Source organism: Anabrus simplex, chromosome 2 (assembly GCF_040414725.1).
Source record: "Anabrus simplex isolate iqAnaSimp1 chromosome 2, ASM4041472v1, whole genome shotgun sequence".
Classification (NCBI taxonomy): domain Eukaryota; kingdom Metazoa; phylum Arthropoda; class Insecta; order Orthoptera; family Tettigoniidae; genus Anabrus; species Anabrus simplex.
The window spans coordinates 667,697,062-667,811,856 of NC_090266.1; the positions used below are offsets into that span (position 1 = coordinate 667,697,062).

The following is a 114,795-nucleotide window of genomic DNA, read 5'->3' on the forward strand; positions in this document are numbered from 1 at the left end:
TGTGTTTCATAGGTTGCCAATACGAATCTCGAAGATAACCGAAGTCAACCGATTCAGCACTGGAGTGTAAATCTATCGCTAAAAAGTGCGCAGATAGTACTGTCCAGCTTACCAAGACCAACTCCAATACTCGGACCACAATGCAAAAAAAACATGGCTGCCCTACGGGGCCAAACTGACATGGCGACGAATAACCTAATAATAGTCGTAAGAAATTTGTAGTACGAAAATGTTTGTCCATGGTTATCAAACATGCAATATTTGAAACATAAAATAACAGTGGTAATTTAAATTTCGCTCTATCTATGAGAGTATGTCACATAGAGCGGACTTTCAAAGCTTTACAACAAACAGCAAATTATAAGTACGACTTCATTTAAATGTAAAATAACGCCAACAAAAATATCAGTTTTCCTTCTCTTAACACTAGCACAGCATAACTTACATATTAGGACATTATTCACCCTTCACCAAAATATTGCAGTCGAACAAAACTAGTAGTGCACACTTCCAACAAACAAATTACAGACTAAGCAATATAACACCAAGCATAGAAAAAAAATAGTTTTCCTCCTAACTTATCAACACTAACACAACATACCCATTAGGTCATTATTCACCCTTCACCAAAATATTGCAGTCGAACAAAACTAGCACTGTGCATATCAAACAAACAATTTTAAAGAAAGTTTCTACAAAAAAATTAAATATTAGCTAATGACTCAAAATTAATCAATTTATTACCTTAAAGTTACTTGCTGCTGACTTTCAACTCTTTCCTAATGTGCTGTTTCTGTCCGAGAGTTGTTTCATTAGTCTTTCTCTTGGCACCCTGCTTTTCAAGTTTCATGGCAATTTCTTGGCTGATTTTTCTATTCATTTAAGACTTTTGTGTAATTGTTAATAAAATATCGGCTAGAATTTTCACACACACCTTCATAATTCTGGTCAAAGGAACACCACACTTGCATACATCACTCACATTATCAACACTACTTTCAAAGGCTTCAACTCCTAAAGCAACTACTGCATCACTTTGGTTTTCTAATTTTGAAAATTCTGCTTCATAAGCCCTACTTATGAGGAACTGAAAGAGCATGAAGATTTTACAGCACATAGAAGCCATGATCGGTGATGGGCACTTCAAGCCACATCTGTTTAACTGCCTAAAATATGAGAGCATTTGTTCAACATCACGTGTATAACCATTTCCTCTTCGGACTGTAGTATCTCAACACAATAAGCACAGTTGTTATACTTTTTAAGATTCTGAATGACCTTCATACTAGTATAGCTGGCAATACAAATGAGAATCCTCTGTGAGTTCGCTGGGATTGTTACACACTCTATGTCACCTAATGCTAGCTCTATCTTGTCTAAATTCTGAACTTGTTTCTTCTGGACATTGTGTAGTTCAGTTGAAAAATCATAGAGTATGAATTCACCAAGTTTACAAGATTGCAATTTTAGTACGCTCAGCACTTTTAGTTTTCTCTCCGACTCAAGAATCTGTTCAACTGAAACACTGTAAGCACACCCACTTAACCTTCTATAGGTTCCAAAACTTCCTTCCCAACTTCCAGTCTGTAACTTTGCTATAAGTATATATCACCAGTTAAAATTATTAAAAATGTACCTGGACAACTGAACTAATGCTGTCAAAGTATCGAACAAAGCAAGATAAGTTTCATTACTTGGTTTTCCTGCGGAGAGCGACATGTGCCAAACGTCAATGTAAACTTTCAAACTTTCTAGGAAAGTAATTTTAGGATCATCAGGACCAGTAATGGGACTGGTGTCATCATTTTCGGTGTATTTTCCCTTCATTGGATGCTGAAAATTGGATAATGCCCACCTCCTACCAATCAGCTTCAAGAACTGAATTGTGCCAGTACAAATATCAGCACCTTCACTCTTCAACACTTCTAGAGCTGAAATATTCTTTGCATCAAAAATATTTACAGCCAAGGAAACATTCTGTCGTTCCACTGAAGTAGGAAAAAGCGCGCTTTTTGATAAATTCAGTGCCAGTTTCAAAAGCATGTTTTTTCTGAGTGAAATACATCTTTCAAGTCTGAAAAACCTAGCTTCAACTGTAGAATGCTGTCATGTAGTAGTACCATCAGGAATACTGAGCATGTTTATAATTACTGGAAAAGTCTCTTCAACATGTGGAATAGTGAATGTTTGATCAGACCTATTGTGCAAGTTATTTCTGTTACACTTGAGTATGTGAACACTATGAAAAAGAAGATAAATGACATTCAATGATTTAAATGGGTTTGAAATATATGGTTTTAGAGAATCACCACACAACAATGCAAACATTCTTCTACTTGTGCTATGATTATCAGAAATCATGCACACAACTTCAAACCCTATTCCATTCATAAGTTTTAGAACCTCTATTGCGAGTTTCAAAAGTGTTTCTGCATTTAGTTTTGTTTCCGGGAAGAGACCAGTAACACCTTTGTGGCCAGAAAGTATACAAGACGACATGGAAACCTGAATGGTAGTAGCTGGATCCAGCTCAGAACTATTTTCTGCCATTCCTAAAACCTTTCCAGCCTTATATATCAGTTTAGAACTGACAAAGACTTCGTTCAGCATCAATGTCAGATATTAGTCCAGCCTATGGGCCAACATATTTCTAATGTTATAAGTAGGTAAGTGGAAATTAATGCTCTCTTACTTGGAGAGCGTCTCAGAGGAGACCTGTGTTCATTGCGATGTCGAGGAACCCACCATCCCGCCCCTAGCAGTACATTTACTTTTATAACCCGATTAAGATTATTTCATGCCATTTGCATTTCTGAAGTAGCTACTTTTATTCCTATTGGCCAATGTAAAGTGGCACGTGATCTCCCTCCCATGAAGAAAGTTAATCATGATCCGTTACAAACCGCAGGACAATAAAAGCGCCTAGGGCCGCTTCGCGGCTTCTAACCACCCAGACCAATGGTCTTGTCCAGATCCTATCCTAACCGTCCGCACGGCAAGAGTTTGTCCACATCCTTTCCTAACCGTCCACACGGCAAGAATCTTGTCCAGATCCTATCCTAACCTTCCAGACCAATCGCGTTTCCTCACGAAACTAGAAGCCTAGGGCCGCTTCGCAGCTTCTATCCGTCCAGACCAATGGTCTTGTCCAGATCCTATCATAACCGTCCGCACGGGAAGAATCTTGTCCAGATCCTATCCTAACAATCCGCAGCTCCTTACCAATGGTCGCACGGCAAGAACAACTCTTCACCAATAGTGTAACAATAATCACCACCACCAAGTATAGACGCATAGTTCCTAAGTACAGAGATTGGCAGCACTGAACACTGCTGGAAAACATCGTTTCCGAGAAAACCGTGAGCGAGTAAACAAACGACAGTCGTTACGTGCGTCTGGAAGTCTTGGCAATTGGGCTGGACTAATGAGTGGACTAATGTGTTGGAGAGGTTTTTGTTCTTCAAAAATGCTTTTTGAGAAGGCCCAATACCAGCGCTATTTGGACCTATTTTGTCAAAAAGTGTTCTAAATAGACAGGATGTGGTAAAGTCATCATATGTGTATTCCTCAACATCGATAAGCCCCAGGAAAAGAATAGTAAACAGTTGCTGCCCACATTAGCAACTCGGAAGTATATCTCACTTGCTTCAGTAAACTAGGTTCTGACTGTTCTACTGCAAAACTTAATTTTACTGTGTTTCAGTTTTTCTTTTTCTCAATCTAAACCAAGAGATTTTTTCAGAAATTTCACCAAAATAAGTACTATACCACCCAGTTTAATACTACTTTCTGTATAATTACCAAGATGACTTACCAGAGTTTCGAATTTGCTACATCTCTCACAGTTCAGGACATCCTGTCCTTTACATCCTAATATAAACATTAATTTTTCTGCAGGTAAAGGAATGTTTTTAAAATGCGCATTCATTTCTTGGTCATTCATCACTTTAAAGCTCACCACTATTGTTGGAATATCTTGGTCTTGAAGTTTTAAGAATAGAACACTATCATCTTTTACAGTCACATTGAATGGGCTCACATTTCTCTTCTTCACTTCTGTCGTGAAAACCTGAAAATTATTTATCTTGTCCTCTTTCCACGATCTTTTAAACGCTTCCTTGTCTCTCTGTAGCAATAGATGTTTACGCTCTTCAGGGTCCTTTCTTTCTCGAGGAAAATTTATGATATTATACGAAGTCGGACTCTCAAATATGGTTGGATGGGCATCAGCTGCTAATTTAGTATTCTTCCTAGGGATGCGAATCGGTTCACCATTCTTAACGGGAAAAACATCTTCACGCACAATAAACCTAGGGTCAAAATATGTGACGTAGACAACAGTCTTATTATTTAGTGAAATTTTCATGATGAATGCAACGAATCCATTTCTCTCGTAAGACTTCTTCTTTCTGAAATGTGAAGGCAGAAACTCCCGAGGAATTGCCGTAATTGGACTTACAGAGAGGTACACAACACGATCGACCCATGCTGATCTAAAATATGTACATTGCATTCTAAAACGACACTAATAATGTTAACAATAAAACACGAACACAAACCTGTACGTGACATGTGTAAACAGGAGTCTATACTTACGAGGGCTATTTTTTTTTCAAGGTCCGATCGGTCGCGACAGTCAAACGCCCGCGAATATATGATGAACCGCTGCGCAGATGTGTTGCGCAACGTCTCTGAAATGACCGTTATGCGCCTCACCTCAGTCCCGTCAGTAGTGAACGTGCAGCGCGCTCGTAAACATGGCTACAACGATCGCTTCGCCCGCCAAGTGTGAAGTGCGCGGTGTAATTCGATTTCTTCAGGCTGAGGGGTGCAATGCAGCCGAAATTCATCGCCGAATGAGTCGTGTGTATGGTGAAACGTGCATGAGCGACAGCAAAGTGCGACAATGGTGCGGGAACTTTACAGCAGGGCGTACAGACGTCCATGATGCAGGCGGCCAGGGAAGGAAGCGTGTGTCAACCGATGATCTTGTTCAGCGTGTGGATCAGGCAATTCGAGAAAATCGTCGGTTCACAATTTCTGTGTTGAGTGCTTCGTTTACTGAAATTTCCAGGTCAGCTCTCTACACAATTGTGAGTGAGACACGTCAGTACCGCAAACTTTGTGCGAGAAGGGTTCCGAAGATGCTGTCTGACCGTCACAAAACACAGCGAATGGGCGCCGCTTTAGCGTTTCTCCAGCGCTACCATGATGAAGGACCGGATTTTTTGAACAAAATTGTCACAGGGGACGAGACATGGGTTCATTTTGAAACGGAAGAAACAAAAGAGCAATCCAAACAGTGGATGCATTCGCACTCCCCGAGTAAGCCAAAGAAATTCAAGCGAACATTCTCCAACAGAAAGTGTATGGCTACTGTGTTCTGGGACCGGAAAGGAGTTATGTTGGTGGAATTCATGGAACGTGGTTCCACCATCACTGCAGCCGCATACTGTGCGACTATTCAACGTCTACGACGGGCAATTCAGAATAAGCGGAGAGGGATGTTGTCATCAGGCATTGTCCTCCTCCATGACAATGCTCGGCCGCACACTGCAGCTGCCACCACGAACCTCCTGCAGCGTTTCCAGTGGGACGTTTTCGATCACCCAGCATACAGTCCGAACCTGGCTCCATCAGATTTTCACCTCTTTGCTCACATGAAACGCTGGCTAGGAGGACAGCGTTTTGACACCGACGAGGCACTGCAGACCGGCGTACAAAGATGGTTACAGGCACAGGCGGCGACGTTCTATCAAGAGGGCATTGACAAGTTGGTACCACGCTACGACAAATGTCTCAATCTGCGAGGCGACTATGTTGAAAAATAGCTGTGATGTATCAGTAAGTGTTACTAATAGAAAAGTGTCAAATTTGTACTCCTGTTTCATTTCGTGACCAATCGGACCTTGAAAAAAAATAGCCCTCGTGGTATATTCAACTTCCAGAAAAAAAAACGGAAGACTCCTATACTTCCTTGTCACTATTGAAAGCTAATAAGCTATTAAAAGCAGCCGCAAAAGCAGACCCGAAATATTTCAGTCGCAACGATTACTTCAAACTGGCATTCACGATCACACTGAATTCATTCATGGCCCGCGCTCACCGCCATCTTGCCACTAATCTTTCTTTATTATTCTTTATTATTATTATTATTATTATTATTTTTCTCCAGATCACAGTAACCAAATACCCAATCGATCCATTGAATGAGTAAAATAACAATGTTCATCCTAAGCCACCAAATTCCACCAACAGGAATTGACAACACAAATTCCTAATAAAATTAATAATACAAACGGAATTAATAATAATAGTAATAAACCCCAAAGGTACTCCTTGGACATGCCATGAAGTCCGTTGGATACTCCGGAAACTTGACCCACAAAGTTTGGGTCAACACAGTAGTCATCCTCCGTACCTTCATGCCACGTCCATCGTCTCCCCTAAATATATCTATTGCCACTCCAAATTATGTTCTTTAAATATAAAAGACAAATTATAACTACTGCTACTGTCCCGCCGTGTCATCACCCCTGGTGAGAAGAAGGCCGTCATCCCGATGATGACACGACCGGCCCTATCCGTGAGGTCCCAAGGAAGGCCCCAACAATCCTACCAGATGACAATGCATTTCTCTCACCACTCCATTGCGGCCATCCCCATGAAACTGGAGGCGCTCTCCTCTCTTATCCCGCCTTTCACCTTCCTTTGCTTATTTGTACTGGGCCCGTCCCACCCCGCCTTCTTACGGGTGTGTCCTGCTCACCCCTTCCCCTCTTGCCTTACCATCTCCTACTATGCTTGGATAGTGAGAAAAAAGCACCGTCACTGCCTCAAGGTTCTAGCATACTCTACTCGTGTCCTTATGCACTCAGCACTTTCTTCACATTCATCCTTGCCGTCACGGCACATTCCTTCACCGCTATTGTACTTCTGCTTGACCCACTCCCTTACATCACTAGTCTGGACTTTGTTTACATTCATCTGCTCATGTTGCAACTTTATCCTTGTGCTACTTCTCTGTTTCTGCACTTCATATTTAACCCTACCTAATCTAATTCAAATACTCAGCCACACTCCGCATTAAATTTGCCATCCCGTTTCCATGAAAATTACCATCAGTCCTTCTATAACTTAACAACTTCTCCATACTTCTCCAAGACTTAATCAATAATACCTCCATAAATAATACTACAACAGTAAATACACCACCACTTCTCTATACTTCTCCAACACCACATTTCATCATACCAAACCGCCATCCCTTCACCTTCATCCCTTACTCACAAATTACTCATAATTCAATACCAACACAACTACCATCACTTTACCATCTTCCCACTACAAGAATAAATAGCCCATCAATAAATAATTCTACAACAATAAATACACCCTCATTTCTCTATACTTCTCCAGCACCACATTTCAACATCAAGCCAACATCACTTACCACTTACTCGCTCCATCAATTCAATACCATCACATAAATTTGCCACCAGGTTTCCCATGAAAATATACCATCAGTCCTTCTATAACTTAACAACTTCTCCAAGACTTAATCAATAATACCTCCATAAATAATACTACAACAGTAAATACACCACCACTTCTCTATACTTCTCCAACACCACATTTCAACATACCAAACCGCCATCCCTTACTCACAAGTTACTCATAATTCAATACCAACACAACTACCATCACTTTACTATACTTACACCTTCAACCCTTACTCACAAATTACTCATACACCACCACTTCTCTATACTTCTCCAACACCACATTTCAACATCAAGCCAACTTCACTTACCACTTCCTCGCTCCATCAATCCAATACCACACATATTCATCAATATATAATACTACAACAATAAATACGCCACCACTTCTCTATACTTCTCTAACACTACATTTCCACATACCAAGCCACTTACCACCATATCTCTTACTCACAGCTTTTACCATCTTCACATTACAACAATAAATACACCACCATTTCTCCCTACTTCTCCAACCCCACCTTTCAACATTCATTCATCAATAAATAATACTACAACAATAAATACACCCACCACTTCCCTATACTTCTCCAGCACCACATTTCAATCTACCAAACCTCCTTCACTTACACTTCATACCATACTAACAACTTACTCATATTTCAATACCAACACATCATTAAATCATACTACAACAATACATACACCGCCACTTACTCTTAGATTCCATACCAACACATCTACCATCACTCTACCATCTACCACTTACTACTTCATCCCTTACTAACAGATTACTCGTAATTCAACACCAACACATCAATAACTCATGCCACAACAATAAATACACCACCCCTTCTCAATACTTCAACACCTCATTTCAATAAACTCTACCGTCTTCACTTATTCTGTCATACCAACGAACATCACTTCTCAACTCTACATTCTGTCGTCAAACCATCTTTAACTTCACTATTCAATACACTAATATTTTTTGCTTCGAGTAACAACACCCCTCTCATTTCCACCTGTACCCCACATGTCTGTCAATTTTCTGTGCCTTCCTGCTTCTCTACCACCTCTCTTGACCGCCATTTCATCCCTATCTTCACTCTGTTGGTTTCCTTTGCCTCCAACTTCAGCTTCACTCAGGTCCCTTAAACTTCTGCTCCTCCCTCTGCTCCTATTCAGATCCATACTCTCCCAGATCGTCCCTGACCGTACCTTTTTAGCCTTCGCTTCCCTTACTTCACTGCTTTCACTTTCCTGCCTATCCTCTTCACTGATTATGGTCCCATTTTCACTTGGCCCCTCTCCCTGCCTCACTTCACATAGACTACTGATACTTTTGGTGTTTTGCCTATCATCGGTACTGATCGCTGCTCTTCCCTCTTTTTCTTCGTCTTGTTTTATCTTCATTTCTAAGTCCAGCAATCTGTTCACAGACCAGATTCTCTTCCAGTTGCTGCCTGTCACCACTACTTCCTGTCCTTTGATCGTTGCTTTCAGCCCCTAATTTATAGCTCGTATCTTGTGTTTTCTCAATATTTTTTCATTCCTATTCGCCTCCATTCCCACGTCTCTCTTGATCCATATTTTTTCCCTCTGCACATTACCCGCATTGCCTAACACAGCATCAGCCATCAGCGTAGAAAACAGTTGAACTTTGATAGGCCTGTTGCCTCTAATTCTCCCCACTCTCTGCACATCATCAATGTCCACTTCACTAAAATTTACTTTCAATTTCCCCTGTATTAAGTCCACTACTTTGTAGGTTGTAAGCACTTTATCTTCTCTCAACTCCTCCGACACACCATATATAAATAGGCACTTCTTCCTGCGATTTAAAGTGTTGGCTTCCACTTCTGCTTTCAGTTTCAACGTCTCTTCCTCTAGTCGTCCTATTTTTTCCTTAATGTTGCAACTTCTTCAGCGTTTTTCCTCACTTGTGCTGTTGTATCGTCTGCCATTTCTCGTAACCATACCTTCATTTCTTCAAACTCCCTGGTTTGTTCTTGAATCATATTTTTAAGTTGCTCAAAGGGGCAGACTTCCTCAACCACCTCTTTTATATTTTTTCTGAATTCTTCCATGTCTTCCCAGGTCTCATCTCCACTAGATGTCGGACCTGTGTTCAGCTCAACCCCCCCAATCCATAGCAATATTATAACCACTGCCACTGATAGCAATAATTCTCCTTTAATCTCCATTTCAACTTTACACCCACCTGACATCACTTCTTCTTTCTTCTGTCTCCCCTGCCATCTCCCTATAGTTGCTCTGTATTGTTCCACACCAATCATTGTCGATAAACTCCACACAACCTTCCAGCACTCAGCACTCTCTCTCCCTACTCCCACTCCCGGGACCCTCCACGCAATACGTCCGCGCTCGACCGTGGCTTAAGCTGAACTCCTCTTGCCACTAATCGAAACCTGCTTTGAGGTCTGAGTATTGGAGTTGGTCTTGAGATTACACTAGTAGTTAATGGGACGTCGCACAGGAGAATCGGGTATGTCTTTGTATAGACATATTACTAATTGCGAAGCTGTCCCAATTCCCTGCTACTATCTGTTCACAAATAGCAAAATGCCGAAGTAGACATAACGTAAAGCAACAAGTCTCGACTGCACTCCCGACGAGGGAATGAGACTGCTTCCTCTGCCTCGCTCATTCATATCAACTCATTCCCTTACAATATTCTATTCGCCCTCACTGAAGTTTTCTTTTACATTATAATTGAAATTAAACTTTAGTACAATACAAAACGCTGAATGTAAGCCATGGATGCTGAATACAACATAAGACGATGTGATCGAATACAAGGAGAACATTGTTAACACTGTTCTATCGGCGAAAATGGGAAACGATAGGAATTGGGATCCAGACGGCCGTGAGTAGGACCCGTAGACGCTAGTTCTTTTCCTCGCGGAATAATTGAATGAGTGCGGTCTGTTTCAACCAAGTATAGAAATTGTGGACGGAGAATGGTTATTAATTACTCCAAAATATAGTTGCTAGCCTTCCCTAGTTAACGAAGTGCATCATTGAAAATTTTGTTCTTAACAAATACCATACAAAGTGATTGACAATTTTCTTATTACATCTATCCAAGATATATGACACGCTATTGACTTGTATACAAATTTCAGTGTCGCTTGAGGAAGTGCTGCTTGTATGAACTATAATTCTTAAAGTGACTGGGTGAATATAAGGTGCCCAATAATCTTTCAAGAATAAGAACAATGAGTGCGGTAATACTGGTCCGTAGTTGTAGTATTTTTGCAACCTTCCTTTATATTCGTGCATCATGGTGATTATTCTGTACGCTATTAAGCTTTGAATATAGCATGTGTTATTTACCAGTGCGATTGTGATTTTGAACCGCTTGTGGTGATAGTGATGTCCTCGCGATTTCTTTATGTTTATTGATGATGACAATAATACCTATTGCTGCTGTGCTCTACAGTTGAAACTGGTGAGTTGTGCTCAAAATGTTTAAATGTCTTTCCTTCTTTTAATTTTCAGACTTATTCCAACAATGCTTACTTCTTAGGGTGACTAATTATTCCTGCTTTTGAATATGAATTCTGTGGACACTATTTTCATTTTCAAGAATGGACATCTTTCTTTTGACAGTAGATTAGGACTGAAAAGTCTAGGACCTCCAAAACCCAATTTAAATATTACATAGGTTCAGAATCCTTGCAAAAGTAAATCGAACCAGCATGCAGACTGGGGTTCATAGTTGAAAATGAAAACAGAATGTCAGTATATTGAACGGTTCACGACTTATTTGAGGTGGACATTTTAACTGAATAGCCAAGTACAATTTGTAACTGTAGATAGGATGTACACCTACCTGGATACTAGAGGCGTGCACTAGTGATGGGCAGTCTGAGACGAGGTCTCGAGATTTCTCGAGACTAGCGCAGGCATTATTTCTCGCGAGAAATTTCGAGAGCGTTGTCCTCACAATGTGCGGCGAGCAGCGTGTCGTAGGCCTGCAGGTAGTCGGAGCTGAATGTTGTTTGTTCCGAATATGCGAATAGCCAACCACGGGACTTCTCATTTTCGTAAATACGTGTCAACAAGCGACTAGGGCGTTCATTTATACCGAGGTCTATTTTGACAAAGTGTAACATAATTATAAGGGATACGCATTCGGGCATCGTATGCACTGGTAGGTAGGTAGGTAGGTAGGTAGGTAGGTAGGTAGGTACACGAATGAGTGGTTTAAGTACAGAACCTGACGGCTACTGTAGGTACTCGTACCTGGATACTAGAGGCGTGCATTATTCATTCGAACGAGACGAGGCAAGATGCGCCTTGCTGCATATGCAACCACCATTACGCATGAGTGGAATGTGCAATCTAAATACACTGACTGACAGAGCAAATGCAACACCAAGAAGGAGTGGTTCGAAAGGGATGAAAGTTGGGGAAGAAACAGAGACGGCACGGACGAATAATTGATGTTTATTTCAAACCGATATGCAGGTTACACAATGCGCACGGCATCGACTCAGTAGGATGTAGGACCACCGCGAGCGGCGATGCACGCAGAAACACGTCGAGGCACAGAGTCAATAAGAGTGCGGATGGTGTCCTGAGGGATGGTTCTCCATTCTCTGTCAACCATTTGCCACAGTTGGTCGTCCGTACGAGGCTGGGGCAGAGTTTGCAAACGGCGTCCAATGAGATCCCACACGTGTTCGATTGGTGAGAGATCCGGAGAGTACGCTGGCCACGGAAGCATCTGTACACCTCGTAGAGCCTGTTGGGAGATGCGAGCAGTGTGTGGGCGGGCACTATCCTGCAGAAACAGAGCATTGGGCAGCCCCTGAAGGTACGGGAGTGCCACCGGCCGCAGCACATGCTGCACGCAGCGGTGGGCATTTAACGTGCCTTGAATACGCACTAGAGGTGACGTGGAATTATACGCAATAGCGCCCCAAACCATGATGCCGCGTTGTCTAGCGGTAGGGCGCTCCACAGTTACTGCCGGATTTGACCTTTCTCCACGCCGACGCCACACTCGTCTGCGGTGACTATCACTGACAGAACAGAAGCGTGACTCATCGGAGAACACGACGTTCCGCCATTCCCTCATCCAAGTCCCTCTAGCCCGGCACCATGCCAGGCGTGCACGTCTATGCTGTGGAGTCAATGGTAGTCTTCTGAGCGGACGCCGGGAGTGCAGGCCTCCTTCAACCAATCGACGGAAAATTCTTCTGGTCGATATGGGAACAGCCAGGGTGTCTTGCACATGCTGAAGAATGGCGGTTGACGTGGCGTGCGGGGCTGCCACCGCTTGGCGGCGGATGCGCCGATCCTCGCGTGCTGACGTCACTCGGGCTGCGCCTGGACCCCTCGCACGTGCCACATGTCCCTGCGCCAACCATCTTCGCCACAGGCGCTGCACCGTGGACACATCCCTATGGGTATCGGCTGCGATTTGACGAAGCGACCAACCTGCCCTTCTCAGCCCGATCACCATACCCCTCGTAAAGTCGTCTGTCTGCTGGAAATGCCTCCGTTGACGGCGGCCTGGCATTCTTAGCTATACACGTGTCCTGTGGCACACGACAACACGTTCTACAATGACTGTCGGCTGAGAAATCACGGTACGAAGTGGGCCATTCGCCAACGCCGTGTCCCATTTATCGTTCGCTACGTGCGCAGCACAGCAGCTCATTTCACATCATGAGCATACCTCAGTGACGTCAGTCTACCCTGCAATTGGCATCAAGTTCTGACCACTCCTTCTTGGTGTTGCATTTGCTCTGTCAGTCAGTGTAATTGCTATAGAGTATTCGCGTCATAATTAGGTAGGTACTTCGATATATGACGGTGCAATGTGAACTGTGTCGAACTGTTCGCGACAACTTGAAGACGACGTCCGAAACGCAACGTAAGTCGTGGATGTCGGTTATTTTTTAAGAGATGTCACATAGCACAGCCCACTGTGTTGCTTATTCAAAAGAAGTAAAATACATCGGCAGAAATACTTCTGGGATGATCCGGCACTTACAAACGCATATATCAATGAAGAGGAATCGTCACAGAACACCTCCGGCCCGGTCTGAATTACAAGAAACTACCCTGCCGACAACGATTGTGAGGCATCCAGGTAGGATTACATCCTAATGACAATTATTAACAAATTATACGGGTTATTCAGCTAAGAAGTCCACCAGACATAACTCGTGAACAGTTTAGGATACTGGCATTCTGTATTCACTTTCGTTAATGGTAAGGAGTGCTTTCATAGGATTTTGACAAAATTTCTCGTCACACACGTTTCCATGTGAGAACTGCTGATGATAACTATCAAGCTTACACTCGTACGTAGTTACTGGGACGTCGCACAGCTCGCAGCACACGAGAATCGGTCTCGAGAGCGTTGCCCATCACCCCTGTTACATGTTCCACTCATGTGTAATGGGGGTTGCGTATGTAGCAAAGCACATCTTCCCCGTCTCAGGTTCGAACAATGCACGCCTCTAGTATCCAAGTAGGTGTACATCCTACCTACAGTTATTCACAAATTATGCATTGTTATTCACCTAAGATGTCCACCCCAAATAAGTCGTGAACAGTTTGATATACTGACATTCTGTTTCCACTTTAGTTAATGGTATTAAGGGGTTCATAGTTGAACATGCAGTACTTTTCCAGGCTTTTGACAAAATGTATTGGCTCACACGTTTTCATAAGAGAACGTTATTTCACGCAATAATTGTCAATGATATACTATTAAGTTTACAGTCGTAGTTACTGGTACGTCGCACAGCTTGCGCTACAGGAGGATCGGTCTCGGGATTCTCGCGAGTCTCGAATCTGCAACGTCAGTCTCGAGCGAGAGCGCTGCCCATCACTCGCGTACACTATACGAACTCGAGACTGAGAATGATGTGTCTTGCTGCATATGCAACCACTATTGTGTGGAGGTGAGATAAGAAATGAGTTCGGTTGCTACACGTGTTAGGCTATGAATTCTTGTGATCTTTCATGGACATTAACTGGTGTAACGGACCTAAAACCCTTGAATGAGTTAAAAAAAAAAATCTGATGAAAAGCTTATAAACAATAGTATTCAGTTTGCGATGCTTGGTAAGGTAGACATCAGGTGCCAGTTAGTGCATATGGGTTGAAAATTAAACAGTTCAAAAAGCTGTTACATACTCAGTAAACTGATTCAATGCATTCGATTTTGTGGAAAATCTGATTTTGCACTGTAAGGGCACAATGAAACCAATTTAACCGTTAATCCTGGAATTTTTCGTGGGTTGGAGTCAGTTCAACATGCAGTACTTTCTTAGGCTTTTAACAAAATTTATCACCACATGCGTTTTCATGTGAGAACTGACGATATACTGCCAAGCTTACTCTCTTAGTTAATGGGACGTCGCCACAGGTTGCAGCACAGGAGAATCTGTCTCTAGAGAGTGAGGGTTGGCAGCAGTGAAAGAGTAGTTTTCGTACGGAAGAATTGAATGAGTGCGGTTGCCCATCACCCCTGCTGAAGGAATTGGAGCAAATGTGGGATGCAAGCCAGAGGCTTGTGTTACTTCACCTTTACAATTTGAATCCGCATTCCTGGCCTCAAATGTTACACCATTATTTTTAGTCTTCAAATATAATTAAAAATAGGGTAAATAAGGTCACGAATTGTTATTTAATGTCATATGCAGCCAAGAATGCTGCATGCTCCTAGAGGGATTTGTGAAGATGCCTTTATGCCTACGGACTGATGAGCTTAAAAACTCTTCCCGCACCCTTCGTCCCTCCGCAACAGTCTACTGCCATGCTTCCCCCTTACATCTCTCTCCCCTCACCTACACTATATCCCGCTATATCCTGCGACGGAAGCTCGAGGGTCCGTGCCTTACCTTCAACCTGAAAACATCTACCAGCAAACTGGGCGCTGAAAGTTGCTCACCTAAGTTTGATATTGCCCAACAGTCTTCCTTATTAATGAGAATCTACATTTTTACGATGAAATTTAATTTTCTTAGCGCTATTCGAGCCCAGTTTTTCAGTTCAAATATCAAGAGAAAATAAAAAACCCTTTTGGTTCTCTAGGGAGCACACCGAGAGTCCTTACGGGCTGGCCGCTACTGGCATTCTATCTACAGTTACTCACAAATTATACAGGGTCATTCATTCAGCTAAGATGTCCATCTCAAATAAGTCTTGAACAGTTTAAGATACTGGCATTATGTTTTCACTTTCGTTAACGGTCTTAAGGGGTTCAAAGTTCAACATGCAGTACTTTTCCGGGCTTTTGACAACATTTATTGGCACAGACGTTTCCATATGTGAATGTTATTTCACGCAGTAACTGCTGATATACTATCAAACTTACACTCTTAGTTACTGGAACGTCGTACAGATCGCAGCACAGGAAAATCAGTCTTGAGATTCTCAAGATCAGCGACAATCTTCAGACTGAGCGTTGCCCACCACTAGTTGAACATGAAAACAATTTCAAAAATGAACTATGATTTGACCAAAAACAGTGTTAGAGGACTGGCTTTCAAGTTAGCCTGTGCCAGGAAAACCAATTACCCTCAGTTATGGAATAAATAAAGATTACGGTACATGAAGAGGAATGGGTGAGGGGATTCACGAATCATCATCCTGATCTATCCATAAGAACCCCAAAAGTTACCAGTTTAAGCAGGACGACCAGACTTGACAAAGTAATTTATAGCATTGTTTATCATCACTTCAGAACCGTCCCCCACCTGAATGAATTTGGGATTGACTAGGCATGTGTGTGTCTACACTCCCAACACCATGAAGGATCGTAGCTCAAAAAGGAATAAGGCAGATTGGAGGTGTGACATCTGTCAAATATGACAGCCTTGTTACCATTATTGTGGGAATCACAGCAAATGGGATTCATAATCCTACAATATTTGTTTTCTAGAGAACAATGACTACACTCGTCTAGATACGGAACTGTTTAATATAGCACCAAATTTGGGCATTGTAATAGTCGTCCACCCCGCCCCCACAGCTACCATAAACTTCATCCTCTTGATTGCACTCTCCTTTCGTCTCTGCATTCTTCTTGCCGTCAGTTAGCACTGTATATTTGTGGCCTGATAATCATCCAGGACAAATTTTTGACATCTATGTAGTGGTGGTGGGGAGTTAATTCTCCGTGTACAGTGACTCCTGGGAATGTAATGGTTTCTGAATTTAAAATATATTCCATGTATTACAAGTTGCAAGATTATGTTGTACCATGGAACACTTTTCACCATGTTCCATATCTTTTAAATCCTTAAAAGGACTGTAAAACTCGAAAATTGAAATAGAAAGCTATAATGGATACCTCTATACATATTGTCAGAATTTATGGGATTAAAAAAAAAGTTACCCCTCAAAATTGGAAGAAACGAAAACAAAAATATAAAAGAAGTGTACCATAGTACAACAGTCTCTCCTACTCCAAGGATTACTTTAGCTAACATAAATAGAGGAAAGTATTTCAGGACAGTACAGTATATACAAGGATCAAAATTTATTTCCAAATATAAATAATTATTTACAATACTGAGCATACAAATATACACACACACAAACTCTCTCTCTTCATGAAACAGATGTGGATTGAAGTTATTTAATCACCATTCCACAGGCAAGGAAACAGCGAGTACAGTATTGAACAACTGTAAAATACCATACTCATCAATAATTACTTTTCACTCACGATTCAACCATCTTCGTTGAAGTTTGGGAGTATCATGACATGTATAATATGAACATATTTTAATTTTCCTTATCTACATACTGTTGTAAGGAAAGCAGATATATTGCTTTCAGTACATAGCACTCATCAAAATGTCAGAACAACTTCAGTTCACGAAACTCATTTTGTACTTTCCACAACATGTTAGAAAAAATGATATGGGTACATGGCTGAAATAATTTCTGAAAGTATTTTGGAATCCGATAACATCTGTGACAGCCTAACACTGTTTTAATACATTCCCTTTAATTTGAGGATGACATACTTTTTACATGCTCTTTTATAAACATGATCAGTACATTAAGAAATATGGTTGGACTGGCTCAAAAATGCACATCTTGGTGTTAAAAAGAATGAAAGAACAATCTGAAGCATTAGAGCTATTATCAATTTCATACATTTGTTATTTAAAAGAACAACAATGCACATTATGAGAGTACGCATTTATTTTTGAGACACAGTACATGATCAAAACACAGAGTGACCAAATATAACTTCCCTATTATGCCGATGTGAGCTAAACATAGATCACACTTGCAAGAATTATGTTCTAACAAAAATCTTAGAAAAAACAGGAATGACACAGGCTAGTTGACTACTTCATAAAGAATCTAAGAAGGTACTGAAGGAACCAACTAAAAATGACAAATATTCATCAACAATTATGGAACAGTATTAAAGTTCAAAAGCTGGGAGACTGGCCTCTTGCTTGCATGCTCCCATGGGCATGCTGACGAATACACTGATCAGCCTTTGATAGAATTCCGCAGGGAGATTTTGCTCCTCACTTCAAAGAACTCTTATATACTACACACAAACCTTTTCTTGATACCAAGTTTTACGGGGTTGAGGAGTAAGGAGGGAGTTCTCCCGGTTCCGGTTATACTGCCAACTGAATGGAAATGAAATTTGAATTGAATCGATAATATGATTTATCAATATGAATTTTCTAAAGTTTTATTATCTTAAGCCAACAACAGTGTCACACACACATTATATAATATTATATAACATTTCTCAACGTGAATCTTTTTCCTAGCTTGAATTCTATAGTTTGGTTTTGCTGTGTAAACAACAGTACTAGTACGTAAAGTGTACGGCCAGATGTCTCACGGCGATGTTTAAGGGATTCATAGTTTGTGTTTCAAAGGTTGCCAGTACGAATCTCGAAGATAACCGAGGTCTACTGATTCAGCACTAGGGAGCTCAGGTATCAAGAAAAGGATCGCTTATAGTACATATCTGCCAACTTTCCACATAAAGTATTCTTCCGTAATTCAAGTTTTAATGAGCTGAAATGATCAATGCCCTAATTGTAGGGGATGAATTTTTTTCTTTCTTTTTTTGGCACCAGAGTACTGGAATCTCACCCTGGAAAGGGCTCTGTAACATCCCAGACAAGCTAACATAGTATCTTACATTTCAGCACTCCTAACCATGAACTATGTTAGGATTTGACCCCTCAAGCTCAAGTGCAAGAGGTGAAAATATAATAAACTTTGCTAGGGGCCAGCTGAGCAGATTAATGAAAAATATACTTCACACTCACAACTGAAGTTTTTAATCCTTAATTTGCGGCACAATGTCTTTTACCAAATATTTTCGATGGACTTGGGCAACTCACCCACCATTACAAAATACACCCCCCACCCTGCAAAGTATTTCAGTAACTAAGTTTATCTCTTGCTATACTGTGTTTATTTCCTTCCTAACTACTTATCTCCCTATCTATATTTCTCACTTTGACATCTTGCCTAGTTCTAGCCATTACTGTTCTTGGATTGGACAATGCCAAGTGACTGGAAGATGGATGAAGGATTGAAGGCACACATCTGCCTGTAAGCTCACACCTCTATGAGGGGAAAGGAGAACAAAATATGCTTAGGTGAAAGAAGCAAATTTGCATGTATAATATATAGCCACCAAAAAAAGTTATAATCTTTGTGCTAGTAGCATAACCTCAAGAAATGAGAACTAGGGAATGGATAATGTCAAGCAATTCCCAAGCAGACAGCATTTGCTTTCATTTCTTCTTTGAACATATTTGTGTAAGAGCCATCTATATATCTTTCCTTACTTCCCGACTCCCTAGAGTTTAATTTTTATCATTATCAGAGTTCCTCATTCTTTAACTGCAAAATACCCTTTCATTTTCTAGGCTATCTTTAAACTCATCAATGTCATTTTATAGTTAGAACCCAACAAATGGCACTAATATCTACAATAAATCACTTCTCAGTTTCAAGTGACAAATGCTTGCATACCCACTTCTTGCACAAATTTAATGCTTTAGGTGTTGTTCACGTTTGATGCAATGAGCATTATTTTAGCTCCTCCGCTACCAGTATCAGCGATGACCTGATGGAAATGCCAAGATTCTCAGGGAAGAAGTCAAGATGGGAGCCCAAAGTGTATTTTCAAAGACATGTTACATCCCATGACCTTGTAGATCTCCATCAGCATACTGACAAGTTCTCTGCAATGTTCAGACCTAGCAAGTTTATGACAATGTTTTTGAAAGAGAACCATGCAGCTTGTTCTTGCATATGTAACAGGTTTTCAGACTGTGACTCTTTGATAAGTTCTCTAATTTGAGGGCTAACAAATATTACCTCTTACTTTCGCTTCACTGATCTTTGGAAACAGTTTTCAGGAACATAAATTCACTCCTGTCATGATCCATCGCTTTTACAAAGTTCTTCAAAACCTACTTTGATGTGAAATGGAGGCAATAAAACTGTCAGCATTTACAAGTGGTTGATGAACAACATTTGCCTGTCCTGGATTGAATGACTCTTTGGCCAGCTTCTTTTTAAAAAAAAGTAACAATTGCTTTTTACCTCTGTTATCCCACATGCACAAGAAACAGCAACATTTTGTATAGCCAAGGTGTAATCCAAGTAAGATAGCTATCACTTTAAAATCTGCAATGAAAAGTCATCATACTGGTAGCAAGAGATTCATGTTCACATAACTCCCCTTCATACCAACTGCGTGGGCTATAGGAATGCATGGAAACTTATTTTCATTGTATAGCATAACTCCTTTCAAGCTTCTTTTCAAGGAGTCACTGAACAAGTGCCATTCTTCAGGCTTATGTTCAACACCTAGTGACTCCATCAAAGAATAAATATTATTAAAGAAAACTAGATTCTACTTTTCAGAAAAATGTTCAAATTCCTCTTGGTGCTGATGGAAAGAACTTACTTTGGCGCCATCCTGCAGGAGATGCCAGCCTTTAAATCTTGAAGCAAGTTAACTACTTTACTTGAATTTAAATAACCCAAGATCAAAAAACCAAATCATTTAAAACCTCCTGTGTTAGAAAGTACAGTTCACTTATAGTAACTCCTCCTGCAAAATTTGTGTTACTGTTCTTGTAATTCACCAATGTCAACACCACTTACAAAATCTTCAGTCACATTTCTGTCTGGTAAAGTTGTTATGGGAAGGCCTGGTTCATGAGGCACTAGTTCAAACTGCTGATTATGAAGATGGATATATAACAGTATGTTTGACTTCAAACTTATTTAAGATATATTTGTCAAGCAGTAATAGGAGTCTTATGTGATCCTTAGGTTCTTGTCATATCATAGGAACTGTAAAAGGAATATGACAGGATCCTTTTACATCAAGGGTTATGAACTTCATGTTGTTGGTCCATATTGAACTGAGATAACATAAATTATAAACAGGAGAGTTTTCCACTTATTCTATCAACATAGCTTGGTTACGTAATACACCAAGTACCAAACTCTGTGCTTAAGCTGACACAGTGTTTAGTCAACTCTCAGATTCTTCTAGAGAGTATCAACTACACATTTTGTTACTCAGACATTGTACATACTTGTATATTTTTTATATATGGGTCAGTTTATATTGTGTTCATTCTTAGTACCATAGCACTCGGTCCACAACTGTTATGTATTACTAGGACCTACTAAATTCCACGAGTCTAAAATCATACCGACATTTTTGACCTACAACACAGAGCATCTCATTTGTACTTTTATTCCAGACTTTTTAGCATGTATTTTTTTTTTTTTTTTTTTTGGCTATTTGCTTTACGTCGCACCGACACAGATAGGTCTTATGGCGACGATGGGACAGGAAAGGCCTAGGAATGGGAAGGAAACGTCCGTGCCCTTAAGGTACAGCCCCAGCATTTGCCTGGTGTGAAAATGGGAAACCATGGAAAACCATTTTCAGGGCTTAATTCAACCACACTTCATATTGTAAATTATATATTCATAAGACTCTTACTGCTTAGAAACATGTTTTAGGATTTCGTCAAATACTGTGTATGTTTAATATGGCTGATGATGACCCCGAGTAGGGTTGAAACTAGTCCCATGTAATATAAATAACATTGTAAATACAAGTAAGTATTGAATAGGTGGAAAACTCCTGTTTAAAATTTATATATAATAGTGTTACACATTTGGCACAACAAATTTCCAGAGCACAAAGCTTATTCTGGTCTGTATTATTGTTGAAATAACACTCATAAGCTCTTAATTTGAGTAAAATTTTGCCTCCGTGCCTTTACAGTGAACTCGCCACAAATGTAACAAAAATTGTTTTTTATCATTTGCGAGACATTATCCTCCTAATTCACACCTGAGAACACAAAGGATTAGCTTTTTTTCCACTTACAGATAGGTGCAATTTACATAAACATGTGAGACTTCTTAGTTCATAAATAGAGAACCATAAGAGCAATGTATCTTGCCAGGAGTTTGCTTTGAATCCCAGTCATATGACCTCAGGAATTATCTTTAGAGAACCATGAGAGCAACGTATCTTGCCAGGAGTTTGCTTTGAATCCCAGTCATATGACCTCAGGAATTATCTTTAGACCTTCATTTATGTCAATAAGAGAGAGAGGTCACAATTCACATACTAAACAATTAAGAAAACTGCACTAGGGGCCGATGACCTTAGATTTTAGACCCCTTTAAACAACAAGCATCATCAGAAAACTGCACACAGTAAATGAAAATGTATAGGAACAGAAGTAGCTACACATACCTACATAAAGCATAACAGGTGCAGAGAATAGAAATATTCGGCCTTGGTCATCCTCACATTGTACGACCTTTATCTTTGTTTCCATTTATGTCTGTGATATTGCATTGCCCTTTTAATCCTGGCCTTTTAAAAAGGTACCTTGACATGCGCGCGCGCACACACTCACATGCACGCACACACACAGACACACACACACACCCTCTCTGTATTTACAGCTCTTCAGCCCACATGTTCTTATGAAATGCACTGAAATAGTATCAAACATCTCGTGCACATGAACAGCCTGCAAATTCTTCATTAATACAAGTATATGGAGTCAATACTTACGGGCAAGCAACCAGGCATTGATAATGATATGTGAGAACATACTCATTTGGAAATGATATAACTGCAGTGTGTCTTGTTCCTAATGTCATTTCCTAATGAGTTTTCTTTGCTTAGAGAACAAACATCTTTCCGTGGACTGCTGTGCTCTTGTAAGTAGCTACATTCAATACATTCTTTTATTCTTAAATGTGTTCAACATGTTGATGTTCAGACTAGATGACAACTTTACTAACAGTACAGTAATTTAAGAGCACTGGGTGTACGTTGTAACCATATTACCAATACGTTGTGTTACAGTCCGACAGGAACGACTTCCAGAGAATTGCGAATGCTCAGCATGGGAGTGAACATGCGGAGCATGATGTACACGATGAGAGTGCTGAGAATGCTGGCCATGACCAAAGTGGCTGTGAAAGAAGGAATTACCACCACCAAAGGTATGGGGCTCAAACTGCTCGTTAAAATATGGCCCTTCCTGAAAATTAAGAAACAGATCACACATATTTTATTTCCAATTTGTTTCCACTGACAATTTCTCTGTAATACATATTCAATGCTCAAAATGATATCTTCATTACCTCCTGAAAGAAATCTTCAAAATTGAAGAAATTATGTTCTGGAGCACCATGATGTCCTTGAAATCCAGAAAAGTGGAATGTGTTTCTTCCAAGATCCTCGTCAAAGTTTCGGAAGAGGTCATCGAAATTGAAATGGAATGTCTGGCTACCACCATTTCCACCTGGTCCCCCATTAGCAAAGGCAGCACTTCCTAAACGGTCATACTTCTCACGTTTTTCCGGATCCGACAGAACTTCATAGGCTGTTGAAAGAATCAGAACCACTTTACCAACACCAATCTACTGATGCAGAAAAACAAAACAGACACAAAAATTCATACATCCTAATTGCTCAAACACTACTGTAGAACTTGTTTACAATTGATTACCTGGTCCTTGTTTTTTCAGTTTCGTAAATGGGTATATCTTTTAAAATTTACAAGCAATTAATTACAAGTACACCATATAATTCCACTGAGTGAATTGGCTGTACGGTTAGGGAGACACAGCTGTGAGCATGCATTCGGGAGATAGTGGGTTCGAACCACACTATCAGCAGCCCTGAAGATTTTTTTCTGTGGTTTCTGATTTTCACACCAGGCAAATGTACTGCAAGGCCACAGCTGCTTCCTTCCCACTCCTATCCCTTTGCTGCCATAACACCCATCAGCATCGGTACAATGTAAAGCAGATTGTAAAAAAAAGTAAGGTATACATAATTCTTTACATAAGTTTTCCTTTGTGTTGGGTCATTACTCAATTGGCATAACTGAGTCCATGCCATTTGGCTGCTTTTTGTCATCAGCTTTTACAAAACGGAAAGACGAAGGAAGGGGACTAGGATACAAAGGCGTACAGAGGAAGAACGTAATGATCTATCATCTCCAGCAATATACGAATAACAAGGCAGCTAGACTGGACGACGCGCAAGTCAAGCAGGTGAAGTACGGGCATACTACTGTCAAATGGTTTGCTGAATTTCTCATCAACTGGTTAGGACATCATAACATACCAAAAATTTGGAGTAAAACCAAAATGAACACCATTTTAAAACCCAGGAAAGGTAGCATCAGGCTCTAGAAGTTAACGGTCCATCTTATTTTCATGAAATATTTACAAAACAATTGAAAGGATGCTACTAAATAGTTTGCCACCTAAGATTGACAGCTTACCCACAGATCAACAGGCAGGCTTTCAGACCTATGACTACACAATGCATATCACTCGCCTAACACAGTATACAGAGGACTGATCTGAAAGAGGTGCGACTACAGCAGTAGCGTTAATTTGATATCATCAGTAGGCACAGGAAAATTTAGCATTCGCGATAATAGGAAATTAGTTTTAAGAGTACCGGGCGAGTTGGCCGTGCGCGTAGAGGCGCGCGGCTGTGAGCTTGCATCCGGGAGATAGTAGGTTTGAATCCCACTATCGGCAGCCCTGAAGATGGTTTTCCGTGGTTTCCCATTTTCATACCAGGCAAATGCTGGGGCTGTACCTTAATTAAGGCCACGGCCGCTTCCTTCCAACTCCTAGGCCTTTCCTATCCCATCGTCGCCATAAGACCTATCTGTGTCGGTGCGACGTAAAGCCCTTAGCAAAAAAAAAAGTTTTAAGAGTTAGAAATCAGTTTTTTTATAGTTGTAAAGTGTGATGAAACTCACAAAAATGCAAATTTAGGAAATACATGCAATTTTGCTGTCAATTTATTATAAATGCACTATTTGCAAAAACTCTTGTTAACCATTACTATTGATTGGTATTACCTGAATTAATTAATAACATTCATACAATGATCATATGACTCTTAAAATCAGCTATTACCGAGAAACTTATTTACAAGACGTGAAATGTATGCATCGGAAACACCTCCCCCCACCCCCAACATTGAAATTTTTGAAAGTGGTTTCCCCCCCCCATAGATTGTTACCGGAAAACTAGATTAACACCAAACAAGATGCAAGATATGCGTTTCCTTTTCCCTTCATTCATGTTTTGAAAGCCAAAGACCCCTATCACATTAAATTTGTTGCACTTTCTCAAGCGCTCATACTAAAAACGTAATCTTGAATAGCCAGAAAGCAGCTGAGCTTGAGAAACTGTTCGGTGCATTAATTCTTTCACATGGGAATCTGGTCTAGTTACAGTTCCCTCACACATGGAATTCAAAATCAACTGAAGGAAGATTGGAAATGTATATAATGCTTGTATTAACTGGGGTGCAGTCCGAGTTCCCTGCATTTGCTAATTTTTTTAAATTTATTGTGGACCCCAACAAACAATTATCACAGATATTTTCATGTATTTAGGAAATTGCGTTACGAGAAACTTCTATTACGCTCTCACAAGACTCTTACAGAGTGAGTCGAGTGTATTGTTTCTACATTGGTTGTTCCCCCTCCTGTCCCTTCTCCTTCCCTTCTCAAACGTAGTCTTGGTGGCTGGTTGTATCCAGCGTTAGACTCTCACTAATTATTTGTCGCTCTCTTGAGCAACTACTGGGAGGTTCCTTTCGAACCCAAGGCTTCTGGTCTGCGAACATCGGAGCGTAAGTCGTGAGTGAATGTTGTATGTGTGTGTATTGAGTGAGAGGTTAATGCTTGTGGCCGCAAATGGGTGTGTAAGTGGATTTGAGTTGTGCTTCTGTGTGTGCTGTGCTGTTTGGATGGGCCGGGTTCGTAGTCCAGGGGCCTATGGCCAGTTGAAGGCCGTTTCTTTTTCTTTAATGTTAACGTTTAATATTACTTTCTAGTACTACTTGTTTCCATTATATTTTCTGGGGAAAATAGATCTTCTGTTCTCTCTTATATATAAGAGGCCAACAGGAGTTTATTGGTTTACTTTTGAAAGAGTGCTTCAGTTATAATGTTGTACATACGTTGTTGTCAGTGAATAAAAGGCAGATGGATTTACAGATGGAAAGCTCCCTAACCTGAGTCCACCTAGCTTCCTCTCTGGGCATGTTCCTATTTTCCTAGGCCCTAATGCTAGCACCTTCTCACAATGTTGATCGTTTTATTACAGGACAGTGGTTACACACAGAAGGTGCAAATTTAAGGAGAGTAATTAAACCTCTTACAATGCTTTCATTTAAACAGTGAATGTTCTTGTGGATTTGATTATTTTCATTTGTTGTGGATCCAAACAACATTGACAGTAAGCATGATTTATCACAATGCAGTGGTTACAGACAGAAGGTACAACTTGAAGGAAAGCAATGCAAAACTACTTACAATATCTCACCTGAACCGTTAATTTTATTGTAGATTTGAGTAGTATTGTGTCATGTCCTTAAGAAATTAAATTTTAGAATGAAATAAAAAAGAAAAGAATGCTGCAATTGCTTATTTTGATTTTTTAAAATAGAATTTAAAATCTATCAGCCTAGAATACTGCTCCAAAAAGTATGCACCTTGACTGAAAATTGTTTTACCAAGATAATTGCTACCTTACTCCATACTGCACAAGTGTTGAGGATTTTCTGAGGATTAATTCCACATTTACAGTACTTTAAAATTATTTTATTCCTTTCCAGAACAGCATCATAGGGACACATTTAGTCTCTTTGAAGGGGACTTCTTCAGCCAAATAAAGTAATTTTAAGTACTGTACAGGTGGAATTTATGCTCAAAAATTCCTTAGCACTTGTTCAAGGTTGACAATAGAGGTTAAAAATGAAATTCATTTTCTAACCTTACTGCACAGTCAAGGATTCAATGAATTCCAAGGTGAAGCAGATGGCAAAATCAGAGGAATGGCCTACCACAAGGAAGTGTACCATCAGATTCTCTTTAATATCCATACAAATGATCAGCTGAGACTTATAAACAGGAGATTTTTGTATGCTGATTATCTTGCTCTGGCAGAGCAAACAAAGTTTTGTAAAGGTAGAAGTGCCTACAACAGCTCTAGACAGAAATAGAGGGGCAAATATAAAATTGAAAGTGGCCTGCAAGGGTATGGAATTGCAACACTGTTTTACACCTAAATATCTTGGAATTACCTTTGATAGGAGGCACACACACACTCTCTCTCTCTCTCTCTCTCTCTCTCTCTCTCTCTCTCTCTCTCTACGAAGCAAAAACTGTTTGCCCAAAATAACAATTCGGAAACTTGAGACATGCCATTGTTTTTCTGCCAGCGAATACACATGTGCTGTGTGGTACAAGCCAGAGACAGGTAGATGTGGCTCTGCATGAAACTGCCAGACTTATTACTGGATAGCTGCGACCAACATCTGTGGATATACTGTACTGCTTGGCAAGTTCTGCATCTCCCAATATGTGCCGGAAGTATTTGCAAATGTTTAAAGAAAGCAGGTCAAATATAATGATCATCATCCCTACAATTACCAAGCATCATTACCTGAAATGTATTCTAGAAGCTTCCTTCACTGAATACACTACATTGCACTTGTCACTAGAGAAAGTTAAGGAAAAGTTATGAGCAACAAGGGCAAACAATCTAAGAGTGGGTGAAACCATCTGAAAACTTGCCAACCAGAAGCAACTTGGACCTAGCTACGTGTAAATCACTGAACCGACTGAAAACAATTGTTGGCAAAACCAATGACAACATAAGGAAATGGGTGTACTGTATGCTCATGACAGTCAACTTCGTCAATACAGAGGTGTCAAGACTAAAATATTCGACATTTTACAGGTTTTCCTGTACCTTGCAAGAGAAGAGTTGCTTAACCCGCGGTTACTCGCTAGGAGCGCGCGGCGCTCACCTCCGTAGTATATTGCTTGTTGTTGGAATGTTACACAAGCTTTTCTTTTGAAACTCCCTATACCTTTCAAACAGTCTCTTAGGAAGTGAAGGTGCCAGTTATTTCAACAAAGACCCTCAGTCCATTATTAGATGCGACAGTGCATGTCTGGTGAGCGGAACGCTCAGTAGAGAATAACAGTGTTACTCAAATTTTTCGCATTGTAGTAAATCGAGTTTTGTCTTATGCTTGTGTTAGTGTGAAATATTTATACTGTAACTGTTGTTGGCGAATTTATACACGCTATAATGGCATCCACTGATCAGATACTTCAGTGGTTGAGTGAAACGGAGGAGGAAGTGGACTTTAACAATGAAAGTGAAACAGATGATGTTTACGAAAGTGATCATAACTCTGAAACAGAAGTGTCCGCATGTTCTGAGGAAGATGAGGCAGTTTTGTTGATTGAAGGCCACATTACATTCGTTCTAGGAAGGGATGGAATTACCAAGTGGGGCCTCCATTCACCCCCTACAAATATTGAAACAGGGAGACAAAATTTGGTGTCACATTTACCTGGAGTGAAAAGGAAAGCCCAATGTGTCAAAACACCTATTGAATCGTGGCAATTTTTTTTCTTACGGAAACTCTGCACAATATCGTCACGTATACGAATGCATATTTAGCTAAAATGAGGGTAAATTATGCTAGACCTAGGGATGTTCCGGATACAAATAATGATGAAATTAGGGCTTTGATAGGGTTACTGTATATGGCTGGCGTGTTGAAATCGTCACACGTCAAACTGAACGATCTCTGGGTAAATGATTCAACTGCTCCATTATTCTTTCGCACTGTGATGTCCAAGAACCGGTTTTGTACACTGCTTCATGCTCTGCGATTCAACAGTATCTATGATAGAGATGAAAGAAAAAGAACTGACAAACTAGCTCCCATCCGGAAGTTGTTCGATGATTTTTTCTTCCGCTGTTCAGATGTGAACCAAGCTGGTGAACATTGCACCGTAGATGAGATGTTGGAGGGCTTTCGAGGGCGATGTAGCTTCCAGCAATTTATGCCTAGAAAACCTAATAAATATGGAATTAAGATGTTTGCTTTGGTGGATTCTAGGGTATTCTATACCCTGAAACTGGAAATTTATGTAGGACAGCAGCCTGATGGCCCATGTAAGATGGATAATAGCGCAAGGAGCGTGGTGAAACGACTAATGGAGCCAATTGCCAACACTGGGCATAATATTACAACAGACAATTGGTTTACTTCTGTGCCGTTAGCCATCGATCTTTTAGAAAATCACCGTACGACAACTGTCGGCACACTCAGGAAAAATAAACGCGAGATTCACCCTTCCTTCTTGACATCAGAGGGAGTCCAGTTTATAGCAGCATTTTTGGGTATGGGGAAAAGTGTCTTTTGGTGTCGTATGTTTCAAAAAGAAACAAATATATTTTCATGCTTTCTACAATGCACAATAATGACAAATTGATCCAGATACTGAAGATATGGAGAAATCGGAGGTGATAAATTTTTACAACCTTACTAAACGCGCAGTTGATGTCGATGAAATGAGTCTATATTCATTAGCTCGAGTATGTTGTAGGTGGCCCCTAACTATTTTCTTTTTGCTGTTGAATATTGCTGCTATAAATAGCCAAATAATTTATCGCAGCAACACAGATCATACCGAGTCACGGTGTGAGTATCTGAAATGTTTGAGCAGAGAGATGGTAAAATCACACTTGGTTACACGATCATCAGTTGTAAATCTGGATACAATTTTGAAAATGCAGTTAAGAAGAGAAGCTGGTTTGCCTGAAGTGGAACAGCAGCAACAGCAGGGTCCTCTTGGGGTGGAACGTCAAAGTACGTGTATTGTCCATGCAAGAAAAGAAAAACAACCGCTCGATGTGTGCAGTATGCTGCGGTCATTTGCAAAGAACATACTGTAATAATGTGCAAACAGTGTTCCAAACATGATGCCAAAATCAACAAAAGTGATGAGTGAGTGTAGTTTGAATGTGAAATGATGACTAATTGTGTAAAATATTTGTTTCCTGTTATGTTGGTTTATATGTTTGAATAATTCATTTTGTACTAGCATAATCCTCCTACCACAAATTTGTTTAATTTCATTATTAAGGTTAATAAATAAATAACTGTTTGTTTAAATTTAAGTATTCGTGTTCCTAGCGCTGTGCTCAGACGGTTCAGGAACTAGCGCTCCGACCTCAACTTGACACGTTCGATCCTTATTATTATTATTATTATTATTATTATTATTATTATTATTATTAGAGCTGAAATGGTTTTGAGAAGTGAGGTTGGACTCAATTTGATGTATTAAAAATACCTCTTTATATGGGCACATTTTGGCCCTTTAAATTGAAGGTGAGCGCTGCGCTCACTAGCGAGTAACGGCGCTCGTAGAGACCTAGCGAGTAATGCCGGGTTAAGGCACACAACACAATAGCTGCTGCCTGTTTTTTGGCAAAGAGTGTGGGATAGGAATGTAATTGTTATGTAGTTTCCTATGTAAATATCCATATAAATTAATCCATTTTAGTACAGCCACTAGCTTGTGTCTCATTTTTCTTTATCATAATGGTACTTGTTTATAAATTTCAATATGGATACAATTAGCATTAAGCTAATAGTTGCTGCGCTTAGACAAAATGCTATAAGATAATAATAAACTTAGAACTCTGACCATAAAGGTTCTGTCATCTAAGGCTCAGTATTGCATTAACTCTATCAACAAATTTTCATTCTAAGTTATAAAAGTGCTGCAGATCAGTATCTCTCCCTCCATATTGGCACAGAACAGTACTTCTAGACACTAACTATATGCTGCAACCACTGTATGGGTAAATTTGTTTTCAGTTATGGCAGTTGCAACATATTTCCATCTATGTATAACATCATTGACCAAGTTTTCCAATAATTCTTTCCTAATTTGTGTGTTTTGCTTAGTTTGCCTTTGATTTCTTCTTTCAGGTATCACTTCTGCCATGAATAAATACTGTAAAATAATGATAATGATGATTGTTGTTTAAAGGGGCCTAACAGCTAGGTCATTGGCCTCTAATGGTACGAGGTGAAAAACAAAAATTAAAACTTTAAAATGTATCAACAGGCAATCAATCAATCAATCAATCAATCAATCAATCAATCAATCAATCAATCCAATACTGATCTGCATTTAAGGCAGTCGCCCAGGTGGCAGATTCCCTATCTGTTGTTTTCCTAGCCTTTTCCTAAATGATTTCAAGGAAATTGGAAATTTATTGAACGTCTCCCTTGGTAAGTTATTCCAATCCCTAACTCCCCTTCCTATAAATTAATATTTGCCCCAGTTTGTCCTCTTAAATTCCAACTTTATCTTCATATTGTGATCTTTCCTACTTTTATAAACGCCACTCAAACTTATTCGTCTACTAATGTCATTCCAAGCCATCTCTCCGCAAGCAGGAAGCAATTACAATAATGTTTAAGTAGGATTTTTTCCCCAGCTGGAGGCTTTGTAAACTCATTTCTTACGAAAAAGTTTCAGTATGCTTAAATTAGTCAAGTGCACATGTTCCTTCCTTCCCTTTGCATTCGTCTTATGAAGACTACAACGACAACTTGTTTTGCAGGGCCCAACATCTAGGTCATTGGCATCCGATGGCATGAGAGATTTAAAATTTCCCCACTGACTATTAGAGGTGGGGACGGAGCGAGTAATACCGATGAGTAATCCGGTTGTAGCGGTAGAGCGCACCACCGATCCCCTCCGCTTACAACTGCGAGTACTCGCGCAGGACCTGAGCACAGTGTAGCGCACAACACACGTACGAAAGTACCTGTATTCAATCTGTGTTGTTTCGAATGTACGTATATATTTCCTACGCTTGTTATGTTTTGTAGATAATGTGAAGTCTGTTAGATTATATTTGTGGTGTTAGTGTGATATTTAAACATATTCGTAGATAGTAGTTATATTTTTAGAACATTTAAAGGTATTTAAAGAAATTTTTACAGAAAGTTGTTCCACAATGGCCACGAAAACCGTCGGATGCCTGGCAGTTTTTTGACATCACTGACAATAGGAAACACGCAAAATGCAAATTTTGTGGCCGCACATACGCGACGGGTGGTGGCACATCAAATATAATATAATATAATATAATATAATATAATATAATATAATATAATATAATATAATATAATATAATATAATATAATATAATATAATATAATATAATATAATATAATATAATATAATATAATATAATATAATATAATATAATATAATATAATATAATAACTGTATTTATAGAAGCATTCTACTGATAGCTGTTTGTCATTGGGACGTGTAGTAGTATGTTGTCAGATATGTTTTGTAATCACATTTGCAAAGAAGGACATTCCAGTCAACGTTCATTTACGTAATTACATTTGTCATCCTGTACATGAAATTATGTCAGTGTTTTTCATTATATTCTGATAAGATTCTTTATATTCAGGTTATTCTTCTCATTAACAGTGTACCGTATCACATGAACTTACGAAATAATTGTTAATACATTACTTTTCTGTTAACTTCCAATCCCCTTGTATACAAACCCTTTCGGTAGGTATGCGCCATACTTTGTTTTACTATTCGAATGAGTTAACTATACGAGTAACTAACATTTATTCCACATACTACCTCCTACTCCCTAGCAGTTACGTATATAACAATTATAGTGAATATATATGCAGTTATTTACAGTTGTTACGTTGTGAGAGAAGGGTGTTAATAGAGGGATGAAATACCTTCGCAGTGCAAACCTATAACGTGTTTAAACGTCCCGCGTCAGGACATTTACTCGGTAGTTCACTCGGTACTACCGGGTGATGACGTCACAACAACTGCTCCGCTCCGTCCCCAGCTCTACTGACTATATATACCGTAGTATTTTTCTACTCTGATGGCGGGCGGCCTACATGCTGTCAGGGGAAGTGGGGTGCGGGCAGTATGCCACTGCCCAATCAGACAAAAGATCGCCTAGCGGTGGCGCTGAGAACTATTCAGTCGCCCGGAGACTTTGCCGCGTTCACTTCGCTCCACGAACTGCTGTGTTGCCGAGTAGTCTTACAGTGTGCGTTGGGTATTACAAAGAGCTTGTTTGACGAGTTTGTTTTATGAGTAATTCTTGCCGCGTCCTTTACTGCATTCTTCGATTAACGTTTTCGTGGCATGTGATGTGACGTTAGTTTTTTCTATTGCTTCTATTTGTGTTGCTCTGTGTTATTTTTTATATAATAATTGCACTATACGTATATCGTACAATGGCGAAGAGGAAGGAGATAAGGAGCCAGGGTAGAAAACTGATCAGCAATGTTCATGAATATTTTCAAAAGGAAGCAGAAAATAATGGTCCTTTAGTGAGTGTGTATAAAGTGCAGCAGAGAGTGTCGGAAGCCTGTCAAGTTAGTACGCGAACCGTTCAGCGTATAGTAAAGGAAGGTGAAGACAGTACCCAGTCATCTGGTTCCATCTCATTTCAATCACCACGCAAAAGAATCAAAAGGAACTGTATAACAAAGGCAATCGACGGATTCCATAAAGATGTAATTAGAAGAACTCTTCTCAGTTATTACGTAAAGGGCGAATACCCGACACTGAACAAATTACGTGGTGATTTAGAAAGAGATATAAAATTGAAATGGGGAGTTACTTCATTGTGGAGGATACTGAAGTCTATGGGGTTCAAGTATAAAAAAAAGCAACGACGGGAGAAGATTTTTAATGGAGAGAGCTGATATAGTAACAGCCAGAGTAACGTTTTTGAGAAAAATGCATCTCCTGAGGAATAAGGACCCATCGCCCCATATATTTTATTTAGATGAGACTTACATTCATCAGAATTACGCTCCAACGAAAATCTGGCAAGATAAGGAGGGTACAGGAGGTTTAAAGTTCCTGTAGGGAAAGGTGGATGAATTATTGTCACGTAGGTTCCAGTCGCACTGGTTTTCTACAGGACTGTAAATTGGTTTTCAGGCCAAAGGTGAAATCGACCAGTGATATGAACGTTATGGTTTTTAAAGAGTGGTTTTTGAAGTTTTTAGACGCTCTTGACGAAAGGAACATCAAAGACGCAGTGATTGTAATGGACAATGCCAGCTACCATTCAGTACAGCTAGAGCGAATTCCTACAACGAACACACGAAAAGCTGATATTATATCGTGGTTATCTGCTAGGAATATTCCTCATGACAGCAATCACACCAGACTCGAACTGTTGTCTCTTGTGAAACAATTCAAGCCAAAGGCAAAAATGTACGAAATTGATACACTTGCTGACAGAAAGGGTCATACCGTTGTTCGCCTGCCACCCTATCACTGTCAATATAACCCCATAGAGCTGGTTTGGGGAAACGTTAAAACTGCTGTAGGGAAAAGGAACTAAACGTTCAAACTGACGTCCAATCTTTAATGGAAGAGGAGCTGGATAAAGTAACCGAACAGGAGTGGAAGGCTTGTGTGTCTCATGCTGAAAAATTTCAAGAGGACGATTACAAAAGGGACGTGGTATTGGACACAGTCATGGACGATATCATCATAAATCTGCGAGACGACAGCCACAGTGAGGAGTCGAGTGACGAGGATATTTCCGGTGACAGCTCTGGTGACGATGGCGAGTGTCGGGGTGCTGTAACACGGATCCTTCAGCTGGAATAAGGTAAGATAAAGTAAGAAAATGTGTTGTGTAACTGTACTTTTGAACGAATTGTTTTTCGGTCTGTTGTCAATGCACTTGTTATATGCATTACTAACTCGTATCATACTACATCGAAGATATAAGAAAATAATAGAAATAAATACATAAACAAAAATAATAAAACTCATCTACGGGCCATAATCGAACTGTAACATACGAAGCTCTGTATTACATTGTTATGTGGATTTCAACACAACTTTAACGCGCGCGGGCGCTCCTGGCAACGTTGTAGTAGTGGCCTCTGTCTCTCTCTCTCGTAACGGCCTCTCGCGTCGTGCTGGATTGGTCGGCCCCATGCTCCCCGCTTCCCCTGACAGCATGTTGGCCGCCCGCCATCAGAGTAGAAAAATACTATAGGACGAACATGTTTGAGCCTGATCCACAAAACCTGATCATCCATAAAAAGATATCATATTAAATGAAAAAAAAAAATGAATAAAATGTGATAAAACTCGGTAAGGCACAGACTAAAAAATATAGCCTACTCAAATATCATAGGATTAAAATGTAAAATCAAATTTTAAGCATGTATAAAGTAAATAAAAACATACTTAAAATATTAAAAACAAGAAATTAAACACAGTACTAACAGACCGTAAAAAATTGTTATAATTATCTAATACAAAATATTAACACTTAAAAATGATGACTACTATCCTTCTTAACAGGGATGATGAGGTCTACTGCTTGTCATCTCGCATGGTGATAAGAGGTTCAATATTATTTTTATTATAATCAAAATATTTTTGCTGTGGTCTTAGAGTTAACAAAATGGTATTTTTTCCCTTTGACTGATTTATAGTAATGACTTGTGGCCTCCGGAGAGGCCTGGTGCAAGTCTTTTGTGTTGATGCCGTATAGGTGACCCACTTGTATGAGGATGGGATCGTACCTAAGATGAAGCCTAATGCTGAAGACTGCACAAACACTCATTCCCTGAGCCATAGGAATTGACTCCTGAAATTTACAATCCCCGACCCGGCCGTAAATGGAACCCAGGACCCCTCGAACCGAAGACCAGCATGCTAACCATTTATCCATAGAGCTGGACAACATAAAATTAATGTACCTAGGTATATTGTCTGCTGCTAACTGAAAGAAATTGTCAGTTGGTAGTACTGGGGCTTAGTTTCATTATGTGCCCAGAAGATGGCATTTACTTAAATAACATGCATGCATCATTATAGACCGTTATGCCTTTCAGCGTTTACTCTGCAAGCCTGTGAATTTACTAAATATTGCCACAATCCTCTACTTGCAACTAGTGCTGTGGCCTCATTTAGTTCTATACTCGAATCTTTAAATCGTTAGAAACTGAGCCTAACCACCGTCATCTGTCTCCCTCTACTTTTCTTACCCTCCATAACAGAGTCCATTATTTTCCTAGGTAACCTATCCTCCATTCGCCTCACATGACCCCACCACCAAAGGTGGTTTATACGTACAGCTTCATCCACCGAGTTCATTCCTAACTTAGCCTTTATCTCCACATTCCAAGTGCCCTCCTGCCATTGTTCCCACCTGTTGTACCAGCAATCATTCTCACTACTTTCAGGTCTTACTTCTAACTTATGAATAAGATATCCTGAGTCCACCCAGCTGTCTTCCTTCTTACAGAATACTGTTAATCGCAACTGCAAACTCACTGCATTAGCTTTAATGCACCTTTATTCAATCTCACTATATTACCATCCTGGGAGAAAACAACCTAAATACTTGAAATTATCTACCTGTTCCAGCTTTGTATCACCAATCTGACAATCAATTCTCTTGGATTTCTTACCTACCAACAGAAATTTAGTCTTCGAAAGTCTAATTTTTATACAATACTCATTGCACCTATTTTCAAGTTCCAAGATACTACACTCAGGCTTTCGACACAATCTGACATTAAGACCAAGTTGTCAGCATAGGCCAGACTGCTTACTGTATTTCCACATAACTAAATCCCTCCCTGCCACTTTATACCTTTCAGCAGATGATCCACGTAAACTACGAACAACAAACATGAAATACAGCCTTGTCTAACCCCCTGTAAGTACCCTGAACCAAGAACTCATTTTATCATCAATTCTGATTGCAGCCCAATTGTCAACATAAATGCCTTTGATTGTTTTAATAATCTACCCTTATTCCCATAGTCCCCCAGAATGGTGAACATCTTTAACATCTTTTCCTTCGGTACCCTGCCATATGCTGTCTGTAGATCTATGAAACAAACAACTGTCCAGTCCTCTTGTAGCATTTTTTCAAGTACCTGGCGCATACTGAAAATATGATCCTGACAGCTCCTCTGTGGTCTGGAACCACAATAGTTTTCATTCAACTTCCTCGCAACCACTGATCACATAATCCCTTCCAAGATGCCAGTGAATACTTTGCCTGGTATACTAATGAATGAGATACCTCGATAGTTGCAGTCCTTCCCGTTCCCTTATTTATAGATAGGTGCAATTACTGCTTTTGTCCAATCTGAAGGTACATTACCAAAACTCCATGCTAATCTTACTACTCTATGAAGCCATTTCATCCGTACCTTCCCACTACACTTCATTTCAAGTCTAATTTCATCTATTTCTGCTGCTTTATGAAAATTGAGTTTATTTACCATCCTTTCCACTTCAACGAGCATAATTTCACCATCATCATTTTCCTCCTCCCCATGAATTCAGTTGTTTGCAGCACCAACTTGATTTCCTTTTACACTGAGAAGATTTTCAAAATGTTCCCTCCACCTGTAAAGTGATTCCCTGGAATTATGAGTTCGCCTGAATTACCCAGAATACTGTTCATTTCTTTTTTCTCTTTCTTCCTAAGATTCTTTGTTACTGTCCAGAAAGGTTTCCCTGCTGCTTGACTTAGCCATTCCAAGTTATTACCAAAATCTTCCCGTGACTTCTTTTTGGAGTCAACAACTATTTGTTTTGCTCTGTTTCTTTCATCTACGTACAATTCCCTGTCTGTATCAGCCCTTGTTTGGAGCCATTTATGATAAGCCTTCTTTTTACATTTACAAGTTGCTCTCACTTCACCATTTCACCAAGATGTTTGGCTTTTCCCATCTTTACACACAGTTGTTCCTAGGCATTCCCTTCCTGTTTCTACTACAGCATCCCTGAATGTCACCCATTATCTTTCTATATCCTGAACCTGCTTCCTGTCCACTGTTCGAAACTTCTCACTAATTATATCCATGTACTTCTAACTTCCTTGTCCTGGAGATTTTCTACCCTTATTCGTTTGCAGACAGATTTCACTTTCTCTATCCTAGGCCTAGAGATACTTAGTTCACTACAGATCAGAGAGTGACCGAGCTAGATAGCTACATATCAGATGTAAGGCTTTTCAGGCGTTTGCTCTATTAACCAGCATTTCGTCTTAGGTCTGACACTAGACTCATCAGAGTGGGATGTGTCAGACCCTACCTACTGACGCTGGGTGTATGCAGGTGAACTTATCAGAAGCCTATTTATGAGGCACAGTCTGATAACTGCATACGGGAGATAAATATCCACAATGGAATTATTGGTTAATAGAGCAAACGCCTGAAAAGCCTTACATCTGATATGTTTTTGACATGCTCTATTGGTGAAAAATATCTAATTCCCTCCATGGGAATTTAGAATTTTCCATCTAGATAGCTACAGTCGCCTAAGTGCAGCCAATGCCCAGTATTCGGGAGATAGTGGGTTCGAACTCCACTGTCAGCAGCCCTGAAGATGGTTTTCCGTGGCTTCCCCGTTTTCACACCAGGAAAATGCTGGGGTTGTACCTTAATTAAGGCTACGGCAGCTTCATTCCCATTCTCAGGTCTTTCCTATCCCATTGTCGCCACAAGACCTATCTGTGTCGGTGCGACTTAAAGCATATAGCAAATAGATCAGAGAATGGTCTGTATCATCAAAAAATCCCTGGATAACCTGTACATTCCTAACAGATTTACTGATACCTCTACCCTCTCATATATAGCGGTGAATAGTCTTATGCTTGAAGAATGTATTCGTAACTGCTAAACCCATACTAGCACAGAAGTCCAGCAAATGCCTCCCCATTTGTATTAGCTTCCATATCTTCCCCACATTTACCAATCACCCGTTTGTATCCTTCAGTTCTATTTCCAACTCTTACATTGAAATTGCCCATTAGTACTATCCTATCCTTGTTGACCCTGACTACGATGTCACTCAATGCTTCATAAAACTTGTCAAGTTCATCCTCATCTGCACTCTCACATGGTGAATACAATGAGACAATTCTAGTCCTAATTCCTCTGTCAAATCTACCCACATCATTCGCTCATTTTCATGCCTAACAGAAACTATGTTGCATGCAATAGTATTCCTGATGAACACCCCTACCCCACACTCTGCCTTCCCTTTCAAACCCTCGTCATGTACACTTTATAACTCCTATCTCTTCCTCATTATGTCACCTTACCCGAAAATCACTCCTAGCACATCCAGATGCATCATTTTTGCCAACTCAGCCAGTTCTATTTTCTTCCTTCCATAAGTCCCATTAATATTGATAACTCCCCATCGAATTCCATTTTGTTTGCCAAGTTGTTTCCAAGGAGTCCCTCGCGTGTTAAATTGGAGTGGACTCCATTACTCCCATAGGTCCGAGGCTTGCTTTAAATGTTCTGATCTCTGTAAATTCATGAAGCAGGATGCTACCCCACTTACAAATATTCCAAGTGATGATCTCTCTTCTAATGGGTTAGGGACCATCGGTGGATTGTATAGTCCTAGCCGCCTGAGCACATGGAGGGTCATGACTCAGAATATGACCGAGATGCCCACTCCCATTCCATAGCAACTGGTATCCCGACTCTCAGGACCACTTACTAGGCCACTCAACTGTGGCCCATGGTTCACGAACTAGGATGTGACTACAGTAACCCACACCACAAACCATTTACTTAAATAAGAAGCTTTTTACAGATAGTGAAGATTAAGACATATGGTTTCAGAATTTGGGGATTCATTTGCATTTTATGTTACAGACTATCTTAATACTTAAGTGTAAAAATAATATGGATTAAAAAATACATATTTGTCAATTTTTAACTAACTGGCAGAAATTCTTTTAGAATAATTATGTGAAAATTCTTGAAGCAAACAGTTTTCAATACTCCATGTGTATAAGTAATCCAAATCATATTGTAATTTCAACATATCAACATTTTTTATCTCTTTATAAAATTTGACATCAGCATATAATAAACACCGAGAAAACCTAATTCTAGTGGGCAAATCATTAATATATAAAATAAAGAAAAAAGGGCCAAGGTTAGACCCTTGTGGTACACCAGAAGTAACATTGTATGCGTAAGACTCATATTGATGATAGCAAACATATTGTTTCCGTGCACTAAGATGCAAGCAATTTTAACCAAGGAGGGGCCAGACCAAAGCATAACAATTTTTTCATTATAATGCAGTGATCTAATTTGTCGAAGGCTTTGGAAAAATCTGTGTATATTACGTCGACCTGTCCTTGATTATTCAAAACGGCATACACATTGTATAAATTTTAATAGATTAGTTGTAGTTGATCTACCTGGCATAAAACCATGCTGATTAATATGTATACCGACCCTCACATTATTAAACATACGCCTGTACATTATTTGCTCAAATATTTTAGCCGGTGCACACAAAATACAAACAGGGCGATAGTTTTCAATATTTTTACTGTCCCCACATTTAAAAACTGGACACAATTTTGCTATCTTCCATACTTTTGGAAAGGTTTGCGTTTTTAACACAATGTTATATAACACACTCTAACATGCTTTCAGTACTTATGGAGGTATTCCATCAACACCACATACCTCTTAGGTTTAAATTTTTTAATAGCTAACATATTCCTTTTCATCCACGAATTCTAAAGATAACGGATAATTAACATATAGGGCCTACATCAGATGAATCAGGAATATCATAAGTTGGTGGAGGTTTCAAATATACCGATCCAAAAAAGTTTGCAAAGCCATCAGTTATACTTGTGTTATTAAGTAAGATATTGTTAAATTTCATGCCCTGTTGCAGACCCTTGTTGGTATTTCTTTTGCATTTCATATAGCTCCAGAAGTGATTAACATCACTTTTGATATTCTCTTCCAGTCTAGAAATATAATTCTTATACGCTTTAATGATTATATGTTTCATTACTCTCCTTAACTGGTTAAATATTACCCTACTATACTCTGAATATTTCCTTCGCTTTCTGTGGATTTCCTTCAGTTTCAAGTTTTTATTATGTCTTTTGTAAACCATGGAGGATCTTTTCTTAATGTGAAAATTCTTCATTGGTACCGTTTCACAAAATACAGAGTGTACCTTAGCATAAAAATACTCAACAGCCTGGTCAGTGTCTAAATTCTACAATCCTAGACCAATTCATTCGCTCGAACATTTTATACATTTGAAAGAAATTAGCCCTTCTAAAGTCAAATAACTGCTTAGGTTATTCAGGTTGTTGTGAAACATGGCTATGCTCTCTGTTTAATAATAGCGTGACTGCAATTGCAGGATGATAACTATCCTCCTTAATTAATCTCTATATACTGTTAATGTGTTAACATTCGTAATAATAAGATCAAGTGTATTTCCATTTGCATTAAGAATATTATTGACCAAGTGCAACTGATAGTGACAAACTCAGCTAAGGATCTATATGCAGGTCCAAAATTTACAAGATTACTTTGCTCACCAGTAATTAATGGCAAATTAAAGTCACCAGCTACAATAAGATCTAAATTGGAAAGGTCCTTATTAAGTTCAAACAATCTATAGAAGTCCAAATATGCTTCCAATTTGGTTGCAGGTGGAAAATACACTAACATTATTACATAACTGTGACCATTAACTGTAATTTTTACACAGACTGCTTCAGTATCACAAAAATCTAATGTTATTTGTCTTGATACTATAGAACCATTAACAGCTATTAATGCGCCTCCTCCTTTCTCTGTACCTCCACTATCTTTTCTATACATATTAAAATCCCTATTAAACAGTTCGCTGTTAGCAACATGAGATTGTGACCATGTTTCCGTAATCAACAGAATATCGTATTCTAATTCACTATTGTTAACATAAAACTCTGAAATTTTGGTGTTTAACCCTCTTACATTCTGGTAGTAAATATTAATTGCATTAAAAATCATTTTTCTCAAAACACAAAAGTTACAGTCTCATTTAATCCATTCACATCGTCTAGGGTTTTTAGATTAAACACCTGCCGATCACCCTCTCTTTTTCGGAGTTTCATGTTACCTCCACGATCTACCCATAGAAAAGCATAATTTCTCTCCTTCTGAATTTTTCAAGCTTGGCCAAGGACCTTTCTTCGTAGGGACGTCAAACTGTGGTTTATATACACCGTCTCATACTCAGAGAATCCAAGATGAGACGCATTTATATCCCTTTTAACCTTGCATTTTTGAATGAGTTCATTCTTGACACTATGGTGTACAAACTTCACTACAATGGCACCTGAAGCTTAATGCAATTGCCTCTTCAAACTATGACATGCATCAATCGATTCATTCTCGATCCCCACATTTAATACTCTACCTACATGCTTAATTTCATAAACATCCTCATTAACTCATTCAGGTATGCCTAAAATTTCAACTGTGTTATGACGACCATACTGATCAAGTTCATCTAACTGTATTTGTGTGTCTTAGTTGCTTCTTAAGATTCAAATTTTCTTCTCGATTTTTCCACTAACTCTCGCTCAGCCTCTACACTTGATTTCTTAACCTCTGTAATTTCTTTCTTCAACTCAAGTAAGAGCTGAGAGATGTCCCCAATAGATGGTGCTGTTGCTAGTTCCAAGCCATGTGCACTATTTCGTCTTTCCTTTTCACAACGAGCACACCTCCAAACTTGATTTTCAGATTTCAAGAAATTTAATTCAACGTCTCCTATATTAACACATTTGCAATGTAATCAACCTTGACAGTTACTACACTGAATCTTAGAATTTATATCTTGCCTAGAAACAGCCATCTGACATGCTACACAAGAGCTCATGGTGGCGAAGAATGATATAAAAATCGATTTGTGTAAGTTGACTGTAACTGCTCTTCACTACTCTTTGTTCAAGTTGGTAGCACTTCACCTCAATGTTTACATTAAATGATTCTTCCTCAAATAATTTAAACGTGGCTCGTAATACACCACAAATTAAAATCTAATAAAAATGTAATACGTACATCAATTCTTCAAACCTTAGTAATCCAGAGGCACACGGTTTCACTTCGTTATTCAAACTACGTACAACCAAAATCACAAAATATTGAGGAGCACTACCATCACACACCCACTACTCAGCCATTAGGCAAAGATCTGAATTTATCAAATGTCAATTGGGAAGGAAATGCGAACGACAGGAAGCATAACCAACAAATGGCAAATAAGCTAATATGGGAAGGACAGCTGATTCATAAAGTGATGGAGAACCAACTAGAGCGAAAAATATCCTGGACGTGGTGCTGCTAAAACCAGATGTGATAGAAAGGAAGGTCTTAAAAGTAGGACTATTAGGCAGTACCATATGGCTGATAAAGCAGGCATGAGGCAGTTTTTAAAAAGTTTCTTTTTTTGCTAGTTGCTTTCTACGTCGCACCGACACAGATAGGTCTTATGGCAACGATGGGATAGGAAAGGGCTGGGAGTGGGAAGGAAGCGGCCGTGGCCTTAAGGTACAGCCCCAGCATTTGCCTGGTGTGAAAATGGGAAACCACGGAAAATCATTTTCAGGGCTGCCGACAGTGGGGTTCGAACCTACTGTCTCCCGAATACCGGATACTGGCCGCACTTAAGCGACTGCAGCTATCACGCTATGTAAAAAAAAAAAAGTAACTATGATCGGTGGAAAATGGTAAATAAAAATGTAAACAGACTCTCGGATGGGTTTAAAGCAACTGTTGAGGAATGTGAAAACAGGTTTGTACCTTTGAAGGTGGTAAGGAATGGTAAAGACCCACCTTATAATAATAATAATAATAATAATAATAATAATAATAATAGAGTAATAAAGAGACTAAGGAGGTACAGGTTGGAAATAAATAGTTAGAAATGGCTGTGGAGGTAAGGAGAAATTGGAGGAACTTGCTAGGAAATGAAATCTAATAAAGAAGGCAGCTAAGGATAACATGATGGCAAGCATAATTGGCAGTCATACAAATTTTAGTGAAAAATGGAAGGATATGTATAGGTAATTTAAGGCAGAAACAGGTTCCAAGAAGGACATTCCAGGAATAATTAATGAACAAGGAGAGTGTGTATGTGAGGATCCTCAAAAGGCAGAAGTATTCAGTCAGCAATATGTAAAGATTGTTGGTTACAAGGCTAATGTCCAGATAGAGGAGGTGACTAATGCTAAACAAGTATTAAAATTTATATATGACGACTTTTACAATAAGATACAAAAATTGAAAACTAGAAAAGCAGCTGGAATTGATAAGATTTCTGGGGATATACTGAAGACAATGGGGTGGGATATAGTACCATACCTGAAGTACTTATTTGATTATTGTTTGGTTGAAGGAGCTATACCAAATGAATGGAGAGTTGCTATAGTAGCCAATGTGTATAAAGGAAAGGGTGAAAATTATAGGTCAGTAAGTTTGACATGCGTTGCATGTAAGCTTTGGGAAGGCGTTCTTTCTGATTATATTTGACATGTTTGCGAAATTAATAATAATAATAATAATAATAATAATAATAATAATAATAATAATAATAATAATAATAATGTTATTTGCTTTACGTCCCACTAACTACTTTTGCGGTCTTCGGAGACGCCGAGGTGCCAGAATTTAGTCCCGCAGGAGTTCTTTTACGTGCCAGTAAATCTACCGACACGAGGCTGTCGTATTTGAGCACCTTCAAATACCACCGGACTGAGCCAGGATCGAACCTGCCAAGTTGGGGTTAGAAGGTCAGCGCCTTAACCGTCTGAGCCACTCAGCCCGGCATTTGCGAAATTAATAACAGGTTTGATGGAAGGCAGTTCAGTTTTAGGAAAGGTTATTCCACTGAAGCTCAACTTGTAGGATTCCAGCAAGATATAGCAGATATCTTTGATTCAGGAGGTCAAATGGACTGTATCGCAATGTTCTGTCTAAAGCATTTGATAGGGTGGATCACGCGAGACTACTGGCAAAAATGAATGCAATCGGATTAGACAGAAGAGTGACTGAATGGGTTGCTATATTTCTAGAAAATAGATCTCAGAGAATTAGAGCAGGCGAAGCTTTATCTGTTCCTGTAATATTTAAGAGGGGAATTCCTCAAGGCAGTATTATTGGACCTTTGTTTTCTTATACAGTCAAACCTCCGTAGAACGATTACCGATACAACGATAAACCCGGGTACAGCAATAATTTTACATGGACTCGGCAGATTTCCTATATTTACTATGTTAATTACCCCTCATTAGAACGATGAAGTAATTTTAGTAACACCCTGTTATAACGAAGACAAAGTTTCGAGGATCTTACTATTTTCTGCTTCTAAGAATCTGATCATAACAGTACGTACTGTTTGTTAAACCTCTCGACCTTCAGCGCTGTATTCTTAGAAGCTTCCCTACATACTTTGCTGGCAGTAAGCAGGTAGCGAATAGCTGCGGCAAGCTGTGCTCAGCGGCAAGTAGCTAGAGTCAAAGAGCTCCAGTGTTTGAAACAGTGTTAACTGTTGCAGTCTGTAAATTATTGAGCTTGAGTTGCAGTCAGAGTGTTGTGTTGAGCTCTTACGAAGTTCATTTATGTGATCTGTGCCATCTGGAAATGTTTTTAAGGTGATAAATATGTTTTGGACTTGGCTAATGAGATATGGACAGTGGCTGAAACTCTGAAGCAGATAAGCTTGGAGACTAAACTGGCTTTTCGTGCTGGGAGTGTCCGAGGACAGGTTTGGCTCGTCAGATGCATGTCTTCTGATTTGACACCCGTAGGTGACCTGCGCGTCGTGATGGGGATGAAATGATGATGAAGAAGACACACCCCCCAGCCCCCATGCCAGCGAAATTAACCAATTATGGTTAAAATTCTCGACCATAAGACATTGATAACGAGATGAAACAGGTAGATGTGGCGAGGAAGTATGGACTTGCACAATCGACGTTGGCTATGTTCCTTAAAAAACTAAAAGAAACTGAAGAAAGTTTTCTAGGTGGCAAGTTTAACCTTTCAAGAAAGAGAATGAAGACAGCTGCTGCTGACAATGTGGACAGTGCTACACTGCAGTGGTTTAATGAGAATCATGTGCAGAACATTCCAATTAATGACTCCATGATATGTCAAAAAGCCTTAGATTTCGCTAAGTCGCTTGGCGATTCTAACTTTCAGGCACATAACGGATGGCTGCGGAGGTTTAAGGAGTGGCATGGGATCATTTTTAAAGTGATTTCAGGCGAAAAACCTCGCAAGTTTAGGTGATGCAGAATGTTGGCGGGAAAACACCATGTGAAAACTGCTGGAAAAGTAAGGTCCTGAAAACATGTACAATGCAGTTGAGATGGGATTGTTTTACCAGTTGATGCCAGAGAAGACGATGGACTTTAGAGGAGAAAAATGTAAAGGAGAGAAACAATCTAAATGTAAATGGAGTGAACGAAATGTGTTTCATTAATTGTACTTTAACAATCTTTTTCGTCAGAAGAGTACTGTATATACTGCACTTTTCAGTACAGTAGGTAAAGTACTTTAGTAGTCAATATTTAACAAAATCTCATTATAACAATAACTCTGCAATAACAATATTAATTTTGAGGTCCCATGGATATTGTTCTATCGAGGTTTCACTGTATATATAAATGATATGAGTAAAGAAGTTGAATCAGAGGTAAGGCTTTTTGCAGATAACGTTATTCTCTATACAGTAATAAATAAGTTAACAAGATTGTGAGCAACTCCAACATGACCTCGATAAGGTTGTGAGATGGACAACAGGCAAGGGTATGATGATAAACGGGGTTAAAAGTCAGGTTGTGAGTTTCACGAAAAGTCCCCTAATTTTAATTACTGTGTTGATGGGATGAAAGTTCCTTGGGGATCATTGTAAGTATCTAGTTGTTAATATAAGGAAAGATCTTCATTGGGGTAATCACATGAATGGGATTGTACATAAAGGGTACAGATCAGGGCATGTAAGTCTCTGGTAAGACCCCAACTAGAGTATGGTTCCAGTGTATGGGACCCTCACCAGATTACTTTATTCAAGACCTGGAAAAATTCCAAAGGAAATCTGCTTGATTTGTTCTGGGTGATTTCCGACAAAAGAGTGGCATTACAAAAATGTTGAAAGTTTGGGCTGGGAAGAAATGGGAGAAAAAAGACTAGCTGCTCGACTAAGTGGTATGTTCTGAGCTGTCAGCAGAGAGGTGGCGTGGAATGACATTAGTAGACGAATAAGTTTGACTGGCGTCTTTAAAAGTAGGAAAGATCACAATATGAAGATAAAATTGAAATTCTAAAGGACAAAATGGGGCAAATATTCATTTATAGGAAGGGGCGTAGAAATGAAATTTTTAAGAACATCAGTTAAAAAGACAAGAGATAGAATTCAAAATATTAAAAATAGAAGAGCTAAACGTAGAACCATTAATACAGAACATACAGAAAGCAAGACAGATGGTTTGGACATGTAAAAAGAATGGGAAAGGAATGGGTAGCAAGAAGTGAATTGGAAAGAAGTTAAGGGAAAGAGACCAGTTGAAGATCGAGAAGAAGGTGGATGGGTCAGATTTGGAAGGACATTAAAGAAGTTGAATTGAATGTGGTGGAAGTAATGGAGCAGGAAAGGTGGAAGGACAGAAAGGAGTGGAGGAGGCTTGTTAACGACACCCAGGCGACTGCAGTGGGACAATGATGATGATGATGATGATGATGAAGGGGAGTTAGGGATTGGAATAACTTACCAAAGGAGATGTTCAATAAATTTCAATTTCCTTGAAATCATTTAAGAAGCAGCTAGGAAAACAACACACAGGGAATCTGCCACCTGGGCGACTACCCTAAATGCAGATCAGTATCGACTGATTGATTGACTGACTGACTGAATAGATTGTCAGACATGTAGCTTAAACAACATCCAAATAATTTTTAACTAAATTCTGAATCCTGTGAATGTTCATAAATGTACTTATGTGATGTTTTGTTTTGTATAATGTGTAAGTGTAATCTTTATTTTATAGGACACTGACCAAGAAGACAATAGTACTACACTATAGAAAGAAATTATTATGGGTTTCAACACAAGCTATCCAATTAGCAATTTAAAGACTGCTGCAAGAATTTTCACATAATTATACTAAAAAAATTTCTGCTAGTTAGTTAAAAATTGACAAATATGTATTTTTTAATCCATATTATTTTTACACTTAAGTATTAAGATAGTCTGTAATAGAAAATCAGGATCCCGATGAATTTACGATTTTGGGGGTGAGGTTTATGCTGATGATGCCCGCAACTAAGGGCGAAACATGTCCCAATCTGATTGTAATGGATAAGTCGTAAGCATTCAGACGAATGAAATGTATTGAATAGGTTGAACATTTTAATCAACTTCACTGTTTTATGATAGAGTTTGTCTGTTCGCATATTTCAATCGATTATCCATCCGACACACTTAAACAGAAAAATGTATTCATGATGCATCCTATTATTCTATGCAATACAACTGAATGAAATGTGAAACTTACTTGATTATTTTCATTACCGGTACTTATTCAAATACTTAAATAATCGGATGGAGGTTATTCGATTATTAAAATTGTTAGATTATGCATCACTACAAATGAATGATACTTGAAACTCATTTGATTATTTAAATAATAGGATGGAACTTATTCTAGTATTATAAGTATTTGATTACCGTATCCCATCACTAATGTATTCTCCTGTAATGCACCTTTCGTTGATATTCTCATAGCAGCAAGCAGAAATTACACTAGAAGAAATAATGTTATTTGTTTTACGTAAGACTAACTACATTGTTATGGTTATCGAAGATGCCAAGGTGCTGGAGTTTTGTCCTGCAAGTTTTTAATTGCCAGCAAATCTACCAACATGAGGCTGATGTATTTGAGCACCTTCAATCACTGAACAGAGCCACTCAGCCCAGCACTAGAAAATGATCATGATGATTACTTCATGAAGTAATATGCAAAACCATATAGCTTCAGAAACATTGCAGAAATGACAGGATGGAAGGAAGTTAATCTGAAGCAAATCCTTTAAGTGCTAATATGCAAGGGAGGAGTGCAGTCTGAAGGTTTATAGATATACAAGAAAATACGTGTTTTTTAAAAATTTTTTTAAAGAGATCAAAGTACCAATTTTCAGGTTTGTAATATCTTCAGTTTCGTAGATATAAGTACTGGTATCCTAATTAAAGGCATTCAACCCCTTTTTCACACCTCCTATTGGAATTTTCTGAAAACAAAAAAATACGCATTTCCTTATTCGTAAAGTTTTGATATATAGATACACATCTTAAAATTTCACCTCCCTTTTCACCCCCTTAGCAACGGAATATCCAAAAATCCTCTCTTAGCGAGCACCTACATCTTAATATGAATGTATCTCCAAAATTTCATTTCTTTATGTCCAGTAGTTTTGGCTGGGCAATGATGAATCGGTCAGTCAGTCAGGACAAGTTATTTTATATATATATATAGATGTCCAGACATGAGAGATAGAATGAGTACAAAACCAGAAGCAGACAATTAAATGAAATAAATTACTATTACAAAAGAAATTAAAACTTTCCTCACACAAATGATACTGCAATATATACCTAGTTGTTATGTCTAGAAGTTGAACATCTAAAGCTTCCATGCAGTATTACCCTTAATGAAATGCCTATCAAACACTTGTACATAATCATTCGGGTTTAGGTTAGTCTTGAGGGTAAGAACATTTTAAGCACATTCCTATGGAAAATACTTTTGTAACTTGCAACATAATTTACACACATCAACATAAGTTTTGCATCACCCCTGTGTGTCTGAACTTTGTTGCTACCCTGGCCTGTCCTATGCAGACTGTTTGTAAGCATACTTTCATCTGCAGAATATAAGTACAGGAAAGAAAAAGCAAGTGCCGAATCAAATCATATATATATATTCCCTCTTTTATAGGACTACCTCAATCCACAGGCAGAACACCATAATCAAATGGGAGGCGCGTATCAGTTGACGTAGCACTAGTGTGGAAGCATCAGAGGTGTGTTCCAAGCAGTGTAAGAGTGTCTAGGATGGCATGACATGTTTGCATCATCGCATTATGTCAAGAAGGATGGTCGACAAGGGCAGCTGCTCAACATGTGGACCATAATCAAAGTGACGTGGTTGGAACATGGAAGCGGTACAGTGTGACAAACTGTATGACTTATCCGGCACAGCACAGGTCATAAATGGGCTGTGACTGCAGTTGTTGACAGTTTATTTTCAATTATAGCTCTGAGGAACCCTGAATGCAATGCCACCAGGCTGAATAATCTTCCGGCACCCATAGTACGCCACATTTCAACTTAAACTGTGATAAATACTGCACGAGGCACAACTTCACTCTTGACGCCCATAGCGAGGCCCAACCCTCAAATCTAGACATCATGCCCAACATTATTCTGAATGGTCTCTTTAAAATTGGCATAAAGTCCCTTTCACCAATGAGTGTCACATAAGCCTTATTCCTGAATATTGTTGGCAACATGTTTGGAGGCAGTCTGGTCAGGCTTCACGTCTCATACACACTGTCCAACACATGCAGCAAGGTGGTGTGTTCCTTAATATTCTGGGATGGTAATATGTGGGGACACCAGATGCCACTCCTTGTCATACAGGGCAATGCCATGTCTGCATGATACATTGATGACATCCTCTGACCAATAGTGACACTGTATCGACAACATCTTGGAGAATTTGCCTTAAAGGATAATAATGCAAGCATCCTTCATACGGTTCTCGTTAACGATTTCCTTCGTGATCACGATATCGCTCTACTATTGTGGTCGCCATGTTACCTGGACACAAACCCTATCAAACGTGCCTGGGATAAATTAAAAAAGGCCAGGCTGAGTGGCTCAGACTGTTGAGGCGCTGGCATTCTGAACCCCAAACGGGCAGTTTCGATCCTGGCTCAGTCCGGTGGTGTTTGAAGGTGCTCAAATACGTCAGCCTCCTGTTGGTAGATTTACTGGCACAAAAGAACTCCTGCGGGACTAAACTCCGGCACCTTGGCATCTCCTAAAACCGAAAAAGTAGTTAGTGGGGCGTAAAGGCAATAACATTATTATTATATTAAATTTAAAAAGGCTGTTTATATGGTTGCTACAAACCACTGAACACTCTGCGGGATCCATGCAGTCACCATAGAGGAGTGGGAGAATTTGGGCCAACATTGCCTTAAACTAGTGGACAGTATACCAAGATGAATTCAGACATGCATCAATGCAAGGGGACATGTTACCCGGTATTAAAAGTTCTGGTGCGTGCTGTATTCAGTAACTCAAATTGAGAAACCAAAACTGTATTGTTGTAGAGGCTCTCATTTGCTGTTTCATTGGGCAATAAACAACACTGATATGGTACCTCTGTATGTCCTCTATATATTGTTTTTTTTTTTAGTGAAGTCAAACTCTTTGGTCTGAGGTAATGCAGAATTCTTTTTTGGATGTGTGTTAATTATATACCATATATAAATAAATAAATAAATAAATAAATAAAAACTTACCCTGAGCAAGCTCTTGGAATTTTTCCTGAGCTCCCTTTTCTTTATTTTTATCTGGATGATACTTTACAGCAAGTTTCCTGAAGGCTTTCTTAATTTCCTTCTCACTTGCCGTTTTTTTTACTCCTAGTAACTCATAATAACTTTTATCCTCTTTAGTTCTAGCAATGCAGCTTTCAAAAACAATCAAGAGCAAGATAATTAAGGCAGTTGAACTTTTTCTTTCCATTGGTGAAATCTGTAAAGAGAGAGTTAAACATTACTACATCATAAATATAAATGCAAATTATGTAAGGAAGTCTTGTGTACCCAGACAAGTAATAAATTATATTTTGTATTAGGCATTCGATAAGCGATTACCAGCGAAAGTGACAGAGTTCCATTATCTGTTGCTTCAGCGCAAGTGGTACAGTCATGTCTTCGCAGAGCACTACTGAATTGCTTTAGTATAGCATTATTATTCATTAACAGTTTGTGTTACTTCCGTAGTGATTAATGGAGCTACAGTCATTTACAAAATGAAAACACCTCCACACAAATAACAAAGTGATCCATTCTCAGAGCAGAAAAGATCATATATATTAGGTTTTATTTTCTGTAAGGAAGAAAAGGAGAGTTCTCCAAAGCTATAAAAAGCCTAAGGCTGTAGTTAGAAGTGAGAAGACATCACTGGACAGTGTGAAAAAGTGAACAAGGATGGAAGACAAACTCCAGGTAACCAGCAACCACGTGCAAGAAGATGTAACTCAATTTTGATAAAAGAGTTTTATGCCAAACACTTTTGGGTATTATGAAGGAAAGAAATTCCTTCTGGTGCCGTGACATTAATGGAGCAGGAACTCAAAAGAATTGTTAATATGTTTATTAATAAATCAGGCCATCACCAAAGTGATGAGGAAAACTAACACAGTGATAAGGCAGCCAGTGGCTGCGACAGCAGCCTGACGGACACTGCAAACAATTCAACTGATACGGCAGATGTTCTGTGTCAGATGCTAAATGTCAAGGGATTAAAGTAACGTGTGTCTGCGCAATGTTGTATATTGAAATGGCTTATAATATTAGCATCATAATAAATGTCCGACTCATTGGCTGAATGGCCAGCGTTGAGGCCTTCGGTTCAGAGGGTCCCGGGTTCGATTCCCGGCCAGGTCAGGGATTTTAATAGTGTTTGATTAATTCTTCTGGCTCGGGGACTGGGTGTTTGTGTTCGTTCCAGCACTTTCCTCTTCAGATTCAGACAACACACTACACTACCAACCACCACAGAAACCCGCAATAGTGATTACTTCCTTCTATACAAGGTTGGCGTCAGGAAGGGCATCCGGCCGTAAAACAGGGCCAAATCCACATGTGCGACACAGTTCATACCCGTGATCCCACAGATGTTGGAAAAGCGGTAGAAGAATTAGCATCATAGTATGCGTTCTGTATTCCCAAACAGTTAACCGCTTATAGGGCTTTGATGCAAGCGTACATGCCGACCTTCATGCTCTGCAAGCCACTCCCACGGCTGCGCACTGCTCACTAGCGGTAATGACTGATCAGACAAGTAATATTAAATATACAATGAAATAAGTGATTCCTTGAAAATCTACCAGGCATTTAAAAATGACATACGTAATGGAAATGGAACACAAATATATGAATATAAATGGCTAGGAAAGTAGAAAAGAGAATAGGATCACACATACACAACTTTAACCACACACCAGCCCGCTGGCAATCTTAAATGCCTGACAGAACCAGGAATTGAACCCGGAAAATCTTGGCGAGAAGCGACAATGTCCCTCCTATACTGTTCTGGTGGAAATTAAGCACTGAATAGAGCCTATCTAGAGGCCACAATTGTTAAGGCGTCAACTCTATACGGTCCAACACCGCGGTTAGCCATTTCGAATCCCTTTGGAGGAAATACTTTTTACCATCAGAATGCTGGCTGCGGCATAGGAGAGATGGTGTCCTACAACTTGTAAACACTAGATTGCATCCAAAAATCCTGGATTCAATTCCAAACCTCTCCGCAGTGTTCACATGGAGTGAGGCATGGCCATTCGTCTGCCTGATGGAGACTATAAGTTGGGTGTTATTTGACAGGAGTAGGCTATGTGTCAACACCGCATTTCACCCTCTCCCTACCTCATCATCCTCCCACATCCATGAGCGTCAAATATAACGACCTGCTCCAGACGGTACTAAAAAAGCAATAGTTCTGTTATTTTGCTATCTGTAACTGTTACCCAGTGTGAATAATATCTGACACACATGATCATGACGCAATCTTGATTTTACTTTACAAGTAGATGTAATAAATTAAAAAGAGTTTAAATTGCTTATTATTTTCCCAAAACTGAAGTGGTAAGCAAATGTGATTCTTTTATCTTAATTTTTCTTGCTTGCGTAAATAAAATATTGTATTGGTTTTAAGCGAACAGGAAATAATTGATTATTTCTATGCATTATTTTACAGGTGCAACACATATTTGCACGGGCCAGCAATTTTTACAGAAATGCAAAAGTACCACCAAAAAAAAAAAAAAAAAAAATTAAACTAGGCATTCCTGTGTCCTCCGCTAAGCTTTTACATCAAAATGTTAGTACGAAATTCATTTGCTAACAACTAACTGGACAAGCTATGACGAACATGAGTTGCTTACTGGGCACAGGCAACAGTGCAAAGGTTTGACTGCTTAGAAACCATCATAAATCTTTAAATAATAATAAAGTTATGCTTATTGTAGCATTGAATTTTCCCAAAAGATAAACTCCAACTGCATAGCTCGCTTGCTGTCATTCTTCAGTCACAGTGAAGTCAGCCCTGTTAATAGAGCTGCAAGTGATACTAAATGAGTGATATTTGTATGTGGAAGGCTTGGAAATTAATACAGGTATGTAGTTTTGTACGAGGTGAAAAACAATGTTGTCAACAGTAGCTTGGCTCCTGTAAAGAAGGTTACATTTTTAAGATTTAAATGTAAGCCAAGTTAGCTAACTTAAAATACATTTATAAATAATGACTCCATTCGACCATATTAAAACCATATGACTATCTGTGAACTTCTAAACTTTTGAAATATGCATTCATTTTTTGCACTTATTTGCGCTAAGAAGAGAAATGAGCTTATTTCTGTGGCGCCACATAGGCTACCCAGGTGGCATCATTTTCAAGTTTGATACCAGTGCAGTGCGGAGTCAGGGGAGGATGAAATTTTCAGACATACAGGGTGACAAAAAATGCTGCACTTGGAGGTCGGCATGAGATTCCTCATACCATTGCAAGACAAAAGTTTCTATAGCCAAATCGGATCTGGTGCTGCTGGAAAACAAGTCGAAAACGAGAAGCTGGCAACAGTGTCACATTCTGCAGCCCATCGGAATGTAATAGAGAAACGTGCATCATCCCGCTGTACCGTACCTGCCATCGCAGCTCACTGAGTAGACTGCTGGGTTATCAAACCCACATGCACCAGGGAGCTAGGGCTCGAATCTACATCAGGTTTTTTTCTTTTGTGTGTGCGACGTCAGGCCCTAGGTCCCGTTGTGTAACTGCGTTTGTAAGCATTGCATCCTGTCGTCACATGACAAACACACGACAGTGTGATCCATTCAACTGAATACATGACTCGACTAACCACGCAGTGTACAACCATCACTGGTCCTGTGACGTGCATGTAGAGCGGCTTCCTGATGAAGTATACAAACGGCGAATACGTCGATATGCTTTTAGTGCTGGGTGCATCCAATAACCAAGCTTCTCCTGCTGCTCGCGAGTATGCAGCACGATACCCTCAAAGGCGCCATCCCGATAAGAATGTTTTGCGTCGCCTTGAGCAAAGCCTGCAGGAAACTGGTAATCTTCGTCCACAAGTAGTAGACAGAGGTCATCCAAGGACTAGACGTACTCCACAAACAGAGGACGACATTCTTGAAGCCGTTCACCAATCACCTCGGCAAAGTACCCATGATATTGCAAGTCAGTTCCAGGTATCGCAAACACTGGTTGTTGATTTGTTGCACGACGAAAAACTGCATCAATATCATTACAGGTTAACTCAACACCAGCGGCCAGAAGACTGCATTCAACAAGTACATTTCTGTGAATGGCTTTTGCAACAAGTTGAAGATAACGAACATTTTATAAAGAATGTGATATGGAGTGACGAATGTAGCTTCACTCGGGAAGGTATTTTCAACCATCACAACAGCCATTATTGGTCTCGCCACAACCACATGTTACCTGTGAACGTGGCTTTCAGGCACGCTTTGGCATAAACATGTGGGTTGGAATCATGCGAGGAGTGCTTTTAGGCCCTTACCTATTGCCGGCCAAGTCGAATGCACCTCGGTATTGTACGTTTCTGCTGTCCCCGTGGTGTAGGGGTAGCGTGCCTGCCTCTTACCCGGAGGCCCCGGGTTCGATTCCCGGCCATGTCAGGGATTTTTACCTGGACCTGAGGGCTGGTTTGAGGTCCACTCAGACTACGTGATTAGAATTGAGGAGCTATCTGACGGCGAGATAGCGGCCGCGGTCTAGAAAGCCAAGAATAACGGCCGAGAGGATTCGTCGTGCTGACCACACAACACCTCGTAGTCTGCAGGCCTTCAGGATGAGCAGCGGTCGCTTGGTAGGCCAAGGCCCTTCAAGGGCTGTAGCGCGGTTGGGTTTGGTTTGGTTGGTATTGTACGTTTCTGGGCAATACTTTGCCTGATGCTTTAGAAAACGTTCCACTTGGTGTTTAGCGACAGCTATGATTTCAGCATGATGGTGCACCGTCACACTTTGGAATGACTGTGCGTAACTGGTTAAATGAAGCGTTTCCAGGGAAATGGATTGGTCGTGGAGGTCCAATGTTCTGGTCTCCACGTACCCCGGACCTTAATCCACTACATTTTTATTTGTGGGGACACTTAAAGGAACATGTTAATAAGTACTCCACCCATGGATGTACAAGACCTAATAAGACCTTGAGCAAAGCCTGCGGGAAACTGGTAATCTTTGTCCACAAGTACTAGATAGAGGTCGTCCAAGGACTAGACGTACTCCACAAACAGAGGATGACATTCTTGAAGCCGTTCACCAATCACCTCGGTGAACTGGTAATCTTCGTCCACAAGTAGTCCACAACAGTGTATTGCATAGTGGAGGTGTACATTGGATACAATTTGATACATTAACTGAAAAAAAAATTGGCGCGATTCTAACACAGGCGCATCCACACAACCGGCATTTATGGCATTACCTCGTCTCACTGAGCTAATGAGACTGTTCCGGCAGAGCGCTGAGTTCATGCGACCTGTGCTTGGCCACGCTGCATGTCGTTACAGCGTTGCCAGAGCCTCGTTTCTTAACTCGCATTTCTATTAAACCTATTGGTGGGACTAGGTTTTGCAAGATAACTTTTGTCATGAATTTCGATGAGCAACCACATGCCAACCTCCACGTGTGGCATTTTTTTTTTCACCCTGTATAGTATATAATATAAGAATACAAAGTATTTTAGGTGATCTGTAGCAGACAAATAAAGTTTGTGTATTTTCAGGGAAAGTTCTCCTGCAATGACAAAAAATTTAATTTTTCTAAAAAGAATTACGCAAGGTTGAGCCTACAATTTCGAGGGGTTTTACCTGGGACATGCAGGGGTTAAAAGGGGATGCCTTGGGAAATTATACTGCGATAACAGTGCAAAAAAATTAAAAGAAGGAAGGTGCAATCGTTGCTACAGAACACCAGTGCAGATTAAATTTCTTTAGTTGCAGAATCTAACAAGGTGCAAGAAAGAGTGACATGCTGCAGAAATTTGTAAAGAGCGTTCATCAGAGTCTCCACAGAGAACTATAAAAATTAAGAACTTGAGAGGGAATAGACCTCTTCATCAAATGCTGTCCAGTATAGAGATGAAGAAGCAAGGGCATTTTTCCTAGATGCCAGACTGACTGTACATCTGTATAAACTTGTTCAGCGTCGGGCCAAAACTAGAAAATAAAATATTTATCTACGTTATTACAAAATTAAACAAAGTTGTGTTGTATGTCAACAGAAGCCATTCCAGTGCAGCAAAAAAATTTCATCTGCATTGATGTTTTGTGGCAATTACTGCACCCTCCTTTTACTTTTTATACTGTTATCACAAAATAATTTCCCAGGACATCCCCTTTTACCCTACTTGGCCTAAGTACAACTTTCTTTGAAAGCGTAGCATCAACGTTGTGTATTTCTTCCAGAAAAGTTGAATTTTCACCCAGCCATTCCAAATTCCTTTCTAAGGATGTGTCATAATGCCTGTGACGTTTTGTCCATTGCAGGAGAACATTCCCTGAAAATGCTTAACTGTTTAAGTGTCTGCTCCAAATCACCTAAAATACTTTTTGTGTATGTATCTGAGAATTTAATCTTTCCTTGTCTCCATGCTGCTCTGGTGCCAACTTGAAAACTATGCCTCCTGGACAGCCTACAAGGCGCCACTGAAATAAATTGATTTCTCTTATTAGCACAAATAAGCGCAAAGTATTAATTCATATTTCAAATGTTTAGAAATTCGCGGGTACAGTCCTGTTTTAATAGGGTCGAATGGAAGTTTTTAATATCTCTATTTGAAGTTAGCATTATGGAAAGGATAATCTTAAGTTTACATCTTAAAAATGTAAGCATCTTTAAGGGAGTCAAACTACTGTCGACAACACTGATTTTCACCTCGTGCAAAACTACATACCTGTATTATTTATTTCCTTGCCTTCCACGTACAATATCACTCATAGTGTCACCTGCAGGTCTTAACAAGGCTATCTTCACTGCAACTGATGAACGACAGCAAGCGAGCTATGCGCCTGGAGTTTGTTTATGCCATCTAGTTATAAATAGCTGCATCCTAACATTCCTTATATAGTCAAGTGCAATGATTGCACCTTTTTTAACTTTTTGTACAGTTATAGTGAAATAATTTCCCAGAATGCCCCCTTCTACCCTTGCTTGGCCTAGGCACTACTCCCCTAGAAAGCATAGCCCCAACAGTGCATATTTCAAGAAGTTGTCAAGAAATAGAAAAATTATTTCTGTCCAGTTAGATCGGGAAAACTGCACACTGTGTGCCAATGTAAAGATCAAAAGAGGTGGCAGTAGCAGCTCTTTTTTAACTTTCATTGTTTTCTTTGTTGTCATTGTCGGATACTCTGAGAAAAAAGAAGTATATTTCAAAAATGATTTTCATGGCCACAGATCCTAAAATCTCTAACTGAACCAGCTTTTGAGTGATTAGGCTGTGAGCGTTCACAGAGTTTCACCCAGATGTGCTATTTGGGCCCACAGCCTAACCACCCAAAAACTGGTTCTATTCCCAAGATTTTACGAAGCATATTGCTTGCCTCGTTAATTTTCAAGCAGAGCATAATGCTTTGGTTCAGTTATTTGCAAGACTGAATATGAACAGTGTGATCCTTTCCTGTGTTACCTTTAGTGTGAATTGTCTGTTTTACAAACAAGCACAGTAATGAACATAGTGGTGTATTGCGTATTGACTAATGGTTTAAAAGCAATATGTTTTATTGTCAAATTGTTTTGTGTATGTTTATCATTCTATTATGTCCATTATAAGAAGTAACGCAAATACAAGTCAGAGAAAGAATGTGGCATACAGAAATAAAGCGGGTCTTTGTATTAGTTCCTAAAAACTGAAACAGCCGATGCAATATGAGTGCAAGCGGAAGAAAAGGTCAAAGCCAATGATTCGGGGTTTGTTGCAAGTAGCCTACCTGCCATTGCGATCCCAGTAATATCGAGGGCGAAAATGAAACAGATTAATTAATTTTTCTAGATCAGAAAAATTAACCAAGTAACTTGAAAAACCGAACGATCCAGTAAAATGGAATCTCTCTTTATGCGATGCCAAAAGGCTGGAAATCATAAGGAAGGAAGGGTCCTCCCAAGAGACCAAAAAGTGATTGTGTGTTTTCTTCGTAGTTGTAATGGTTGAAAATTTTAATTTATTTCTTACACCAGGAACTAAGGAATGGAGAGCGTTCTGATCGATCATGATTAGTGTACTCAAGATACAGACACTTTTTTTCTGCTGCAAGTTACTTTCCTGTAGTAAATTTTATCTCATCAGTGATGGATATAATGATTGGGGGCATTTATACAAGTATCACACGAGAACTCTTGAAAACACTTATTTCCATTCAAATTGGACCGAGTTGTTTCGACAATTCATTCAATGCATCAAAAAGTGTTAAAGGATTGTGCATTTCTTTGGACAACAATGTTTACCTCTCCATGGAACATCCGATAAATTGTACATTCATAATAATAGCAACTTAGCTTGTTGAATTAACTGTTGGATTTGATAATGTTATATCTGAACATTTACCAGGAATTATTCATTCAGGCAGCAGCACTTTCATGGGGGATGGGGGAATCAGAACGAATGGATTTCTCTCACCTCCAGAGTCATGAAGTATGAAATAGTTTATATGGTACAGAAGGCTAAATATTACATCAACAGTGCCCATGCCTGGGGGCAGGGGGGGGGGGGGGCTGCGGTCCCCCCAGTCAGGTGTTTTTCTTTCAAGAAAAGGATTTAAAAGTCGGTATTACGTAGAAGTGGTAGGGGATACCATATGTGGTATTCTACCGTGGAATACAAGTTGCCATTCATCTTCCAAAATATTAAAAATACTACATACCCCCAGGTCTACACCCCCCCCCCCCCCCCTTACGAACTATCCTATGGGCGCCATTTTACAACATAGTTTCATATTGTACTCTAAGTCATACTAAGCAATTGACACTAATTGTAAGATTTGTTAGTAGGCATTCATGTGCACTTTCTCGGTTTCATTCCTGTAGACATTACTACAGGTTCAATTTTAACTGAATGAATTCCTGAAAAAATTGTTGGATCTAAATATTCCTATCTCTAATATGTGCGGTCAAGGTTATGACAATTGGTCAAATGTGAAACAAAAACATTCAGGAGTTCACGAGCACATAAGAGATTTGAATCGGAGATAATTTTTTGTATATTGCTGTTCTTATTCTCTCAACTTAGTTGTCAATGCTGCCCCTATGTCATCTAGTGATGGAATTCTATTGTATTTTTTGAAACAGTGCAGAAATTGTACGTGTTTTTCCTTATGTCAACACTGTTGGGAAATCCTTGCAAAACATCACAGCCCTAACTGCAAAGCCGTAAGTTCCACACACTAAGAACCTGGAATCAAGCTGTTCGTCCTGTAAGGTCCTTTGCATTCACCCTTTATATTGAATATTACTGCTTTGATAAGGATTGCAGATGACTAGTCACTGGACAAAATGGCAAGATATGAAAGTGAATCTCTTGCCCTCTAACTAAGAGATTTAAAACTTACATTGCTTAGTTATGTGGCACTATACTTTAAATGAAATTAATGTTGCTAGTAAAGTAGAAAGCCAAGAATAACAGCCGAGATTCATCGTGCTGACCACACGACACCTCGTAATCTGCAGGCCTGCGGGCTAAGCAACGGTCGCTTGGTAGGCCAAGGCTCTTCAAGGGCTGGCTGTAATGCCATGGGGTTGGTTGGTTTAGTAAACTGCTGCAGAGCACTGAAAAGGACCTTTCTACTGCTGTATCAACCTTAGGAAATGTTCTCCAAGGTCTTCTCAGAAACAATGGATCATTTCACAACTATGTCGATGCTAGAATGTTGGTCCAAAAACTGGAAGGTGACTGGTTTCAAAATAGTATTTGTAAATACGAGAGTGGGTACGCAGGAAAGGCAACTCTATTATGAGGCAGAAACTGAATTTAGAATAGAATTTTTCTTCTGTGGCATGGACGTCCCAACAACTTCTATTCAAGAAAGACCTGAGCAACTGGAATACCATAGTTCTCAGTTCTTTCTTATGTAATATCTGTAAGTTACTCGTAAAATCTGAGGTAACAAATGAACTAAACAAATGCAAAAGAAGTAGGAAGTGTTTTAACACATGGAGAAAGTACACTGTTTCCACTGAACTATGCATCAGCATAATTTCACACTTAGTACCAGAAAAAACCATAATGCCAATATTGAGCCCAAATTTGCACACTGCGGCAAAATGTTGGCAACCAAGAATGAGCTGGCTGGAAAATTCTTCATTTCCAATAACAGACCATTTATATTGGAATTATGAATTTATTCATTCAGGACACATATTTCAGGTTCCCTACAGGAATCAATATCTATATCAATATTAAAACTAATTTATGATGGCCGAATCTCGTTTGACAGAACTTCCAATGATCTTATTTTTGATTTTGCAAATATAAAGGCAAGGAATGACACGTTAACTGTAGGCCTATCTGACTTCATTTTAAACTCTTTGATGTGTATTTAAATGTTTAAAATATATTGTATATTTAAGTGTGTGTGGTTAGGCAAGATCTTCATTCTACCTATCATAGCATGAGAACAGCATCCTACTACATGTAACAACTGTCATTTTCCTTCTTACATTGTCTTTCTCAAAAAAATCTGATCCCTCACTAGGTACTATTCGTGTAGGTATGAATGGCCATTAATACTACCATTTAAAATTAATTATTGTGTATGTTAATGCCTGTACTACATTGGGAGTTTAAGGTGTTTAAATATTTTTAAGGACATGAATGGGCCAGCAAACCCCCTTTGACTGGCAGTGGTAACTAGTGAGTAAAAATAGTTAAGCACAGGCTACCCCAAGCACTTTTAACATTGAAAATGTTCCATTTTATCATTATTGCATTCTGGGTCATCTGCATTCCTTTAGAGTTTTCATGTTACGGTTTAGAGGGACTCTCCTTGTTTTACACAACTTTATATCGTGACCACTGCCATGGAATCTCTAGATTTACGGGCAATCCGAACGACAAGGACGTGAACTGTCATTTCAAAAATCTTGCATGCATTGACCGGAACTTTAATCTTGAATTACAGCCGACTTTGTGAGAAGCCAGTAATGTTGCCTCTTGTCTATCACGCCCTTACATATTAGTCTTCAGCTTGCAGGCTGGCTGTATCCTTCAACACCATCACCAACAGTTATGAAGTTACTGCGAAAACGCAAACACAGATGGTGGCACCATAATGAGACATAGTGACCACCAGCCTATTCTACAGGCAAACTTCCTCATACATTATGATTAGCTCCTCATCCACTGCCATTAAAGAAGAAAACTAGAAATACTCTTGTGCAATATCAATGATACAATTCAAAAAAAGGTGGTGAGCTAGTTTTAATTAGCCCAGCAGCATCACAGGTTCAAAATAAGAACTGCTTATGAAAGCAAGAAAAGACAATGCAAATTTTGGCAGTGTTATCAGGAATGTTTACAGGCGGCGCGTGGTGCAACGTCCAGGACTAAAAGTAACGGATTATAGAGACGATTTTTTTGTAGATTAAAAAGTACTTTTCAAATCTATGCACTAAGTTACAGTTATTTCAGAATGCTTAAGAGTTTTCCCCCCTAAATAAAATTAGAAAAGAAATGAAGTTGAATTGTATCCATTTGACAATCTGCATAAAATAAATGGTTCATGTCTTTTTACAATTGGCTTCACGTCGCACCGACACAGATAGGTCTTATGGCGATGATGGGATAGGAAAGGCCTAAGAGTGGGAAGGAAGCAATCGTGGCCTTAATTTGCCTGATGTGAAAATGTGAAACCACGGAAAACCATCTTCAGGGCTGCTGATAGTGGGTTTGAACTCACTATCTCCTGGATGCAAGCTCACAGCTGCGCGCCCCTAACCGCACGGCCAACTCACCTGGTGGATCATGTAGATATTCTGCAGAGCATAACTGGTTCTATATCTGTTCGTTCAACTTTATCATGGACATGTAAGGTAGAGATGCCAAGAACGCTTGTGAAATTTGTCAAGTGGATTCAAGGCATATGGATGTGCTCAGAATGTCCTATGCAATGGCAGAGATAGAATTGTTTTCTAGACAGGAGGGGAAAAGGGGGGGACATGACATAATATCCTAATAGATCAATAAAACACGTGTGCACACAAAAATTACTAATACGTAGCATACACGCACAATGAAAAATTAGTGCATACTCATATTTTCACTTTACTTGCAAATTACAAGATTCCGTACTTCCAGCAGTCTCCAGAGGAAAAACACAAGAACACCCCACGCTTGAGTTCATTCTTCTCTCTTCTTGTTTTAGGCTACTTCCCTGTGATGTATGTGAAAGTCTTTATGTCTCTATCAAGTCATCAGTCTGGAGGCAGGTTGGATCTCAACTAGCACAACCAAAGGTCGTGCAGTTATGTTGTCGTTATGAGGCATAGATGAGCAAAGTTTGCTAATGCCTTCTACACTGAGCCAGACAACAGACATCGAGTAGCAGCTTTCACAACATCCAGACGCACTAGCAGTGCTCCAAATTGCATTCCTCTGCATCATCCACACCTGTGTAGCTTCCATACTGTCACAGACAAATGAGACAGACTTCAGTGAAAGACTTATTGTTCTGGCCTGTGCCAAGAGACAGATGCAAAAATATTGCATCTATCAACAAACAGCCACAGGCGACAGGCAAAAGTCTGCCTAGGTATTGATGGCCAGTTACAATTCAAAATTCAGGACTTTTCAGGAGAAGAGTTTAAAGTTCAAGCAGTTTACTTCATTACCTCTCAAAAATACACTTGTTACACAATTTTTATAAAAATTTGTGTGTACCTAGTTTTTAGAATAGAATACTCCCATCCCCTAGTTCCAGATCACCTGAAACTGAAGAGAGAGCAATCATTTATTGCAATCCAAATGATTTTGATGCACACAAGCGTTTCTCGTTACTATTAATTTATTTACTACTACTACTACTACATTAAACATTACAATTATACCTAATCACTATGTACACCCAATCTCTGAATTGTAGATTTCAAAATTTTATTAATTTTGTCCTAGACATTAACAGTGTTTTATAGTCCAGGACAACATGTATCTCACCCTTATTAAATCATTGCAACTATTTATTTTTGTGTCACGAGACCGAACAGATTTCTCCTTAGCTTACAATAGATATTATGCATTAACTGAATGACCGTATGGATGACTGCAAGCCTGAATGAGTTGTAAGATTTCATTGTATTCATACATGAATGAACACCCCTCTCTCTGTCACGGATAGCCACCAACTGGGGAGACCGCATTCATAATTAAATGAGTGATTGAATGGATTGAATTGAATGCACTCAACCTACATCTATGGAGCCCCAGCAGGTAAGGTGAGAACACTCCAATGTGGATGAATGAACGAGCGAATGAATAAAAAATGAATGAGCTGAATTTAAAAGTATCTCTCCCCATCATGGATAACCACCACCTGGGGAGAGAGCCCCTATTATTGAATGAATGAAGGGATTAATCAATTAATGAATGCTCTCAGCCTACAGCTAAGGAATTCCAGTAGCTGAGGAACAAACATTTCATCTATCGTAACATAAGCAAATTACCATGCAATTTAACACAGTTACTTTACGGAAAATAACCATGCCAACAACAATACAACCACAATACTAAACATTGACTTGTGCTTGGTTTCTTTTTATTCTTTTAGTTGATGCTTTTCTTTTTCACTTCCTTTTGCCACATTTCTTAAAATACAAAAAATGCTGCTATTCTTAATGATGCAATTCATTGTTTAATCATTTAACAATTGTATAAAATTCTCTCTCTTCCTTTGATTTATATTCCCCACTCAAATATTTAATTCTAATTGCATCAGTTCCCCTACATACTCTGAACAGATGAGCCTTTTCTATTTTTTTCCCTTAGAATGAATGACTTTTGGCGGGGCTGAGTGGCTCAGACAGTTGAGGTGCTGGCCTTCTGACCCCAACTCGGCAGGTTCGATCCTGGCTCAGTCCGGTGGTATTTGAAGGTGCTCAAATACGTCAGCCTCGTGTCGGTAGATTTACTGGCACGTAAAAGAACTCCTGCAGGACAAAATTCCGGCACCTTGACGTCTCCGAAAACCGTAAAAGTAGTTAGTGAGACGTAAAGCAAATAGCATTATAAAAAAAAAAAAAAGTGACTTTTGCTATGTTTCTCTCTCAGACCAAGGCCAACTAGATAGACAAGCCATAAGGCTCCCCCTCCACTTCCGGCGCTACATCACACAAATAGCCAGCCGCTTCATTTTTCGCCAGTGACTTGTAGGCTGATCTGAACCTCGCAGCAGTGAGGCTATCAATGGTGTTGAATGATTTAAACGTGTGTGAACATTGTGAATTATGCCCACCTCGTGTTGTGTACGTGGTTGTAGAAGTAACTATAGTTCAAAAGAGCCCAATATTTCAGTGTTTAAATTTCCTACTGACTTGGTTCGGAAACAAAAGTGGATCTTAGCCATCCATCGAACCGAATTTGTCCCTTCAGCAAGCTCAGTTGTGTGCATAAAACACTTCGACGAACGTTTCATAATTAGGGAGGATTCTGTTAAAAGATCTCATGGGTCTATTTTAACAGTAAAACTTAACCATTTAAAACTCTCAAACGACTCTATTCCTACTACGTTTGAAAATGTGCCTGCCTATCTGTCTAAAAATCTTCCAACACCGAGGAAAACTCCTATTCAAAGACAAGAAGAAATTGAAAAACAGGAAGAAGATGACAGGATCAAGGACTTGGATGACTAAGGGTAATTTCACACTACTAAATGCAAATTAAATTTTGACAAAGTTTTTGTCAATTTTGACAGCCAAAGTCTCTGTATTTTCAAAATTTATATGACTGAGGAAAATATTCCAAAAATTGGTACTTCTTTAACATTAAACTAGGCTCTTTATTTTAAAGCCATAAAACATGGCATTTTCATGAATGATAACCCTGATATACGTGCATTAGTTAACGGCGACAAGATATTAAAATGGTCAAATTTGAAAAGTATCTGTAACTTCCTGTTTAGTCTTGCTTGTGACTCAAAGGTGACTGTCCACGACAAAATAGAAACTGTGAACAAAATAATCGAAGTTGAAAGTTAAGTTGATGACTGTATCAATACTGATAAATAAGAATTTTGCCACGAACAGTTAAATTTAGCCTTTGCAAAGAAAGTGTTTTACTCCTGTATACTAATAACATGGTTTGCTTCAATATTTTTCGCATCTCCTGGGGCATATAAAAAGCTCAGACAGTTAACGTTCCTTACAATGCCTCACTCTGTGCATTTGCAGTCTTTTACTGCAAAACTAGGCATGGTAAATTCAGATATAGATGATTCACATTGGAATTACTTGAAAAAGAAACAAACTGTTAAATGAACATGAAACTTCTTGTTGGATGAAGTCTATGTAAAAACTGAGCTTAACTATGATGGAGGAAAGGTAGGAGGGGGGGGGGGTTGCTTTTCGTAGTAAAAGTGGAGAAAATAACACAAAATTAGCTAAAATTGTACAAACCTTTATGTTGTCATCCATTCTTTAAAAAATAAAGGCGTTATTGGTTTGTTTCCATGTAAGAACCTAACGTCACATTTCTCAGAAGAAATAACTTCGCAAGCCCTTAAAGTATTAACAGATATAGGTTATAAGTTATAAGGTAGTATGCATAATTTCTGATAACAACAGTGTTAATAGAAAAATGTTTGAAAAGCTGCAAAAGCAATTTACAAACCACTCTTCAAAAAACATTTGACGAAACAAAAGATTTTTGTAATGTTCGATAATGTTCATTTATTTAAAAGCTTAAGAAATAACTGCCTTAATCAAGCTGATAACTTACAAACTTTGTTTCCTGACTTTGACAACCCTGAGTCAGACAAAAAATGTTTTGCTAGTGTGGGTCATCTTAAACAGCTGCACAGAGGAGAAGAGAATGATGTAGTTAAGCTTGCTCTTGCCCTGAACCAAAAAGTGCTGTACCCAACTTCATTAGAGCAACGAAATGTAAACCTTTGTTCTAAGCTGTTCGATGAGAAATATGTCGCTGCTTTAAAACATTTTGATAAAATAAAAAATAGAGATGATTTTAAAAGCACAGTTTTATTTTTAGAAATAATTCTTCGTGGTGGAAGATTGTTAATGTTAAACATGCTTTCAAAGGCGATAGATTTAACGACCCTCATTCTAACATAATATTTTCAATTCATGATGACAATGTTTTATTTACGCGCAAGTTGTTAACATGGTTAATTAGATGGGATAATCTGTCTGTTCAAGGGGAGATCACACAAAAAAGAGTCATCATGGAAAACTTACTAATGAGACTCAAACAGCCTTAGTTCACACTATAAAAACTATTTTAGAGTTAATAAATTTCTTGAAAACAAGTTTAGGATTCAAGTATGTATTGTTAGGGAAATTTCAAACTGACGAATTGGAAGCAAGATATGGTCAGTACAGGGAAATGAGTGATGCCTGCTACCATATTTCAGTGAAGCAAATCCTTGAATCAGAACTAAAATTGAGAGCCCTAATGGTAATACATCCCTATTAGTGATATTTCATTAATTATGTTGATTGCAAGAGCTCAGATTGTAAAGGCTTAAAACCTACAGACATTTCACATTTTGAAAATGTGGTAGTTGAGTTACATGATGTTATTGTATCTGAAAACATTTTGTTGGGATATATTTGTAAAGTAATTATGAAAAATTGTACATGTATAAGTTGACAAGAGGTTTTATTGTTAAATAATGATAATGTAACGTCAGATGTGTTAAGGCCAGAGGACAAATGTCAATATAATTGACAGGGGAGCTTTGAAATATCCATCAGATTTTATTGTTAACATTTTGATCACACAATTTAAATTATTTAGTGTAATTATAAGTGATAGGTTTTTACATGGCGATTCTCAGAGAAACATTTCATTTTGCTTGTCAACAATGTTCATGAAAATGAAAATGTCATGTTTGAAACATGCAGTGATTGTAGAAGTAGCTTTAAAGATTTCGTTGACAAATGTATATACATCCTTTTTAATATATTACTGAATAACTATAGAAAAGTTATCGCAGACAAACTCGTGGCTAAGAAGAAGAAATCCTCAAGTAAGGATACCCATAAATTGGCCCCCCCCCCCCCAAAAAAAAATTTGATAAACTGAAACCTTAAGGATTGTTAGATAAGTTTTAAGCTAAGCCTAATTTCTAAGAAAGGTTCCAGACTATTGTGAATTGCTATCATGTATTTACCTAGTAACATTAAAACTATTTTTATACGTATGATGGGTTTTAATCTTTTACATGAAACAGTGTTCCGTTACAAATGGCAGATGTCAGCTTAATTTTACGTAAAGAATCGTACATAAATTGTCCCACCAATTCCCCCCCCCCACCCCCTGCATAAAAATCGTGTAGTGCACAAGCCTAAATAAAACCACAATAGAAGGCGTGTTCAATTATATCGTTAAGGTTCAATAAATAAACAATATCATGGAGACAGCGAGAGCGGGCCATACACTGCCATGCTGAACGCCAGCCACTCTCGTGACGTCATGGCCCGAGCCTTGTGGCCTATCTATCGAATGCGACCTTTCTTAGACCCTCCCATCTCCCCATCTCAATCTTAACCAGTATTTCACTACTTTCCTAGCTATATCTGTGTGTATGCTGATAACTTCAGTCTTCTAACTCTGCTATTTGCTGTACATTCTGGAAGACTCTTTATTATTTTAAAGAACTTATTACATCTAATTCTTTTCTGTCTACTTCAATACACATATTTCTGATATCACAAGCACATTTGAATTATTTTTATGTACCTTGTATTAAATATTTGGCATCTTCCTCTATAAAGCAGCCAACCCTTTCATTTTAGCACGTCTTAAGGTGCGTCCACACCAAGATTTTTTCGTTAACTTTGTTAATAAACACTTAACCAACAATGTTCATAAACATTTTTCGCTGTTAATAAACAAAATAGCGTGTCTGTAAACTTTTCGGCCATGTTTATAAATAAAATATCTAACTTTTGTGAATGAAAAGTTTCAATCACTTTTCGTGTTTTCGTTAACATTTCAGTTCACACAAGCGCAAGGACGCATTAAAATTTATTTATTTATTTATTTATTTATTTATTTATTTATTTATTATTATTATTTTCTTTTTACAACTTGCTTTAAGTCGGACGTCGCATATAGGTCTTATTGCGACGACTGGGATAGGAAAGGCCGTGGCCTTAAGGTACAGCCCCGGCACTTGCCTGGTGTATAAATGGAAAACCACGGAACACCATCTTCGGGGCGGCCGACAGTGGGGCTCGAACGCAAGGACGCAATTAGAGCTTGCACATTCGTAGCGCGGAATAAGATGCTTTCTTATTTCTTCTAAAAATTGACTATCAAATCGTAAGCGAAAGTTCTAACACACAGTACGGTATTGTTAATTCTGTATGATATTCTTTTGGCTATACAGGCTTCGGCAACCGGCACATTTCCTATCCTCGCCGCTAGATGAGGCTTCGTTCATTCCATTCCTGACCCGGTCAGATGACTGGAAATAGGCTGTGGATTTTCGTTCTTTCAGCCATGTTCTAATGTAGTTTCATTTTATGCTTCGCTCCGCGCTGAATAACCTAACCTTCCATAATCATTTGTATATCAAAATCAGTAGCGGCGATTAGGGGGGGGAACGCCGCCCCCCTCCCCCACTTCGTGAAGAAAACTACATGTCTACTTCATTTTAGCCGGCTGAAACTAAGAATTATAGGAATTAAAGGCAATTTGTACAAGCCCTGTTGTCTTATCAGCTAATTCTTTATCCTGACTTTCTTTTATTAACTAGCGGACATGGGCGCCCGCAAGGGGAGCACTTGCCCCCCCCCCCCTGGAATTCTAAAGATGCTGATGTTCAATTGTTTAATATCATACCAGATTATTTCATAAACTGAAATTACTCACAGTCATCTAGCATATGTTATAACTGGAAGTTTCTGTAAACAATTTAATGTTGCTGACGTTATATTGGTTTTTATATTCAAGAACATTGTTAATGTCCCCCCCCCCCCCCACCCCCTGGAAAAGATCCTGCGGGCGCCCATGAGCGGAACTACGCACAAAATATCGTTCGTCGCGGCTAACAGATTTGCATAGCGCCTCAGCAAGCAATGGAGACTTCGCATCAGGTTTGCCACCGGGCAAAAAATTTTCGTACTAAATTTTCCCGTGAAAAGGTACTAGATTATGGAAAAACGTACTAAATCATCCTTTTTACAACGGAGTAGGATTATTTATAATGGAAATATAGAAAAAAGTATACTTATCAAAAATACACCTTTATTAATTGAGAAAAACCGAGCTCGATAGCTGCAGTCGCTAAAGTGCGGCCAGTATCCAGTAATCTGGAGATAGTGGGTTCGAACCCCACTGTTGGCAGTCCTGAATATCGTTTTCCGTGGTTTTCCATTTTCACCCAGGCAAATGCTGGGGTGTACATTAATTAAGGCCATGGCCACTTCCTTCCCATTCCTAGGTCACCATAAGACCTATCTGTGTCGGTGCGACGTAAAGCAAAAAAGGAAAATCGTAATTATCAGAAGTTATCGGTTTTGATATCTATAATGGGAAGCGGGAATGTTGCAGGTTCAATACCCACCATCCTAACATTTCCAGTTCCAAGCTGACTACGTGACGAGATTCTTTTATTTACGTTTTCACGCATTTCTATTTAACATTCACACCTTTTAGAACATATTAACATGCATTTGTGCTCTTCTCTTAATCCTTGGAAAATATTGCCAAAGCAATAAACTATTTTGAAATATGAAAATTTTGGGCAGACGCGTGCTTTAGAAGGAGCCCATTCACTTACGCTACAGACCAGTAGTTTGTTTCTCAATCTGGTCTTATTAACAGAAAAAGCAGGAAAAATCCTGTTCTGTTTCACCAGGAGAATGTGGTAAACAGTCGCAAAAATTCGTCAAATTTGGAAAGTTGTAGTGTGTTTTTCTCAGGTGTGTTATAGCGTAATATTTATATTGAGCCTGTATGTTCGGCAGACTGAAAAGATTTTCAGTTTCTTTGGACTTTGCTGCCCACCATTTCCTATCTAACTTCATGAGCACTCTGCCATTGCATTAGGGGAATATATAGCTAATGGGATTATACTGATGAAACTGCCATCTCTTTTGCAATTTTCTAGTTAGACATGGAGAGATTTCTCAAAATAGGGTCACTTGTTCACAGAATTCAACATGAAAAAATAGACACTTGGCTCTGAAACTTCTTATCAATTTCTTTCTTGTTCTTCTGCTGCAGTAGAAGAGCGTCTACTCTAGCTCCGTAAAAGGTACTAGATATCCATAAAAAGAACTAACGTACTAAAAATGTCCATGAAGTACTAGATCTAGTACTAAAGTACTAACGGTGGCAACCCTGCTTCGCATGTGTCCTGAGAAAGGGTAGCAGGGGTATACTTTTTGCCAAGATTTGCCGCGCGCTTTCGTCCGTCTGGCAGTCTCTTTAATGTCTATTAGTTTCTTAGTGTGTAATCAAATATTAAATAATTTTTAATTGCATAATCACGCCGTACTTCTATTTAATAAAATTGTAATACATGTGTATACTGTTCCTTTGGTGAAAGTTTTATCCTATAGCATTGAATCAAAATCACAAATACTATTATTACCGCACTTAAGTCGGTAAAACCTTTACCTCTCTGTGGAAATTCGCCCAGAGAGCATCAAAAACTTACCACCACTTTGTAGCTTTCTTATTTTTCAGTTTTCATGCATATAACCCCACCGTGCTTACCGCCCCCTCCCCTACACCGCCCGCTATATCTGACTAACCCGGGTACTTTTTGTTGTCTGTACATTTTTGCCCCCTTCCCCCCCACTTTTAATTCCCAATCGCCGCTACTGATCAAAATAACCCTACGGTATCCTGACTAGGTTAAATGAAGATTTTCTTTATTTCGTACTTTAACGAATTCCTTAATAAACTCGTATCCCCATCCTAAGGTGGTGCAGCTCTTTCCGGGCACACCCCCATTGGAGGTGAGCTGCATGTACCATATCAACCACGTACCAGCCCTCCTGCCAGTTTTCAATTTCTGGCAGTACCGGGAATCGAACCCGGGCCCCCGAGGACTGTTACGCTACGGAGGCGGACCACGAAATTCCTTGAGAATGCTGTATAAAGTTTTAAACACCTCAGGCACAATAACAAATTGCTTTTGATACTCTAGACAAATGTGTAAGTGGAATGTACGAGACACCAGTTGCTATTTTCTTCTTCCTGGCCCTACGACCCGTAACATCACCAACAACTTGTTTCGTGTGGACTTCAACATTAAGTTTAACAAAATTTATTACCGGTACCTTAACTATGTTTAGAAATGTTATTCATTAACACTGTTTATCAACTTTGGTGTGGCTAGCCATTATTTGTTAATTCCACATCCCATTCGATGTTATAATTCCTATATATTCTAATTTATTCACAACTTTAGTTCTACACTTTTCGTTTTTTTAAATTTATGTTCTCTTTGATAATAATAATAATAATAATAATAATAATAATAATAATAATAATGTTATTTGCTTAACGTTCCACCAACTACATTTTTATGGTTTTAGGAGACGCCGAGGTGCCGGAATTTAGTCCCGCAAACGTTCTTTTACGTGCTAGTAAATCTACCGACACGAGGCTGACGTACTTGAACACCTTCAAATACCACCGGACTGAGCCTTTGATATTAATTTTTCAAATATCATGTTCTGCAATATTCAACAGTTTTCTTAAGACTGTTTTGCCTACCCAGACCTGGCCGAGAATCGAACCCGGGGCCCCCGAGTGAGGCACGCACGCTACCCCTACACCGCGGGGCTGGCAACAGTTTTATATACTAAAGAAAATGTGTTAACCACAGTAGGCCTACTCATTAACTAAGGTATAATATAACATATAATGTAACAGTCTGATGTAAACTGCGGTGACAGGTAAGTTAAATATGTAGTATATTGCATTGTTTTTCCATCACAAACCCTCACAATAATGAATTATATTCATTCGATCATGCTGAAAACGTGATTTACTACTCTCAAATACTTTTTTTTGTTGCTTTACGTCGCACCGACACAGATAGGTCTTATGGCGACGATGGGACAGGAAAGGGCTAGGAGTGGGAAGGAAGCGGCCGTGGCCTTAGTTAACGTACAGCCCCAGCATTTGCCTGGTGTGAAAACGGGAAACCAGGACTGCCGACAGTGGGGTTCGAACCTACTATCTCCCGAATACTGGATACTGGCCGCACTTAAGCGACTGCAGCTATCGAGTTCGGTTTACTACTATTCTCAAATATGCAGCCTTAAAGATGTGATTTCTAGAGTTTTGAAATTTAAAAAAACTTAGCATTTTGATTTGTATATTTAACAGTTTGAGTTTATATATGTGTAATTTAGCGTTTTGAAGTAAAACAATTTCAATTAACGCTGATAAATAAGAAACGTATTTTGATAATAGGCTATTAACGTGAAATTAAAATCGCGCTTGCACAGAGCTAATAGTAAAATAAAATTGCATTCATTTTAAATTGATATAAGCTAAAACGTACCAGAAAAAAAAAGTTTACTCATGTCAAACAAGAATTATACTATAAAGAAAAAAAAAACTCAAGTAATGTTCATGACCAGCCTGTGCTGTTTCTACATGGATGAAGTATTTTTGCGCCTGTCTCTTGGCACAGACCAGAGCAAAATGTAGCTTCCAGCAAATTCTCGGTATCACTTATGGCTCTTAACTACGGTACATGGAAGATGCTGAAGAATGTGTGTTGCTGAGTAATGACGTTCGAAGCACAACTAGTGCATCTAGATGTTACGAAAGTGCTACACATATGTTAATGTCGACTGCTCTATTTTTAAACAAACTTTAACGCGAGGAATTGTTTTATGCCGCACAAGTAACAATTCAGGGTCAACGCGGGCATATATAGCACTGTCATATGGTTAACACTTGAAAAGTCACTAACATTCAGTATAATCATCAAATAGGCCTACACTATTCATTTATAGAAAGCCTATCAATGATCTCCCATACGAAGAACTTACAATGTGTGACAGTAGTTAACTAACCTCTGAAAATTTATATTTCACGAACGAACTCTTCACAACACCAGTCACTGTCACAGTTCACTAAATTATGACCAGAATTCATATCTGAGCTCGCAACAGCTGTTCTTCACTGTATTATTACATCAGTAAGGACACGAAATTCCCTCTGATTGGCTTACTTCTAGTGAAATCTCAAACAAAACGTTTCGATCCGAATGCATACCATGGAGGACTGGGAGTAGCTGTAGAAGGGACTACCGTACATAGTGTAAACAGGACCACCTACAATATTATTCGACCTCAATGCATATATCGATATGTGATAAAATAGCTGCCTATTGACCCAAGACCAACTGCAATCCTCAGATCAGGACGATAGAAATGAATAGTGTGACGACTCCCTCTGAATTGCATGTTGACAGACACGGTATACATGTTCTCCGCCAGCTGTAGCGCTGCTGTCGATAAAAATGTCCAAGTACGTGCGCTTTATGACGGCTTGATGTGGAAGTGTGTAAACAGTTCGTGGTCTTTTTCGGTAGTTTTATACGTTCTCCAGTTTTATACGTGCAAAATATCTGGTGTCAACTTTTCGTGAAATGAAAAGTGAAAAATATTAGGCATTTGAGTAGTAGGGCGTTACATTGGCATATGTTCCAATTTACTCGCACATCGATATATATACCTACATCTTGTCATGTCCCGGGTTGCAAGTCGGGTTACGATAAACATTCGAATGAGAACCGGCATTTCTTTTCACCCCCAAAAGATCCCACTCTGTTCTCGAAGTGGTCGAAGGCTATCCCACATCAAGATCTGACTTTAAGAGATAAAAGTCGTATATGTGTTCTGCATTTTGGGGCCGAACTTACCCAAAAATGTGACAGTTTCATTATTAATGGTGAAAAAGTGGAAATTCCAAGACAGAGATGGAAGCTGGATCGCACAGCAGTCCCACATTTTTTCCTAATCTTCTGAAATATTTATCACGAAACATCACAGAAAGATCTCCATATCAACGCCAATCTACCAAATTAGATATTCCTTTCACTGGTGATTATTCCAAACTAGACTCCCTAGTATTAGCTATGTATCGTCCAGTGCTGGTGATAAATCACAGGTTAGCGCTGATAACCAAAGGGAATTCATCTTAAAAGTGGGAAATAAGCATCTCCAGAGAAAGGTTACATTTTGCAGAAGATTAAAAGAAGAAGAAAAAACGCTGAACTAGAAAGGGAACTTGAAGAAATTCAATCACCCAAAAAACAGGCAAATACCCTTAATGAGAGACTAAGTAGGAAACAGAAGATAATAATTGATACCATATTGAAGGAGAGCAATACCAGAAGTTCAAAAGGCATGCGTTATGATCAGTAACTTCTACTGGAAGCACTCCTATTGAAAATTAAGTCCCCGAAAGTTTACAGGCATTGTAGACAGCATGACATTCTACCACTGCCATCACCATCACATCTTCACAGTCTGTTGAAAGGCCTGAAATGTCCATACGGTATCAATCATCATTCAGTCAGTAATATTTCTCAAGCCACTAACACTTATGATGATGATGACAACAGGTGAGGAATATTACTTTCTTCATGGGGCCTCTAAATATTAGTTCCTAAATAGCGTCGACCTCCAAGATCTTCTGTTACCATGTTTTTCCTTCACTCCCACCTAGATATGGGTAACTGCTCCTTTTACAAAGCTGCAAGTTGTTCTTATTGGGTCTTCTTGGATTTTCTCTCTCTTCCCCTGGTAATCCTAGAGTGGAGAGTCTGATTCTACCCAGCGCCTCACATTCGGAAAGGATATGTTCAGCTGATTCCTCTGCTTCATTTCATTTCCTACATATGTTGTCTCCTATTACTCAAATTCTATGTAGGTGTTTTTTCAGATGGCAGTGTCCTGTCAACAGTCCTAGTACCCACCTTATATTTTCTCTGCTGTGTTTCAATAGTTCTTTAGTATGCTTCTTATTTTGTCCTTTATCAGTTCCTTTGCAAGCCTGCATCCTGGAGTATTTTTCCACTTTTCCATTTGTTACTTTTGTACCCATTTTCCTATGTAGTATCGGGCTTGTCCATAGGAAATCCTGCATACAGGTTCTGGGCCTACAAATGTGTTTCTGCCCCTTTCCTCGCCAGTTTATCTGCCTTTTCATTTCCTTCTATGCCTGCATGCCCTGGTACCCATATTATTTTGACAATGTACTTTGAGAGCATCAGGAGATGTGAGTGGCAATACCAGACAATTCTGGATATTATCCAGACTGCCTCTATTGCCTTAATGGCCGCTTGGCTGTCCGTAAAAATGAAAATGTTCTTATTCCTATAGTTCATTTTCAGATTTTTTCAAGAGATGTTGTGATAGCTATCATTTCAGCTTGAAAGACTGTAGTGTGTCTGCCCAGGCTCATCTGGATTGACCTCTCAGGTCTTCCCCCGTTCATCCCTCCTCCTGTGCAATCCACAGTCTTTGAGCCATCAGTCCACCACACTATATCTTTTTAAGTATTTCATTTGTTGATATCCCAGTCTCCTTATTTTAATTATCTGGGTCTCAAACGGTTCTTCAAAGTTGTACTTTGGTATCATATGATCAGAAGGCATGTGTAGAACATCCTCTGTTATTACTCAGTTAATTTTACAGTGTCCTAGTTTGGGTCTTAGTGCATTCCAGCACTCTGATTGTGCCAGTCTATATGAACTCATTCTAGCCTGTCCTTTTATGAAATTGTATAGTGATGGGAGGTCTAGTAAAGTATTCAAGGCTTCTGTCGGCGTAGTTCTCATAGCCCCAGTTATGGCTATGCATGCCATTCTGTGTAGGCTATCAAATCTACTGCCGACTTTTCCTTGACTTACTTTCTGCCACAAGATGATTGCAGCATAGGCCATCAACGGTCTAAGGATCATTGTGTATAGCCACATTACCATTCATAGTCTTAGGCCCCATGTCTTCCCAACGGCTCTTTTACATGCATACAGCAAGTTCTTGGCCCAGGTTATGTTCCTTTCTATATGTGAATTCCATGGTAGATTTTTATCTAACACTACACCTAGGTTCAGTGCCTGTTTTTCCATATACGTAGGTGGATCAAAAGGTTAGATGCACTAACGCGCCGCAGCAGCGCGCTGTGTGTCGCAAACGTAGCCACAGAGGAGAAAGGGACAGAAACTGCCCACACGTCCGTTAGGCAGGTCGCTGTGGCGTCTCGTCTAGTATTGTGTGAATAGCGGCCAAATGCATTGGCGCGTCAACTGGACGTTCACTCCAAATATGAGGTGCGTGCGACAATCCGATACCTATGGGCCAAAAGGAAGAATTGCTCGGACATTCATCGTGAAGTTAGTGCTGTGTATGGGGAGCGGGCCATTTCCCGGCAAGGTACCGTAAAGTGGTGTCAGCAATTCGAAGCCGGACGCACGGATATCACGGACAACCATTGCGAAGGCAGGCCCGCAACGTCCAGGACCCGAGCAAAGGTCAACAGTGTGAATGCGATCATTAGACAGAACTGGCGCATTAAACTGAGATAAATCGCGACGCAGCTGAACATTTCGTATGGCAGCGTGTTCGCCATTGTTCACTAGGACCTTGGATATCGTAAGCTGTGTCAGAGATGGTTCCCACGTCTTCTCACCGATGAGCACAAGGGGCAACGTTTCAAACATCCCTGGCAATTTTGCAACGCTATGCCGCAGACAGCAACGGGTTTCTGCGGCGAATCGTCACAGGCGACGAAACGTGGGTCCACCACTTCACCCCCGAAACGAAGCGAACATCAATGGAATGGGTGCACCCCCCAATCACCATAACGTTCGGTAAGCTCAAAACGGAGCTCGCTGGTCGACTTTTCCAGACCGATGAGGAGGTGAAGGCCCCTGTCTCCGAGTGGTTGCAGGACGCTGGAGGAAATTTCTATGCATCCGGCATCGACAAGTTTGCTGTGCGTTCGCAGAAATGTTTGGAGTCTCTTGGAAACTATGTGGAAAGGTGACGTTACAGTGTGTGTGTCGTTATAGTCGTGTTGCTGTTGTATAGGTAGTGTAATAAATGGAATGGCCATAACTGGGAAGTACAACTTATTTTCTGATCTGCCCTCGTATATCCTGCCCAAGGAGTTTCGGAGATCTCTTTCGCTCTAATTTTCTCCTTCCTGTAAAAGGGACCAGAGTTATCTTGTTCGGGTTGACTGATAGTTGTTTTTCTCGACACCAGTTCTCCACAAGGTCGAGTGATCTTTGCATGAGGTCCTAGATAAGACTCATCACCTTACCTCGTACCATAATCACTAGGTCATCTGTGTATCCTTGTGTATAGAAACACTGTTCTTTGAGCATAGCTGTGATTTTGTTCACCACGAGGTTCCATAGCAGAGGCGAAAGAACTTCTCCCGGAGCACAGCCTCGGGTGGCCCTAACCGTCAGCGTTTCTTCAAACAGGGTTGCTTTGATCTTCCTTCCGTCTAACATGGATTTAATCCATTTGACGACGGTTTTACTCACCTTGCTATTTTCCAATGCTTTGATCACAGAGACATAGGTTGCATTGCTTAAGGCTCCTTCTATATCTAGAAATGCCGCCAGTGCAATTTCTTTATATTCTAGGCTTTCCTCTAGTTTACTAACCAACTGGTGGAGTGGCACTTCAGTGGATCTTCCAGGTCTATATGCAAACTGATTTTCATGTAACGTTGAGTTCAGTTGCACCGTTCTTCTGATATATTTATCCAGAATTTTCTCCATTACTTTCAGCATGAAGGAGGTTAAACATAATGGACTGTATGCTTTGGGTTGGGCATAGTTTGCCCTTCCAGGCTTAGGTATGAATATTGCATTAGCTTCAGACCATGATTTCGGCACGTACCCTAAAGCTAGACTAGCTGTGAAGAGGTCAGTCAGGGCATTGGCGAGTATCTCCCGTCCTTCCTGTAGGAGTATCGGAAGTATCTCATCTGGCCCCAGAGCCTTTATAGGGTGAAACGTGTCGATTGCCCATTGTACATGGCTGTGTTTTATTATTCTGTTGGCACAGTATCAGTCTGCGCTTCGAGATCCGGTCTCTATTCCAACAGTTTCTTCTTCTGTCAACACCTCAGCCTCAGGAAAGTGACACGCCATTACCATCTCCAGCGTGTCCTTCCCCGCCTGAGTAAAAGACCCTTCTGGATTCTCCAGTGTCCCCACCTGATGTATATGGGTTGCTTTCAGAACCTTGTGGAGCCTTGCTGTTTCAGTGTGTGATTCGATTTTCTCACAGAGCAGCCTCCAAGATTTTCTGTTTTGCTTTCCGTATCTGTAGGCTATACTCAGTGAGTTTCCTATGATATATGTTCCACATACCATTTCTAGATGATACTATGTACACCATCTCAACCTCTTTTTTTTCATTTTGGCTAGTTTGTTGTTCCACCACAATACTTTTTGGTGTTTTTCTTTTCTTTGAGAGGACAGTTGTCATGGAATGAGTCTATAATGGCCTCTTCTAATAGTTCCACTGCCTCTCACGTTAGTTGGAATTTTTTGTACAGCCTTCCCTAGAACTTCTCTGCATCTACCCCAGTTAGTTGTTTTCCGGCTCTGTATATCTCAATCCCACATAGTCTCGCATCTATTGCAAATTGGATGTGCTGGTGGTCAGCCAATGATAGTTCCTCCAGCACCTTCCAGTCTTTAATACAGTTTACAATATGCGTAGTGCTTAGTGTAATGCCTATTACCTCCCTAAAATTTTTATTTATAAATGTAAACTTGTTTCCTAGGTTTAGTATCGTCAAGTCAGTTCCAATAATAAACTCTAGTAAAGACTCACGACTTTCATTGCAATTCGTGCTGCCCCATGCCGTGTGCTGTGAATTTGAATCTGCTCCAAGGATTAGGTGTTCGCCTTTCCTCTTTGCGTTGTAAATTAGGTTCTCAACTTCTTCTGATGGGGCAGATTAGTTGAGTCATATGAGAGGAATGCAGTGCCTATGGTTATTTCTCTGGGACCTTCCCACTTTCCAAGTTTTATCTTGTCCGCCACTAAGTCCTTTAAACAATATTATTGCAACAGAAGGCGTTTTAGTTTTCTTCTCACAAGTGAACATGTTCTAGGCATATGCGATGTAGTATCGTACATTAGCTTACCACCAGATTCCGCCAGTCCTGCTACTCTGCCCTTGACTACCCATGGCTGTTGTATAAGAGCCACAATGATAGCCTGGGACATGAACTTCCTGACGAAATTGTCCACAGCTGACTTTTTGTGTTGTAGGTTGGCCTGTAGAACTTTCAGTACCATCCTTGCCAACGCTAGATTCTTCCCATTAATTACATGAAATTTGATCTGCCCAAGTCCAAGCTTGGCCTTAAGGCCTCTCTTCTTGAGCTCTTCAAAATCTCTTTCATTAAGGGCCAAAACTATTGTCTTTCCTGTGTTACCAGTAGTTGTTGCCATCAGGATTCTCCACTCTTTCGTCGGAAGTTTGGTGTCATGCTGATGTATCATGACAAGCACATCATCAACCTTCATCTTCTCAAATGGAGGAGGAGACTTGGTTATGACCTTTGTAGTCTTCAGCACCTTCTTGGCTTCTGCCACCTCCAAATTCTCCCCTTTCCAAGGGATGCAATTGGCCACTGTCTGTTCCGGCCAGCTTTTAGTTTCTGGAATTGCACAGATCAGTACCATTGCTCCACTTTCCAGCCTTGGAGACTCGAGGAAGCCTGGAAGGCATCCTTCCGACAGCGGTTTCATTTGCGCTATCAGAGCAGATGAAAGTTCCTTCACGTCTTCCTCCTTCAGTTTCTCGTCTGGAAAGGTCTTAGGTATTATTGCTACGTTGATAGAAGTTAGTCTATCCGAAAAGGACATGACCGTCTCTTCTTTCTGTTTCTTGGCGGGCGGGTTTGTAGCCGAACTTGATGGCGTACTATCGCCCGACCTTGGCCTTTTGGGCGTTGTCGGGGGGATAGCCTCTCGCCGATCCCTGTTTCTTGGCTTCTTCTCCGTACAAGTTCCAGCCGCTATTTTGGCTTCCTTCCTCGCTCTCTTCCTTTCCTCACTGCTGTGAGGTGGTCTGTCGATAAGAAATTTGTTGATTTTCGATGCAGAAATCTTCAGTTATGTCTCTACGCACGTTCATGGTTTGCTTGTGGTAGCAGTCTGCTCTATTGGAGCTTCTGTTGCAATTTCTTGTTTTGAGTCGGCGACAACCTGTCCAATTAGGACTTCAGTCTCCATCTTTTCATCTTGGGCTTGCTCCTGGATCTGTTCTACTGGGGCTTCCATGGCTTCCCTTGATGTCGAAGTTTTGAAATTGGTTATTTTAAGCATCCATATTTCAATCAAACATAGTGTTTTGGCCCCTTCTAGGGTCCCAAGCGTCGTTCTCACCATCCGTGGTGAGGCATACAGCTAGACATTGTCCTCCCGCAAAACAGGCTCTCCGTAGCAGAGACCACGCCCCTGTCCTGAAACTAGCCAGGTTTGTTCCCCCTTCAGCAGGCCTACTCACGTGCTATCCACTTGGCATTATCATGACTGAGTTCACAGCCACGACTTTTCCCCTAGGTAGGGATTGCCCCTTTCCCAACCCGCGGTTCGTCCAGGCTACGTAGAGCAAAGTGATGTATTGATTCCCGCACCCCGCAGTGAGCCTTCACCTCAATCACCAGACCCACTTCACCTGAACCAACCTATCACCCATGTGGAGGAACTATGGATGCTTCTCTGGCATGTGTGGGCGAGGCCCCCACTTCCAAGCCTTGACTTGGCCTGGTAACCATCACAATGCCTCAAGACGTTTTCCGGCAATACCTGTTTATGGTCCGTAAGAGGGTATTTTATTTCCCTCAGATCCTCCAGACAAGTCCTGAGGGCCCCTCTACCGCCACCTGGGATGTGCCCGATGGGAGAAAAGGTAAGAAAACCCCCATGGGTGAGGAATATTAATATTTGATAAAGTTAAACTAAAAGAAGAAATTCAGTGTAACGGCACTTATTTAAAAATATATGGATACGCGAACTTTGATGATGTCACACCAGAAGATCAACAAGCAAATATTGCAAAACATTCCCTAGTGTTCATGTTTGTACCACTCTTAAAGCACCGGGTACAACCTATTGCAACATATGCAAGTCGCAATTCCACACATGGTGATATACTGTCAATAATAATCCAAGTTATTATTCAACTGGAAAATGCTGGGATTCACATTGTTGGGTTTGAGTGCGATGGGAGTCAGACAAATAAGAATGTTTGGCAAAATCTTGGTATCAGTGGTAAAATAAATCAATTAACTGCAAGCATTCCCAATCCTGTGTACCCCTCCAGAAAGGTTTAGGCATATTCAGATGCACTTCTTGTCCTGAAATGCATTAGAATCTTTTTTCGTGCCAAAGAAAATTCTACCTATAAAGGCCACAGTATCAGCTTCAACTACTACTGGCTAGTTTATGAAAATGACACACTCCAGCATTCTGCAGGTTTGCAAGTACGTCCAAAAATAACCTCATCGTATATCAACCCTAACAGTTTTCATAAAATGAATGCTCGTTTAGCGTTCCAGTTATTCAGCAAGGCTATGGCAAATGCAATTCATTTTTAGAGACAGTCACACCAATGGTTTTGAAGGAAGGGAAGCCACAGACATTTTAACAAGGGACGTCAATTATGTTTTTGATGCTTTGAATGACAAAACTACTAACAATGTATTATAGCTGATTGTCAGAAATGCTATCATTTGTCTGAAATGAGTGAAATCTTAAGAGCACCAAACAATGCATTCGCCTCTGAGAGAACTCTTGAATCCATACGTGTGACACTTAAAAGCAGAATATAACTTACACCGTATTCGTGAGCCGTGGTTTTTCTTATGTGCTTATAGGCAAATTCAACCAAGACCCCATGAAAGGCACTTTGGTATCCTACGATCCATAATCCGTGATGATCACCCTTCTACAGTTGACTTTTAGCATCTGCACATGTTACAATCAGTGTATGTCCCACTAAGCAAAGCTCTACCTAAAGGAGGTAATTGCCAGTCTGAAGTTGAAGTACCCTTAACATCAATTTTCAGTAACATTAGAGCCGTGGCAAAAGCTGTTGCCGAAGATAATGCCGAAATCTTAAGTACAACTCAGGAGAAAAATAACAGCAAGCTTACCTTTGATCAGCCACCCTTATCAAGTTGGGAAGATGAACAAATAGTTCCTTTCACCAGTTCAAAACTGAATGTTATTCATGGCTGTTGTGGGTATATTGTCAAACATGCAAACAAAATGACAGACTGTACAGCATGTGTTGGATCTGTGCAAAACAATACAGAGGAGGAAAAAGGCAGCCCGTTTTCAGCCTTAAAAAGTCTATAGGAAAACTGTAACTCATCCAACTATCTCATTTACCCATCGAGTGAATTATTATTGACGTTTTCTCACGTAGAGGAAGTTGTGAGAAATCTTAGAGTACAAGAAGCATTATGGGACGAAATATTTCAAGAATGCCTGGATAGATTACCTTCAATTACTGTTTCTCATAGACTTGGGTGCTGTACTGAACATGCTCAGGACTTGGTACCAAAATTAATTTTTCATTACATACGATGCCGATTTTATTTCCGAATAAAAGAAGTACGGAAAGAAATGCAAGCTTGTAGACCGCAAAGCATACCCGGAAAATGTCCAAGGTGTCCAGTTAACTGACTGATGGGGTGAAGTGCTGGTAAGATTCATTAATGTGAGCATTTTGACATATAATTTAACTTAAGTAGTTATGTAGGAATTACATATGTATGACATAACGGTACGTAACATCATGTGGGTGCCTGCAGAGTTTTAATATGCTGATATTACGTAGCATGTAGACTAACAGTTGAACATGTGTGTTTTAAGGTTATAATTAATAATTGCAACTGAGTTTGATTTCGTGGTGAATTAATGAAATATGATTTAGGGTAGCTCTATACACACATGCCCGTTTGAGGTAATCGTTAAGACACTGACGAACCAATTTCAGAAGTAATACCATTAAATAATTACTAAATGTAAAATATTTCCTACGAATTTGTTACATATTACTTTCAAAACAAGGAACACTATATCTTAATTTGCACGAAACACAGATCGCACATAAACACAGTCATCGGTCAGTAAAGAGAATGCACATTCCTGAAACATCACAATAATAAACACAGGGTTTTAATCAATATATTTAAACGATAAATTCCGAATTAAGTCACATCAGATCTCATCTAAAATCACATGTTCAGAGACAGCTGGTCACTATTTACATACACCAGCCCCGCGTAGTGTAGGAACATACCAACCAGCAGAAGTCGTCACACTATGTATTTCTATTCGTCCTGCTCAGACTATAATGCTTCTCCCGATCCGCAGTCTAGCGTAAGCCAGCAAGGAGAACGGACGTGTCGTGTGGTGTATGTCGGCTGAGTGGAGTGGTGAAGGAGTGGGGGAGCGGTCGGGTCAAGTGGATTGTGAGGAGGAAGCTCCGAAGATGATCAGTACAGGGTCAATATCGGGAGATGGCAGGGAAGAATGAAGAAGGTAACGAATATTAAAAAAAGAATGCAAGGTGGAGATGGAAGGAAGGAGGAGATGCTGATAGCAGCAGTGGTGGTCACTATTCTGCTGGTATTTGGAGGAGTGGAGGTAAATACACGTCCACAGAGCAGTGGCACCTTGAGCTGGGAGGATATTGAAGTTATAAGGAAGCTGGTAAAGGAGGTAGCGGAGGAGTTATGTCCATTCGAGCAGTTAAAGAAGATGCTACGAGAGAAAGCCCAGGAGCAAGAAAAGACGAGACAGTGGATCCAGGAATACATGAAAGACACTAAGGAGAAGATGGAAGACAACGAAATAGAACTGGTGTCACTAAGGGAGAAATTAAGAAAATGTGGAGGAGGAGGTGGAACATTTGAAGAAAGAAATAGCAGTCTGCTGTCTGGCTCGTAAGAAGAGGTCCATATTTATATACGGGGTGGAGGAAGAAAAGACAGAAACTAAAGTGGACATCATTTACAAAGTGTAGATGTTATTCAACAGAAAATGAAAAATAAATTTAGCGGGGTAGATATAGACAATGTTGAGAGGGTAGGCAAGGTGAGAGGGCGCAGACCCATAAAAGTGTCGCTGCTATCTTCATTGATGGCAGATATAATGACAAGGAGCGTTGGTAAACTACGGAGTGAGTAAATTGGGATTAAGAGAGATCGGGGAAGAGAGGAGGATATGAATTTCAAAATTTTGAAGAAACATTTGGTGAGAGCAAAAATGCAGGGGTTGAGGGCGTATATTAGTGGCCAGATACTGGTGGTGGGATACGGGAATTAGACTTGAAAGTGGACAGTGACGCAACTGAAAGCGTTAGATGAGTGTTTGAACCAAGAAAAATTCAGCACTGCAGATGAGGTGCATGTGGAAGAAAGACGGGTTTCAAGAAACAGTCCCGGAGAAGAGGGCCTTGGTTTGGAAGATAGGGCAATAGGAGATTGTGTGCCGAGTGAATCTACGTAGTATAGGGTCAAGTTCTGTGGGAACTCCGTTCAGAAGTATTTTGGAGAAACTTGATGAGTCAATGAAGGAGACATTAAATGTTATGTGAGAAGTGACGAAGTGCAGCGAAGGGCAGAAAGAGATAAATGTGACACCTAGCAAAGGGGGGCTTTGAGGAAAGGAAGAAGCATGAGTTTAAAAGAACTGTGGGGAAAGAAAGAAAATAAGGAGGAGGGTATAGCAACAAGAAGTAGAAAGTTCAGTAAAGAGAGTCAGTAGATGATAGAATAAAGACATGTAGTGTTAGTAAGGGAGGTAGGTGTTATGTTAACTGATAAGAGAGGTAGTGAGGATTTGGCTGGTTGTTGAAGTATTGTCATATAATGGAAGGAGTAGGGTGGATGAGAATTTGAAGAAGGATAAGAGTTTGATTTGGGTGGTCACGAGATTGGAAGTTAAGTGTGGAAGTTGATTGTAAGTAATTTGAATTGAAGAGTAATTATTACAGAAATGGATGAGAAATTGAAATGTGAAGTTTGTATGGGTTTGTAATTATAAGGGGATAGAGTATTATGCTAGGAAATGTGGTGGTATAAGTGAATATGTTGGTAGGTGGACAATATGATGATATTGTTATTTGTGTGTATTCTTAAGGGGTTGGTTTGGTCAGATGTGAGAAAATGTTGGAGTATGGTATGGTAATTATTAAAGGAATAAACTATTATAGGGCGAGGGGGCCATGGCAAGACAGTAATTGTAATGATGTATTATGTCTGACGGATAAGAGAGATAGTGATGACTTGGTTGATGGTTGATGTATTGTCTGAAAGACGTAGATTTGGTGGTGTAGTGGAGATAAGAGTGATTGATTTATCGATAGGGTATGGTAATAATGGAAGGAGTAAGGTGGATGAGAATTTGAAATGTGGAGTTGGTCTGGGATTTTAATTATGTGATGGCAGAATTTAAGTGTGGAATTTGAAGAAGGATAAGAGATTGATTTGGATGGTCACGAGATTGAAAGTTAAGTGTGGAATTTGATTGTGAGTTATTTGAATTGAAGAGTAATTATTTGAGGAGATGGATGAGAAATTGAAATGTGGGGTTTGTATGGGTTTGTAATTATAAGAGGATAGGGTATTCTGCTAGGAAATGTGGTGGTATAAGTGAGTATGGTGGTAGGTGGCAAAAGTGATGATATTGTTATTTTTGTGGATTCTTAAGTGGTTGATTTGGTGAGATGTGGTATGGTAATTATTAGAGACGAGAATTAAAGGCACTAAAGACATTTAAAATAGGCAGGCATATAGGCTCTTAAATTAGCCAAAATAGGCATGTAAATAGGCACCAACATGTAAAGTAGGCAACAAAATAGGGGTGAAAAATACTTATAATTCAATAACATACTCAATTACTAACTATAAAAGGAACTTACAAAAAGCAACTTTTCAATGTTTTCCAGTAACAATCTTATTCTCCTGTCGGGCAGACTGTTTTGTACTGAGAGAAAGATCTCTCAACATGACAGGAAGTGATTGGACAAAACTTCAATGAAGCCACTTCATCTGGTTTTAGTTCAACTGTTTCATCTACCTCCCCTCGTAGCACCCTGACTACTTTTACCGTCGCTTTCCATCATGGATTCTGCTGCAGGACTCTTATGGAACGTTTTGCTGACAGCGGCTACTATCCCAGAGGTTCGGTCAAAACTTCTCCTGACTTATTCCACAACCCTAAATGACACCACCAGGGGAAAGCCACTCTTCTCCAACTCGGTGACTGCTCCCGGCAGCTTGTTGAAGTTTGAAGGCGCTCCATTTTATGCAGGGGGATATTAGCTCCCACCATTGCACTGCACAGGTCTATAGAATATTGTTGTTGGTCGCTGTTTACAGTGGACAGGTAGAAAAGGTGCGATGACACCGCTTTTTGTACTCGTGTCAAATGCATCGCAATATTTCTATGTTGATCTATATGGTATCTATTCACATTTGATCTTAGAAATAATAAAATTGACTTAAATTACAATGTACCTACAGTAAATCATAAATTTCTACAGGTGGTCTAATTGGCAATAATGCTTAGTACGTATAATCATGCATTTGTTTCATAAAAAAAGAAAAGGGCTATTAGAGGCGATGTTTCTAGAAGTACAAGACTTTAAAGTAGGAACAAGAGAATTCGTATTTTACATGGAAATATGTCCTCAAAAATGTTCAGTTATAATCTGGCAGTTTCCTGTCGAGTTCACCGGGTGAAAAATAAAAAATGACGTGAATCGATACCTGAGTAGCGTAGAGGAGAGATCCTACCTATATTCTTGCCAGGGACTCATCAAGCTGCCCCTAGCAGTATTCTTACTTATATAGGAGAATTAAAATGGAGGCACTAAAAATCTCAGATTTGTGAACATTTTATATGTTGCTATTCGACGGCTTTGGTCAGCCAGGTCTGCTGCCATGAAGACTATTTTCTGTTGCCTGCAATAGATCCTGCATCCTGTGTGCCCACAAGGCTGCCACCCTCGTTGAAAATTAGAAAGCCGCGTGATTTGAAACTGTCGTGGCATGCGCCCATAACCTTACTTTTTGTCACAATTTAGCAAGACTCTAGATGGGAAGCTAGAGCTTACCCACCCCAGACTCTTTTTGCTTGCACCTCCCCGCCAGCACAACGGTTACTAACCGGACTTCACCAATCCAGACCAACGGTCTTTTCACTGGCCTGATCTTGTAAAGATAGTCTTTGCAGCCTTGTAAAACACGCTGTGACATCGTCCAAGCCGTGACATCCTTTATGTCTAGCCTCTGTGACATCGTGCTAGCGGCACCACATTCGATCTCCATCTTATGTTTCGCGAAGGCTTAGAGGAAGCGTAATAGAGTTCATTAGAGCCTACACATAGCGCTGGTGAAAGTTACTCACGATTTTTTAAAAGTTAAGTTTTAGTTGTAGTCCGCGTCTGTGGTGTAGTAGTTAGCGTGATTAGCTGGCACCCACGGAGGCCCAGGTTCGATTCCCGGCTCTGCCACGAAATTCGAAAAGTGGCACGTTGGCTGGAAATGGGTCCACTCGGCTTTGGGAGTTCAGCTGAGTAGAGGTGGCTGCGATTCCCACCTCACCCATCCTCGAAGTGGTTTACCGTGGTTTCCCACTTCTCCAGAGAAATGCCGGAATGTTATCTACGATAACTTAAGAACGCGGCCAATTCTTTCCCTCTCCTTTGCCTGCCCCTTCCAATATTCCCATGCCTTCACAAGGCCCCTGTTTAGCACAGAAGGTTTGGGCGAGGTACTGGTCCTCCTCCCCGGTTGTATCCCCAACCAAAGTCTCACGCTCCAGGACACTGCCCTTGAGACAGTAGATTTGGAATCCTTCGCTGAGCCCGAGGGAAAAAACTACCCTAGAGGGTACATGGATTAAGAAAGAAAGAAAGAAGGAAAGAAAGAATATATTTCAGTTTTGAATCTCTATTTTCACAAGAAATGAATCAGAGTTCAAAATACAGGTTTTTTAATTTTCATCCACTCTGTGATAAGAGACCACCGGGCGTTCTAACTCCTCGTTTAGTAATTAAATTATTATTTAAATTTTAGCAATATAAATTATTGAAAGTTCACGACTAATACAGCATTGCAACAAAATAACTTTCCACAATACATAATTTAATAGGCCTATAAATACTACAATGCTATGCGATCGTAGTTCAGTCACAAAAAGGATAAAAGGAACAAACGAACTTTCCTCCTTACAACAAACTTGGCAGAAGACTATCCTTCCATCCGTTGTGAAATTGGGATGACCTGTGATCCACCGCTTCAGCCAGTAGGTCTTCGACCATTCTTCTTTGCAATTAAGTTACAATTTTTTTGCGTCACGCCGGCACAACGTGCACCACGGAAAACCCTCGTCAGGGCTGCCAACAGTGGGGCTCGAACCCACTATCTCCCAGATGCAAGCTTACAGTACAGCTGCGCGCCCCTAAGCGCACAGCCGACTCGCCTGGTGATTTTTCTTTGGGCATTGCCACAGACACACTACTTCTACACAATAAATCACAACACGTTCTGAGGATAAAGCGTACGCGTACAACAGTTCACATCGAGAAGGAGGTATAAGGGGTATGGGCTGTGCAACGTAGTTCGAAGTTGTCAAATTGTACCTTGTTTCTCCTGACGGAAATTTCTCAAGAAGTATTTCTGGTAACTTCCGAGAATTTCCATTTGTGTTCGTGGTTTAAACAGATCTTGAGAAATGAGAAGGTAATTCTGTCGAGCACATCAGTTACTGGAAGAAATTCGGCTTCTTTAAAATAGATTAAAAAGGCATCAAATAGGCAAATATACTCAAAATAGGCACAAACCCCTGAAATAGGCATTTATAGGCACAATAAAACCAACAAAATCTAGCTTAAAAGACCCCAAAACGGATTTATATCTCAAAGGCCTACGTTTCTGAACCCAGGAATAAAATAGGCAAATAGGCAAATTCCCGTCTCTAGTAATTATTTAAGGAGTAAACTATTATACGGTGGTTGGGCCGCAGTTGATGTATTGTTATCGGAAAGACATAGAGTTGGTGGTGTAGTGGAGATAAGTGTGAATTATTTATAGATAGAGTATGGTAATAATGGAAGGAGGAAGGTGGATGAGAATTAAAAATGTGGAGTTGGTCGGGGTTACTAATTATGTGATGGCAGAATTTAAGTGTGGAATTTGGTTAAGAGTAAGTTGAATTGAAGAGTGATTAGTTGACGAGATGGATGAGAATTTGAAATGTTGAGTTTGTTCGGATGTGAATGAGGAATTGGTGGCATTAGAGGGATGAGAATAGGTAAGGTCTAGTGAATTTAAGGTAAGAGAGTGATTGTGAACAGGGTGAGGTGATGAGGTTGGCTGCTGATGAAAGTTGGTGGTTATTAGTAAAAGGTGATGTAATAATCTAATATGGGATTGGAATTTAAATGTGGAATTTGTTTGCGAATAATTTGAGATGAAGTGTAATTAGTTGAGGAGATGGATGAGAATTTGAAATGTGGAGTTTTTTTGGGGTTTGTAACTACAAGAAGGTGGTTGGCGTTAAATGAAAATGTGAGATTGTGATTATATTTATTGAGGTGTTTAGTGATATGAGAGGGATAAATGCTAAGAGGAATTATATGGTGGAACGAGAAGAGTTTATTGTGGTGAGGTGGTAAATTCAGGGCGTTTGGCAATTAAGAAGTAGTTCATATTAAAATGCTCAGTAAGGGACTTGTGACTCACAAACACGACAGGTAATGTACGGCGAGAGTTGGGTAAGCAACTTGAAGAGGTCAGCAGGGAAGATAATGTACGGGTTGAAATGTGCTAAGTTGCGAACCCAGCCGGAAGAGGTGTGTAGGTTTTAAACTACATGTGCCGTTTTGCCGTAATGTCATGGCCATTGGATCTCCGATAAGGAGTTGTTCATGGGCTATATATCAGTGACATTTGTTAATTTCACTTTAAATTTTTCTGGCTTATAGGCTGGTCATTGTTATTTTTCTCATTTAACATATCAAATGGGTATTTTTGATGTGGATGTGGAGGAAAATAATAAGGTAATAAAGTAATAGTATCGATCGTCCAAAGATGGCGAATCGAGTAGCCGGATTTTTTGTAAACGTGGGTTTGTTTTGGTTTGTTGTTATCGTGTTCAGTCGGTGTTTTTTTCATGAAAGTTGAGGATAAACGTTAGGTTATTTGTAGAATTTTAGCGTGGGAGTGTGTATATGAATAAGTGAATATTCATGATGTGTAATTATGTGCAGTAATGTGAAAATGTGTTTATTTTAATATGGGTCGCTCATGCTGTGTGTCGGGTTGTAAATCAAACTACACCAATGTCTCTCGTACTACTATTTTTAAGTTTCCTAAGGAGAAAACGTTAAGGAAAGTTAGTACTGAATTTATAAAAATAGTAATTATTGATAGAATCGAATGAAATTTGGTTTCTCGTCTCCTAATGGTGAAGGAAGGCCATATACCAGGAAGACAGCAACAGAATTTTCTGAGAAATTAACACTTACAATTTCAAAATTTTAAAAATCGATGAGCATAAAAAATGCTCCAGCTGAACAGTTACTTCAAATATCACATTGAAAACTTGTGTACAAGCACTTCAAGGTATGGAAAGAATTTTAGCAGAGAGAAAGTCTGACTATGTAGTCCATGAATGTGAGGGAAAAAATGTGTTTTATGTGTTTATGTTTTTCTCAAATTATGCTAAAAATACCCCTTTGAAGGCTACTACCTTTTAAAGCATCAACATTATAAAATATTCCTTCTGTTAATATCAAGACAATACAGGTGTTAACAACCCAAGAAATTCTCATGGAATTTAAATCCAAATTGGTTCAGCTGGAACATTTTAAATACCTGAAAATGTGTATATAACAAAAACACATTTTCGTAAGTAAAAGCTCAACCGGACATTTAAATGTCACGCTAGTACTTTAAAAATGGCGAAACCCGAAAAATACCACCGCCAAATGATCCGCAGGAGTCCGGTGTACAATAATATGCACAAATTGAAAATTTTATAATTTTTACTTCTTTCACCAAAAACTCAGTCCCAGCCTCCCTTAAGAGAAAAGTGGATTAGGAGTATACACCGTGAGAATTTCGAAGTCAATGATAAGATGCTTGTTGATGGTGATGCTTGTTGTTTAAATGGGCTGACATCGAAGATCATCGGCCCTCAATGATAAGACGGTTGTGTGCATACACCATTATCAGGATAAGTTTGTGGTTAGGAAAGATGTTTTTCCAGTTCTAAATGGAGAACATTTTCGTGTCCCTCAAAAATATCCCAAACTAAGTTATGATGCTTACCCCACAATTTTCCCGAATCAACCATCATATCTAACAGTGAGGCTTAGTAAAAGAGGAAAATGTTCCTGACGAACGTGTGCAGAAGATATTACAGAGAGATGAGGAGGTTTTTAATGAATGGTGTGAACAGGATACCATTGCAAATTTTGATTCTTCTTTATGTGAAATTAAAAATAGGCAGGTAAATCCATTCACAACGATTGTGAAGGTAGACTATGTTAGTTTCATTAACATAGATGATAATGGATATCGAGATATTCCGTCAGTGTCTGTGTGCTTTAAAGTGTCCAGCGATTTAGATGTAAGTGTATTTTACGGCAGTTACAAATCGGAATTTCTTAAGTTACAGAATCAAAGAGAGACACTGGTTGTGTCAGGATTTCAGTTAATTGAGAGTAGTGTATGTAACCTTGATTATGAGTGTCAATGAAGTGTGAAGCTGTAAACGATGATTAAAAAGTGCATTATGGTGTTAGCGAATGTTTTTTCAAAAATTATGATTTTCTTATAAATATATCTTTAATTGTATATTTCAAGTAGTACTAGGCTGGTGAATGTGTTTTTGTTGAGAATGTTTTTTATTGTACTGTGTAATTTGTGTTTTTCTTGTAATATGTTGTGCATTGGTGTGATTTACCAACGAATGTTTGTTTAATTTTGTCATTTTCAAGTGTACTGGCTCTAAGTTTATGTTACTGTGTCATGTGCTTATTTAAAGTACAGTAGATTAGATTGCTGAATTTCTTACTTACTGAATACAGTATGCCACTTCAGTGCTATGGGTTTTTCTTGTAATGTGTTGTATGTTGTTTGTTGTGTTTTACCAACGAACTTTGGTTACAGTTTGTCATTTTCAAGTGCATGTATTGTAGGGTTAGGTTAGCGGGTTAGGTGAAAATTTAAATTCGTCATGTTTGGTGAATAGCTTTTTTACGGAGTACGATATGTCATTTCACCGTTATTGATGATATGTGTTTTTCTTGTAATGTGTTGTGTGTTGTTTTACCAACGAATATGAATTACTTACATTTTGTCATTGCCAGATGTACTGGTGTATGGTTATGTAAGTTGGTCGAATACTTGTTTCAATTTTGGTACCGTATCTTATTTTAAACCGTTTCGTGTTTTCTAACTATGGAAGCATTATTTATATTCCATATAGTAATACTTTTTTACTAAGGTTATGAACGTTAATCGGCGCTCGTTATATTATTAGGAATTATTGCCCAGCTGCGTCCCATAGCAGACAGTGGCCCAATGTTTCCACCAGGTTAGATTCTGTATTAAGGTCTGATAGATTGTAATTGGTCTTGGTATAAATAAGAAGAAATTTCCCTCCAAAACGAACCATTCATGCAAAAAAAGAAATCACACCGAGCTAAACATAATCGAAGTAGAATAATTATAAATGAAGAACAAATACGATCCACATGTAATGCCGAATGCAACATTGCACGTGAAGCAGTATACCAATCTGCTGTGAGTTTAATAGAAACTAGCGAGCTTATATTGTAGAAAAATATTGAATGCAGCGAACTTGTGTGATACTGAATATAAGCCAAGCTTCCAAGTTTAAAAGCCATACGGCAAATTATAGCCTAATAAATACCAATGGATACAATGCCGGTATATATATTCTACGTACCTATATGTGCATATGTCAGCACTAATTAATTCACTGTTTAAGCCTTCAATTCTAGTACGAGCGCTCCAGGCCACTTGTCTTGATTATCACAGTATATTATAAAATACAACCGAAGTATCGCAAATCACTTCGAAATAATCACGGTGAATATTCTTAACAAAATTTCCCCTACAGACAGCAATGTAGAAAAATTACAATAGTTTACCAATATTTACCTGACAATCACAAGAAAATGCAAAACAAATTAACAAAATACACACACAAAAAAGAACCAAGCAATGTCCTCGTGAATTACTCGAGAGTAGAGTAGCCTATTTCAAATAAGCACACAAAATAGTATTTTTAACAATATTACACTATTTAAGATAACACTACCCAACATTTGAGGCAATAAAACAATTAAATTGATACGTTACCTGGTAAGTTGCAAGATTTTGCATTATCTTACCTTTAACCCTGAGCCGAAGTTACTTCTCTTCTCATTATGGGCGGTAGTTCCTTAGCAATATTCTTCGGGACAATTTTTCCTCAACAACTTCCCTATAACGATGTTAATCAACTTTTTAAGAACTACTTTCAACGCACCAACACGCGAAAACTTATTATTAACGCTAAACTGATTGTTTTAAATCACCTTAATGCCATAACTGAAAAAATTGATTCTGTAGAAATGCCCGAAAACATTACAACAGTGGGACGTGACCACTGATTATGAACACTTCGAAACATATCTGTTGAATAGAATAAAATATCAAACGAATTTCCAATCAAAATCCTAACTCGAAAGGGTCACAGAAAGATGTCAGTCCCTTAAAACAAACCGGGTATAAAGATAAATACGACCGAATATTATTAGTTACTTCGAAATAATCACGGTAAATAATCCGAATGCATTTTTCCATGACGTTTTAATTTGTGCAATTTTAGAAGTTATGGTGTTTGTAGATCCAGTCGATTGTAACCTTGCAAGCGAAGGGGACGCGTGCGTGTGCACACAACATGGTAAAAATGCTTGGACCCTACTGGGCAGCTATCTTCCGATGGAATAACCGCTTAAAATTCCAGATATGTGAATGAAAAATTTTAATAATTAACTTGAAATGGCATTGATAGTGATCGCGGTGCTTTCAGAAATTGGAGGAATTGAGATTATTGTTGGACCCCTGAGTTGGAAAGATAAAAAAATAAGAATGAGATAAAGGAGATGAGCCGAGCCGACACGAGAAGGTAGTTTATTATGGATTAGAAAAGGATATCCAGGACCTGAAAGATGAACTGGCGGGGATTAGAAAAGGCTAGAAGAATACAAAAAAGGGGATGAACTTGTTCAAGGGACATCGCATGGTATTGGAGCAGCGTACACGAGAGCTGGAAAGATAGACCCCAAAAATCAAATTTGCACAACATAATACACTGCCTGACAAAGAAATGAGGCACCCAGAAGGGTAGGAGGAAATAAAATGAAACTCCACTTGTTGAGAGGGTATGTGATATTATTTCAGTTATTACCAGATCGAGTCAAATGGACCAAGATCTTGGCAGTACGAGCCCGCTTATCAGTATGTCGTTGCACACCCTCTGGCCTGGATGCATGCACTGATACCGTTGGGAAAGGTGCCATACAGCCGTTTTACTCTCTCTTGATGGAGCTGTTCCACAATATTTGTAACTGGTCCTTGATAGCCTGGATAATGGCACGTCTGAACTGGTCCCACACATGTTCTATCGGGGACAGATCTGGAGATCCTACTGGCCACGTGAGTAGCTCAACATCACGTAGACAGTTCATAGAGAAACGTGCCGCGTGTGGACGAGCATTGTCCTGTTGAAAAATTACACCACGATACTGTCGCATTAGAGGTAACATTTGGGAACGCAGGATGTACGTGTCATACCGTTGTACCGTCAGAGCTCACTCAGTCACTATCAACCGCGAACAGAAGTCATATCTGAATACTCCACACCATGACGACAGAAATACCTCCGCTGTGGTTCTCCAAAACATTGGAACGATGGTACATTTCCTCAGATCGCCGCCATACTCAAAGACAATGCAATATGGGGTAGTGCAGAACCGCGATTCGTCGCTGCAATTCGTCAGCAGTCCGTACTTCCCGGCCACAACACCACCCCAAACGGACCCGTTTGTGTTGTGGTGTTAACGGCAGCCTACGCAGGGGTCGGTATTTCCCTAGTCCAGCTGCTGCTACTCTCCGACCAATGGTGAGCGATATAATGAATGTTGCACGGAGTCCAGTTTCTTGTTCTCGAATGGGAGGCGCAGGTGTGAATAGGTTAGAATGTTCTTGGTGCAAAGTACGGCGATCCTCCTTTGTGGTGGTCTGACGTGATCGGAATATGGACGACGAGTATGCCTGCCCTAAGGTTTCCATGCAGTCCAATATCGGGCCACTGTCACATCCAAACGCTCCACAAATCTGGATATTGCACTATTGGACCAGCCTGCCAAATAGAGACCGACAATGAAGTCCAATTCAAACTCTGTCAGGTGCTGATAATCTTGTCTCACACGAGTGCGCGGCATCTCTATGTTCATCACAGTGATCACTCAGCTTGTGAAATGTTCACGCTCCTTAAATACCCTACCAGTCTTGGTAACAATAAACAGGAAAAACACTAAGGATTGTCGCAATAAGACCTGTCTGTTTTGGTGCGACATAAAGCCAATATTAAGAAAAAACGACAAATATATTAACGCACTCTGGTGACCGTTCTACCTGTCACAGGGAATTGCAACTCTAATCATTTACATACCCGACGATGATGGGCACGTGTGCGAAGTTACATTGGCATCCCACCATTTCTTGTGGGTGCTTCAATTTGTTTGTCAGGCAGTGTAAATTGCCTCATATATGGCATTAAAGAGAGAGAGGAGCGAGAGTAAACTATTGTTCTTAACTTATGTTTCGGAAGTACACTGACTTAGCAAATGTCACGGGATAGTCACCTAATAGCGTGTGGGGCCTCCTCTGGCCCTGCGAACTGCAGTGAGACGCCATGGATGTGAGTCGACAAGTCCCTGGTAGTCCTCTGGACGCAGCTGACACCAAATCGTTTGGAGAGCGGCCGCTAATGCTGGTCTGTTCGTGGGTGCAGGATCTATGGCACGGAGCCTGCATCCCAGGACATGCCAGATATGCTCGATAGGGTTCATATCGGGGCTTCTGGGTGGCCATGGCAGTCGTTGGACCTCCGCTGCATGTTCCTGGAACTATTCCCGGGCGACGTGGGAGCGATGTGGCGGCGCGTTATCATCTTGAAACACCGCAGAACCGTCTGGGCGCTGGAAGGCCAAAAATGGGTGGAGATGTACTCCGAGCTGCTCAACATACCTCGTACCATTCAAAGTCTCTTCCAGAACAACTAGGGGGCCCATTCCATTCCAGGAAAATGCACCCCAGACCATAACAGAGACACCAGCGCCCTGGACCACACCTCGAGGCAGGCGGGATCCATCGCTTCATGTGGTCTGCGCCATACACGGTGCCTCCCATCGGCATGGTGCAGTTGAAATCGTGATTCGTCCGACCATATTACGTTACACCATTGTTCCAGTGTCCATTCGTGGTGACTGGCGACAAATGCGCGTCGTTGTGCCCGATGACGTTGTTTTAACAATGGCACGCGTGTGCGGCGCCGGCTCCCATACCCCATAGAACCCATGTTCCTACGGATTGTTCACTGGGAGACGTGTCTAGATCGGCCTGTGTTGAGTTGAGCCGTGATTTGTTGCACAGTTGCCCGTCTGTCACTATTGACAATCCGTTTCAGATTTCTCCGGTCACGGTCATTAAGGGTGGCTGGACGGCCGGTCGTTCGTCTGTTGTGGACGGTGACACAAGCATTCAACCATTCACGATACACCCTGGATACGGTTGATCGTGTGAAGCCAAATTCCCGCACCACTTCCGAAATCGCACTTCCCATCCGTCGGGCACCAACCACCATACCCCGTTCGAACGATGTCAGCTTACGACGACGTTCCATGTTACACCTGTCACATGCACAGCCACTGCTCACAAGGTCTCCTATACAACTTCCGCTGGCACAGGGGGCGTGTGGTGCGCAGACAACACACCGGCGTATCAGTGCTCCGCTATCCTATGACATTTGCTCAGTCAGTGTTTTAGAGGCAGCAGTGAAAGTGAACTGCACTGAAGCTGATGTGGATGTCGTACAGAGAAATGGGAGACATCAAGGAAGTAGGCCCGTAAAGTTAAACCCGGGACCTAAAGAGAGAAAGGAAATGGAAGTTCTTCCATTTTACCGGGGTGAAACCAGAAAGTAAATTCTTGCATATTTCATAAGTGTACAAGAGGTTGATCCTCATGGCAAATTGTTGGAGAAAAAGCTACTCATCAGCACAATTAGACACATTGGTTCGGGGAGACAGTGTAGTGACATCGCCACAAGACGGAAGAAGGATAGCTGACGCACAAGATGCAGAAATAGAAAAAACACCAGCAATGTTAATGACAGTTTCGCAGAAAAAGTACACTGTCACCAGAAACGAGGAGCAAAGTGTAAGAATGGTGTTGTCATTGGATGGTGCAAATGTTTCTGGGACCGGTACAACGACTGCAGCGGTAAGAATTAGCAATAAAATAATAGATCCAAGGAAAAATAAACAAGAACTGGAAAGATATATGGACCAGTAAGGGGGATTCTGTGGTAAGAAAGGGGAAGGAAATGTGGTAGGGGATTCCACTCCTTTACTCATATCATTTACATATATAAGAAAATATAAAGTCCCAAGAATAATACCTTGAGGAATAAGTTACAAGATTGTAAGCAACTGCAAAATGACCTCGATAATGTTGTGAGATGGACAGCAAGCAATGGTATGATGATAAACGGGGTTAAAAGTCAGGTTGTGTGTTTCACACAAATAGGAAAAGTCCTCTCAGTTTTAATTACTGCGTTGGTTCAGAGAAAGTTCCTTTTGGGGATCATTTTAACTATCAGGTTGTTAATATAAGGAAAGGTCTTCATTGGGGTAATCACATAAATGGGATTGTAGATAATTGCACATAGTTATGAGGGTGTTTAGGGGTTGTAGTAAGGATGTTGTAAAGGAGAGATTATATAAGTCTCTAGTTAGACCCCAGCCAGAGTATGGTTCCAGTGTATGGGACCCTGACCAGGATTACTTGTTTCAAGAACGGGAAAAATCGAAAGAAAAGCAGCTCGATTTGTTCTGGGTGATTTCCGACAAAAGAGTAGCGTTACAAAAATGTTACAACGTTTGGGCTGGGAAGAACTGAGAGAAAGAAGACGAACTGCTCGACTCAGTGGTATGTTCCGTGCTGTCAGCGGAGAAATGGCGTGTGATGACATTAGTAGACAAATAAGTTTGAGTGGCGTCTTTAAAAGTAGGAAAGATCACAATATGAAGGTAAAGTTGGAATTCAAGAGGACAAATTGGGGCAAATGTTCATTTATGAGAAGGGAAGTTAGAGATTGGAATAACTTACCAAGGGAGATGTTCAATACATTTCAAATGTCATTGAAATCATTTAAGGAAAGGCTAGGAAAACAATAGTTAAGGAATCTGCCACCTGGGCGACTGCCCTAAATGCAGATCAGTGTTGATTGATTGATTGATTGATTGATTGATTGATTGATTGATTCATTCATTCATTCATTTCATTCATTTATTTATTTCAATTAATTCCAACGAGCCTGCAGGCTCATACATAGGAATTGTACAGGATATTACATACTGGCGGGCACTTACACATCAAAATATAGTTTGTGTATATAAGATAATTAGTAAATGGTTGAACATATAAACACATACACTATATAAAATATGTACATCATCAATATGGGGATTACAGAGAATTATTTCTGACTGTATTTACATTTACGTAACATGAAAGTTGCAAAGGTACACGAATGGATTATGGCGTATTTTCAATCGATTGATTGATTGATTGATTGATTGATTGATTGATTGATTGATTGATTGATTGATTGATTGATTGATTGATTGATTGATTGATTGATTGACATAGTTTGGATAAAATTAATCTAAGTTGTAGTACACGGAGAGTTTATGTATAGGCTTCTTATATAAACATTACCGGTACCTAGGGTCACCACATCCAAACGGAATATTTTTAAAATATTTTATAGAAGAAATTAGCCCTATAAAAGGTAAATTCGAGGAAGCAAGTATTTTTATAATAGAAGTTTGAAATGAACGGATCGGGGAACCAATACCAGCGTATAGTGTGAAATGGTGATATAGCTAATGCTAGCAAGTAGAAGCAGTCAGGAAAAATAAGTGGAATATACACTGACTGACAGAGCAAATGCAACACCAAGAAGGAGTGGTCAGAACTTTATGCCAATTGCAGGATAGACTGATGTCACTGAGGTATGCACATGATGTGAAACGCGCCGCTGTGCTGCGCACGTAGCGAACGATAAATGGGACACGGCGTTAGCGAATGGCCCACTTCGTACCGTGATTTCTCAGCCGACAGTCATTGTAGAACGTGTTGTCGTGTGACACAGAACAGGTGTATAGCTAAGAATGCCAGGCCGCCGTCAACGGAGGCATTTCCAGCAGACAGACGACTTTACGAGGGGTATGGTGATCGGGCTGAGAAGGGCAGGTTGGTCGCTTCGTCAAATCGCAGCCGATACCCATAGGGATGTGTCCACGGTGCAGCGCCTGTGGCGAAGATGGTTGGCGCAGGGACATGTGGCACGTGCGAGGGGTCCAGGCGCAGCCCGAGTGACGTCAGCACGCGAGGATCGGCGCATCCGCCGCCAAACTGTGGCAGCCCCGCACGCCACGTCAACCGCCATTCTTCAGCATGTGCAAGACACCCTGGCTGTTCCAATATCGACCAGAACAATTTCCCGTCGATTGGTTGAAGGGGGCCTGCACGCCTGGCGTCCGCTCAGAAGACTACCATTGACTCCACAGCATAGACGTGCACGCCTGGCATGGTGCCGGGCTAGAGCGACTTGGATGAGGGAATGGCGGAACATCGTGTTCTCCGATGAGTCACGCTTCTGTTCTGTCAGTGATAGTCACCGCAGACGAGTGTGGCGTCGGCGTGGAGAAAGGTCAAATCCGGCAGTAACTGTGGAGTGACGTCAGCGCCCTACCGCTAGACAACGCGGCATCATGGTTTGGGGCGCTATTGCGTATGATTCCACGTCACCTCTAGTGCGTATTCAAGGCACGTTAAATGCCCACCGCTACGTGCAGCATGTGCTGCGGCCGGTGGCACTCCCGTACCTTCAGGGGCTGCCCAATGCTCTGTTTCAGCAGGATAATGCCCGCCCACACACTGCTCACATCTCCCAACAGGCTCTACGAGGTGTACAGATGCTTCCGTGGCCAGCGTACTCTCCGGATCTCTCACCAATCGAACACGTGTGGGATCTCATTGGACGCCGTTTGCAAACTCTGCCCCAGCCTCGTACGGACGACCAACTGTGGCAAATGGTTGACAGAGATTGGAGAACCACCCCTCAGGACACCATCCGCACTCTTATTGACTCTGTACCTCGACGTGTTTCTGCGTGCATCGCCGCTCGCGGTGGTCCTACATCCTACTGAGTCGATGCCGTGCGCATTGTGTAACCTGCATATCGGTTTGAAATAAACATCAATTATTCATCCGTGCCGTCTCTGTTTTTTCCCCAACTTTCATCCCTTTAGAACCACTCATCCTTGGTGTTGCATTTGCTCTGTCAGTCAGTGTATGTGGTGGGAAATCGTTGGATCTATGAACTTCAGGAAATCTGTGGGGGAAAAATACAGAAAATTTGACATTCCATATTATAACGCATGAAAGTAGTGCAATTCAATTTGTTGTGTATACAAGGGATGTTATAGATATGGTAAATACAATAGTGGTTAGAGGTTTGGCCGGATCGCATAATTTCCCCCTGTTTTTTTTACGTTACCGGTATATGTGGAGGAACAGGAAGAGTAAATATTATAAGAAAAGAAGAGGGTAATGATAAATATAAGTGGTGAGGTAACACGTCTAAGATATTTTACATATGTATAAAAGAGGAGGATTTTAAATAATTAAGAGTGGATTTAAATAGTAATGATTTGGACATGGCGTTAGAATGGTTTGGGACAGTAGCTTACGTGAAAATGAATCAGAATAAGAATAAAGATAATGGGGAAATGCGGTATAATGACCTGTGTAAAATTAAGAAGTCAGATCCGCAGGGGGGAAAATGGTGGAAATTTTCTTCCCTTAAAGTGCCCGTGCTGGCACGTCTCTTATCATGCAGAATGTCCCCATTCAGTTTATTGTATAATACTAATAATATGCAACCAGGTGTGTTGGCCGTGCGCGTAGAGGCGCGTGGCTGTGAGCTTGCATCCGGGATATCGTGGATTCGAGCCCCACTGTCGGCAGCTCTGAAGAGGGTTTTCCGTGGTTTCCAATTTTCACTCCAGGCAAGTACTGGGGCTGTACCTTAATTAAAGCCACGGCCGTTTCCTTCCAACTCCTAGGCCTTTCCTACCCCATCGTCGCCATCAGACCTATCTGCGTAGGTGCGACATAAAGCAACTAGCAAAAAGATTATATGCTAATGATTAAAATAATTTTAATAACCGTGATGTGCGTTTACTTTCAAAGGGACTGCAAGAAACAGTGATTATGAGATACAGGAAAAGTTCTGAAAATTAACAAGGGAATACAAAGACCTATTATTAGAAGAAAACAGAATCAGATTAATATATACTGATTGTAAAAATAATCATGGTGGTAAGATGTGGTACCGGTATAGTATTATTAAAATAAATATAAGGGATATGTTAAAATAAAAAAACCAAGGAAGATTACATTGATTCTTTTCGCAAATTGTTAGGGAGACTGTATACTTGGATAAACAGTGGAACGTGTATGAATATATCGAGGAGTCTGGACATTCGTATCCCCCACTTAGATCAATGGATATTAGAATATGAGATTTTAGAGATCGTAGGAAATGCCAAATGTAGGAAAGCTGGGGTACTAAAGGGAATAAGAAACTCATTCTGAAAGGAAGAAATAAGCAAAATAATGCTGGAAATATGAGTCAAATTATTCAATAATATATTTAAATCTCCTGTATTTGCTAAGGTATTTCGGATGGGTAAAATGGGTTTAATTTACAAAAAGGGAGGTGAAAGAAATAATGAAAATATGACAGATGCATAACATTAGAGAAATCCCTAAGGAAATTATGTACAGGAATTTACAGCGTTGGATCCTTTAGGGTATAAGGCAGATCATACGCTAATGGTATCCGTGATGTGCGTTTATTTTCAACCTGAATAGAAAGACTATGACATTATAAACGAACTTTTGACTGGAATCTCTAAAGTAGAAAAGGCAGATCATCTTATGATTGCTCGTGATCTAAGCTGTCGGATAGATGTTGTAAACGAAAAGAGCGGAGATGGTGGTAAACTACCTAGAGATGGAGGGATTCGCATTACTTAACGAGGGAAATGAGAAGACATACGTAGGACCAAACGGAAGCAGCAATATTGATCATATATTCCGTAATAAGATAGGTACAAAAGAATTAAAACCATCGGTACTAAGAAAAATACCAATAAGGAAACATCTACCGGTACCAGTAAAAATTATTCTAACAAGAAACTTAGATCTGTCAACCGAAGCCGATCTCATGGAACCGCCATCGCGAAAAGTGGACAAGGATAAATTGGAGCCAAATTCTGTAACAGTGACAATAATTAAGAACGAAATACACCGTGGTAACTTAAACGGATCCCTTCAATGCATAGAAGACATAATCAAGCAAATATAAGTATCACGAAGTATCAACGAAATAAAGAAAGAAAGAAAGGCTATACCATTGTTCAACCATATCTGTTACAAAACAAGAAAAGAAACATGAGATTCCCTGCATAAAGCCAAGGAATGCCAAACGCAGGAAACACTTGCTGAATACCCCGAAAAAAGGAAGCATTATAAAGAAATAATTAAGGAAGCAAAGAATACATTCCAGGAAGTCTCAGAAAAAATATAATAACGAAAGCAGAAGAGGAACCTTTCTCAATCCGGAAACAGAGCCAAAATATACAATGCAGATTCCACTAGCAACATTGGAAGAATCATTTCACTAAACTGTTGCAAGCAAAAGAAACCCGAGACTTGACTGAAAATGACGGCTGGGATACAATACCAACTGAATCCTCCACAACAGACGAATTAGAAGTCGTTCGTAAGAGTAGAGCCAAAAAATCAGGAGGGCGAGATAACGTATTTTACGAACATATCAAAGACAGTAGGGAAACACTGAAGGAACCTACCACAGAACTCACAAACCAATGCCCCATACAAGGAAAAAATACCAGACAGTTGTCAGGAATCAACTTTAAAAGTGATGTACAGGTGCAAAGGAGATGTGAGCGACAAGAACGCCTACTGTGGAATTGCTTTAGAGTGCAAATTATTGAAGTTTTTAACAAAAAAATCTAACAGAGCAACTGAGGGATACAGCATATGACAAAAGGCCAGAAGAACCATTCTGATTTAGAAGAGGCAGATCAACAACCCAGGCAATTCATTGTTTAATTGAAGATACACAAGAAGCAATCAAGCCACAGAAAAGAAAGTTATATGCAGTGTTTGTCGACATTCGCAAACCTTTGACTGCACAAGCAGGAGCCTGATCTTTCAGAAAATGGAAGAGATAACCGGGAAAAACTGTTTTACAAAACGGATAAAAATATATTATCAGAAATCTATGTGAGAGTATGCGACGATTTTGCAAAACCAAAGCCAAATCTTCAGAATGTAGTGGTCCTTCAAGGAGATAGTTTGAGTCCACTTCCTTTTATGTTGTAACACGTAATGTAACAGAAGCATTCACTGAGGATCAAGTTAGAATTTACCTATACGTGGACAATATGATAATTACGTCGCCACACCATGATGAACTTCGAAAAGCAATCATCTACCTGTAAAAATGGCCCAAAGAAAACAATTTAGAAATTAATGAACATAAATCAGTAGTCATGGTTTTTAGAAAAGGAGGAAGACGCGCAGCAACACGAACACTCAGTAACGAAGACTCACCTCTAAGAATTGTAAATACTTTCAAATATCTCGAGTAGTATGGCAGTGATAGTTCAACGGCCCTCCAATCAGAGGCCGCGGAGCGGGTCACGTGACTGCTGACTCAGCAGCGTGGGAAATTTGAATTCGGCTCGTGAGAAATTAGAATTTGTAAAGAAAGCCACATGCTCTTCAAATTCACGTGCTTTTTTCACAGCTGTCAAGCTGACATCTTGAGCATCGCTAACATCAGTACTGCCATCTTGAAGGCACTAAAGCTCATGGCTACTACCTTAGAAATGTGGTGGAGGGCAATTTGAAATTCCATGTGCTTTTTTGACAGCTGTCAGCTGCCATCTTTAAACAACAGACTATCGCAAACTGCAGTGCTGACATCTTGACGGGGCTAAATCCTCATGGCTACCACCTTATGCACGTAGTAGCGGGCAGTTTGAAATTCCACGTGCTTTTTTAACAGCTGCCATCATTAAACCACAGACTATCGCTAACTTCACTGCTGGCATCTGGACGGGGCTAAATCCTTATTGCTGCCACATTATGCACGTGGCCGCGCGAAATTTGAAATTCCACGTGTTTTTTGACTGCTGTCAAGGTAACAGCCGCCATCTCTAACCACATGCACCTGTTTCTGAACGTGGCTTACTTGAGTGCTGCTATCTTTACGGAAGTAAACTTTATAGCGCGGAAATTAAATAGGTCTTAACGGGACTTGGCTACGCTGCGGACAAGCAAGCTCCTCTTGTCGACATACCATCATCGTATAGCAAGATGTCCTTGTCAATATAGTTACTATCTTATAGCGAGCTGCTCTTCTCAACCTACTATTATCTTAGAGAACCTAAAACCAAATTGATGTTTTCAACACTCTAAGACTTTGTTCACATACTTACTATATTAAACGAAGCTGCTGTTTCTGTTATATGTGCTGAGAAGACTGATTGTTGTGTTGTGAACATGTTTACTGCTTAGCAGCATATACTTTTGTCCTAAGAACATGGTTTCGAACAGAGAAAAATTCGTCTACTGAAATGGTAACAAGACTATAGTCGATCAACAGGTGTTCAGAACACTGATTGTTGTGTTCAGTACACGTTTACTGCTTAGCAGGAGTTACCTCTGTTCTAAGAAGATCGATTCGAACAGAGAGAAAATATGCCTACTCAACATACTTACCATCTTATAGTGAGCTGCTCTTCTCAACATACTATTCTCTTAGAGAACCTAGTTTTTCAGCGTACTTAAACCAAGCTGGTGTTTTTTAAAGAAAGCTGCTCTTCTGAACACTCTGAGACTTTAACCAGACTGCTGTTATCTTAACTATGTTGTCTATAGAATTTTTAAAAAATGTAACAGCCTCCTTCTCCTCGTGTGATAGGCAGACGTAGAATTTAAGCATATGATCCTAACATTATCTTGCAAACAAGAGGAGGGAGCGGTAGGAGGAGGATGAGGAGGAGAAGTTGGACAAAGGAATACATAATCTAAAATAAAAGAATATGCCAATGGTACATTATTTATTAACATTCCATCTTGTATGTACAAGTTTCTTTCAGCATCTTGATTGATTTGCTGTACTACAGCATTAGTAATTTCCCCTTCTTATATGTACAACTTCATAATTTTCTGGCATCTTGAATGATAACGTAATTTTTTACACATACCCCTATCTTCTTAAATGATAATGTAATCTCCCCTTCTTACAGTTTATATATGTACAGCTATGATAATTATCCATCTTGTACATGTTGCTGTACCCCATGGAACACTTGTAAAGGAATCACTATCCCATACCTGTTTGTCACCAAAGGAAGCAATGAACATTTACTTTGCCCGATCGTATATACATGATGTTTGCGTGATTGAATCCTTTTTTGCGTACAGAAAGCGGCATTTATAGATGTTAGTACATCGCGATAGTGCTGAACGTGTGAACGGCTAACGACGCTTGATCGTACTCCTTTTGCCTTTTTAAGAGATTGTAAATTTTGAGTGTCATAGGCATACATTTTTGGTGCTAAACCAATAAACTCAGTCATGATATTCATGCTACATTCATCTTTCATAAGCCCTATGACTTTCTTGTTCTGTGGCCGAAAGTTAAATGGATTACTAGGTGAAAAGGGAGAAGTGTCGAAGTATTGAGAATGATTTCGCATCACATCGTAGACGTCCGTCTTCCGAATATGATAAATGAAAATAGCTGTATCCATATACAAAAGTGTAAGATCAGAAAACTGTTGCTTTGCAAATCCATAATGAAAAATCATACATTTTTAATTTTCAAAAATCAAGTACAGCCATTCGTAAATAAATTGGCTTCGCATTTCAACAGAAATAAGGTCGCGATCAATAACATGATGGGCTTTGAAATTTGGTTTTGAGACGTACTTGCGTGCCCCATACGGCCATCCCATTGATTAATTAAATGAATGTCGCGATGTTTGTGTACATTTTTCATGCTTTTGCCATAGATCGAGTTATTCATCAGTTTGAAAAACGTACTCTCAAATGTTGTTGTAGCTCGTTGACGATGCCCAGTATTTAAATCTATGTACGGTTTAAGCTATGCTTCTTGCTTAAACGCAACGATACGATGAATACACTCTAACTGTAAGCCGTATTCGAGATATTGAACAAGACATTGTATGTGGATAACATAGCGCTTTTTCGAACAAAAAGTGTGGCTAGAAGTTTACAATATTTTGATGTATGATTGGGTGGAATCATTTTTTCAACACAAAAAGGAAGGTAGGAATGTGAATCCTGCAGATGAGAAGGGTATGTAAGAGAAGCATCTATCACGTAGCCGCGATTAGGACCTTTAGCGGCTTTAAAAACATCAAAAGGTTGAATTTCAGTTTCTGTTACCCATACGAAATCTTTACACGGTAATGGCTGTGACATGGCCCACCCATACAGATTCTTCACATCGAAATACATGAGAAAGAATCTTCTTTCTCTGAATTACAGTTGTCGAGGTAGGGAATATTCGCGGTCGCATGCCTGTTCACAAGCGAAACTAGTCCGCCGCGAATGCCGCGTTCAAAAAGCAAAAGCATGCCGACATCCGTAAGAAGATCAAGTTGAACACCGGTACACTTTAGCATTGCATCCCATGACAGACCGGGTGTTGTGTAGTAATAGCAAGGGTCTAATCCTTAAATAGTTAAACACATTTTACGAAACGTTTGAAACACATCACAGAGTAAAAGTGTATCTACCTTCAAATACAAGTGAGCATATTCACCTAATGTTTGTAGATGAAACGTTGACCACACCTGGCAGGCATGCAAATAGTCTTCATCTGAAATCCATACCGTGTGCTTATCGTATGACGATGAGCTGAGTGACGGTGTACTACATTCACTTAACACACTTGTAAATGCAGACTGAGGAGGTAATTTTGTTTCTTCTAATGTTTGAAAGCTGAGTGGCTCAGACAGTTGAGACGCTGGCCTTCTGGCCCCAACCAGGCAGGTTCGATCCTGGCTCAGTCCGATGATATTTGAAGGTGCTCAAATATGTCAGCCACGTGTCGGTAGATTTACTGGCACGTAAAAGAACTCCTGCGGGACAAAATTCCGGCACCTCGGCGCCTCCAAAAACCGTAAAAGTAGCTAGTGAGACGTAAAGGATGTAGCACAATTATTGAAAGCTCTGAATATATTTATAGGGCAGAATACCTTTTCTTATACAAAGTTTAAATTCTCCAGGATTTGGAAAATATTCTCGAATGTATTTCAAGTCGTCGCTTGAAAGCCCGGTTACAAGCGTATCAAGTGAAAAGTTCATAAATTTATAGGAATCTAGAAAGCGAATGCTAATATCGCCTACATGATAACTGAATGAAATAAAGCGTTCACGATTTTGCGCAATCACTGTGAAGTTTGTACAATTTAATTGTGCCAACTCACGAACAATGAAGTGGCTGTCGTAGCCTGAGCAGTTATGGGAAAAGCATGGAATAAATTTAGGTACACGATGAGAAAGATTGCACGAATCATGTGCTGGTCCACGATATTTCCCGGTAAAGTGGCTGTGATCTCTAACCTTAATCTGTGGGGAAATAATTGGCTGTTTACAGATGTGACATTGATCGGTTTCATTATGCAAAATCATCTCATCCAATGTCTTCATTTGGCATGAAAGTGTTGTGCTAATTCTTTTAACAGCCATGCAGTACAGTTTTCTCCTGGATACTTCTTAAAAAGTATAGAGACGCATCGTAGGAACAAACTACTTTGTAAGCTACTGAAAACGGAGTGTGCTTTTGCACATAATCAGTGTAGGGTTCGCTCCTGGTTGGCAACGATGAAAAGGCACAGTAAAACATTCAAAATCTGCATAAACAGTAAAGGGAACAGATTCCTGACGATAATAATTCTCAAAATTAATTGCTGCATTGTCTCTGGTTGGCAGTACAAGTTTTACGGCTGGATGTGTTGCACAATAATTCACGTGTGTAGCTAACAGGCTTTCTGTAGTAAAGTACTGCAAACATCTGTCGCATAAATGTTTTTCAACATGCGATGAACGTTGAGAGCTTAAATAACGTGAAAGGCTAGTTATAAGCCAGCAGTGGCCTGTGTTTTCATTTCAAACATACAAAAGATGAAGATGGTGTTGTTTCGGAGAAGAAGCTGTGTAATGTATTCCTACAATACTGTCTCCGTCAACACCCTACACAGAAAAAAAAAAATTGGGGTTGTTTTTCTCAAACGTAGAAATATTTGTTAAGTCCATAGGAAAATTAACACCTTCGAAATTTAATGTATGTTGCAACTGAATAAACATATCTTTATATTGAAATGTTGTCGATGGTCTATTTGTTATTGCCGGTTTTAACGCCATTGCGATACATCATAAAAAGCAATAGTCATCGTTATTCTGAATATTGATCACTGCAAAATACTCTCGAGTGCTTTATTGCTCGCACCATCTTCAAACTTTGGAAATTGAGCGAGGAATTCGTCGACAATGTGTTTGCGAAACCATTCCGAAATATTGTCTGAACATAAGAGTTTCGTCATTTTAGAAGAAATGTAAAATGTTTCATGAATTTCCATATTATCCTTGAAAAGAATGAAGGAACAAGCAAGGCTGGCGTTTAGTTTAAGCGCCGTAAGCGTAGTCAACAAAGAAGTGACTTTTTCAAAAATATTATAGCAAAAGAGTAAGAAGGAATTTGGATCTAAAACATTCAATGAATTTCGTATAATACGGTACCGCTTAGTATGCGCGATGAAAAACATGTATGTTTAGTTTCCCAATTCGTTGCCATAATTACACATCAACGAATCTAATGTTCTATATTCCACTGTATATAATACAAATAGATCGTTGATTTAGTTGTTCTAATTCTAAATCTGTTAGCACGCTAAATCTGTTGGGTAGAAATACTTGCAAGTCCTCACAGGCGCACAAAATTCTTTCACCAAATTTTGTTTTTACTTTCCGAAGCGAAATGACTTTAAATCGCTCCTTTAGCGGAAGACTGGTGAGCGGCCTGGTTGTAGTAGCTGAAATATGACATAGATGGTTAATCCTCTCTATTTTTTCTCCAAAAAAGCGAAATATTATTTTTAGAATTTTGTTTAAAACAAATTCTGCATATGAGTTTAATAAAAAGTATGGAAACATCCCTTAAGATGTCCGCGTTCAATGTAGATATATCTTGCGTAGACAGCAAACTGTGACTAGGATGAAGTAAACCGCAAATATTATTCACGATGATAATTCTCGTTGATACTCTTCTGTTAAGAAAAAAATTAATCTATGTCTGTTCAGTGATGAGCTCGAAGAGTAGTTAAATCCTCAACAGCTCTGATATCAGCTGTTATAGATAGCCTAGGCATCACTGAAGAGGCTTACTAGGTAATGTAGTTTTCCTCACCGAGCTAGACTAAAAACTGCTAAGAAGACTAAAATGCATGCACTAACCAACATATTAGTTGTTATAGATAGCTTAGGCATCACTAAAGAGGCGTACTAGGTAAATGAGGAGTGGGGTAGTTTTCCTCACCGAGCTAGAAGTTGGCACAGCTAAGCCTACTAAGATGCGATCAGCTCGAAGGTTAGTTAGGTCATCAACAGCTCCGCTATGAGCTCTTATAGACAGCTAAGCTATGACTAAAGGGGCATACTAAATAAGTTCTAAGGTAGTTTCTCGTTGCTTTCCTTACCGAGCTAGAAGTTGTAGTCTGATAAAATGCATGCATTAACTAACCCTATAAGCATCAGTTTTATATCAAGCACAGGCTGCATATTATTGTTTAGTAATCAGCCCCAAAGCTAGTTAGATCTACAACAGCCCTGATATGAGCTGTTATAGATAGCTTAGGTATCATTAAAGAGGCGTACTAGGTAAATTAGGAGTGAGGTAGTTTTCCTCACCGAGCTACAAGTTGCTAGTGCTAACCCTACTAAAATGCGGTCAGGTGGAAGGTTGGTTAGATCCTCAACAGCTCCACTATGAGCTGTTATACATAGCTTAGCTATGACTAAACAGGTGTACAAAGTAAATAAGAAGTAATGTAGTTTCCCGTTGCTTTCCTCACCGAGCTGGAAGTTGTAGTCTGCTAAAACGCATGCATTATCCGACCCTATAAGCAACAGTTTTACACTAGGTACTGGCTACATAGCTCGAAGGATGGTTAAATCCTCAACGGTTCTGCTATTAGCTGTTATAGATAACTTAGGCATCACTAAACAGGCATACTGAGTGAGGTATTTTTCCTCAGCAAGCTAGAAGTTGCTACTGCTAAGCCTACTAAAATGCGATCAGCTCGAAGGTTGGTTAGGTCCACAACAGCTCTGCTATGAGCTGTTATAGATAGCTTAGCTATGACTCAAGAGGCATACTAAGAAAATAAAGAGTACGGTAGTTTCTTCACCGAGCTAGAAGTTATAGTCTGCTAAAATGCATGCACTAACCGACCCTATAAGCAACAGTTTTACACTAGGCACTGGCTACATAGCTCGAAGGCTAGTTAAATCCTCAACAGCTCCGCTATGAGCTGTTACAGGTATACTAGCTATAACTAAAGAGGCGTACTAAGTAAGGTGCTTTCCTTATCGAGCTAGAAGTTGTAGCCTACTAAAATGCATGCATCAACCGACCGTATGAGCAACAGTTTTACACTAGAGACTGGCTGCATCGCTCATACGATTGTCAGTTTCATATTGTTAAAGCCAAGCATAAAACAGACACAGATCAATAAAACCTTTTTAGCAGATGGAACTTGGATGAAGAAGACGACAGATATCAATGACGATGATAATTTTCTAAAAAGAAAGAAAACAATCGTAAATATACAAAAAATCACTAATAATAATAATAATAATAATAATAATCAAAGAATTAAACTTAGTTTTTTGCAGATGGCACTGGAATAGTGTAGCGACAGATATAAATCACGACGATGATGATTTTCTGGAAAGAAAGAAAGAAAAATAAATCGTAAATATATATACGGTTAATTTCTTTATAGAATTTTTTCAACACACATACTTACCTACTTTAGTTCAAAGCAACTTCGATCAAAGTGGGAGAATACGGTAAATTGCTTATTCGTTTATATATTCACAAATCGATACAGTCAGCACTACGTTGACTGTCTTCTGATTAATGGCGTGCGTCTGGACAGCAGACACAGAGTACTTCTCAATCTCTTGCCTTGTTGTCATGCGGACAGCAGAAAGTGTTTATGTGAGCATGCACACATCATCGTTGAGTACAGTCGTAACAAAAGTTTACTCACTACATAATCTGACTTACGTTGTTCATTTCAATCCGTATTTGAAATACTACCGGACTAAGATAGGATCGTACTTGCCAAGTAGAGTTAAAACAGCAATGCCTTAACTGATTGGAGTACTTAGTTTAGCAGGTATCTCTAAAGAGTACGTTTTAGTGCACTGTCGGCTGAGCTAGACAAACTCATCTCTAAAGTAAAAATCTCTGTCTTTACCGAGAACCAAACTCGAGGTCTACCAAGGAACCGCTGCAGAGACAGCAAAGTGCCAGAATTTAGTCTTGCAAGTGTTCGTATACACGAGGCTGGCGTATTTCAAGTACTACCGGTCTGAGCAAGGATCGAACTTGCTAAGTTAGGTAAGAAGACCAGCGCCTCATCCGATTGAACTACTCAATCCAGCAAGTAGAGACTAATTTAAATTCGCATTAATTTTATAGCTCAAGCAGAAGCCCGCAAGCCTCTTACCGGTGGTACAATTCCCGGTTACTTGACATGCAAGACAAAGCAGAGGCGGGAGCGAACTTTTCATGGCCAGTGTCTCAACCGATTGAGCTACTTAGTACGGCAGGTAAAGAATAATGTACTCCAAGATTTATGCTTGTTAGCAGAAGTGCTGATCGTATATATACATTCTAATCTTCCCTGCACGCCGTGGCATAGTGCTGCGTACTTCTCTTACAACAGGTAATAATTATTTATAAAGTTCTTTTTGTAGTTTTACGCAAAGCTACACTTTCAGTTTAGAGAGCTGGCTTGAGAACTCAGTCTTTGTTACTTGCTAGGCCTAATCGCTTTTAATTCTCAAATCTAACCCGAAGTCTCCTAAGCGACCGCTGCAAAGGTAAGGAGGTGCTAGAATTTAGTCTAGGAACAATTCATCTACACGAAGCTCACGTATTTCAAATACCACCGGACCCGACAACCTATTCTATTCTAGTAATTTCTATCTTTATCCTCTGTGAATGTATTCTAACCTAGTCAAACAGGTTATAGAGTTTGTTAAGAATACAACGTGTGTGTATGTGTATATCCTTTTTGTACAGTTTCGATGACCATATAGTTTGAACCTCGCCCCTCAATGTACACGAAAAATGTTTACAGCTCACATTCCATAAGCGAGGATACGCAGTTGCAATACCGAAGCGAGATCACACTTGTCTACAGCAGCTTATAATTATACGTCTTGCCTAGAAGCTCAAAAATCGATTCCTAAGAAATATTTTGTTTATGGCTCTTATAGTCTACAATCTGTTAATGCTGGCTTCATTTAAAAAATCTAAGTTCGACTACCAGCGAAGTCAGAGATTTTTATGTAGTCTACTCCCTCGTAGCGTGCCTGCCTGTTAGCTGGAGGTCCCGAGCTCGATTACCGGCTAGGTTAAAGGGCTAGTTCGAGGTATCCTTAGAAATCGAACCCGCGGTCTACTAAGCAACGGCTAGTATTCACGATTTACTTGGCAGAGGATACTGTGCCTATTAGCTTGTTTGTTTAACACTCCAAGGCCGATTTCCC

At 39.8% G+C, this 114,795-nt stretch overlaps 1 protein-coding gene across 2 annotated transcripts; it reads right to left on the minus strand.

The window, feature by feature from the left end:
- Positions 1-17,022: 17,022 nt before the first annotated feature.
- LOC136864342 (dnaJ homolog subfamily B member 9) lies at positions 17,023-74,638 on the minus strand. Of its 2 annotated transcripts, XR_011017829.1 has the most exons (5): positions 74,447-74,638; positions 51,421-51,655; positions 23,202-23,443; positions 22,106-23,098; positions 17,023-22,029 (listed from the first exon to the last, which is right to left on the minus strand). XR_011017829.1 is itself a non-coding variant. In XM_067141192.2 (4 exons), exons 2-4 carry the CDS (start codon positions 51,644-51,646, stop codon positions 22,868-22,870), a joined length of 699 nt encoding a protein of 232 aa, XP_066997293.2. In that variant the 5' UTR covers positions 51,647-51,655; positions 74,447-74,638; the 3' UTR covers positions 17,023-22,867. The 2 variants fall into 2 exon arrangements, 1 of the variants encoding a protein (XP_066997293.2); XM_067141192.2 differs by having other exon boundaries at positions 17,023-23,098.
- Between the last annotated feature and the right edge of the window lie 40,157 nt (positions 74,639-114,795).

Excerpts from the sequence above, each read along its gene's own strand:
- LOC136864342 (XM_067141192.2), bottom strand. The coding sequence starts at position 51,646 with ATGGAAAGAAAAAGTTCAACTGCCTTAATTATCTTGCTCTTGATTGTT. Across the intron at positions 23,444-51,420 it reads ATTCCAAGAGCTTGCTCAGG|CCTATGAAGTTCTGTCGGAT; the intron begins GTAAGTTTTTAT and ends TTCTTTCAACAG. Across the intron at positions 23,099-23,201 it reads TTGAAGATTTCTTTCAGGAG|GAAGGGCCATATTTTAACGA; the intron begins GTAATGAAGATA and ends CTTAATTTTCAG.